Source organism: Phytophthora cinnamomi (genome assembly GCF_018691715.1).
Source record: "Phytophthora cinnamomi strain GKB4 chromosome Unknown Contig7, whole genome shotgun sequence".
Lineage (NCBI taxonomy): Eukaryota > Oomycota > Peronosporomycetes > Peronosporales > Peronosporaceae > Phytophthora > Phytophthora cinnamomi.
Window position 1 is genome coordinate 813,378 of NW_027150940.1, and position 143,200 is coordinate 956,577.

General features: G+C 53.8%; 10 protein-coding genes across 10 annotated transcripts; 4 read left to right on the forward strand and 6 right to left on the reverse strand.

Annotated features, from left to right (window-relative positions):
* Positions 1-14,503: 14,503 nt before the first annotated feature.
* On the reverse strand, positions 14,504-15,318 carry IUM83_11087 (Nitroreductase family; the record flags this gene model as incomplete). The annotated part of the gene is made up of 3 exons (XM_067935629.1): positions 14,504-14,913; positions 14,989-15,139; positions 15,211-15,318. The coding sequence occupies 3 exons, from the start codon at positions 15,316-15,318 to the stop codon at positions 14,504-14,506; spliced, it is 669 nt and encodes a 222-aa protein (XP_067798881.1).
* Positions 15,319-16,211: 893 nt separating this feature from the next.
* IUM83_11088 (ATP-binding Cassette (ABC) Superfamily) lies at positions 16,212-16,412 on the forward strand (the record flags this gene model as incomplete). The annotated part of the gene is made up of 1 exon (XM_067935630.1): positions 16,212-16,412. The coding sequence occupies one exon, from the start codon at positions 16,212-16,214 to the stop codon at positions 16,410-16,412; it is 201 nt and encodes a 66-aa protein (XP_067798762.1).
* A 96-nt stretch (positions 16,413-16,508) lies between these two features.
* On the reverse strand, positions 16,509-17,849 carry IUM83_11089 (M96 mating-specific protein family; the record flags this gene model as incomplete). The annotated part of the gene is made up of 1 exon (XM_067935631.1): positions 16,509-17,849. The coding sequence occupies one exon, from the start codon at positions 17,847-17,849 to the stop codon at positions 16,509-16,511; it is 1,341 nt and encodes a 446-aa protein (XP_067798763.1).
* A 2,139-nt stretch (positions 17,850-19,988) lies between these two features.
* On the reverse strand, positions 19,989-20,441 carry IUM83_11090 (uncharacterized protein; the record flags this gene model as incomplete). Its single annotated transcript, XM_067935632.1, has 1 exon — positions 19,989-20,441. One exon carries the CDS (start codon positions 20,439-20,441, stop codon positions 19,989-19,991), a length of 453 nt encoding a protein of 150 aa, XP_067798858.1.
* A 9,662-nt stretch (positions 20,442-30,103) lies between these two features.
* Positions 30,104-32,383, reverse strand: IUM83_11091 (Integrase, catalytic core protein; the record flags this gene model as incomplete). Its single annotated transcript, XM_067935633.1, has 2 exons — positions 30,104-30,619; positions 31,442-32,383. 2 exons carry the CDS (start codon positions 32,381-32,383, stop codon positions 30,104-30,106), a joined length of 1,458 nt encoding a protein of 485 aa, XP_067798857.1.
* Positions 32,384-39,719: 7,336 nt separating this feature from the next.
* IUM83_11092 (ATP-binding Cassette (ABC) Superfamily) lies at positions 39,720-40,016 on the forward strand (the record flags this gene model as incomplete). The annotated part of the gene is made up of 1 exon (XM_067935634.1): positions 39,720-40,016. One exon carries the CDS (start codon positions 39,720-39,722, stop codon positions 40,014-40,016), a length of 297 nt encoding a protein of 98 aa, XP_067798856.1.
* Positions 40,017-40,673: 657 nt separating this feature from the next.
* IUM83_11093 (M96 mating-specific protein family) lies at positions 40,674-42,014 on the reverse strand (the record flags this gene model as incomplete). The annotated part of the gene is made up of 1 exon (XM_067935635.1): positions 40,674-42,014. One exon carries the CDS (start codon positions 42,012-42,014, stop codon positions 40,674-40,676), a length of 1,341 nt encoding a protein of 446 aa, XP_067798855.1.
* A 29,581-nt stretch (positions 42,015-71,595) lies between these two features.
* On the forward strand, positions 71,596-72,504 carry IUM83_11094 (Eukaryotic/viral aspartic protease; the record flags this gene model as incomplete). Its single annotated transcript, XM_067935636.1, has 1 exon — positions 71,596-72,504. One exon carries the CDS (start codon positions 71,596-71,598, stop codon positions 72,502-72,504), a length of 909 nt encoding a protein of 302 aa, XP_067798862.1.
* Positions 72,505-72,724: 220 nt separating this feature from the next.
* Positions 72,725-73,111, forward strand: IUM83_11095 (Eukaryotic/viral aspartic protease; the record flags this gene model as incomplete). Its single annotated transcript, XM_067935637.1, has 1 exon — positions 72,725-73,111. One exon carries the CDS (start codon positions 72,725-72,727, stop codon positions 73,109-73,111), a length of 387 nt encoding a protein of 128 aa, XP_067798861.1.
* Positions 73,112-108,704: 35,593 nt separating this feature from the next.
* Positions 108,705-109,231, reverse strand: IUM83_11096 (uncharacterized protein; the record flags this gene model as incomplete). The annotated part of the gene is made up of 2 exons (XM_067935638.1): positions 108,705-108,832; positions 108,937-109,231. 2 exons carry the CDS (start codon positions 109,229-109,231, stop codon positions 108,705-108,707), a joined length of 423 nt encoding a protein of 140 aa, XP_067798860.1.
* Between the last annotated feature and the right edge of the window lie 33,969 nt (positions 109,232-143,200).

Consider the following 143,200-nt stretch of genomic DNA (forward strand, 5'->3'; position numbering starts at 1 on the left):
GAAGCACGTAGGATCGGAGAGTCGGCATCCATACGCCCAACGCCTTGCGCGTCCGCCAAGGCAGGACATGGCGAACGCGACCTTCGACAGCTGGTCGACAATGCGTCGAGCCGCTATCGCTGTGCCGAGCTCGACAAGCCATCGGAGGAGAGGCTCGTCCTCTCTTCTCACGTAATTGCTTACGCTCAGCTTTAATGATTGAGCACGCGGTGCCGTCCCTGACGACGCCGTCACTGAGGAAGCAGCATCGCACTGCTCCTTCATGATGAACCCCAGAGCAACACCATGTTGCTCTGTCGGCGATAGCGTACGCAGCATCGTAGCTATCGCCGCCTCCCCAATGACTGTTGACAGTCGTTGGAGGGCCTCCCACTCTGGGTCAGACAGGTGGGGGCAGTCTGCGCGTGCAACATGCGTTGCAGGCGTATTGGAGCTCTCCATGGGCACCTCCGTGCTCATGGGGTTCTCGGCTCCGCGTTCGTACACCCTGTACGAACGTCAAGCAGTCGGTCGTTGGACGGACTACAAAGTGCTACCAGGTGTAGTGGGTCTAACTTGACTCACTACTTTAGCTTACACGTCGCGCTACGTGTATGAGGAAGCGTAAGTACTTAGTAATTACTTAGGTTAATTATATTTGAATACACAAATATAAGTTAAATCAGATAAGACTCCAAGTGACTTAGATTAGGTAAAATGAGAACTGTATTGTTTGTAAATTAATCTTCCTCCTAAATCTGCTAAAACTGTTTATCATCTATGAAAGGGGTTGGCAGCGGCTGGCTGTCAGAGCCCCGCTAATATGCATGACTCTGATTGGTAGAAAGATGCTGCTTTCTACCAATAGGATCTTTTGGGTATGTGTGGACCACTCATTGTGGTGGCCCACTTCAATGTATCCATTGGTGTGGCATGCACCTAGGTGATGAAGTATCTAAAACTTTAACAGATATCGTATCTGTTAAATTCACAAGTGGCTTGTAGCCACTTGTACGTGTAACCCCGTTACAGTCTGGGCCATCCCTGAGTCCCGTTGACACCACCATGCCGTGGATCGGGGCTTGGTGGGGGAGCGATGGTCGACCTAGCCGATCGGCTGGCTGATGTCAGCCCGGCAACTGTACGTAGACAGGTTGGGGATTTCTTGTCAACGCGTCTAAGACTCTTACGACACGAGCGTGACGCAAGGACTTTGAGCCAAGACAAGCAAAAGGAAAATCCGGATGCGAGAGACAGAGGCAATGCTGGCAGTTATGAGGTCGGGGTCTTGGTGTTGCTCAATGCAAAGAACCTGCCTACACATCCAGTGTCAGCCGTCTTCAAGAGGAAGTTACGCTCGTGCTTCATCGGACCATTCCAAGTCACGAGCACCTTGCCTAAGACCATGGAAGAGGGTTCATACCTCACCCGCAACGTGGGTCCAAACCGCTCTCAGCTCCAGCGCTGCGACGTCATCAAAGCATCGACATAGACGGTGACTAACGTTGTCGACGTGTTCGTGGAGATCCTCGCGGCGAAGATGGATTTGGCGATCCCCTCCCACGTTCAGTGGTCGCCGATCCTGCGATGGTGCGCTCGCCTCCGGCACTGCCAGACGAGCAAGAAAACGTCGTCTATCATGTAGAGCGCGTCCCGGCGAAGCAGCGGCGCCGGTGTAAAACCCGTACCTGGTACAGTGGCGAGGGTACCCGCACTCAGAAAACTCGTGGTGATTTGAGGTATCCCTCGCCAAGACTGCCCAGACGTCGTGGCCACTTGTGATCAGCTTGATCGTCAGCGCTCCGAGGGCTCGCGACCGGCACGTCGGTCGAGCCGCGCTTCCCAACAATAGCTCGGGAAGCTGCTGGGTCAGCTACATCGCTCAGGGGCTGACCCTGAACCACAGCTTCCTCTCCCTCCCGATGAGGAGAAGTTGTTGTTGTGCTCAGAGGAGCGTGGTGTGAACTGCACCTACACGCGAATGAGACTATATGCCAGCAGGCACGTGGCGCTTGGCGGGGAGCTTCGCGTACTCGAAGCGTAATCGGCCTTCAACGCGAACATCCACTTCACTAAGGCTTGCTCGACGATTTTCCATCGACGACAGATGACGACTGCCCTCAGCCCAGAGCTCGACCTTAGCCTCATACACTGTGGGGTCCTCGATCCGGTTGATAACTACAAGGACGTCTGTATCTGCGGCACGGAGTGGCACAGACCCTGTCGTCGCAGACGCTCGCGTTACTTCGCCAGAGCAGTGGCCTCAGGAGTGAGAAGCCGCTCGCGAAGCGAGGTTCGCTACGCGACTTTGTCCGGCGTACGTACCGTAGGCCCACTGACGTACAACATCAACTTCTGCGTCGCCGTTTGACGCGTGGTCTCGACCGGGTAGCGTGGCTGGAATTGGTACCCCCCCCCCCGTGCCCGGTGGAGAGCAACGGCTGGAGCTCAGGGCGCTCAGAGCGCGGTGGCGGGTTCGCCTGTGCCACGAGGTGATCGGACTGAGTTTCGTCCAAGTCATTGATTGCGCCAGAACCATCTGTGGGGACGTCGAGGCTACGGCGTGGCGAGTACCACGGCTCAGTGGGCTCCCGTAGTTCGGCAAGGCCGAGCGAACAATCCGGGAATACATTCGGAGTCCCCAAAGGAGCTCACGGCAGTTGCGCCCATCGCCACGGTGGATCCCGGAACTGCGCCGGAGGCTTAACGACGCGGCTGGGAGAGTGATTCGCCGCGGGTGTCCCATCCCCGCGCTGCAGCGATGTCGCGCGAGAAGCGCCGCCGCGGCTCGGTAAGCAAGGCGAAACGGGTGACCCACCCCCTCAATTTCGCAACCCGTGTGAGACTCCTCGTAGTCGTCGACTTAACCTCTTCAAAGCGCGCCATGAGCTCGTCGTTGGTCCGTATCGCGGTTGGGCCATCGCTCGACTAGATCTGGCCCTCTCGCGATGCGAGCCCTGATTGAGCCGATACGCCGAGAAGCACTGGTGCACCGAGAGCCTAAGAGGCGTCTGTGATGCCGGCACCGAGGTGGAAAGCGCCTACGGCGATCACTAGCACGATGTGCTGTGGAACGATGAGGGCTGCGCCCTGACATGGACGTGGTGCGCCGCTGTTGTTGTCTGTGGTCGACCGATCAAAACGTATTATGACTATGACGCATGCGTGGGCGCTCAGCGCCGATAAGGTTATCTGGGCCGTCCACGCGATGTGGATTGGCCAGCTTGAGAAAGGTTCTTGATGGAACAAGATCACACGGTTGATACCGTTACGCGTGAACACCACATGCCCACAGTTTGGTGGGGACGGTAACACAAAAGTTACCAGAAAGTTACAGAATGTGGGACCCGTAGGAGTTGTGGGTCCACATTTTAACCTCAATGAGCAGCGAAATCAGTAGGTGGCTTTACAGCCAATGGATATGCAAGATATTAGGGCTCAATATGCTAGATAGCGAGCGTTATACATTTACACCATGATAAAGAGAAACATATTTAGTTTGGAGTTGGCTTTTGGAGTCCGTAAGGTGTATGACGGTACATTTCAATTTCGGCAGGAGCAGTCTCTCGAGCTGCTTTGGAGAGCACCTTTCTGCTCATATCGAGATCGAAACGGAGAACTCTGCATATCGTAGCTGTTGAGACCGCAGTAGGTCTTCATAGCAAACTCTCTCAACTCCTCAATCTCAAACGTTTGATGGGTCTGTGCGTTCGCTTCTACAGCGGCAAGAACTTCCGGGGGCTAATGTGAGCTCGTCTACCTTGGATTGGGCTCATTGCCTACGCCCTTCTTGAGAAAAAGGGCGTACCAGTGGCGTGGGATCTCTTACTTCGTCTCAAATAGTTCCGAAACAGACGCACTTGGGACATCGTAGACGTACAAGTATGCCATAGCTCGCCAACGAAAGTAGTAGTTGTAGGCATAGTGAGGGTGGGATTTGTGGTGGGGTGTGAAGAAAGAATGCGAGAGTAAGTACGTGGTGGGGCGGCTTCGCTGAGGCTTTCCCCCTTGTAGTTATACCGCTGAAAAGCGGCAAAAGTAGTTTAAAATCGAGCAGAACTGCTGCTTTGGCCTACTCCTGACCACATTTTAGGCTTTTATCCTCGCTAAATCAAAGTACTTCGCTAGTCTGGAGGTCCTATCTCGGGATAAATAGCCTCTGGTTTGCCAAAGTCTTTGAAAACCACAATATTACTAAGCGTACGAATTTCAATACAGAAACTACAGGCATAAAATGTGCACTTTTTATCAACGCATATGGTGTGTTTTCCGCTGGAGATGCGGAAACGAATTTTTCAGTAGTGGTGCTACCGGTAACTTGAACCCTCAGAGCCCAGGAGTTTCATGCGACCAAGTTAGAGTAGGCAGTAGATAAGTCAGATCAGTTGTAGGGGGCATTCGCAAACTTGCACTCTACCCAACACGCGCTAATGTTAGCCCAAGCTCAACGTCTTCGCCACACGAATGGCACCTTCGGCTACGCTTCAGGCGGTCAAGTACATGTTGCTGATTCTAGAACGCTTGGAACACACGATCGATGAGCCTTTATACGCTAAGGTCACACGTCGCATGCGGCCCGGCGTATCGTTGTGTGGTATACGCTCGGAGCGCGAGCGCAAGTGGAAGATCACCCAAGAACTAGCCCTGGAATGGGCCGTTCCAGAAGACGAAGTCGAGACCAATTCATCGCCGCTCATTCGAGCGCCAGTGATGATGTTCAACAACGACCAGTTGATTCGCGGTCAGGTGGTTGCGTGCAAAGGACAAGAAGTGTTGGTTAACACTGCCGAAGAAACCCATCGCGTCGCACAATCAAACGCTGTTCGATGGGCACCCGTCGTGGCAATTCTTCTCCGGAGTCTAACTTTCCCTGTAGCGGATTGGAGCTTACCCGAAATTTCCGGCATCCATCAGAAATTATTAGATCGCATACTGGGCACCAATGACACCACCGCCACCAACAATGTAAATGAAATATTGCGTGACATCATCAACAACGACATGTTTCCTGAGGCCAGCGATCCCGTAAAGTGGATCGACCCGAAGTCTGGATTAGAAGTGATTTTTCCCGTGCAGCACGCCGTCGACTATGCCTTCTTCAAGGACGGAGGAGCACGACCCATTCCTGAGTCCGTTGGACCCTCCTTTTGTACGCCACCGGAAGTGTCTAACCATCGGTCGCCAGTCCATACTGCACATACTGTTCGCAGGTTAACAACTCCCAACGCAGCCGAAGCCTCGCTTAGAACCGTTCACAGTACCATGTTCGAAGCTCAGTATGACGACGATAACTATTTAGAGGAAGATAATGTCCCTGATTTACCATCGGACGCAGAAGTGTGGCCTCCAGTGTATCCGGTAGCTCCTCCTCCAACCAAACGAGCCCGGACAGCGCTGTCAGTAGCTCAACAGCCACACAGTGGCGAGATCCTGCCGCCCTCGCGTCCCAACCACGTTCGCAACGCAGTTTTGCGGAAACGTACCAGCCGGTATCAGCGGCGACAACCAGCACAGTCAATGGGGTGGTGCCCACGCTCAACAATAATTCAGGATCAAGTGGTTCACGTGTGGTTCGTACTGCGCACAGTAGCGGGAATGGCTTCAGCAGACGCCCGACAACTGTCTCGGTGAATTCACAAGTCCCAGTTCACGAAATCATCGTAGCACCGCACCATCAAGGTACGACATTAGAACAATTCGTAGATGTGATGACCTCTTCAACGTTCGGTTTGTTTAAACCCTTGCCCGGAGTGTCCACTCGCGTTCGTGATATTCAATTCGGGAAGCGTGGGCTCTCCGTAATTCACTTTCAGCCACTCGCCTTCGATGCAATGTGGCATGGTACAACAACGGGGGGTCTAACTTCCAGGGCATCGGTCCTTCAACTAAAATACCTAAAGCCCCCAGCCGCATGACGTACACGAAGTGGTTGCAGCCTGCCAGCACTGGAGCTTTTCGCTAGGGATTACTTCTCAGAAGCCCTGAAAGCCTCCATCTCTGCGCTAGTTACACTGGTCACGAGTCTCGCACGTTCGCACGTATGGGAGACCCAAGATCTCCCGCTTCTAGTATACTGGATCAACGTTACCCTGGAGGAGTACCGAACCCAGGTTAGCCAAGCTACACTAGTTCCGGGGCAGTTCCAGAACAAATACTCGCTTGAGCATTGCGGTCTGCAGCATATCCTGCAAACTGTGTCGTCTACGCAGCTCGATCGGCTACGAAAACAAATCGGGCAAGCTACCCGAGCACCGAATCGCGATACAGCACACCCTCAAACTGACTCCACGAGTAAGAACATCGTATCATTGACCACGGAATTGGAGATGCTGATCCCTCTACAAGAAGGCAGGCAACTATGTCTACGGTATGTGTCAGTAAAAGGCTGTCGCCCCACGCCCACAGCTCCTTGCTACACAGGACGAGCGCATTTCGACTCAGAATCCCTGCACCCGAGACTGAAGGCGCGCATCAAGAAGCGCTTTGGTAGGCTAAACCCCAAGTACCCGTCACGTTGAAGGGGCCCAGACGCGCATTGGGTGAGTTCGCCGGCTAGCATGCGGCGAGGAACCGCGCCCATACCCACGGTATTTACCGACACGGACGTCGGTCATATCATCATCAAGAGCCAGCCACCCACCGAGTCGCCACGACTCCATGTGGGCACGCTGGTCCCTCCGTCGTTGGCGACAGGTCATCACATGAGCCCACTACGTTCTGAACCTTCAAGATCATATTATCGCACGTTGGTACCTCCATCCGTCAACCCTATGACAGGACAGAGAATCAAGGCGAGCCCAACACTGCAGTGTAACGCAACAGACTTGGGCCACTTCAAGCTATCTAATCTCACCGAAATATTCATTCATCAGTGCGTCGAGTCAAATCTGCTTCTCGAAGAGGTCAGGATAAGCAGTAACTTGCACCGTCAAGGTTTTCGTCGAGATCACCTTTCTGACGACCTAGATGCAGTGGCGCAACACACATTGTCTGAGATTGTTCGGGAGTAGAATCATGACGTGGCATCAACCTCGCGGCTGGTACGTGGTGATTCTCCGTCGGATCCTCGACCAAACAAAGCGATGGTTCCACAAGGCGATGGTGGCCCTCTTAGACGGCTAAGAATATCGGGATGTGTTGATATCTATAATGGAACGGGGTATCGAGCCAAGGTGACTATGCGATCCTCCGGCCGCTCGAGCTCCGAAAATCCACAAATCGTGTCAAAAGTACCTTGGCTCGGTGGTGCACAGCATCCGAGACGGTCAAAACAACGGGAGGTACATGATCGTTGACGATTCGGTGCTAGACCACTGGAAAAACGCGGTATGCAGCCCGCTTGGAGCAGTGGAAAAGAAAGACATTGATCCATCCGTAGAAGTGCGCCTCATTCATGATCTTAGTTTTCCCGACAATATGGCGACGAATGCGAGTTTCGACAAATCCTCCGCCCCGGAGATTCGATGCAACCACGTTACAGCGATTGCAGACCGAATCGAGGATCTGGTAGCACGTTTCCCTCGATGTGTCATTCGACTACTAAAAGGCGATGTAAAGGGAGCCTATCGCCACCTAATGCTGGTTTCACTGCATGTGCACTGGATGGTGTGGTGTAGCGGGATCTGCCAAAATCTGGTTAAGGCTAGATCGGGCTTCCCACCAATGCCCAGACACCGACTAACGGAGGGGGTCCCCCAACGATCCGTGATCGGCTGAACTTGGGTTCACCTTGTGTACCCGTCGGCGGGCTCGATCTGCTCTCTCTCGGGGCTCCGAAGATGCTGCACTTGGTGAAGATTGATTGTCTTGGCGTGACGCGGGGAAGTGGGGTGGAGCAGCGCGGTAATCTTCACTCTGTGTCCGGTTGCGTGTCTCGATCGAGTGTCTCCGACTCCGATCGAGTGGCCTGGAGTTGACCCGGGGCCTGGTGTTGCCTTCCCATAGGCGCTCCTTTCCTTTTTTTCCCTTTCCCTTGAGTTGCTTGCCGCTTCCTATAGCGGGATCGAGTTCGATGAGAGACGATAACGATCGCCGGCCAAACAGATAACTCCGGTCGATCGAGGACTTGCACACAAACAGTAGATCACTAGAGTAGGGAAAGCTGGCCAATATATTACCCTAGACTTAACCCAAACTGCTAGATCAACTACCTTCCCCTTTGTGGTGATGTCGAGGCCAACGTAATTCCCCGACATCTGTTGACATGGAAGGCACTAGAGGTCTTGGATTCAAATTGAAGTCTGATTTATGTTTAGCCTGTGTCACCCTACTGCCTACCATCCCTTCTGATCTTACAACCAGACGCTAACCGGATCCTTGCCCTAGCTGTGCCTTCTGATGCTTCCCATCCTTCGTCGATCGTCGATCGGCCCGAATCTCTATGCCGATCGCAGAACTTCCCAAACCTGTATGCCGATCGCAGAACTTCCCAAACCTGTATGCCGATCGGTGATCTTCCCCGAGCCAGTATGTCGATCGACGATCGGCCTCGATCCATATGCCCGATCGGGAATCCGTCCCGATCACCGTTGACCCTGCCCTGTCACGGTCCCACTCCGCCGATCCTGCCGTTTCCCGCGCTCACGCGTGCGTCCCTCCGACTCTACACCCGCCGACTGGCTCTGGCTCCAGATCCTGTGGCTTCTTCTTGTTCTGATCGATAGTGACCACACCCGATCGGATTCCTACATCCTCCTGACACCCAGGCGTCATTGAGCTGGATCGCGTGTCCTTACTCGTCATCTTCCTTCGTGATCTTTCTTAGATCTGGATCCGTCCTGGTCCGGGTCGGCGATTGATGTGTGTCGTCCCCTTCGGGAATCTTTCTTGATTGACGTTTTACCACAATGGCGGTCCGGATTCCAGAAACCAGATCACTTTTGATAGATTTGGCGGCTCCGTCTGGGTGGCCAGGCTCTCCTCCATTTTACGGAGTATTCGGCCGAGCCATTACCTGGGTCGTGCAACGGAACTTATCAAGCACGGTGTCCGGGACAGCTAGGGGACACCGTGTCCCCTAGCGACGACAACGAGCCCTTCTGGGGCATTGACAGGGTCGGCGATCACCTGCCCATCGAGGTTGAGACACGTGACCGACTCGAATTGGCAGAAGCCACTCTCCGACATGCTATGCTGGCCATCCTCGGTCCGAACGCCATTAACGAAGAAAAATTCTCGCAGTGTGAACCACGATTGAAAATCCTCGGCCTCATACGGGACACCGCAAAGTACACCGTATCAATGCCTAACGACAAGATCACAAAAGCCCTGAGTCGCGTGCGCAAACTGAAACAATCGAAATCAGTGACAAAATCCGATTTGACGATGTTACTCGGGAGGTTACGTCATATTTGTAGTTGTCTTCGAACAGCGAAACCATTCTACCAGCAATTGCAAGCTGCATGTGATCGGGTTCCGCGTCACGGCGTGGCCAAACGTACACTGGGTGCAAAAACGAATCTGGAGTGGTTTGAGCACGTTTTGGCCGTCGGCCATCTACAAGAATTACCACTGTCAATTTTCGGTAGCAACGAACCCGTTGCACATCTGCACTTGTATATGGATGCGTCAAACTTGGGACCTGCCGTGCTAAACCCCTCGATCAACGAGTTTATCCAGATCCCGTTCGACACTGAATAAACAACGTGGATTGGCAGTGAGTCTTAGACCAACAAATTCTCCATAAACGTTCGTGAACACCTGTATATCGCTCTTGCACTTGGGACTTGGGGGCCGACATGAACATCAAAGGATGGAGCGACAATCAGGCAATCGTATCCTGGACCAAGTCGCTATCGAGCTCAAATAATTTCAGTCAGGAAATCAACAGAGCGATAGGCCTAGTCGAGGCTTTATTCAACGTTCGAGTACTCGCGTCACAGTTACCAGGATTGACCAATTTTGTAGCGGACGCGGCATCTCGGGCATGGGTGTCACCTTTCTCTGATATTTGGACTAATTTTTCATTTCCGTGGCGACAGGTTCCAGTGCACAAGACCTTGAGAAAGCTCTATCAAACCTTCTCCAAAACCTTCAGTCCCAACCATTGGCCCACTCATCTCGTATCAAGTGCGCAACAACCTGGGGTCAATGGCAGTTGTGGTGCGAAAGGCTTGGATTTTCCACCTGGTTGCCGCCACAGACAGTCTTACACTCCTACCAACTCACACTCTTTGGCGTGCACTGATGGAGATATGGATGGGGTTCAGAGGCAAAAGGGAACACAGCTTCTACTGTCGTCGCCAAGATCAGCCACATTGCGTGGTATCATCGCCGCGTCCTCGGATTCCCAGTCGGGCTTTCGGACGGACACAAACTGACGCTCAAGGGCATGCGCCGCCAGGACGCCGGGCCAACAAGAAACGGCCGTCACAGTCACGCTACTACGAATCATGCACAGATCCCTCGACTTCGGTCAACCACGCAACCGTGTTATCTGGGGGGCTGCGATCTTGGAGGTTTTCATTTTACTCCGACGATCCGAATATGTTGCTGAAGGGAAAAAGTTTCACGAATTTATCCTGACTCGGGCCGATATCACGTTCGTCGACAAGAATGACAATAAAAGCAACACGTTCGACAAAATCACTGAAGGCGTGGCGAGATTTCGCGGCGGAAAGAACGATCAGTGCAAACAATGCGCGACCCGATCGATTGGACGCTCAGGCTCTCCGTGGATCTGCCCTATACACGCTACATGATTTCTCGCTCATCATCATCGCAAACTCCAGTTACCAGACACCGCTCCCCTCTGCACAATCGTTCCAAACTCAATTGTTGCAAGTTCGTGACGTCGCACAACTGATTAAAGAGGCATCGGCATCTGCAGGCGAAGAACCCCAGCATTTCGGAACCCATTCCTTACGCAGTGGTGGGGCGTCAGCTCTCTTTGCATCAGGAACCGACAACATCGCTGTCAAGCAGTTTGGGCGCTGGATATCAGACGCGTTTGAACGGTACACACGTCTGACAAACCAACAAACAGCAACCATGGCGAGATCGATACTCAATCCAATGTCAGCAGCGGCAAAATTCAACGGGCAACCTCAGCAAAACAGAGGTGCCGATGCCAATACATCAAATTGAGGCGCTGCCGTAGTGCAGCACTACCCCGGTAGCTCACGACAGAAACTATTAATGTTTGTCAATTATATTTGTTTATTTATCATTTGGACGTTCGTGTAGAGTATAGTATCTATGGGCAAAATGTAATAGTCTGACAAGTAGGTTTGACCCCAATACCATGTGTTGCACAAACACTGCTGGCGGGTTTTTACAGTATTGGTTCATCCAAAAGCTCAAGACAATGGCTGACGGTGTGTACACTCGATCACCGCCATCAGTTCCAGTTGGATCACGACGGGACAGGACTTCCGTCTTGGGTTCTTGCTGAGGTTTAGAATTTTAGGTTAAGTTTGTAACTCAATTATCATATTTCCCTGTGAAGAAAGAGTGACAGCGAAATTTACAAACTCGTTCGTGATGTACACTACCTCACGCCATATCATCACGTCTCCGACCGTGAATGCAACTCCGACCAGAATCCGACCATATCACAGAACTTTATATCGAACTAATTTGGGAAGGTTTTCGTAAATAGGATGACAGCAGGTAATTACGCGCGTAAATAACCGAACAAATGAGTGGTTCACGCGTAAGTTTGACTGCGCCGTTTGCCCTGCGCACTCAGTGCTCGATTGACCACCCGGGAGGGTGAATTGAGGGGGTTGTGCCGCGCATCGGTGCACCTAAGAGGGTTGTCGCTTCCACGAAGAACTGTGGTCGTTAATTCCCCGTCGAGCACTCCAGTGTAAAGTACCCTGCGATGTTGTTGTCTAACCCCCACCGATGTAGCTCAATGGAAGAGCTCCCGAAAGGGATGAAGGTGGTTCGATTCCACCCATCGGTAAAATTTCTATGATTGAATGAACGATGCAGACCTCCACGCAAGCGGCATCAACGGAAGCAAAAACAACTAACACGAGGAGCACTGACTGTGCTATTGTGTTGGACTATGGGACTTCCTTGAGCGTGTTTTGATGGTGTACTGGTGCAGGATCTACAACTCTTCCGATGGCAAGGCGCTTCCGATAGTCTCCGATGAGAACGTTCAGGCTTCCTTCGCGATGCAGCTGCCGAAGCGCTTTCAGCACAGCGCAGGATCCTGATGAGGGTACGTTTCGCAACCGCAAGAATGCCATGACCTTGCCTGATGCTAACTCCCCAAGCCGACGAACATCGCCCTTGTAGCTGGGTGATGATTCGTCGAGCACGTATCCATCTTCGATAAAGAGCTTCAAGAAGGCCACAAGCTGCTTGGCGTCAGATTTTTTGTGCTTGTCGTTGCATCTCCAGCCGCGCGGTTCTCCTGCATACCACGCAAACCAGGTGTCGGTTAGCGGTTGCAGCTTCGAACGGCGTCTGCGCTTCTGGGGTACGTTTGTTTCTTCTTCTCGCAGTCGCTTTGATCCTTGCTCACCTCGTCGTGCGATTATATCGTCTTTTTTACTGTCGTTTGCAGATTCTAACGAGTTTACGCGTGCTTCCAGTTGTCGATTTAGCTCGATTAATCGTTCAATCAAGGCCGTTTGATGATCGAATGCAGCTTTCGCTCCTTTACTTCCTTCGATCATGTCTTCAGTGACTCCGTTTGCTTGGTTTGATGATCTTGCGAGCTGTTGTGACCAAGTGAGCAGATTGGTCGTCGTCACTCCGGATTCCTTGGCGCAGGCTCAATCTTCGCGACTACTTTACCGCGTGGGTTAATCTTTAACAGCGACGGATAGTGAAGGATCAGCGTCGCAGTCAGCACTTCTCGCACAGCAGCGCTGATGTTGAAGGTCGGATTTCCCAGTGAGTGGCTTGCACTGAATATTTTATGGCTGACTTCATGGATCTGATCTTGCGTAGTCGAGTCGAAGGCTTCCAGCGACGGCAGTACAGAGGTTTGCTTTGGTGCCATACCACTGAGCACCTTCGCAACTTGGTGATCCTCCTTCGGTGTATTAAAGACGTATGCAAATACCTTGTTTGTCGTAGTCATGTTCCAGGCTCCGCGGTCGAAGATCCACTGCGCTGTCAAGTCTGAGCAAGCGTTTGCATGCTGAGCTCCTCCTCGACGAAAGGAGTTCGAGCTCAGCGGTTCTTTCACTCCAGCTGGACCCGCAACTCGATCGAGGAGACGATTAACTTGAGCGTGGATCCCAAGAGGTGATGGTGCCCTGGATGAATTCGACTGAGCTGGTGCACTTGAAGGAGTTTGGTCGTCGCAGCCCTCAAGCATCTCCAGGAGGGGGACAGAGGCAGTCAGCTCAACTGGCACGTGGGCCGTTAGCGCTGGAAGATGGATCAACAGCGCAGTCGATGGAGCTTCCTGAGATGCCAGCGCAAGCGCAAAAGCCAGCAACGGACATGACCGGAAGTCAGCGTCGGGGAAAAGCGACAGCGCTTGCTCATCAGACGTCTTCATCCGAATGAAGCGGATGAAGAAAACCCCTTCAGCACCCATGGAGAGCTGCTGTTTGCGGACGAAGGTCAAGTCCGAAGCGCGGCCAAACAGGTGCCAGAGCAAGCATAGCAACGCAGCATCTTGGTAGTCCTCTGCGCAGCTAGCTGTTGAATACAGGTATCCCACCATCTTTTGCAAGTCGGTCTTGGTGCATGCCACCGCTTTCGCGCTTAATACAGTGCTGCTCCAGAGTGCGACCCATACTTAGCAGCTGCCTTGCAACAGCACCACCTGGGACGGGATATTCTTCGAGCAGCCAGCACTTCACCTGTCGGTAGTACTGTGCCACGGAGTGCCGTGACAGATACTGCCCCTTCGAGCCAGCGTGGAAAGCAAGATAAACGCCAAACTTGTCCATTATCGTCAGGATGATGGCGCTTGCGCGGCTCGGTTCGGCAAAGATCATGGCGCCAACTTGCTCGAGGCTGGTCCCTTCGCTCGAGAGGAAGCGCTCGAACGCCTTTAGAGCGGTCGAACGCGCGCGTTTGGCGTTGGCTGGCTTGAGATCGTTGAGGCTCATCGTAATGGGTCGGAGAGGGAGGTGATATCTAAATGATATGTGGCTGGGCGGCCTTCTCTATACAAATATACATATCTGAGGCTTGCTTCCGACCCGATACGTCGGAGTTAAGGGGGTTCCGACCTCTGTCTGATACTGAGCTTTTATTGGTAAAAAATACGAGCTGTGTCTCGAGTGGATTGGTGGAAACAGAATCAATGCAAATCATTGGTCAATATTCACGAAAACACGCCATACAAAAGATCAGTGCGGTCGGAGAGATGATGTTATTCATTCATACCATCGGCGAACCAAACGCGCCACTACACGCACATGTAGCAGGCTGCTACTAGCACCATACGCACCTTGTCTCGTCGCTAAAGGCTAACCTGTAAGCCTCCTACGTTGCAAAAGAGCCTATCAGACGGAATCACAATGCATTGAGTTTTATCGTGCCAACAACGATTCGTGCTCTCTTACGCTAGTGCACGAAGGTGCTTGTGCAAGCAACCTCTTTCTTAATCCTCCTCGAAGAACTTCTCCAGAGACTGGCCGAACTTGCCATCGAAGAAAACCTCCGAGGACGGGAAGCGAACTGATGGTTTGGCAGGCTTCGCATCGGGGTTGGCGTAGCCCAACGCCACCACCACAGGAATGCTATAGCGGTCGGGAATGTCCAGTACTTGCTTCACCTTGGCTTGGTTCAGGCCTTCGATGGGGCACGTCGCGAGGCCGTGCACCTGGGCGGCGTACAAGAAGGTGGCGGCGGCAAACGTCGTCTGCTTGTATGCCCACGCCTCGGTGGACACGTTCGGGTTGTGCTCACCCGAGAAGAGCTCCACGGCATGAGGGACCTTGTTCACGAGAGCCTCAGGGGCGCCGTTATCGCGGCCGAGCTGCTGCAGGCGGGGCACGTTCTTACTGGGCTCTGTAGTGTCACAAACAGCGATCGCATCAGTAACGCGTCAGCATCATCAGGGCTCGACGCGGTAGTGTGCAGTACCGCAATCGGCCGCGAAGACGACGGCGACGGGGGCCTCGTTGATTTTGCGAATGTTGCTGTCCATCATGGCGCCCGCCAGCCTCGCACGGTCCTCAGCCGAGCGCACCACGATGCATACATAGGCCTGCGTGTTGAATCCGGTCGGGGCTCGCTGTGCAGCAGCGACTTTTTTAGTCAGAACATAGACAACTGATCCACCATGAGGGGTGACTGATCGATCACCTGCGTGAGCTTGAGGATCTCCCGGAGGGTTTCGGCCGGCACGGGGTCGGACAGGAAAGACTTGCAGGCGAAGCGCTCGCGAATCGCAGCTCCCAGGTGTTTGGCCATCGTGGTATTCGGTGAGTGTGCAGTGAAAAGCAAGTTGAAAAGTGACGCCGGAAATGCCCCGGCACTGAGTGCCTGGTACGTAATCCAGTTTTGATTCTGTTAGCGAACCTGTCAGACCCAACAAACATTTTGCACGAAAAGCAACACGCAGGAAATGACCCAGCCCCCAGTGTCTGGTGCGTATTACGCACTGCGTAATCAAAATATGATTTTGTCCGCGATAACAACCATTTGTGAAACAGCTATCTGCTGACACTTTTGAGTGAAATATCCAGTATCCCAGCCTTCGCCCGTAGAACTCGGGTGAACTGAGCAGACAAACTATAATAGTGCTTCGGCGGACTACTCTTTGGGCACTGCATGCTATTCGAGGAGCCATACGAGTCACCTGGACAACGACGAATGGGACACAAATGCCCTGCTGGGGACTGACAAATGTGACCCAAATACGGAAGCGCTGGACTGCCAAAGGTGGGGCTGGACATGCTGCTGTTCAAGCGGCTGTCGATGCAAAGTTGCAGACCTCGAGGTGGGCACGTTCATGCGCCGCGAAGAGATTCATCCAGCACGTGGCTGCACAGATATTTGATGAGTTGGCGGGCGGTGACGTCTCGTACCGAGAAGTAGAGCGTGTGCTGGAGACCAAGTGCCAGGGTGGACACACACAAATTGCTGGTGCATCAGGGCGTCAAAATGGAGTGTTTTGAAGGGAGGGTGCTGCCTTTCGACCTGCACGCTAACGCGTGGTGGAGGCGCTGGCACAATTATAGAGGACGGCGCTCCGACGAGACTGCGGGCGACGACGTGGTCAGAGAGAGTTATGGGCTGGAGATGGTCGATGTGAAAACTGGTAGGTGCGTGTCGCGCTGTGGAGTCCACAGCGTTACTCTATCATGCTCTTCACCGCACTGCTCTTCGGGTACTGCCCGGACGACGAGTACGCACAAGTAATCCAGTCGTTGCGAACAGGAATGACATTGGCCATGACCGAGTTTGCGAGGGTCTGCCACATCCTTGAGAACGTTCCGCAGGTTATGTTCATCAACATCATGATGATCCTGACGCTGCGCTTCATCAACCACCAGAAGAAGTAGGAGGATAGCTCCTACGCACGCACAGTGCTCGTACAATTTCGTATAAGTTCATCCAATACAAGTTTCCGCTGTGATACACTCCTCAACGTTCTCACGTCAGCAGCACTTCTGCAACGCCTGGTCCACCAGCATGTTTTCCATCATTTCATTGCTCGTCGAAATGTTGGCGGACGTGGCGCTCGTCATGAACTTGGTCAGCGCAATTGTCGATGCATCCTGTCGGATCTCTGGGTCCGAGATGAGCGGCGTGAGGTGATAGCACGTAAGCACGCGCGTAACAGCCTCTCCATCAGCATTTGCACCATCAGAGCTCTGCGGCTTCATCAGCACATATCCCTTCAACAGGAAATGCATGCCGCGAACCAGCTCCTCGTCAAACGTGAACGGCTCAAAGTACGAGTGCCAGACCATCACAACGCGATTGCTTTCCACGTATCGCCGCAGCACCTGCTGCACGTAGAATGTCGCGCACCTACCAGTTTTCACATCGACCATCTCCAGCCCATACCTCTCTCTGACCACGTCGTCGCCCACAGTCTCGTCCGAGCGCTGTCCTCTATAATTGTGCCAGCGCCTCCACCACGCGTCACCAACCGCGTGCAGGTCGAAAGGCAGCGTCCTCTTATCATACATTTCAATGCTCAAGCCCTCCCGCAGCAGCGGCCAGTGCGTCTCTATCCCCCCTGGCACTGGGCGGTTGGTCTCTAGTACGCGCTCCACCTCTCGGTACGAGACGTCGACGCCCGCCGCCAACTCGTCAAATATCCGCGCAGCCACGTGCTGGATGAAGCCCGCAGGGATCTCCACGCGGCGCACGTGCTTGCCCGTTTCAGACTCGGAGTTCTGCAGCGACAGCCGCCTGAACAGCAGCTTCTCGACGCTCTTGGCCAGCTTGAACTGGGCCCTGCACTTGTCGCGGAGACGACTGTTCTCCAGCTCAACCTTGAGGCGGCGCTCGAGTTGGCGAGCACAGATGTCCTGCCACACTTTGGGCAGTTCCACGTTGGAGGGGTGACCATTCTCATGCTCGAGGGGGCAGCTAACTGCACTGCGGTTGGTCTGCAACTGCTGCAGTTTGAGATCGAGACTGTCGGCCTCCGCGCGCAGGCGGCGCAGCTCGCACAGCTTCTCGGTGCGAGCCTTGTTGGGGTCGTAGTTTCGTTTGGGTCTGGTGCTCCGCTTGGTGCGCTTAGGCCGGGAGTTGGGGGTCGCGGCGGAACCGTTAACCGAAGAGGTGTCGACAGTGCCCAGGAAGGCGATATCGCTGACCAGAGAGTCAAACAGAGCCTTTGGGTCCCATTCCTTGTCGTCCAGGGGCGGTAGAGATGCCATATCACTAGATGGAGGGACAATGCCAGGCGATGCAATAGCTGGGCCTTCGTCGAGAGAGGGCGGCGCTACCTCCGGTGGTGCGGACTCTTGCTCTTGGCGCGACATTTGTGCCAAGCAACTATTGTGCGTTGCAAACGTTTTGTCGTTTTCACTGGCGCTTATAATAAATCGAGATTGATTTTTCAAATAAAACGAGGTCAATAAAAAGGTCAGATCGATCTAACGGAAAATGCCAATTTATGCACTGTATACAATCGAATTGAACACACTTCATCCTTAGCAAGGTACACAATTAGAACTTCACATCAGTTTCTGACTATTTTCGAAGTTTCGATTTACAAAGGGGGACCACCAATGTCCTACTCTGTCTGATTCTTCTCATGCCACCTGCTTGAGACTTCGCTTAGAAAACAGATCTTTGGGTGAAGATGGTCAGACCTCGTAAGTGTCAGGCTATATTTGCTGCCTCAGGCTTTTCGTGGGAGCTCGTTTTCAGAGAATTCAGCGTCTCACTTCCCAATTTACCGAGTCAAGAACTAGTAACCATGGTTGCCGCCCAAACCGCCAGACGGAGAACTCGCGCCCCGAGGCCCATCACGCCGGGGAGAGCATTACTGCTGATCGCCGATGCACCCAGCAACGCTATCGCGAAAATCGCCGAAACCGCATCGCTACTGTCTTTGTTGTTCACCACGAGAGAGTGAGACGCTCTGGCGCCCGCAATAGCCATCGTGAATCGCCGGCGTGAGGCACCAACACCTCACGCCGTCCTGTTGGCGGTCGTGCTCGCCGTCGCCTGGAGACGACGCAGGCGGCGTCGGATGCTGAATCGTCTGCAGACGAAGTGGCACTCCCTAGCAACCCGCCTGTAGCGTAAGCAAATTGCTTAAAGCAATCTCTCGAAATGCTCGTCGCTGCACGCGAGACTCAATGCCTCGTTGAATTCAAACTTGCATTCCTTATAGCCGACTGTGCTTGCATAACACTTAGTGCATTCTTCTCAAAAAGCCAATCAATCAAATTGTGTGCACTCCAAGAAATTGCTACTACTTTGACGAGCAACTCATAATTTTGCGACTTACTCACAAACTGGTCCGAAGATCTATTAGGAGGAGGCACACTATTGCCTAGACGGAATCTTTGGAGTCCCAAATCGTGAACTCGTCCAGATTTTCGAGAAGATCCTCTTCAACATCGTTGTCATCGGAACCATCGTCGCGAGAGAGCCACTTTCGGCAAAATAGTTCTCCATAGACGTCATGGCGACTGATGCGCCAATCTTGGTAACAGGGAGCGAATCCTGCCGCTGCCGTAGACCAAGTAACAACGTCGTCAGGCACATTGATTGATTGACTCCTTCTGCTTCCACCAATATCGGATTTGGGCCGCAGAGATTTTCCACCCGCGCTTGTTCTTGAAGTGCGTGGCAGCCCTTGCTGGGACCTCTCGGTGCTCCTCGATCCACGTGACGACCTCCTTCTTCTCCGACATGGTGTTGGCGAGACGGGATCCAGGCATGGTGGCGTTGGTGGGTTGGTGCAGGTGCTTGTTGTTGACAGCGAATTGAAAACTGACAATATTTCCGCAGCGCAAGTGCCGGATGTCGTGCTCTAGGATACCAACGTGATGTATACTAATTGGCATAGGTACAATAGGAATTGTATAGTCAACGAGATGATCGGATTCTACAGGGGGTATTCTATTTGGCACTGCAATACTAATTGGCATTTCCCGTTATTTAGGCCATCGAGTCGACCTCCATAGGTACTAAGAAATATATTGAAATATTCTAAAATATATTTCTTCGCTCGAAAATAAATTAAATCATTCTCTCCGAATATTGAATGTGTTAAGTTGCGGATACTTAGTTCACTAACAATCAAAATTAAAAAAAGTCGCTTGTAACCGGTCACGTAGCGTATACTATTATCAGGTAATACACGTAGTAGTAAGTTCGAGTGTAGCCTCTGTGTACTATGCTTTATTTTGCGCGCACTCGTAGATGCACGTATACTCGACACGCGACGCCTAAAGGGCATCACGGAAGGTGACTTCGGACGAGCAGCTGAGGGGCATCGACACTCATTTCATTTTTTTTTTGTTGAAGTCAAGTACATGTACATACGTCCCTTAGTCGTTCGAAAATGCCACGTTCAATGCTATACGCCTGACTTACTCATCCGTATGTATGCAGTGTCCTATACGCATCGGTCTGAGACATTTTTTAGCATGTTGGATATAACGTTATCGCCTCAGTTTTCCGAACTCTTGAACGCGAGCAGCAGTGATCGCTTTCGGATGTGTGAGCTTGCCGATACCCAGCGTCTCGTACATCTCGTCGTATGATACCTTGTTACTATGCAAGGTTTCGAAGCTGGCTTCGCCGTCGGCCAACTTTTTCACTAAAGCTTCCCTCGCTGCTAGTCTCACTTGCTTCTTGGCCCGCAAAATCTGACCTACTTTGGTTCTGGACAGCGCAGCCTCCAGACTTTGGGCAATTCCAATCGTGCCACTCTCTTCGTCCACTGCATCATCAGTCACCTTGATACCACGAAGCGATCGTTTGTCCATCGTGGCCACCTGACCAGTGTGATGCAAGTCCTGGACACTCGGCTTGGACACTTTGCCCTCGGAAGAAGCTTCGGGCGCCGTAAGAGCGTCACTCTTCACGGTAAGCGTGAGCGCGACAACCAGCAGGAGCAATCACTTGTTCATGATGCACTGTAGTCTTCTAGCGAAGGGTGGTGTGATGTCCGAAGCAAAATAGAATATGTGAAGTGGTGCCGAGACGCATTGCTGGGAGTCCCAGCCACTACCTGGCATTGCAATGTATCTACCTGCCAGTGGCAGACAGTTACATGTAACGATGAGACGTTCGCTGGAGTCTGTGCTCATAACAACAAAAGCCTTCTGAGAAGGTTCCTTCGAGGCATGATTCAAGATAATACATACTGTAGTCAGGAATATATTTCCCATCCTCCGGCTGTACTACAGGCTTCGGTGGGCCAAAAATCTATCGTTGGTGCTGGTTCTATTACCATATTAAAACTTAAAATACGAAATGTAGGATGATCATCTCAGTATAATAAAAATTAATAATATCCGGCAGTAATTTGTTCTGGGCCCGAACTCTCATGAATCTCAGTATTCGCGGAGCCTTAGGTCAAGATCGCAGGTAACCTTTTCTGCTTAATGTAAGTAAGCACTCTCAGCTCTGGGGCACCCAGAAGTACTGAGTGGTGATTCTTAAACAATTAGTTACCTCCCTGCACGCGGATATACCACTTTTCCGCTACATTCTTCGTGTATGGGGGAAATGGTGGTTCATTGTGGTTATGGATCAAGGGCATCATGGTCTTGCTGAGAGAACAAGGTGCCCAATGGCTGCTTTCTATGATAAAATATTGACCCGTAGCCGCCCACGCCTGGATTGTGTTGGTATCGGGCGGGTTTCTTGTATGTAGACTGTCTTTGGGGTCGTAAACGGGTCTGCTCGCGTGTTTGGGTCGAGTGATTCTGCCGACCCCAACGCCAGGCCCGACCGGGAGTATATTCGTGATACAAGTTGTCGTGTTGCAGCGTAGTTTTGTGCTTCTAATGCAAGTGTATAATGTGCAATGTATCAGGGAGTCCCTAGTTCGTAGCATTCTGAACTCTCACTACATCTAGCCCCTACCACAAAGCTCAGAACTATTGTAACGGGGTTACACGCACAAGTGGCTACAAGTCACTTGTGAATTCAACAAATAGGTTATCTGTTAAAAGTTTTAGATACTTCCTCACCTTGGTGTAAGACACACCAATGGATACATTGAAGTGGACCACCACAGTGAGTGGTCCACACATACCCAAAGATCCTATTGGTAGAAAGCAGCATCTTTCTACCAATCAGAGACGTGCATATTAACGGGGCTCTGACAGCCAGCCGCTGTCAACCCCTTTCATAGATGATAAACAGTTTTAGCATATTTAGGAGGAAGATCAATTTACAAACAATACAGTTCTCATTTTACCTTAAACTAGCTACTTGGAGTCTTGTCTAAGTTAACTTATATTTGTGTATTCAAATCTAATCAACCTAAGTAATTACTAAGTACTTACGCTTCCTCATACACGTTGCGCAACTTGTAAGCTAAAGTAGTGAGTCAAGTTAGACCCACTACAAGTATCGTGCGCGCTGCGCGTAAGCATGGACGTCATGCTTACCCTGCTGAAGGTTGAGGAACTCCGCCCTCGACCGGAACTCGTTTGCGGGGGCTTAAACGCTTGTTTGAGCTCCTCTTTGAACACTTCGTACGTGCTGAAGCACGTAGGATCGGAGAGTCGGCGTCCATACGCCCAACTCCTTGCGCGTCCGCCAAGGCAGGACATGGCGAACGCGACCTTCGACAGCGGGTCGACGATGCGTCGAGCCGCTATGGCTGTGTCGAGCTCGACAAGCCATCGGAGGAGAGGCTCGCCCTCTCTTCCCACGTAATTGTTTACGCTCAACTTTAATGGTTGAGCACGCGGTGTCGTCCCTGACGACACCGTCACTGAGGAAGCAGCGTCACGCTGCTCCTTCATGATGAACCCCAGAGCAACACCATGTTGCTCCGTCGGCGATAGCGTACGCAGCATCCTAGCTATCGCCGCTTCTCCAATGACTGTTGACAGTCGTTGTAGGGTTTCCCACTCTGGGTCAGACAGGTGGGGGCAGTCTGCGCGTGCAACATGCGTTGCAGGCGTATTGGAGCTCTCCATGGGCACTTCCGTTCTCATGGGGTTCTCGGCTCCGCGTTCGTACACCGCGTACGAACGTCAAGCAGTCGGTCGTTGGACGGACTACAAAGTGCTACCAGGTGTAGTGGGTCTAACTTTACTCACTACTTTAGCTTCCACGTTGCGCAGCGTGTATGAGGAAGCGTAAGTACTTAGTAATTACTTAGGTTGATTAGATTTGAATACACAAATATAAGTTAACTTAGACAAGACTCCAAGTAGCTAGTTTAAGGTAAAATGAGAACTGTATTGTTTGTAAATTGATCTTCCTCCTAAATATGCTAAAACTGTTTATCATCTATGAAAGGGGTTGACAGCGGCTGGCTGTCAGAGCCCCGTTAATATGCACGTCTCTGATTGGTAGAAAGATGCTGCTTTCTACCAATAGGATCTTTGGGTATGTGTGGACCACTCACTGTGGTGGTCCACTTCAATGTATCCATTGGTGTGTCTTACACCAAGGTGAGGAAGTATCTAAAACTTTTAACAGATAACCTATCTGTTAAATTCACAAGTGGCTTGTAGCCACTTGTGCGTGTAACCCCGTTGCAATACTTGGTATCGAATATCGTGACTAACCCGATTGACGAGGCGACCAAGGTCGTTACGTTAATGAAAGGAGTTAGAGATGGGCCGGTGAAGACCTATCTCTTCCGAGAGTACCCGAGTACTCTCGAAGCTGCAATCACTCTTGCCATGCAAGAAGAGTTTAGCCTGCGGCAGGCTAAACTCCATGTAAACGTACCGAGGCCGCAACCGCGCCCGGTAGCGAGGACGGGAGGTCCAGAACCGATGGACCTCTCGAATGCAACAACTGCTGGTTACCAGCAGCAGGGAGGTAACGTGCGATGCTTCCGTTGCGGAAGGATCGGTCACTTGCACGGGAGTGCACAGCTCCCATGCCCCCTGGAAGTGGCCGTCGTGGCGATGCTAGGCATCGCCGCGGACCAACAAAAAACGCGAACATCCAGTAGGTGCGGGGCGCCCTACTGGTAATGCAGTCGCGCGTGCCGACATCGGGCACGCGACACTGAGGACTGCAGCCCCCAGTGAGACCAGCTCTCACTGCAAGAAACAAGATGACAGGACGAACCTAGTCATCTTGAAGGTTTACTCGAAGAGAGCGAGTGACTCTCTTCGAGCTTTGGTAGATTCAGGCGCGTCGAACAACTTTGTTCGGCTACGGAGCCTGCCGAGACTTGACTTCGAGGAGGTAAAGGTACCTCGAAGTCTTCTGGAGGTACGACTGGCAAGAGGTGCCATCGTGAAGACCAAGAAGCGCGCCGTGAACGTGCGCTTCTCGTACAAACAACGAGTGTTTGTCGAACACTTTATCGTCCTGGACCTGGACGATAAGTTCGACGTGGTAATGGGCATGCCGTGGCTTGCACGGCATGATCCGGTGATAGACCGGAAGAAGCGCACGCTCGTGCGCTTCGGTCGCGACAGCGGAACAGAGAGCTATGGCCCTGTTACCGCAGCGCACGCACCAGCAGGTGCGCGCGGCTCACCAGTCGAGACAGCACTTAACGCTGCTGTCCCGGAGTGCCCAAGAAGTGCGCGAGGGCGCGCACAAGAGAGACCAACGTCGGCAATGCTGCCGACGTCAGAAGTAAAAGATGTACTGGTTCCGGGAACCAATACCCACGTTCAAGCGTGTCAGGGACAGTCCCTGACCCGAAGAGGTCAGGTCGATAACGACGCGTCGGCTCCGGGAGCCGACGCACCCTCGGTCATGAGGGGCTCCGCCAATGAATGGCGTCGAGGTGACGAAGGCGTGTCAACTCCGGGAGTTGACGCTGCAAACAGTGCGGACGGTTGCAAACGTACCGCACTGACGCAATTTGTATGCTGTCGTGCAGTCGGGCTGCGCGACGAAGCGCCATGCGATCAAGCCGGGCTTGATATCGCGCGCCCGCAGACAGGGTCTGCCGGCGAAGGAACACATTTCCGTGCAGCCGGGCTGCACGAAGGAACATGCGGTCAAGCCGGGCTTGATACCGCGCGCCCGCGGACAGGGTCTGCCGGCGAAGAGACACATTACCGTGCAGCGCCGGGCTTCACGAAGGAAAATGCGGTCAAGCCGGGCTTGATACCGCGCGCCCGCGGACAAGGTCCGCCGGCGAACAACTGTCCACGGCCGGGCCTGGACCAGAAGAACAACTGTGCGGAGCCGGACACCGCACAACAAGAAGACGGCGCAAGCGGAAAACGCTGCGCAAGTCTCGGTCCGGGACCGAGACGCAACAAGAACAGTCTGCTGGGCAGACTGAGGCGGTGACGCCGGACGTCGAGACGCTAAGCGTCTTGACGCGCACCGATACTGGATTCCAGTATCGCGAAATGGGACTCGCTAATCCTCCGACGACGGTGTCGGAGTTGACTTCGCTTCCAGCCATGAGCTGGAAGCGCTTCACGCGCGACTTGCACGATGGACGCATCGAGCAGGTCTGCGTTCTTTCGAACAGCGAAAGAACGGAGAGAGAGAGCGAAGAGCTGAGGCAGCTCGTCATGGGAAGTACCACTGAGAGTGAAGACACTCTCAGTGCGAAGACGAAGCGAGAGCGCTTCGAGGAACAAGGTTGGGACTCGCTGAAGTCGAGTCCCTATTACGAATTGTTGAGGGAGTACAAAGACGTACTCCCGGAAGAGATTCCTGCGGAGCTTCCGCAGGATAAGGACATTCAGCACGAGATTGATCTCGTGCCGGGCACGAAGTACTGTGTCACGCGGCAGTGGCCACTGCCGCGAGAGCAAGTGAAAGCGATCGACGACTTCTTTGAAAGTCGTCGTAAAGCAGGACAAGTGCGGGAATCAAAGTCCCCGCACAGTGCTCCGACGTTCTGTGTTAAAAAGCCACAGGGCGGATGGCGCATCGTTCATGCGTATAACATGCTGAACGATGCGACGGTACCGGCGCAGACGCCGATACCGCGAAAAGATATTATCATCGATTCGATGGCCGGGAGCACCGCTTACAGTGCTCTCGACTTGCGAGATGGATTTTATCAAATCCTAATACGTGAGAGCGATATCCCTCTCACGGCAGTGAGCACGCCAAGCGGCATGCAATGGGAATGACTAGTAATGCCACAGGGGCTTAAGAACGCCCCTGCGACTTTCAACAGGTGCGTGACGCACTTGTTGCGCTCGGTGCGCGACTTCGCACCGAGCTACTTCGATGATGTATTCATCCACAGCCGGGCTGTGGATGGGAAGACCGACGTAGAGATGCACAGGGTGCATCTCCGGAAGCTACTTGAGCTTATGCGAAAGCATAAGCTCTACGCGAACCTAAAGAAGTGTATCTTCGGGGCGAGCGAGATACCCGTCCTCGGGTGTCTCGTAGGTAAAAATGGTGTTCACCCTGACCCGGAAAAGGTCAGAGTGATCAATGAATGGCCAACGCCTTCAAGTGTCAAGGAACTGAGGCAGTTCCTTGGCTTGGCCACGTACTTGCACAAGTACGTGGAGGATTACGCGGGCAAGATCCGCCCGCTATCACAACTTCTTAAGAAAGAAGCTGTGTGGAATTGGACACCCGATTGCCAAAAGGCATTCGATGCAGTCAAGCGGGGCTTGACTGAGGCACCGATCTTGGTAGTGGCTGACGAAGATCGTCCATTCCACGTCGTATGTGACGCATCCGACTTCGCGATCGGATGCGCGTTGATGCAGCACGATCACGAGGGTCGTGATCGTGTCGTCTACTATCAATCGCGTCAGCTGAAGCCAGCTGAGCGCAACTATCCGGTGCATGACAAGGAACTCCTTGCCATGAAGTACGCACTCGCAAAGTTCCGAGTGTATTCGCTTGGGAGTAGACCATTTGTGGTCTACACCGACCATGCATCACTGCGCACCTCAGTGAAGTCGCCACACATATCACAAAGAATGGCGAGATGGCTCTCATTCTTTGCGGAGTACAACTTCCGGGTCGAATACAAACCCGGAAGATTGAATGTAGTGGCCGACGCGTTATCACGTCGGCCGGACTACGCAGAAGCTGCTTACGTCAATGCCATTGACGCCATGCGATCGAGCGTACCCACATCGTCTCTGTTGGACGACGTGAAGGCCGCGTACGCGCACGACGCGGACGCGAAGCTCTTGCTGGCCTATGGCACAGCGCCCTCTGACAAGTCCCGTCAGAAGCTGCCCAAGCACCTTCGAGCGCGTGCACACCGCTTTCGTGTGCACGACGGACTACTGCTTTACAATGCGGTCGACGACAACGCGGATCGCGTTGTCGTGCCGAATGACCATGACCTGCGCCTCAGGATCATGTACGAATATCATGATGCCCCGACTGCGGGACATCTCGGACGTGAGAAGACATACGTCCTTCTCACGCGCGACTTCTACTGGCACCACCAGTATAAGTGGGTGCGCAAGTACATCCGTGCTTACTAGGTATGCCAACTCGTAAAGCCTGCGCCATTCGCGCAGGCTCCTTTACAATCACTACCGACTCCGACGGTGTGTTGGAAGTCCATGTCTTTGGACTTCATCTTTGGTCTTCCCCCGGACAGCGGAGGGAATACCGGTGTTGTGGTCTTTGTCGACCGCTTCAGCAAGATGGTACATCTTGCTGCGGTGCCGGCAGAAGTGACCGCGAAGCATACGGCCCGTCTGTTCGTCGACATGGTGTTTAAACACCATGACATGCCGTCCGACATCGTGTCGGACAGAGACCCGCCCTTCACAGCGCACCTGTGGCAAGAAGTATTTACACTTCTTGGGAGCCAACTTTCAATGTCGACTGCGGATCATCCACAGACGGACGGTCAAACCGAGCGCGTGAATCGCGTGCTCGTCGACATTTTGAAGAGCTACGCTCACTCGTTCCAATACTGGAGCGAGTGCTTATCGATGGCAGAGTTTGCCATCAATAACTCAGTGCATGCCTCGACCGGGCATACACCGTTCTACGTGAATGCCATGCGGCATCCACGCCTACCGAGTTTACTCGGAGTGATGGCTCCCACTTTAAGTGGGGGAGGATCTACGGCTGCAATACAGCAGCCGCAGAAAACCGCTGACACTTGCACAGTGTCAGCTGCAACAATGGACAAACCACATGAGTCTGCGCAAGGCGCAGACTCCTCCGACAACAAGGACAAAGACCACGGGTCTGCGCAGGGCGCGGACTCCGCGAAGAACCACGCAGAGGCCGGGCCTCTAGCGGAGAGCGAGCTGAATGACTTCAGCTCGGATGCAATAAACTTCGTCACCAAAAGACAAGCCGTAATTCGGTTTGTCCAAGATGCAATAGCAGCTTCTGTTGACCAACAGAAGCTGAACGCAGACAATGTGGGCAGAGGCAACACAAATGAATTCAAAGTTAGTTCATTGATTTTGTTAGCTACGCAAAACCTGCATAAACATGCAGTTTCGGATTTCGGAGCAAGCAAGCTTGCTCCGCGCTTCATCGGGCCGTTCACTGTGTTGCCACGGCACGGCAACGCATACACGCTAGACATACCGTCTAGCATGCGCCTCCATCCGACCTTTTACGTCGGACGGCTGAAGCCATACCTGCAGGACGAGCCATCTAGCTCGGCTGACCCGAAGCCTCGGCAGGAGCCGAGGCAGAAGCGGAGGACTTGGCCTCGGCGACGAGCAGCCTCTCCTCCAGCGCGCGGACGCGCTGGAGCAACCCCTACATCTGGGTCCCCAGCTCGACCTGGATATTCGAGGCGGTCTGCGAGACCGCCGCGACTTGGGCCTTCTGGTTCGCCAGCTCCTGTTTCAGGCGGCGAACTCAGCGCCCTGCAGACGCTCCACGGTGGTCACCCGGTCGTGGAGAGGCGCATACTGATCAGCCCGGGGCTGATCATACCCGGGGCGTGTTTCCACCCCCGCCACCGCCGATCCGTGACGCCCGCGGCTCAACCCGCTGGATTGTTGAGCGGATTGTTGACCATAGTATCCCGAAAACGAACCCTCAAGGGGCTCGTTTTCGTATTCGTTGGAGAGGATTTCCTCCCCATCGAGATACATGGGAGCCGCGGAACGTCTTGCTGGAGGACGTTCCGGAAATGGTGAGGGCGTACGAAGAGCAGTACGCGCTGGCGCAGCGGAAGTAATACGAGCGCTGCGATCATCGCTAGCGCCCGAACCCTCACGTGCTAAGAACTTAGCACGGAGATCTTTGAGACTCTCGGGCACACGGAATGACGTGTACCCGTTCAGGTCGCGGTCGCTCAAGCGGACCGCGCCTGGGAAGCACTTCGTGCACTGAAAGCCCTCGGGCGCAGCGCACGGCACATTAGCCTCTTCCGCAGCGACGTGGAGTTGCTCCAACTTTCCACGCTTCGAGCACGTCTCGAAGCGATCACGCGCTTGCTTAATCCGATCACGGTAAGCACTCGGCCTCTTGTTGAAGTTTTCAACAAAGGCGTTCCAACTTTGACAAAGTGCCTGCCATTCGGGCACTTTGCTGCGAGAAGAGGTCTTCTTGCTTTGAAACCATCGGAGCTCATGAAAGAGTCCGATGTAGTAATCGCGCCTTTGATGCGTTTCCGCATCAAAGTGCAGCTCGGCAGCCACAGCGTCACCTTTGATGGCGCTGCATACGTACAACGGCACCTCATTCGGAGGTACCGAGTTCCCATACCGGTCCGCGATCTTGGACGCGGACGGCATCCATGGATCGCGCGCTGCAGGCGCAGCGCGCGGAGAGCCTTGAGCTTTGATATCACGCGCTGCAGCAGGAGCGCGCGGAGTACTGAGAGCCCCAGCGGAAGCGAGTGGGGTTTCGCTATCAGTACGCGAACGCTTCGAACTCGAAGCGTCCGATTCGTCCCCTTCACGCGGGCGAATGTTCTTCGCATGAGGGTCGAGCGATTCGCTCGACACTGAGTCTTTACGCTTTGAGGGCGAGTCCTCCTCGCCCTCCATATCTTAATCGTCGTCGTCGAAGTCGACGACGTCGTCGTACTTCGCCTTCTGGCGTTCGAAGTAGTCGTCGATGGAGAGATGACTCCCCACCGACTTTGTGGACTTCTTCTGAGGCGCGCTCATCGTTGAATGAGCGCGGATTTCTTCTCCAAACGCGGAGAATTGACGAATAGTCAATTTCGAAGATTGACGTGCGGAGGCCCCGCGCGTCTAACCTTAAGGGGGGATGGTGTAACAGGGTTACACGCACAAGTGGCTGCAAGCCACTTGTGAATTCAACAGATAGGTTATCTGTTAAAAGTTTTAGATACTTCCTCACCTTGGTGTAAGACACACCAATGGATACATTGAAGTGGACCACCACAATGAGTGGTCCACACATACCCAAAGATCCTATTGGTAGAAAGCAGCATCTTTCTACCAATCAAAGTCATGCATATTAGCGGGGCTCTGACAGCCAGCCGCTGTCAACCCTTTCATAGATGATAAACAGTTTTTAGCAGATTTTAGAGGAAGATCAATTTACAAACAATACAGTTCTCATTTTACCTAATCTAAGTCACTTGGAATCCTTTCTTACTTAACTTATATTTGTGTACTCAAATCTAATTAACCTAAGTAATTACTAAGTACTTACGCTTCCTCATACACGTTGCGCAACGTGTAAGCTAAAGTAGTGAGTCAAGTTAGATCCACTACAAGGACCCATTGTCGGCGTGTGCATTTAGCTCCGCGTTCATCGCCTTGATCCACTCCGAAGACTCGTTGCTACGCATCGCCTGTTGATACGTGCTTGGCGCGTCGTCCGCCTCACCGACATCTGCAGCGTACGCCAACACAGCTTCTGCAAGTAGGTTATCCTCGTCATAGCTCGGTCGCTTAGGCGATGGAGGCCAGAAGTGATCGTCGTTGTCCGAGTCTTCGCTGCTGTGCATCCTCGAGTCATCGGCGCCTGCTAATTCATCTCCAAGATTCGCAGATTCACGTACGCGCCCGATTCGTTCCGGTTCTGGGTGGAACACCATTTCCTCAGTCATCGCTGGATTCCCCACCCTTTGGAAGTTCGTCAGATCCTGTACCGATGACTCGTTCAACTCCGCCTCTCGCATCTCCGAGTCTTCGGCGGTGTCTTCCACTGACTCCAATGGGTTATCAGTCGTAGGTTGCTGCGCAGGCTCCGGTAATGCAGCATCCTCTCCATCCTTCGTCACCTGGATGACCACCGAGGCTTCAGTGGACGCCATGTCGTAGATGCCATTTACTTCTCGTTCGTCGAGTTTCACCGATCGGGTCACCTTCACCTTGTTTGACTCCAAGTCGTACACGCGGTAACCCTTCGCGTCTTCGGCGTACCCCAGGAACATGCATTTGAAGCTCGTTGCTTCCAACTTCGTGCGTTTTGCCTTGTCAATGTGTGCATACCCGATCGATCCAAACACACGTAAGTGGTTCAACCGAGGTTTCGCCTTGAACGACAACTCGTACGGAGTCTTCGTTGGGTGCATATTGTTGGTCGACCCGTTGGTTAAGTACACTGCCGTGCTGACTGCCTCTGCCCACCACAACGTGGTCACACCCTTGTAATGCAGCATGCTCCGAGCCTTCTCCATGATCGCACGATTCATCCGCTCTGCCACTCCATTCTGCTGAGGGCTATACGGGACGGTCTTCTGGTGCATGATCCCGTTCTGCCGGCAGATCTGGTCCATCGACTTGTTGACGAACTCGCTGGCGTTGTCCGAGCGCAGACACTTGGTGCGCTCTCCCCACTGATTCTGGTACAGATTCATGAACAGCTTGAACTTGACCGCGACCTCGTTCTTCTTAGTCAAGAAGTACACCACGACGTGCCGCGAGTAGTTGTCCACGAAGGTGAGCACATACCTGGCCCCGCCCTTAGACTTCGTCTTCATGGGGCCCATCACGTCCGTATTAACGAGCTCTAGCGGACGTGTCGTTTTCGTTAACGATCGCGACGGGAAATGCGCGACCGTCTGCTTGCCCTTCACACTTCCGCCGCATAGGGTTTTAACCGTTTTCTGGGTCATCGGCAGTCCAGTCGTGGCTTGCCGAGTCTTCGTCAACGAGTCGTCGTTGAGGTGTCCCATGCGAGCGTGCCAAAGATCCCACCCGCTTTTCACCCCCGAGTACTCCGTGTAGTACGCCGTATCCTGCTGGCATTCCAGCACGTACGCCTTGCCGATCTTCTTCCCCGAAGCGATCGCCGTCGACTTGTCCCAAATGACACACGACTTGCGCTGGAACTCCACGCTCATGCCGCGCTCAGCCAATTTTCCAACCGAGAGCAGTCGCCGGTCGAGGCCGGGTATGTGGAGTACCTCTACAATTCGGATCCGCTTGCCGTCGATGCCCGTCAAGCCTACTGGCCCCGTCCCAGCCACGCGAATCTTCTTTCCATCCGCGATTGTCACAAACGTGTCCGCCGACATGTCCGCGTAGTCGGACAAGTCGTCGTGGTGTGGCGTCATGTGCGCCGTCGCACCACTATCGATCAGCCACCCTGCCGACCGATCCTCACCAACAGCGAAGCCTGAGTCTTCGTTGGTGTCACCATTGACTTGTTCCGGGCAGTCCCGCTTCATGTGACCGAATTTGTCGCAGTTGAAGCACTTACCCTTGAACCTGCCGAGCTTTCGTCCGCCATTGCTCTTCCGGTCGAACCCCTTGCCGACCTTGTTGAACATTTGGTTCTTACCCTTACCTCCGAACGAGATAGGCTTCAGCGCACGCTCCGAAGACTCCTTCTTCTCTTGTCGCTCGTACTCCTTGAGCAACTTTTCCTTGACCTCGATGAGCGTCACGTCCTTGGAGTTCTCGACGATTGATGAGATCAACTCGTACTCAGCAGGCAGACTGCTCAGCAAAATAACGAGTTGTCGGCCATCGTCCAGCGGCTCGCCTAGCGTTTGCAGGCCCACGATGAGCTCGTCGAACTTGTCCAGATGCTTCGCCATCGTCGAGCCTTCCTCCATCTTGAACTCATGGAGGCGACGAGTAATCGCCACGCGGTTATGCACCGTTGTCCGGTTGTAAAACTCTCCCAGAGTATTCTACGCTTGAATGGCCGAGGTGGTCGACCGAATCTTCGTATGGTGCTCCATCGCCACCCCTTGGGCGATGAGTCCGAGCACCTTCGTGTCGTTGAGCAACCGGGCCTCGGTGACTTCACTCGGATCCTTTACCACTTGCACGTGCGCCAGCAGCCCCTTCCTCGCCAAGCGTCATCCGCATAAGGAACTCCCAGTGGAAGTAGTTGTCGCTTCCCAGGATGACTTTGGCCGTCTTGCTGGACGTCGTCATGTCCGTCGTCGTGGGCTTGAGCTTGTGCGGCTGTTAACCTGTTTTTTTTGGTGGTTGTGTGGAAGAGGGCAAATGCCGAAGTGAGATTTATCGTTAAGCCTAAATCTACGTTACTGTCCTCCTCGTCCTGTTGTTCCCCTTGTGCTCCTTGATGTCTCTCATCATGTTGTTTACCCTACCGAGGAGCCAGTCTTCGGTCTATCCAACCACATCACGGCTAGGCACGTGCCGTGCCCACCGTCAACTCGTTCACCGCGGAGTCATCTCCGGACGAGTCTTCGCTGGGTCTGTCCCGTCTCCGGATGAGTCTTCGCTGGGTCCGTCCTGTCTACACTGGCGGTACACAATACCATCAGTCCTGTCTACACTCGCGGCACACAATACCAACACAAAGTGACGCTGTAGCTCAGGCGGGACCCGGGTTTGCAAACCCGACCCGAGTGTTGCTGTACTTCTTCGGCGAAGAAACCATCATTCTTTCCTTACGGTCATCCATTTTTTGATTTGATTAAGAGGACAAGACTTGTAGGCCGCTTTCCTAATTTCTCTGGTGTCGTCACGAAACGAAGACACGGCGGGAGGGGGGGGGGGGGGCTCCCAGGTAGTTGGCCTAGTTGTATTAGCAAGGTAGACTGCAAAGTGAGACTTCTATCCTAGAGGTCTAGCAGGAGACCATGTAGAATATCCATGGAATAGCCTGACAAGTGGCTTGACCCCAATACCATGTGTTGCACAAACACTGCTGGCGTTTTTTTTTTCTTTCTTTTTTTTGCACAGTAGGAGATTTACGGGTTAGCCCTTTAGCTACGAGACAAAGTATGTCTGATAGGAATATGCTGCTAGTAGCAGCCTGCTACATGTACATATAGTGGCCCCTTTTGAGTTGTTATGGCGTGAATTAGTAGTGTACATCACGAATGCGTTTGTAAATTTCGCTGTCACTCTTTCATCCCAGGGAAATATGATAATTGAGTTACAAACTTAACCCAAAATTCTAAACCTCAACAAGAACCCAAAACGGAAGTCCTGCCACGCCGTGATCCAACTGGAACTGATGGCGGCGGTAGAGTGTAGAAACCATCGCCTTGAGCTTTTGGATGAACCAATACTATAAGGGCCTATAACACGGAGTCACAATGAATTGATTTTTAGCCGGTCAACAACGATTCGTGCTTTCTTACGCTAGTGCACGAAGGTGCTTGTGCAAGCAACCCATTTCTCACTCCTCCTCAAAGAACTTCGCCTTAGACTGGCCGAATTCGCCATCGAAGAAAACCTCCGAGGACGGGAAGCGAACCGATGGCTTGGCAGGCTTCGCATCGGGGTTGGCGTAGCCCAACGCCACCACCACAGGAATGCTATAGCGGTCGGGAATGTCCAGTACTTGCTTCACCTTGGCTTGGTTCATGCCTTCGATGGGGTAGTGTGCAGTACCGCAATCGGCCGCGAAGACGACGGCGACGGGGGCTTCGTTGATTTTGCGGATGTTGCTGTCCATCATGGCGCACGGTCCTCAGCCGAGCGCACCACGATGCATACATAGGCCTGCGTGTTGAATCCGGTAGGGGCTCGCTGTGCAGCAGCGACTTTTTTAGTCAGAACTGTAGTTGGTGCCGGGTCTGAAGGCCTCAAACTCAATCAACACAGGGCGATGCGGGTGGCTAACCCGCAGAGAACTGATGCCGCGTGTATTGATCGATAGATAGAAGATTGAGGAGTGAGGTCGGAGCCTGATGGTAACCAGCTCGTCGTCTCCGTTGGACTCTGCCCAGATAAATGTGCAGTTGGGCATACAAGTTCTAAGATATGCAGGAATCATACCGGAGGAGACACTTACAGTCTGTCCGGACTGTTGAGTAGTGAACCCATTCTTGTCAATAAAGACAGACACGTGGGTCACCTATTGAGTTAGCTGCGGTGGAATCCGGATTGTCAAACCTCGGCATCCACTACACAGTCCCCCAAGCTTGGACATAAATTCACGGGGTCTTGTTTACCACATCCGCTTTGTTGGAATGGTTTCTGCGAGTACGACCGGAATGGTTGGAAAATCAATTTTGCTGCTTGCTTGTGTTGGCTGGTATAGTAGCTCGCTGTTGAGCAGCAGCAGTCATTGATCGTGTTTGGCGGCCAGGCGGGAACTGAGGTCCTGTGTGTACCGGGCGGTTCTCGTCCATGGCTTGCCGATTTGGGAACTTTGTTAGCGTTGGTAAATCCTCGGTCACATCCGAACTTGAGGGCTGAACACTCAGAGGCGTAGCCTCGGTCACTTCAAGCCTGTCAGCCTGTGCACCCAGAGGCACCACCTCGGTCGCGTGCGCCCCAACAGGAAAAGTACCCAGAGTCATTGACTCGGTCACTTCTAACCCATTAAGTCGAGCACCCACAGGCGTACCATTTGCCAATTCATTCCTGGTGTTGGCATTCTGGGGATCCCTCGTTCGAGGTCTCCTCGCAGTTTGCCGACGGCGTTGTTTGCTACCCTGTCGTTGGCGACGAGTAGTACGCCGGTTGTCAGTTTCAGGTAAGACGGAGACAGCAGCATCCTGTGATGGCAGGGCCGCCACATTCAATTCCGCAGTTTCTCCAATCAGTTTTTGCCAGTGTTCTGTGAGCTTTTGGTCACGGGCTTGGTTCACATAGTTGTTCACTAGCACGCGAATTTCTTTAGCGAGGTGCTGGAATGGCTCGAACGAATCCTCGATCGACTGAAGCCCTTTCCACCCCACCAATATTTCAAAATCGTTTATGTTGGAATTCCACCGATGTGTTTTGAGTTCATGCACGGCAAGTATTATTCCTTGCGCTGCCACATGTTCAAGAAGTTCATCGGTCACTTCCAGACTGGCGTCGGAATACAACTTGAGCCGAGAGGCGTGAACATCCATCTCGCTGCCCGTAACGAGGTGTCGGACGCGAAACGAGTGTGTATCAGCACGAACGACACGATATGGTCCAGTCCACGTCACTAACAGCTTGTTACCTTGCTTCTCATCAACACGAGAGCGCAAAACGTAGTCACCCTCGGCAAAATTAACAAGTGATTCTCCGCGCCTCCGCTTTTGGTTCAGTAATCGCTGTTTGAGTTTCTGGTCATGCATTTTGCAGTGCATTTCTTCCATGCTGCTGCGTAAGTTAGCCAGATATTCGTCAATTTCTGTACTTACAGGAACAGTTTGAAACCCATCATTTTCAGGTAGATAGAATTCCATCAGCGGCGAAGGACACTGCAAACCTGTAAAAAGCTCTATGGGTGCGTGGTTCGCGAGCGAGGGAACAACAGTGTGATTCAAGTTCGATTGTACCATCGGTACGAGATACACTCAGTCTCGGTAGCTGATTTTGTACGATAGAATCATTGTGCGGATAACTTGTAGAATGTCCTTATTGATTCGTTCAACCGAACCATTGATCCAGGGGCAATATGCTGGAGTAAATGTCTGCTGCGTGCGCAAGCGTCGACTCAGCTCTGTGATCACTGCGTTTTTAAAATGCGTACCCTGGTCAGATACCCAATCGGGAGGAACGCCAAATCGAGAGTGCCAAGCGAGTAGCGCTTCGACAACCACATCACTATCGGGCGTATCAGCAACTACTAATTGGCAATAATGAGTAGCGTGATCTTTCAAAACCAAAAGATACTTGCTGGCACCAAAGCTTTCCCCCATGTAAAGGAAATCAAAATGAAGTACTCCATTTCGAGTGTTGCAGTCGATCACTTCACCCCATGGCCTCGGAATAATCTTCCCCCCCATGCGAATGTAGACACAGACGGCATTGCTTCAAAAACTTGGATACAGCTGCTGATAGCTGGTCAATAGAAAAAAAATCTACGCAGGTGAGCGGTCATTGCGTGTTTTCCACGGTGGCCTTGTGGCCCACAGTGAGCAATAATGCAAAGGCGCTGCACCAAATCATCGGCATCTGCAGGTATCCAAACGCGATCGTCGATAGTTAAAAAAACCTTCTCGTTGCTGAGCAGCTTCGGGTGCCGTGAAATTAGCCTGTACGACAGCAATCTCAGCGAACGTTGGCCAAATAAACTGTTCATTGTCCAGAGGCCGAAGTTCACTTATCTGAACTGGATTAGGAGTAGGTTCACAGCGGCGCACCACTTTACTACGTTTGATAGCAACGGCTGGAATGTGGTTTCTCGCCCAGCGAGAAATCATGTCTGCCCACACATTTGTCGGTCCTGGCACGTGCTCCACAATATAGCGAAAGTTCATTATCTTCATTGCCCAGCGCGAAAGCTTGCCTTTGACGTGTTTCTTTAGGCTCTCATGCGGGGCGAAAACGTGAATAAGATTGCGATGATCGCAATACATATCCTGAATGGCTTCGGGCGCAAAAGGAGATAGTCTAGCTTGTCACACGCCATGACTATTGGAAAAGCTTCTTTCTCAATCACCGTCCAATTTAATTGACTTCCAGAAAATGTTCCACTCATACACTGGATGAGGCGGTGCTGTTGTTCTGTAGCAGGTCGCTTAGGATCAACATCGGCCACCTGCGTTATAATTAGCGACCAACCAACATCCGAGGCATCAGTGAAAAGACAAGTTGTGGCACTGTCATCTGGGAAATCTAGCGTAGCTGATGTCGCTAGCATTTCCTTCACCGCGTCGAAAGCTCGGCGCTCACACTCATCTAACACCACAATAATACTAGCTGCTGCACGTCGCGAGCGTTTAGTGTTGGTGAGGGCGAGATTCAGTCGTCTCTGTAACGGTGCAACGTGACGAGCAAAATCAACCAGGCTCTCACGCATCCAGTTGGCGGCGAAGACAAATTGCTGGAGTTCTGCTGCTGTACGAGGATACGGAATTGCTCGTAACGTATTTATCCGGTTTGAGTCGTGTCGAACACCTTGGCTATTGAGGATCCGGCCGCACCACTTCACTTCAGGCTCGAACAGGCTAGACTTCTTCACACTCAGTTTCAGTCCAAACTGATTGAGCAAGGAGTAGAACTCAGCTAGTTTCTCGAGGTATGTCTCGATGTCAGCAGCATAGAGTAGCAAGTCATCGATCCAGATAAGAAGGTGTTTGTAGAGCAGACTCGCAAAACAATTCTCCATTGTTTTCTGGAAAAAGATAGCTGCGCTTGAGGCACTCGTCGAGGCGTGAAAATTTTCTCGTCGGTCATGTATGAAAGAAATTCCCTGGCACATCTCAGCTAAAGGCAACTGCCAGAAACCCTTTAGCAAATCAAAAAGTCCGAAGTGATTCGTTCCACGTGTATTTTCCATTACGATCGAAAGAATAGGCATCACCGCCACCATCACTTCAGTCTGTGCATTCCTTGTCCGGTAGTCAAGTGTTTGACGCAAGTTGTTAAAGTCAGCAGACTTTTTGACGGGAAACGCGGGGCTCGCCCAGCGGCTTTTTTTATTCTCGTAGACCAGTCCTAGATCAACGAGGCGTTCATTAAATTCGTGAAGGAATTGGCGTATGTGAGGAGGATATTTGCGGGGCTTACACGTTGACGGGCGAGCCCCATCCTGCAGTCGGATCTCGAGCGGAGGCACATCCGCGGGAGGGTCACCGCGAAGCTCGAGCCTCCACACGTCGTATGCATGTGCAATGGTGCGCAATTGCTCCACACGTTCCTGTGGAAATCCTTTTGTCACGGCGCGCTCGATTAATCGCTCCACAGCAGCGAAAACGTCATCGTCTCCACTCGGCTCAGCGCCGCCCATTTTCACAGGCATTTCGTCAGCTTCCAGAACAATTGGATCTCCGATGGTTTCATCGTCACCGCGATCAGCCAGCTGCTCAAGCTGGCGCCCGACGTCAATACCCAGAGAGGTCAGTAAATCATTTCCAACGATAAATTCATCGTCATCCACGTCCATGATCCAAACGTCAACCTTACCCATTGGCTGCACAGGGCCGGCAGCTGTGTGAATCATTACTTGAAGTCTTGTCCGTTGATTGGCGCGCACCCACGATGATCCAAACGTTTGGTTCTCGACAGCATCGTCGAGCGGTTCGGCTACCACGGTGGGTTCCAGGGCACGGAGCTCTTCCCAATGCGAACGACCAATTACAGTGAAATCAGAACCACTGTCAGGGCAGTACGGAAGCACCAGCATCCCATTTAAAGTCACGCGGCGGTCGGGGACAGGCATGGTCTGGCTGAGACGCTTGATGTGCGCTCGCTTCTTCTCCCGTGCCTTACGCAGATCCTTGCGTAACTCAGCCTTCTCAGCTTCGCTCGCTTTTTTACAGTCCCGCAGCCAGTGCATCTCCTTGCATTGAGGACATGGCGCCGGCGGAACAGACCGTTGCTTAGCGGAGTGTGGCTTCTCATTCAGCTTGGATTTGCTACGAGCAATACTGGCAGGCTGAGGCGTCGCCTTTCCACACCATGCCTTCTGTATTTTAACTGGCGGGACGGACTTGGTCTCCGTTTTTCCTCGTCCATTTTGGTCGCGCTTCGCTTTCATCGCGCGATGAAATTGGCGGTCATGCGCCGTGGCCCTCTCGAGTATCAGTTTAAACAGCAACTTGGCGTCCGTTGCGGCAGGCTTGTGCGTGTAGCGGACGCACTGCTTGACCTCGCCCTTGAGCGCAGAGGGGTGTAATGATGCTACCAACAGCTTGCGCTTCTGGCGCTCGCCATTGTCACCATCAAAACAGTTGGTGAGACCATTTTCAGTAATGATCTTCTTGAACTGCACAAAATAGTCCACAACACGGGCGACCACATCACTTTCGGCCATTTTCATCCGCAATTCACGGTCGAAAAGCTCCTTAATGTCAGGAAGGTGCATCAGGGCGTCAAAATGGAGTGTTTTGAAGGGAGGGTGCTGCCTTTCGACCTGCACGCTAACGCGTGGTGGAGGCGCTGGCACAATTATAGAGGACGGCGCTCCGACGAGACTGCGGGCGACGACGTGGTCAGAGAGAGTTATGGGCTGGAGATGGTCGATGTGAAAACTGGTAGGTGCGTGTCGCGCTGTGGAGTCCACAGCGTTACTCTATCATGCTCTTCACCGCACTGCTCTTCGGGAACTGCCCAGACGACGAGTACGCACAAGTAATCCAGTCGTTGCGAACAGGAATGACATTGGCCATGACCGAGTTTGCGAGGGGCTGCCACATCCTCGAGAACGCCCCGCAGGCCGTGGGTAGTGTCCCCAATCGATCTTATCTCGACAGCGTCTTCAACGTCAGGCACGAAGACATGCACTACTACATGTTCATCAACATCATGATGATCCTGACGCTGCGCTTCCTCGGCCTTCTAGCGCTGCGCTTCATCAACTACCAAAAGATGTAGGAGGATCAGGGGACCCTAAAATAATATTTATATTTGTCATGGGCTTCGAGCCTGGATAAATTATGGCAAGTGTCGAGGCTGCACCAAACATACTTTATGACCTGCGCGCAAGAAGGTAAATAAATAATTGAGTAATTGGTGTCAATAAGAACACAGAGCCACAGTTGTTTCGCACATTCACGTGTATTGAATGAAGAGCGAAGTTACTAGTGAATGGCCTCAACAACCGTCTTGGCGTCCCAATAGGCAGCGTTTTCTCGTAAGAAAAGAATCATCTCCAAGGTGATTGGCATCAGACCATGACGTTCATGTCCGAACGTGATGCGAGCCACGCTGGTGTCACTACAACAGGAAACATTGAAAGTGGTCTTGCAGAAGTTTGTAAAGGAACAGCAGAACGACTGGGTGGGCGCTGCAAGAAATAATTTAGGGTTTGATACACATAAAATTACCTGAAATAATGTGGCCCAACATAAATAACGGGCACATCTAGGCATGATTGAGAAATAAATAACTTGCTGTTATTTATCAAAATTACTGCAGCGACAATATTTTTTTTGGGAGCCCTGAGCCTACGCACGCACAGTGCTCGTACAATTTCGTGTAAGTTCATTCAATGCAAGTTTCCGCCGTGAAACACTCCTCAACTTTCTCACGTCAGCAGCACTTCTGCAACGCCTGGTCCACCAGCATGTTTTCCATCATTTCATTGATCGTCAAAATGTGGGCGGACGCGGCGCCCGCCATGAACTTGGTCAGCGCAATTGTCGATGCATCCTGTCGGATCTCTGGGTCCGAGATGAGCGGCGTGAGGTGATAGCACGTAAGCACGCGTGTAACAGCCTCTCCATCAGCATTTGCACCATCAGAGCTCTGCGGTTTCATCAGCACATATCCCTTCAACAGCAAATGCATACCGCGAACCAGCTCCTCGTCAAACGTGAACGGCTCAATGTACGAATCCCAGACTATCACAACGCGATTGCTTTCCACGTATCGCCGCATCACCTGCTGCACGTAGAACGTCGCGCACCTACCAGTTTTCACATCGACCATCTCCAGCCCATACCTCTCTCTGACCACGTCGTCGCCCACAGTCTCGTCCGAGCGCTGTCCTCTATAATTGTGCCAGCGCCTCCACCACGCGTCACCAACCGCGTGCAGGTCGAAAGGCAGCGTCCTCCTATCATACAGTTCCATGCTCACGCCCTCCCGCAGCAGCGGCCAGTGCGTCTCTATCCCCCCTGGCACTGGGCAGTTGGTCTCTAGTACGCGCTCCACCTCTCGGTACGAGACGTCGACGCCCGCCGCCAACTCGTCAAATATCCGCGCAGCCACGTGCTGGATGAAGCCCGCAGGGATCTCCACGCGGCGCACGTGCTTGCCTGTTTCAGACTCGGAGTTCTGCAGCGACAGCCGCCTGAACAGCAGCTTCTCGACGCTCTTGGCCAGCTTGAACTGGGCCCTGCACTTGTCGCGGAGACGACTGTTCTCCAGCTCAACCTTGAGGCGGCGCTCGAGTTGGCGAGCACAGATGTCCTGCCACACTTTGGGCAGCTCCACGTTGGAGGGGTGACCATTATCATGCTCGAGGGGGCAGCTAACTGCGCCGCAGTTGGCCCCCAATTGCTGCAGTTTGAGCTCGAGATCGTCAACCTCCGCGCGCAGGCGGCGCAGCTCGCACAGCTTCTTGCTGCGAGCCTTGTTGGGGTCGTAGTTGCGTTTGGGTCTGGTGTTTCGCTTGGTGCGTTTGGGCTGGGAGTTGGGGGTCGCGGTGGAACCGTTAGCCGAAGAGGTGGCGACAGTGCCCAGGAAGGCGATATCGCTGACCAGAGCATCAAGCAGAGCCTCTGGGTCCCATTCGTCGTCGTCCAGGGGTGGTAGAGATGCCATATCACTAGATGGAGGGACAGTGCCAGGCGATGCAATGGCTGGGCCTTCGTCGAGAGAGGGCGGCGCTGCCGCGGGTACTGCGTACTCTTGCTCTTGGCGCGACATTTGTGCCAAGCCACTATTGTGCGTTGCAAACTTGTCGTTTCACTGGCGCTTATAATAAATCGAGGGCGATTTCTAAATAAAACGAGGTCAATAAAAAGAACAGATAGGTATAACGAGGTATTTATCAAAAATATAACTGTAAAGTGTTTTTGACTTTTTTGTATTAATAATTGGCCTTGAAAGTTAGTGAGACGTGAGGCGTCCAGTTTCTACGGAGCAGAGAAAATGTGCAAAAACAAAACGAACCCCTGTAAAAACATGTCTGACAGCAGCGATGGAGACTGGATCGATGGCCCAGGAGGCGACAGCAGCTCGATTGAAGAAGAAACCGCGTCTCCCGCGAGTGCAGTTGATGCTCCTCCTGTCCCCGCAGTGATGGCAAAACAAAAATATTTTTATCCGTAAATAGAATTCTATTTACGGATAAAAAAAATTTTGTTTTGCTTTCCAGAGTCCGCCTAAGGACTCTGGATAAAATCCAGAGAATTCTATTTACGGAGTGGCATCCGCCACTCAGGTGCCAATCGAAATACCTGATGAATATGACTCGTCGGTTCGGTTCAACAGGCGCTTGACAGGACTGTGATGTTGAATTACTAGTCCTCAAATCAAATTTTGCTTTGTTGACCCATCCATTTTTTATTAAGTTAAAAACGCTATTATTGCAAATAACTTTTACTCGAGTATAATACCTGTGACAGGTAATTTATCTGATCACTCGAGCGACATCCGCGGATTTTTTCCGTGTTCATGCAACCTGCAGTCCTCGTGAAGGTGAGGGGTGGTCGCCTCCATTCATTAATCAGTAGCTTCAAGGATGTGCATTAATGTTGAGGAAGTGTTTCCATGTCTACCTTCAGGCGAGAACGCTTGACATAATTGACCACCGCATTCCCTAATTCCGAAGTCGGTACTACAGTAGTGCTCGCCTAAACGTTAACGAACAGAAGTAATCACAAAGACGTGTTTGTTTAGTATATCAGGGATATTTAGTACATGTTAGTTATCCACGGTAATGTATAACTTCTGGTTGTCATTACCATACACTCGGCAAACTACTTTTTCAAGCACGAGTTCACATACACATGTATCTGAGCAACCAGTTGTCGTAGCCTAGAGAGCATTCTACCAAGTTACATGCACTATGACGGGTTGACCCACCGTCTTGCGATCAAATTGAGAAAATCTACAATCAAAACGAGAAAGCCTCTATGACTACGTGAAGTTCAAACCAGAGAGCCAGCAGAGCCAGTAAATTAAAGCTATTTCGTATTTGGACTCTCTATTCAACATCGATTGAAGACAATACTCAGGACAGCAAATCCCGTGTTGGTAGCTTCTCTTTTGGAATGTAGTTTTCTCGTTTTGACCCCATAATTCTCAATTGGACCGTGAAATGGTGTAGTTACCAACAATGGCACACCTTGCCAAAGAGGCCTCGGTTGCTTGACTGACAAAGCAGTGCCTGAGCAATGTATCCGTGCCGTGAGGCTGCGAGCGGCAACAAACGCGTTCCTAACAGCTTTACGCTGCCACTTGAGTCGAGTTTGTAGAGGTCGTGAACACGCACAGCAGACACGTCAACGCAGTGCTCGCTCCACTTAGCAATTTTGGGATTGCGGGAGCTCCACCAGAGTGGGCTCCTTTAAGAGAAAACGCGTTGTACTAAACTAAACGAAGTATCGATCGGGCGGGCGACCACAAACACCATACAAACTACAAGTTTCGGAGTCTGTGAGCAGCACTAGCCTCATAGTTCCAAACAATTTCTTTCGGGTAGTCTAGGCATGTTTAAGGAGCCCACCATCGTTTATGCAGTGTTCATCCATTAGTCTATGATCTTATTAATGTGCACAACGTTTTGTAGCGAACGCGTGTCGGTGCAATGATCAGTACTTCCAACCTTTAGCTCTATGCGACTCCAAACCTTCTCTTTCGGTTCGAAAACGGGAAGGATCCCGCGTAAGCGTTAATTTTTGGTTAGTAATTCGGTAATTTACGAGCAAATACATTCTTTACAAAGAGGATTGGCAATTTGCCAAACTAAACCATTAAATGTGATCGAAACCCGCAACACAGGCATTAAAAAAGTGCAATCATATCTGTTTTTGAGTGTATAATAAAATTTTCTGACGAATAACCGACAATCTTGGATCATCGTGCAACTCGCGCGAGCCAATTCAACCGTATTATTGCAATAGCAAGCCCATACTTAGTACTACGAAGTACATACTTAGTGCAAGTATGCATGGCACTGGGTATTCCAGGCTTACTTGATAAAATTGTATCTATTCGAGATTTCTCTTGTCGATGGGTTACCGATTTCGACAAATTTGGCCGGGATTCACAATTAGCTCTAGGCGTGATCGAGTAAAGATAAAATATGAAATCTACCTCAGCTGCATGCTAAACGGTCTACAAGTTCAAATCCAGAGCTGTTCCGGGCGAAGCACGGCTTTGTAAACATATTTATTCATTTTTATCTGTGTAAGTACGAAATTAAACACTTCGGTTTTGTATCGGACACAATCTGCCCGCCGCGCTCTATTAGGTGGAGCCCAATACTTGCAGACATACCTCGCCGTCCTTGCACACGCGGAAGATGAGGGAAACTCCTCGCAGAAGTTCTCCAGCTCCTCGGTGCTCACCTTTAGGAACTTGACGGTCAGGAAATCGTTCTCGGTCAGCTACGTCACCTTGGGGGCCACCATCTTGCAGTCACCGCACCGCGGTGCCGAGAACTACACAGTGGCCAGCTCCTTCTCGCTGATGTCGGCGTTGAAGTCCTCGGGGGTCTTGATCTCGATCGGCATGGTCGGGTGTAGGCCGCCACCGCAGGGCTACTTCAGCTTCAACGTCTGCATGGCGATGAGTCCAGTATTCGAGCAGCTACTGTGATATACGGTGCTTTTGATGATCCGTTTCAGCGGGGTTTGATGTATACAAATGGTAAAAATTTCATAAGAATGGAAATATTTTTGATATTTTTATTTCGAAAAATTCTTCCATTTATTTTTGCCATCCCTGGTCCCCGAGGGAGATCCTCTTCCCGAGGAGCTGAAAGACGTCGCTGCTCACAAACTAGAAGCTGTTGCGGTTTGGTAACATTTTAATAAATGCAACCTAGGATCTTCTAGGGATGTTTTTAGAATGTTCTAGCACGATTCAGAGGTCGCTGATTGGACTATCGAATAGCCCAGAATTTTAGTTTTTCAAACTAATACATAGTTTTTAATGTTTTGGTCGTCGGCTCTCGTTGCCTCGGGCAACCGGCCGTAACTTCTCTTCTACTTCGAGTTTAGATTTAGTGAATAGGGCTAAAGGAAGCCAAGACGCCGCGCCGGCGCCTTGTGCAACACAGGGTGTGCTTGTCGCTAAAACACATCAACAGTGTAATGGGCCCTCCATTTACATAAGTAGCTAGACATCTTTCCGATATTGCAGAAGTACGTATCGTCGGCACACGACTAGCGTGTGCTGACTCGTCATCCTCTGATTGGCTGAAAGGTGGGGAATCCAGTCGCCATTTTCTGCCAATCAGCTGTCGACCTTTGTTTGAGTGGCTCACATTAGTCCTAAGGGCTCGCGCCCCGGTCTAATAATAAATCAGAGTTGAATTTACATCGGACTTAATACCTAGCTCTCAGTCTTACTGAGAACAAGACGCTTCCTCAACACCTAGGTGTAAGTCAGTGACGGGCATACACCAGGCCCGTTACACCTGGTAGCACTTTGTAGTCCTTCCCATGACCAAGTTCGAGATGAGTGAGAACCAGCCCGCCGGACCTCCAGCCATGCCGCTGGTGCATGCAGCCTTCCCCCATCTCACGTCCATCGAGTGGCAGGCGCTCCACCGCCTTGCGGCGGTATCAGGAGAAGTGGTCGTCACGTCGCTGCTGAGCTCAGTGACCCCCGACCAGCATCGCCAAGCCATCCATGAGTTCATGGTCCGCGAGCTCGCCGAAGCAAAGCGGCGAGTAGCAACTCCCTCGCAATCCTCGCGGAACGACGCAGTGAAGATGGAGACGTCTTCATATTCTGGGACGCGCCCAGATCGTCTTCCTCTGAATCGCTGGTTCAGAGAGATTGATATCGCAATCGCCTCGAGGTTAATCGAGGCACCGTCGGCCAAAGTGAATTTCTTACTATGCCGCCTCTCCGGAAAGGCCAAGGAATCGGCCCTCGTCAAGCTCGTCGTCGACCGATACGCGTTCCCGACTCTGGAGACACGCCAGAGTGACCTTCGTCTCGCATTTGAACCACCACAAGACGAGTCACGTGTTCGGACGACGTTCTTCGCCCTCAAGGAAGGCAAGATGTCCATGCGCGACTATGTCCAGAAGACGCGCCATCTCACTTCTTGCATCGTCACGAAGCCGATTGACATGGCGTCCCAAGTCCATGTCTTCGTATCCGGGATGCACGAAGGCATGACGCGATACTGTCTTACGCGGGCTGAAACGGTGATTCTGAAAGAAGCTTTCGCCCTCGCGTTACGCGAGGACTATGTGGTGACATCGTCGTATGCAAGGATAATCCCCACAGAGACTAGTCAGCCGGGTCCTGAACCCATGGAGATCGACGCCGTTGAGGGGTCGCAGTGTCAGCAGTGGCCGTCGTCGAGGCGAGGACGAAGCAGCCGAGACGACTGTCCGATGGTTTGCTTCCAGTACCGGAAGCCTGGACATCGCGCGGCGGTGTGCCGCGCGCCGGCAACCGTCATTACCTACGTGGAACATTCCACGTCCGGCGAGGCAACTCCGGCCGCACAACCAAAAACCGGTAGGGACCAGTAGGGGCACGGTGCCCTACTGGTTGGAACGGAGGTCCGGGTCCACCGGTGGCAGACCGACCTCCTAGCCCCCCCCCTCCCCCCCGGGCTTCACGCACACTTCAATGCCACCACTACCAGCGGCGAATCGAGACTGATCACCTCAGTCTGCTTGTCGCCGGCGCCCGGCGCCGGGCGACCTCTCCGCGCACTGCTGGATTCAGGCGCGACGAGCAACTTCTACCGCGTGTCGTGCCTGTCGGTGCTCCCCGATAGTGCTCGCGTCCGGAATGGTCCGGGCGAAGTGATAATCAAGTTTGCTGACGGAAAGGCTCGATGCGTTGCGCAGCGCGAGGTCTCGTTGCCGTACACGTTCGAAGGCTTTCACAGCAACGATGATTATCTCGTGATCGAGATAAATTACGCGTTTGACTGTATCCTGGGCATCCCATAGTTGACCCGGTACCAGCCCCAGATCCGCTGGCTGGCTCGTTCAGTCAAGCGTCCCCAAGACTTCGACGTAAGCGAGGTATTCACATGTCTCGCCCCACGTCACAGTTGTGGATGGGGAGTCCACGACGCGCATTGTGCACAGAGCGAGCGATGGCCCTCTCTGCACGACCTGCGCAGTGCTGTTAACTGGAGAAGACGCAAAAGAATGCGCGCGGGAGGGCGCGCGTGAGAGACAAGCAAGCGAGCATCCGCGCTTCTCGCGGATGAAGAACGAGGCGGTCGAGCAGTGGCTCCCGCGTACTACCGAGGCGGTCGAGCAGCGGCTCCCGCAAACTATTGATGCGATCGAGCAGCTGCTCCCGCACAACGATGCCGCGGTTGGTCCGCAGTTACCACCGCGCCGGTCGTGCGCGGTGGAGGACGAGCTCTCGCGCCTAGAGGAGGGTGCATCATCGTCCAGCGGGAGTGACACCTCAGTCTCGAGCAGGGGATCGAGACGCACAAAGACCTCCCCCAGGTCGCGGCGACGATTGAAGCCTCGCTGGAGTTTCGCTGACCCACCTCCAGGACCGACTGAATCGGTCTGCGCAATCGACTATGCGGACGGCGCTCCCACCCAGACACGCGTCATCGAAGTCGCGAGCCCACCTCGCGGCGCCACCAGCCCCCCAGGCCTCTCCTGGAAGGAGTGCCTCCGGGACCTTAAGGCCGGGGACATCGAGCAAGTCTGTCTGATTACCGACGCTGACTCGGTTCCCCACGAGATCAACTCTGTTGATCTCGACGACGCATCGTCAAGACCAAAGAGCGCTGAACCAAAGTAAGTGCGCGAGGATCGCTTCGCCGCGCGGTCTTGGGAAATGCTGAAGGCGTCTGGTAACCCGGCCAACGAGACAGCCCGCGAGTTTGCGGACGTCTTCCCAGACAAGGTCCCTGCGGCTCTGCCAGCGGATCGTGGCGTTCGCCACGAGATAGACCTCGCACCCGGCGCGAAGTATTGCGTGACACGGCAGTGTCCACTACCGCGCGATTAAGTCAAGGTCATCGACGACTTCTTCGAAGGTCGCCGGCAAGCCGGTCACGTCCGCGAGAGTACCTCCCCACATTCGAGTCCGACCTTCTGTGTGAAGAAGGCCACGGATGGTTGGCGCACCGTCCACGCTTTCAACAAGCTCAACGACGCTACCATCCCGGCACAGACTCCGATCCCCCGCAAGGACATGGTACTGGATTCCATGTCAGGCAGTGTCATCTTCAGTGCCATCGACCTGACCGATGGCTTTACCAGATACTGATGCGCGAGAGTCACATCCCTCTCACGGCCGTCAGTACTGCTCTGGGAGTGGCTCGTCATGCCCCAAGGTCTGAAGAACGTACCCGCCACGTTCAATCGCATGGTTTCTCACGTGCTTCGCCCACTCTGCGACTTCGCGCCGAGTTACTTCGACGATATCTTCGTCCACAGTCGCGCTGAGGATGGTCGCAGCGCGCTCGAAGTCTATATCCGGCACTTGGGGCAATCCTGTCAGCAGGCGTTCGCCGTGTACACAAATCATGCATCGCTGCGGACAGCGATGAAGTTGCCGCATCTATCCCAGCGTATGGCACGCTGGTTGTCTTTCTTCGCCGAGTACAACTTCGTTGTGCACTACAAGCCGGGCAAGAATAACACCTTCGCTGACGCGCTGTCTCGGCGACCCGATTACGATCCTCGTGTCGTGTTGGGTCGTCAAGTGATTGACGACGAGGATGAAGGCAAAGATCACTGCGCAGTGTGCGCAGCGTCAGTTATCAACCTGACGTCTGTGTCCTCCGAGATGGATTTACGCGATGAGATCGTCGCGGCGTACGCAGACGATGCGGTCTACGCCAACATCTTAGCATACATCCGCTCTCCCAGTGACGAGGCACTGGGAGCTCTGTCGCGCAATACGCGCAACCAGATCGACCGCTACCATCTTGGCGGTGATCTGCTGTACTACAACATCGATCGTTTCGGTACTCCGCGAGTCGTCGTACCGAACGACGACGATCTACGAGCTCGCATCACTCACGATTTCCATGGTAGCCCCATGGGCGCACACTTGGGCCGCGAGAAGACCTTCGAGGCAGTATCCCGCGACTTTTACTGGCCCCGCATGTACAAATGGGTGCGTAAGTGGGTCCGCACTTGTGAGACCTGCCAACGAGTGAAGCCGTCCAAGAGCGCCCCTGCACCCACTGCCGATCGCAACTCAGGTCTGGCTCTCAGTTTCCATGGACTGTGTCTTCGGGCTCCCTCCCGATGCCGACGGTCGGAACGGCGTCTTGGTTTTCGCGGATCGATTCACGAAGATGGTGCATCGAACCCCCGTGAGTGATACGGTCACCGCGGCTGAGACAGCGGCGCAATTCGTCGATTGCGTATTTCGCCACCACTGTTTAGCGGAGTCGATCATCTCCGATCGTGACCCGCGGTTCACGTCCGCGTTCTGGACCGCCCTCTTCCAGCTTCTGGGGATGAAGCTGGCGATGTCGACGGCGGCCCATCCGGAGACGGATGGCCAGACAGAGCGGGTCAACAGGGTCCTCGAAGATGTTTTTCGGAGTTGCGCAACTTCTTTCGCGAGTTGGAGCAAGTTCTTATCCCTTGCCGAGTTTGCACTCAACAACGCTGAGCATGCCTCGACGGGGCTGACCCCGTTCTTCGCGAACAACGCGCGGCACCCGCGCGTCCCAGCTCTCCTCGCCGTGGGCCATCCCACGGTGTCTGGTTCCTCCACTCTGGGTGGGGATGATGACGGTGGCAATGATGAATATGTTGTGACGAGTGGGGCTCACGACCCCGAGTCACTGAACGCGGTAACCCGCTCCAAGGTGAAACAGGCTCTCGCGACGCCGAGCTCCGCGGCGTCTCCTCTCGCAGCATGGACTGCGCGAACCTGATTGACCCCGGTAATACCAATACTCAAGTCGCGGCCAACTACGCGCCGAAGTCCCCGGCGCGCCAGGTCGATAACACCGCCGTCTCGGCGTTCGCACAGCGACGCGCGTCAATCGCCGGTTTTGTGCGCGATGCACTTCAAGATGCAGTGGATAAATAAAAAGAGAACGCGGACAGGCGCGGACGCAAGAATATGGCTACCTTCCGGATAGGAGAGCAAGTCCTCCTGTCGACCGACGGCATTCGCTCCTCCGCAGTTACCAATCTTGGCGCGAGCAAACTCACGCCTCGTTTTATTGGACCTTTCAGAGTCATGAAGGTTAACGGTGAAGCCTACACGTTGGATATTCCTACGTCATTACGATTACACCCGACGTTCTACGTCGGGCGACTCAAGAAGTACCACCCCGCTGCTGTCCCGTCGACGGTGGATCCTCCTGGGCCGGCGCCGGAGCGTAAAGCGAACGCCCCTATCCGCGCGCTGTCCGCGGCGCTCCAAAGACGCGCATCTCCAACTCCCTAGTCCGCGCCAGTAACTCCCGGTTCGACTGGCGCGCCGCTTCAAGCTCCCTCCGTGTCTGCGCGATCTGCGCAGTCGCCTGCTCAGCCTCCACCTGAGCGTCCAGAGCACGATTTGCTGCAGCCTCCGCATCCCCCTGGAACACCCAGGCGTACGCCCTATCGCCGCGAACCGCCTCGGCCGATTGTTGACTCGGCTGGCCAAAAGTGCTGGATCGTGGATCACCTCGTGGCGCACGAGGACCCCCCTCGTGCGACGCCTCGTACCCGCGCTCCTACGAGTAGAACATCCACCCGCGGGATTCCCCCCGCGCGGCGCTATCGAGTCCGCTGGCTTGGTTATCCGCCGGACGAGGATACGTGGGAATCCCGTTCATCTCCTCCGGGATGTCCCGGACGTGGTCCTCGAGTACGAGAGCGAGATCGCGAACGAGAGCCCGCTGTCGCCGACCACGCGGCGACCAAGATCGCGACCGAGAACTCCATCGACTTCGACCCTGCGGCGACCGAGATCGCGAACGACCACGAGCCGACGGGGATGCACCCCGCCGAGAATGAGCGCGGCGGCCTCCGCCGCGAATAGAAGCCACCGAGACCTCATTGAGCGCGCGCCGATACTTGGCGATCCACGACTGCTCCGCTCGGCGATCTCGCGCGTCCAGTCCACCTCGGAGTAATGCTCCGAGCTGCCGCAGACGACACAACTCTCGCAGACTTGCACGTAACAGATCCGATCCTCATTCCACGCGTTGGTACACACGCGCGTACGAAGCTCCCGCAGCGAATGTTCACCAATGACTTCCTCGCGACCCGCGAGCCACCCCACGAAGTTGTCTCCCTCCCGAAGCATCCGACTTCATCGGACGATCATGGCACACCACAGCGCTGGAGCGAATCATGCGCGACACCATCAATACATTTCCCTCGCAGCGCTCGAAATCGATGGAAGTAATCTTGCATCGTCGCCAGCGGCTCTGGCGACTCCTCGCCGTACAAGTCATACAAGTCCCACCGCTTCAGCTCTCGATCCATCACGCACAACGATGATGGAGATCGCAACGCGAGCACGCCCGCGGTGATCACCGCCGTCGAAGCTTGTGTTGTCGCTGTCGTCCTCGCGGAGCTCGTCCGCGTGTCGGCCGTCGTCCCCGTTGTTATCGCCGTCTCCGCAGGCGTCATCCCCGATCTTTCCGCCATCTCACTCGCACTTCGCTGCGTTCTGCCCGAGTCTGGTTGTGCTCCTGCGGTGCCAACAGCTGTGGTCCGCACGCATCGTGATCTCCCAGTTAACGCCGCTCCAACTGACGTCTCAATTTCTAAGTATTTCCCCGCTTGCACTCACGTCTCGTGAGTGCTGCCTTGAGAGGATGGTGACGTAATGGGCCCTCCATTTACATAAGTAGCTAGACATCTTTCCGATATTGCAGAAGTACGTATCGTCGGCACACGACTAGCGTGTGCTGACTCGTCATCCTCTGATTGGCTGAAAGGTGGGGAATCCAGTCGCCATTTTCTGCCAATCAGCTGTCGACCTTTGTTTGAGTGGCTCACATTAGTCCTAAGGGCTCGCGCCCCGGTCTAATAATAAATCAGAGTTGAATTTACATCGGACTTAATACCTAGCTCTCAGTCTTACTGAGAACAAGACGCTTCCTCAACACCTAGGTGTAAGTCAGTGACGGGCATACACCAGGCCCGTTACATCCGTAGCTACACTCAAATCCGACATTTTTGCTGTACATGCAATCTTTCGTCTAGTTACACATGCTCCGGAAACTTTCATCCACGTCCCCTATACTTGTCATCCTCACCGGTGTAGATAAAAATGAGAAGAAGCCGGATGGAATCCATAACTGCCGCAAAAATAACGGTATGCCAACGTAAACGAAACGTATCCTTTTAGTGCATTAATTTAAGTTATTTTTTAAAGTCTGCTAATAGTTGAGTTTCGATGACTTTACGTGGGAAATGAAGAAGGTGAAGCTTGGTGAAAAAGAGGCAGAAGCACCAGTCATTACTTCAGTCAGGGAGATGGCACCTACGTCAACAACAGCACGCGAACTGCGTAAGTTTTGATCTGCATGCGGCATCAAAAGATAGAACAACAAACCAAAGTCTGCCTTGTTGTTGCTGATTGCTAAACGGATGGGGGAATGACAAGATCTACCAGATATTTTTTGCAGACAAGATGCACCAACGCAACGAGCCCGAGTCGAAGTAGATTTAGTGTCCAGACTCGTTAATATCCTGTTCTCTAATCGCGAGCCTGGTCGATTTATTGGTTAGCTACCCAAAACCTGCCTAAACATGCAGTTTCGGATTTCGGAGCAAGCAAGCTTGCTCCGCGCTTCATCGGGCCTTTCACTGTGTTGCCACGGCATGGCAACGCATACACGCTAGACATACCGTCTAGCATGCGCCTCCATCCGACCTTTTACGTCCGACGGCTGAAGCCATACCTGCAGCACGAGCCATCTAGCTCGGCTGACCCGAAGCCTCGGCAGGAGCCGAGGTAGAAGCGGAGGACTTGGCCTCGGCGACGAGCAGCCTCTCCTCCAGCGCGCGGACGTGCTGGAGCAACCCCTTCACCTGGGTCCCCAGCTCGACCTGGATATTCGAGGCGGTCTGCGAGACCGCCGCGACTTGGGCCTTCTGGTTCGCCAGCTTCTGTTTCAGGGCGGCGAACTCAGCGCCCTGAAGACGCTCCACGGCGGTCACCCGGTTGTGGAGAGGCGCATACTGGTCCGCCCGGGGCTGATCATACCCGGGGCGTGTTCCCACCCCCGCCACCGCCGATCCGTGACGCCCGCGGCTCAACCCGCTGGATTGTTGAGCGGATTGTTGACCATAGTATCCCGAAAAAGAACCCTCAAGGGGCTCGTTTTCGTATTCGTTGGAGAGGATTTCCTCCCCATCGAGATACATGGGAGCCGCGGAACGTCTTGCTGGAGGACGTTCCGGAAATGGTGAGGGCGTACGAGGAGCAGTACGCGCTGGCGCAGCGGAAGTAGCACGAGCGCTGCGATCATCGCTAGCGCCCGAACCCTCACGTGCGAAGAACTTAGCACGGAGATCTTTGAGACTCTCGGGCACACGGAACGACGTGTACCCGTTCAGGTCGCGGTCGCTCAAGCGGACCGCGCCTGGGAAGCACTTCGTGCACTGAAAGCCCTCGGGCGCAGCGCACGGCACATTAGCCTCTTCCGCAGCAACGTGGAGTTGCTCCAACTTTCCACGCTTCGAGTACGTCTCGAAGCGATCACGCGCTTGCTTAATCCGATCACGGTAAGCACTCGGCCTCTTGTTGAAGTTTTCAACAAAGGCGTTCCGACTTTGACAAAGTGCCTGCCATTCGGGCACTTTGCTGCGAGAAGAGGTCGTCTTGCTTTGAAACCATCGGAGCTCATGCAAGAGTCCGATGTAGTAATCGCGCCTTTGATGCGTTTCCGCATCAAAGTGCAGCTCGGCAGCCACAGCGTCATCTTTGATGGCGCTGCATACGTACAGCGGTACCTCATTCGGAGGTACCGAGTTCCCAAACCGGTCCGTAATCTCGGACGCGGACGGCATCCATGGATCGCGCGCTGCAGGCGCCGCGCGCGGAGTACTGAGAGCCCCAGCGGAAGCGAGTGGGGTTTCGCTATCAGTACGCGAACGCTTCGAACTCGAAGCGTCCGATTCGTCCCCTTCACGCGGGCGAATGTTCTTCGCATGAGGGTCGAGCGATTCGCTCGACACTGAGTCTTTACGCTTTGAGGGCGAGTCCTCCTCGCCCTCCATGTCTTCATCGTCGTCGACTTCGACGACGACGTCACCGTACTTCGCCTTCTGGCGTTCGAAGTAGTCGTCGATGGAGAGATGACTCCCCATCGACTTTGCGGACTTCTTCTGAGGCGCGCTCATCGTTGAATGAGCGCGGATTTCTTCTCCAAACGCGGAGAATTGACGAATGGTCAATTCCGAAGATTGACGTGCGGAGACCCCGCGCGTCTAACCTTAAGGGGGATGGTGTAACGGGGTTACACGCACAAGTGGCTATAAGCCACTTGTGAATTTAACAGATAGGTTACCTGTTAAAAGTTTTGGATACATCCTCACCTTGGTGTAAGACACACCAATGGATACATTGAAGTGGACCACCACAATGAGTGGTCCACACATACCCAAGGATCCTATTGGTAGAAAGCAGCATCTTTCTACCAATCAGAGACATGCATATTAGCGGGGCTCTGACAGCCAGCCGCTGTCAACCCTTTCATAGATGATAAACAGTTTTTAGCAGATTTTAGAGGAAGATCAATTTACAAGCAATACAGTTCTCATTTTACGTAATCTAAGTCACTTGGAGTCTTACCGGATTTAAATTATATTTGTGTATTCAAATATAATTAACCTAAGTAATTACTAAGTACTTACGCTTCCTCATACACGTTGCGCAACGTGTAAGCTAAAGTAGTGAGTCAAGTTAGACCCACTACACACGGATGTACCCAGATCATCACGCGTACGTTGGCCAAAAAGAGCAAAACTAATGAACCAATTTTAAATTCATTTGTGTTGCCTCTGCCCACATTGTCTGCGTTCAGCTTCTGTTGATCAACAGAAGCTGCTATTGTGTCTTGGACAAACCGAATCACGGCTTGTCTTTTGGTGATGAAACTGATTGCATCCGAGCTGAAGTCATTCAGCTCGCGAGCCCGGCCTAGCGCACGCCCTGAGACTGGTCGTTGGCCAAAGAGCGTCCGCATTGTGTGCAAGTGTCAGCGGTTTCTGCGGCTGCTGTATTGCACGTAGGAGCCATCACCCGAGTAAGCTCGGTAGACGTGGATGCCGCATGGCATTCACGCAGAACGGTGTATGCCCGGTCGATGCATGCGCGCATCGATAAGCACTCGCTCCAGTATTGGAACGCAACATATCGACGAGCACGCGATTCACGCGCTCGGTTTGACGTCCGTCTGCGGATGATCCGCAGTCGACATGGCCCCAAGAAGTGTAAACACTTCTTGCCACAGGTGCGCTTTGAAGCGCGGGTCTCTGTCCGACACGATGTCGGACGGCATGCCATGGTGTTTGAACACCATGTCGACGAACAGACGGGCCGGCACCGCAGCAAGATGTACCATCTTGCTGAAGCGGTCGACGAAGACCACAACACCGGTATTACCTCCGCGGTCCGGGGAAGACCAAAGATGAAGTCCAAAGACATGGATCTCCAACACTGACGTTAGTGATAGTGGAGCCTGCGCGAATGGCGCAGGCTTTACGAGTTGACATACCTAGTAAGCACGGATGTACTTGCGCACCCACTTATACTGGTGGTGCCAGTAGAAGTCGCGCGTGAAGGACGTATGTCTTCACGTCCGAGATGTCCCGCAGTCGGGGCATCATGATATTCGTACATGATCCTGAGTCGCAGGTCATAAGGCACGACAACGCGATCCGCGTTGTCGTCGACTGCATTGTAAAGCAGTAGTCCGTCGTGCACACGAAAGCGGTATGCACGCGCTCGAAGGTGCTTGGGCAGCTTCGACGGGACTTGTCAGAAGGCGCTGTGCCATAGGCAGAGCTTCGCGTCCGCGTCGTGCGCGTACGCCGCGTCAATGGCATTGACGTCAACAGCTTCTGCATAGTCCAACGCGTCGGCCACCAGTTCAATCATTCGACCCGAAGTTATACTCCGCAAAGAATGAGAGCCATCTCGCCATTCTTTGTGAAATGTGGCGACTTCACTGCGGTGCGCAGTGAAGCATGGTCGGTGTAGACCACAAATACACTCGGAACTTTGCGAGTGCATACTTCATGGCAAGGGGTTCCTTGTCATGCACCGGATAGTTGCGCTCAGCTGGCTTCAGCTGACGCGGTCACACACTACGTGAAATGGGCGATCTTGGTCAGCCACTGCCAAGATCGAATTCCACACAGCTTCTTTCTTAAGAAGCTGTGACAGCGGGCGGATCTTGCCCGCACTTGCACAAGGAACTGCCTCAGTTCCTTGACACTTGAAGGCGTTGGCCATTCGTTAATCACTCTGACCTTTTCCGGGTCAGGGCGAACACCATGCTTCCCTACGAGACCCTGCTCGCCCCGAAGATACACTTCTTCAGGTTCGCGTAGAGCTTATGCTTTCGCATAAGCTCGGTGAAGCTCGGAGATGCACCCTGTGCATCTCTACGTCGGTCTTCTCGTCCACAGCTCGACTGTGGATGAACACCTCAAATAGCTCGGTGCGAAGTCGCGCACCTGTTGAAAGTCGCAGGGGCGTGCTTAAGCCCCTGTGGCATTACTAGCCATTCCCAGAGCATGCCGCTTGGCGTGCTCACTTTAGGATCTGATAGAATCCATCTCGCAGGTCGAGAGCACTGTAAACGGTGCTCCCGGCCATCGAATCGATGATAACATCTTTCGCGGTATCACGCATGAACGATGCTCAGATTCCCGCACTCTTTCAAAGTCGTCGATTGCTTTTACTTTGCTCTCGCGGCAGTGGCCACTGCCGCGTGACACAGTACTTCGTGCCCGGCACGAGATCAATCTCGTGCTGCCCTTATCCTGCGGAAGCTCCGCAGGAATCTCTTCCGGGAGTACGTCTAGGGACTCGACTTCAGCGAGTCCCAACCTTGTTCCTCGAAGCGCTCTCGCTTCGTCTTCGCACTGAGAGTGTCTTCACTCAGTGGTACTTCCCATGAAGAGCTGCCTCAGCTCTTCGCTCTCCGTTCTTTCTCTGTCTGAAAGAACGCAGACCTGCTCGATGCGTCCATCGTGCAAGTCGCGTGTGAAGCGCTTCCAGCCATGAGCTGGAAGCGAAGTCAACTCCGACGCCGTCGTCGGAGGACTAGCGAGTTCCATCTCACGATACTGGAATCCAGCGGTGCGCGTGACGCCGTCTCGACATTGTGCGGAGCCGGGCTCCGCACAGTTGTTCTTCTGGTCCAGGCCCGGCCGTGGACAGTTGTTCGCCGGCGGACCCTGACCCTGTCCGCGGGCGCGCGGTATCAAGCCCGGCTTGACCGCATTTTCCTTCGTGCAGCCCGGCTGCACGGTAATGTGTCCCTTCGCCGGCAGACCCTGTCTGCGGGCGCGCGATATCAAGCCCGGCTTGATCGCATGGCGCTTCGTCGTGCAGCCCGGCTGCACGACAGCATGCAAATTGCGTCAGTGCGGTACGTTTGCAACCGTCCGCACTGTTTGCAGCGTCAACTCCCGGAGTTGACACGCCTTCGCCACCTCGACGCCATTCATTGGCGGAGCCCCTCATTACCGAGGGTGCGTCGGCTCCCGGAGCCGACGCGTCGTCGTCGACCTGACCTCTTCGGGTCAGGGACTGTCCCTTACACGCTTGAATGTGGGTGTTGGTTCCCGGAACCAACACATCTTTTTCTTCCGACGTCGGCAGCATTGCCGACGTGGGTCTCACTTGTGCGCGCCCTCGCGCACTTCTTGGGCACTCCGGGACAGCGGCGTTAAGCGCTGTCTCGACTGGTGAGCCGCGCGCACCTGCTGGTGCGTGCGCTGCGGTAACAGGGCCATCGCTCTCTGTTCCGCTGTCGCGTCCGAAGCGCACGAGCGTGCGCTTCTTCCAGTCTATCACCGGATCATGCCGTGCAAGCCACGGCATGCCCATTACTACGTCGAACTTATCGTCCAGGTCCAGGACGATAAAGTGTTCGACAAACACTTGTTGTTTGTACGAGAAGCGCACGTTCACGACGCGCTTCTCGGTCTTCACGATGGCACCTGTTGCCAGTCGTACCTCCAGAAGACTTCGAGGTACATTTACATCCTCGAAGTCAAGTCTCGACAGGCTTCGTAGTCGAACAAAGTTGCTCGACGCGCCTGAGTCTACCAAAGCTCGAAGAGAGTCACTCGCTCTCTTCGAGTAAACCTTCAAGATGACTAGGTTCGGCCTGTCATCTTGTTTCTTGTAGTGAGAGCTGGTCTCACTGGGGGCTGCAGTCCTCAGTGTCGCGTGCCCGATGTCGGCACGCGCGACTGCATTACCAGTAGGGCGCCCCGCGCCTACTGGATGCTCGCGTTTTTTGTTGGTCCGCGGCGATGCCTAGCATCGCCACGACGGCCACCTCCAGGAGGCATGGGAGCTGTGCACTCCCGTGCAAAGTGACCGATCCTTCCGCAACGGAAGCATCGCACGTTACCTCCCTGCTGCTGGTAACCAGCAGTTGTTGCGCTCGAGAGGTCCATTGGTTCCGGACCTCCCGTCCACGCTACCGGGCGTGGTTGCGGCCTCGGCACGTTCACATGCAGTTTAGCCTGCCGCAGGCTAAACTCTTCTTGCATGGCAAGAGTAATCGCAGCTTCGAGAGTACTCGGATACTCTCGGAAGAGATAGGTCTTCACAGGCCCATCTCTAAGCCCCTTCATGAACGTGACGACCTTGGTCGCCTCGTCAATCGGGTTAGTCACGATATTTGATACCAAATATCGTGCGCGCTGCGCGTAAGCATGGACGTCATGCTTACCCTGCTGAAGGTTGAGGAACTCCGCCCTCGACCGGAACTCGTTTGCGGGGGCTCAAACGCTTGTTTGAGCTCCTCTTTGAACACTTCGTACGTGCTGAAGCACGTAGGATCGGAGAGTCGGCGTCCATACGCCCAACTCCTGCGCGTCCGCCAAGGCAGGACATGGCGAACGCGACCTTCGACAGCGGGTCGACGATGCGTCGAGCCGCTATGGCTGTGTCGAGCTCGACAAGCCATCGGAGGAGAGGCTCGCCCTCTCTTCCCACGTCATTGCTTACGCTCAACTTTAATGGTTGAGCACGCGGTGTCGTCCCTGACGACGCCGTCACTGAGGAAGCAGCGTCACGCTGCTCCTTCATGATGAACCCCAGAGCAACACCATGTTGCTCCGTCGGCGATAGTGTACGCAGCATCGTAGCTATCTCCGCTTCTCCAATGACTGTTGACAGTCGTTGGAGATACCTCTACCAGGTCAGACAGGTGGGGCAGTCAGCGCGTGCAACATGCGTTGCAGGCGTATTGGAGCTCTCCATGGGCACCTCCGTGCTCATGTGGTTCTCGGCTCCGCGTTCGTACACCGCGTACGAACGTCAAGCAGTCGGTCGTTGGACGGACTACAAAGTGCTACCAGGTGTAGTGGGTCTAACTTGACTCACTACTTTAGCTTCACGTTGCGCAGCGTGTATGAGGAAGCGTAAGTACTTAGTAATTTAGGTTAATTATATTTGAATACACAAATATAAGTTAGCATAAGACTCAAGTAGCTAGTTTAAGGTAAAATGAAAACTGTATTGCTTGTAAATTGATCTTCCTCTAAAATCTGCTAAAAACTGTTTATCATCTATGAAAGGGGTTGACAGCGGCTGGCTGTCAGAGCCCCGCTAATATGCATGACTTTGATTGGTAGAAAGATGCTGCTTTCTACCAATAGGATCTTTGGGTATGTGTGGACCACTCATTGTGGTGGTCCACTTCAATGTATCCATTGGTGTGTCTTACACCAAGGTGAGGAAGTATCTAAAACTTTTAACAGATAACCTATCTGTTGAATTCACAAGTGGCTTGCAGCCACTTGTACGTGTAACCCTGTTACATCCCCTTAAGGTTAGACGCGCGGGGTCCCCGCACGTCAATCTTTGGAATTGACCATTCGTCAATTCTCCGCGTTTGGAGAAGAAATCCGCGCTCATTCAACGATGAGCGCGCCTCAAAGAAGTCCGCAAAGTCGATGGGGAGTCATCTCTCCATCGACGACTACTCGAACGCCAGAAGGCGAAGTACGGTGACGTCGTCGTCGAAGTCGACGACGATGAAGACATGGAGGGCGAGGAGGACTCGCCCTCAAAGCAAAGACTCAGTGTCGAGCGAATCGCTCGACCCTCACGCCAAGAACGTTCGCCCGCGTGAAGGGGACGAATCGGACGCTTCGAGTTCGAAGCGTTCGCGTACTGATAGCGAAACCCCACTCGCTTCCGCTGGGGCTCTCAGTACTCCGCGCGCTCCTGCTGCAGCGCGTGATATCAAAGCTCAAGGCTCTCCGCGCGCTGCAGGCGCAGCGCGCGATCCATGGATGCCGTCCGCGTCCGAGATCGCGGACCGGTTTGGGAACTCGGTACCTCCGAATGAGGTGCCGCTGTACGCATGCAGCGCCATCAAGATTACGCTGTGGCTGCTGAGCTGCACTTTGATGCGGAAACGCATCAAAGGCGCGATTACTGTCGGACTCTTTCATGAGCTCCGATGGTTTCAAAGCAAGAAGACCTCTTCTCGCAGCAAAGTGCCCGAATGGCAGGCACTTTGTCAAAGTTGGAACGCCTTTGTTGAAAACTTCAACAAGAGGCCGAGTGCTTACCGTGATCGGATTAAGCAGCGCGTGATCGCTTCGAGACGTACTCGAAGCGTGGAAAGCTGGAGCAACTCCACGTTGCTGCGGAAGAGCTAATGTGCCGTGCGCTGCGCCCGAGGGCTTTCAGTGCACGAAGTGCTTCAGGCGCGGTCCGCTTGAGCGACCGCGACCTGAACGGGTACACGTCGTTCCGTGTGCCCGAGAGTCTCAAAGATCTCCGTGCTAAGTTCTTCGCGTGAGGGTTCGGGCGCTAGCGATGATCGCAGCGCTCGTGCTACTTCCGCTGCGCCAGCGCGTACTGCCCTCGTACGCCCTCACCATTTCGGAACGTCCTCCAGCAAGACGTTCCGCGGCTCTATGTATCTCGATGGGGAGGAAATCCTCCAACGAATACGAAAACGAGCCTTGAGGGTTCGTTTTCGGGATACTATGGTCAACAATCCGCTCAACAATCCAGCGGGTTGAGCCGCGGGCGCCACGGATCGGCGGTGGCGGGGTGGGAACGCCCGGTATGATCAGCCCCGGGCTGATCAGTATGCGCCTCTCCACGACCGGGTGACCGTCGTGGAGCGTCTACAGGCGCTGAGTTCGCCGCCCTGAAACAGGAGCTGGCGAACCAGAAGGCCCAAGTCGCGGCGGTCTCGCAGACCGCCTCGAATATCCAGGTCGAGCTGGGGACCCAGATGAAGGAGTTGCTCCAGCACGTCCGCGCGCTGGAGGAGAGGCTGCTCGTCGCCGAGGCCAAGTCCTCCGCTTCTACCTCGGCTCCTGCCGAGGCTTCGGGTCAGCCGAGCTAGATGGCTCGTGCTGCAGGTACGACTTCAGCCGTCCGACGTAAAAGGTCGGATGGAGGCGCATGCTAGACGGTATGTCTAGCGTGTATGCGTTGCCATGCCGTGGCAACACAGTGAAAGGCCCGATGAAGCGCGGAGCAAGCTTGCTTGCTCCGAAATCCGAAACTGCATGTCTATGCAGGTTTTGTGTAGCTAACAAAACTAATGAACCAACTTTAAATTCATTTGTGCCTCTGCCCGCATTGTCTGCGTTCAGCTTCTGTTGATCAACAGAAGCTGCTATTGTGTCTTGGACAAACCGAATCACGGCTTGTCTTTTGGTGATGAAACTGATTGCATCCGAGCTGAAGTCATTCAGCTCGCTCTCCGCTAGAGGCCCGGCCTCTGCGTGGTTCTTTGCGGTAAGTCTGCGCCCTGCGCAGACCCGTGGTCGTTGGCCATGTTGTTGGGGAGCCGTCCTGCGCAGACTCACGTATTTGTCCATTGTTGCAGCTGACACTGTGCAAGTGTCAGCGGTTTTCTGCGGCTGCTGTATTGCAGACGTAGATCCTCCCACTCCAAAGTGGGAGCCACCACTCCGAGTAAGCTCGGTAGACGTGGATGCCGCATGGCATTCACGCAGAACGGTGTATGCCCGGTCGATGCATGCACTGAGTTATTGATGGCAAACTCTGCCATCGATAAGCACTCGCTCCAGTATTGGAACGAGTGAGTGTAGCTCTTCAACATATCGACGAGCACGCGATTCACGCGCTCGGTTTGTCATCCGTCTGCGGATGATCCGCAGTCGACATGGAAAGCCGGCTCCCAAGAAGTGTAAACACTTCTTGCCACAGGTGCGCTGTGAAGCGGGTCTCTGTCCGACAGAATGTCGGACGGCATGCCATGGTGTTTGAACACCATGTCGACGAACAGACGGGCCGTCTGCTTCGCGGTCACCTCTGCTGGCACCGCAGCAAGATGTACCATCTTGCTGAAGAGTCGACGAGGAACCACAACACCGGTATTCCCTTGCGGCCTCCAAGTGAAGGCAAGCCGCAGCGACGCAGCGTTGGCCCGCCGAAGGTGATGGGAGGTGTAACGGGGTTACACGCACAAGTGGCTACAAGCCACTTGTGATATTTAACAGATAGGATATCTGTTGAAAGTTTTAGATACTTCCTCACCTTGGTGTAAGACACACCAATGGATACATTGAATGGGCCACCACAATGATGATCCACATACCAAAGATCCTATTGGTAGAAAGCAGCATCTTTCTACCAATCAGAGACATGAATTAGCGGGCTCTGACAGCCGCCGCTCCAACCCCTTCATAGACGATAAACAGTTTTAGCAGATTTAGGAGGAAGATCAATTTACAAGCAATACGTTCTCATTTTACCTAATCTAAGTCACTTGGAATCCTATCTTATTTTAACTTATATTTGTGTATTCAAATATAATTAACCGAAGTAATTACTAAGTACTTACGCTTCCTCATACACGTTGCGCAACGTGTAAGCTAAAGTAGGAGTCAAGTTAGACCCACTACACCTGGTAGCACTTCGTAGTCCGTCCAACGACCGACTGCTTGACGTTCGTACGAGGTGTACGAACGACGAGAACCAGAACATGAGCACGGAGGTGCCCATGGAGAGCTCCAACACGCCTGCAATGCATGTTGCACGCGCTGACTCCCCCACCTGTCTGACCCAGAGTGGAAGCCCTCAACGACTGTCAACAGTCATTGAGACGGCGATAGCTACGATGCTGCGTACGCTATCGCCGACGGAGCAACATGGTGTTGCTCTAGGATTCATCATGGAAGGAGCAGCGTGATGGTGCTTCTCAGTGACGGCGTCGTCGGGACAACACCGCGTGCTCAACCAGTAAAGTTGAGCGTAAACAATTACGTGGGAAGAGGGCGAGCCTCTCCTCCGATGGCTTGTCGAGCTCGACACAGCCATAGCGGCTCGACGCATCGTCGACCCGCTGTCGAAGGTCGCGTTCGTCATGTCCTGCCTTGGCGGACGCGCAGTTGGGCGTATGGACGCCGACTCTCGGTCCTACGTGCTTCAGCACGTACGAAGTTTCGAGAGCTCAGACAAGCGTTTGAGCCCCGCAAAACGAGTTCCGGTCGAGGGCGGAGTTCCTCGACCTTCAGCAGGGTAAGCATGACGTCCATGTACGCGCAGCGCGCACGATATTTGGTATCAAATATCGTGACTAACCCGATTGACGAGGCGACCAAGGTCGTCACGTTCATGAAAGGACTTAGAGATGGGCCCGTGAAGACCTATCTCTTCCGAGAGTACCCGAGTACTCTCGAAGCTGCAATCACCTTGCCATGCAAGAAGAGCTTTAGCCTGCGCAGGCTAAACTCCATGTAAACGTACCGAGGCCGCAACCGCGCCCGGTAGGGACGGAGGTCCAGAACCAATGGACCTCTCGAGCAACAACTGCTGGTTACCAGCAGCAGGAGGCAACGTGATGCTTCCGTTGCGGAAGGATCGGTCACTTTGCACGGAGTGCAGCTCCCATGCCACCTGGAGGTGGCCGTCGTGGCGATGCTAGTCGTCGCAGACCAACAAAAACGCGAACATCCAGTAGGCGCGGGCGCCCTACTGGTAATGCAGTCCCGCGTGCCGACATCGAACACGCGACACTGAGGACTGCAGCCCCCAGTGAGATTAGCTCGCTGAAGCAACAAGATGACAGACCGAACCTAATCATCCTGAAGGTTTACTCGAAGAGAGCGAGTGACTCTTCGAGCATTGGTAGATTCAGGCGCGTCGAACAACTTTGTTCGACTACGGAGCCTGCCGAGTCTTGACTTCGAGGAAGTAAATGTACCTCGAAGTCTTCTGGAAGTGCGACTGGCAACCGGTGCCATCGTGAAGACTGAGATGCGCGTCGTGAACGTGCGCTTCTCGTACAAACAACGAGTGTTTGTCGAACACTTTATCGTCCTGGATCTGGACGATAAGTTCGACGTGGATGGGCATGCCGTGCAAGCCACGGCATGATCCGGTAATAGACTGGAAGAAGCGCACACTCGTGCGCTTCGCCGCGACAGCGGAACAGAGAGCGATGGCCCTATTCCGCAGCGCACGTAGCAGATGCGCGCGGCTCACCAGTCAAGACAGCGCTTAATGTCGCTGTCCCGAGGTGCCCAAGAAGTGCGCGAGGGCGCTCGATGAGACCCACGTCGGCAATGCTGCCGACGTCAGAAGAAAAGATGTGCTGGTTCCGGGAACCAACACCCACGTTCAAGCGTGTAAGGGACAGTCGCTGACCCGAAGAGGTCAGGTCGACCGACGCGTCGGCTCCCGGAGCCGACGCACCCTCGGTCATGAGGGGCTCCGCCAATGAATGGCGTCGAGGTAACGAAGGCGTGTCAACTCCGGGAGTTGACGCTGCAAACAGTGCGGACGGTTGCAAACGTACCGCACTGACGCAATTTGCATGCTTCGTGCAGCGGGCTGCACGACGAAGCGCATGCGATCAAGTCGGGCTTGATATCGCGCGCCCGCAGACAGGGTCTGCCGGCGAAAGGACACTTACCGTGCAGCCGGGCTGCACGAAGGAAAATGCGGTCAAGCCGGGCTTGATATCGCGCGCCCGACAGGTCCCGGCGAACAACTGTCCACGGCCGGGCCTGGACCAGAAGAACAACTGCGGAGCCGGGCTCCGCACAACAAGAAGACGGCGCAAGCGGAGAACGCTGCGCAGTCTCGGTCTCGTCCGGACCGAGACGCATCAAGAGCAGTCTGTGGGCAAACTGAGGCGGTGACGCCGGATGTCGAGACGCTAAGCGTCTTGACGCGCACCGATACTGGATTCCAGTATCGTGAGATGGAACTCGTTAGTCCTCCGACGACGGCGTCAGGTTGACTTCGCTTCCAGCCATGACCTGGAAGCGTTCACGCGTGACTTGCACGATGGACGCATCGAGCAGTCTGCGTTCTTCGAACAGCGAAAGAACGGAGAGAGAGCGAAGAGCTGAGGCAGCTCTTCATAGGAGAGAGTGAAGACACTCTAGCGAAGACGAAGCGAGAGCGCTTCGAGGAACAAGTTGGAACTCGCTGAAGTCGAGTACGAATTATTGAGGGAGTACAAAGACGCACTCCCGGAAGAGATTCTGCGGAGCTTCCGCAGGATAGGGCATATAGCACGAGATTGATCTCGTGCCGGGCACAAAGTACTGTGTCACGCGGTAGTGGCCACTGCCGCGAGAGCAAGTAAAAGCAATCGACAACTTCTTTGAACGTCGTCGCAAAGCAGGACAAATGCGGGAATCAGAGTCCCCGCACAGTGCTCCGACGTTATGTGTCAAGAAGCCAAGGGGGATGGCGCATCGTTCATGCCTACAACAAGCTGAACGATAGGCGGCCGCCAGACGCCGATACCGCGAAAAGATGTTATCAGCGATTCGATGGCGGGAGCACCGTTTACAGTGCTCTCGACTTGCGAGATGGATTTTATCAAATCCTAATGCGAGAGCGATATCCCTCTGCGGCAGTGAGCACGCCAAGCGGCATATGGCTAGTAATGCCACAGGGCTTAAGAATGCCCTGCGACTTTCAACAGGTGCGTGACGCACTTGTTGCGCTCGGTGCGAAGTCTCGCACCGAGCTACTTCGATGACGTGTTCATCCACAGCCGAGCTGTGGACGGAAGATCGACGTAGAGATGCACAGGGTGCATCTCCGGGCTACTGAGCTTATGCGAAAGCATAACTCTACGCGAACCTGAAGAAGTGTATCTTCGGGGCGAGCGAGATACCCGTCCTGGGTGTCTCGTAGGAAGAATGGTGTCGCCCTGACCCGGAAAAGGTCAGAGTGATTAACGAATGAACGCCTTCAGTTCAGGAACTGAGGCAGTTCTTTGCTTGGTCACGTACTTGCAAGTACGTGGAGGTTATGCGGGCAAGATCCGCCGCTGTCACAACTTCTTAAGAAAGAAGCTGTGTGGAATTGACCCGATTGCCAAAGGCATTCGAAGCAGTCAAGCGGGCTTGACTGGGGGCGCGATCTTGGCAGTGGCTGACCAAGATCGTCCATTTCACGTAGTGTGTGACGCATCCGATTTCGCGATCGGATGCGCGTTGATCAGCACGATCACGAGGGCCGTGTCGTGTCGTCATTACCAGTCGCGTCAGCTGAAAGCAGCTGAGCGCAACTATCCGGTGCATGACAAGGAACTCCGCGCCATGAAATACGCACTCCGAGTGTATTTGCTTGAAAGTAGACCGTTTGTGGTCTACACCGACCATGCATCACTGCGCACTGCAGTGAAGTCACCACATATCACAAAGAATGGCGAGATGGCTCTCATTCTTTGCGAGTATAACTTCCGGTCGAATACAAACCCGGAAGATTGAATGTATGCCGACGCGTTATCACGTCGGCCGGATTATGCAGAAGCTGCTGACGTCAACGCTATCGACGCCATGCGATCAGCAACCCACTCGTCTCGTTGGACGACGTGAAGGCCGCGTTCGCACGACGCGGAGCGAAACTCTTGTTGGCCTATGGCACAACACCTTCTGACAAGGTTCGTCAGGTTGCCAAAACACCTTTGCGTGCACACCGCTATCGGTGCACGACGGACTGCTCTTTATAATGCAGTCGACGATAACGCGGACCGCGTTGTCGTGCGAATGACCAGCGACCTGCGACTCAGGATCATGTACGAATCATCGGATGCCCCGACAGCGGACATCTCGGACGTGAAGACATACGTCTTTCTCATGTGACTTCTACTGGCACCGCCAGTTCAGTGGGTGCGCAAGTACGTCCGTGCTTGCGAGGTGTGCAACGTGTAAAGCCTGCGCCGTTTGCGCAAGCTCCATTGCAATCTACCGACTCCGTCAGTGTTGGAAGTCCATGTCTTTGGACTTCATCTTTGTCTTCCCGACAGCGGAGGAATACCGGTGTTGTGGTCTTCGTCGACTGCTTCAGCAAGATGGTACATCTTGCTGCGGTGCCAGCAGAGTGACGCGAAGCAGACGGCCCGTCTGTTGTGACATGGTGTTCAAACACCATGGCATGCCGACCGACATCGTGTCGGACAGAGACCCGCGCTTCACAGCGCACCTTGCAAAGTGTTTACACTTCTGGGAAGCTTTCAATGTCGACTGCGGATCATCCGCAGACGGATGCAAACGAGCGCGTGAATCGCGTGCTCGTCGATATTTGAAGAGCTACGCTCACTCGTTCCAATACTGGAGCGAGTGTTATCGATGGCAGAGTTTGCCATCAACAACTCAGTCATGCCTCGACCGGGCATACGTTTTACGTGAAGCATGCGGCATCCACGTCTACCGAGTTTACTCGGGTGAGGTCCCACTTTAGGTGGGGAGATCTACGACTGCAATACAGCACCGAGAAACCGCTGACACTTGCACAGTGTCAGCTGCAACAATGGACAAACCACATGAGTCTGCGCAGGGCGCAGCTCCTCAACAAGGACAATGACACGGGCGGGTCTGCACGGGGCGCAGACACCGCGAAGAACCACGCAGAGGCCGGGCCTCTGGCGGAGAGCGAGCTGAATGACTTCAGCTTGATGCAATCTTTCATCACCAAAGACAAGCCGTAATTCGGTTTGTCCAAGACACAATAGCAGCTTCTGTTGATCACAGAAGCTGAACGCAGACAATGTGGGCAGAGGCAACCACAAATGAATTCAAAGTTGGTTCATTAGTTCTGTTAGCTACACAAACCTGCCAAACATGCAGTTTCGATTTCGGAGCAAGCAAGCTTGCTCCGCGCTTCATCGGGCCGTTCACTGTGTTGGCACGCACGGCAACGCATGCACACTAGACATACCGTCTGGCATGCGCCTCCATCCGACCTTTACGTCGGACGGCTGAAGCCGTACCTGCAGCACGAGCCATCACGCTCGGCTGACCCGAAGCCTCGGCAGGAGCCGAGGCAGAAGCAGAACCTTGGCCTCGGCGACGAGCAGCCTTCCCCAGCGCGCGGACGCTGGACAACCCTTCATCTGGGTCCCCAGCTCGACCTGGATATTCGAGGCGGTCTGCGAGACCGCCGCAGCGGCCTTCTGGTTCGCCAGCTCCTGCTTCAGGGCGGCGAACTCAGCGCCCGAAGACGCTCCAGGCGGTCACCAGGTCGTGGAGAGGCGCATACTGATCAGCCCGGGCTGATCATGGGCGTGTTCCCACCCCGCCACCGCCGATCCGTGACGCCCGCGGCCCAACCCGCTGGATTGTTGAGCGATTGTTGACATAGAGTATCCCGAAAACGAACCCTCAAGGGCTCGTTTTCGTATTCGTTGGAGAGGATTTCCTCCCCATCAGATACATGAGCCGCGGAACGTCTTGCTGGAGGACGTTCCGGAAATGGTGAGGGCGTACGAGAGCAGTACGCGCTGGCGCAGCGGAAGTGATGCGAGCGCTGCGATCATCGCTAGCGCCGAACCCTACGTGCTAAGAACTTAGCACGGAGCTCTTTGAGACTCTCGGGCACACGGAACGACGTGTACCCGTTCAGGTCGCGGTCGCTCAAGCGGACCGCGCCTGGAACACTTCGTCACTGAAAGCCCTCGGGCGCGCACGGCACATTGCCTCCTCGCAGCAAGTGGGTTTGCTCCCTTCCACGCTTCGAGTACGTCTCGAAGCATCACGCGCTGCTTAACCGATCACACACTCGCTTCTGTGAAGTTCTCAACAAAAGCGTTCCACTTTGACAAAGTGCCTGCCATGGCACTTTGCTGCGAGAAGATGCTTCTTGCTTTGAAAATCGGAGCTCATGAAGAGTCCGATGTCGCGCCGCGTGCGTTCCGCATCGTGCACTCGGCGCTCACAGCATCCTGATGGCGCTACATATATAACGGCACCTCTTCGAGGCCAGTTCCTATCCGAGATCTCGGACGCGACATCCACGATCGCGAACGCGGCAGCGCGGCGGAGAGTTTGGAATCACGCGCTGCAGTTAGCGCACTGCCAGCGAAGCGAGTGGTCACTCAGTTCAACATATCGGCTCGGCGATTCATCCTTACGCGGGCGAATGTCTTAACGAGCATTCGCTTTCGCCTCTTTGCGGCGAGTCCTTCTCCTTCCATGTCTTCATCGTCGTCGTCGAAGTCGACGACGTCGCTACATCGCCTTCTGGCGCTCGATAGTCATCGATGGAAGATGACTCCCACCTGCTTTGGGCACGCGCGCATCGCTGTTCTCTAACGCGAGAATTGACGAATGGTCAATCGAATACGTGCGGGTCCCCGTCTAACCTTCAGGGGAGAGTGATATGGCGGGTGCACGTACGAAATTAAACAGATAGGATATCTGTTAAAGTTTTAGATATTCCTCACCTTGGTGTAGTCGGATACTGAAGTGGGCCACCAGAGTGATCCATCTAAGATATGATGAAAGCGCTCTCAATTAAGACGACATATGGCGGGCTCTGACAGCCAGCCGTTCAACCCTCTAGATAGAAACGTTTGCATTTAGGAAAGATCAATTACAACAATCAGTTCTCACTTGGCGTTTTATTTGATTTATTTATCTTGTGGACTGTACTTAATTCAAATTATTAATAACTCCTCGCCTCCTCATACACGTGGCGCGACGTGTAAGCAAAAGTAGTGAGCCAAGTTAGACTCACTACAGGAGGTGACCGCGGTTTAAGATGCAGCTTTCAGGGAAAGGAGCGGCTTTCAGATCTGAGTCGGGCCGGGTTTACGGATGTCAACAGGTGGATCGGGCGCCTGTCTATGGTACTCCGATCCATGACCCTAGTCCAGAAATCATGAATCAGGTTGAAGGTCATAGGTACGACAGACGTAGGGTTAGGCATGGAATCGCAGCTTAGTAAGCTTCAGGGCAGTCAGTCGACAGCAAAGGATAGGATAAGGCTCAGCCCCGAATTTTCTTTGTAGCACACAACCGGATATCCTCCCTCGCGTCTTGAAGATCTCCAAGCGCCGGCAGTGCCGTAAGGAAAACCCGGTCCCCGAGCGTTCGCAGGTTTTGGGTACTCAGCCCGTGCCCAAAAGGAGGGACACGTTAAAGGATACCGTCGAAGAGCGCCACGATAACCGCACACCCGGCGAAGAGACGTGCTGGCACGATAATCGCCGCACACCAACCACGTTGGGGATATACTGACGCAAACCAAGGGAAGCCTGCCTCGTCCAGGAAACACCGGCCGCGATAACCGCCGCACGTCCCAAGGACGCAACGTCAACAAGGAACACTTTTGGCGCTTCAGCTTGATCGTCTGCCCAAGCCACGGCTGAGATACGCAACTCAAGAACCGGGGAAACGTGCCCGACGCGACCGCTATTCGAGCGCGTTGCGTTTGTGTGAGGAGTACGTTGCGTAAAACGGCAAAGGCGCTACTCCACAATGGTGCTGCGACCCGGGAGTACTACTCCGGAAAAAGAACAAGAGGCGGTGATCAAGCAAGAGCCAGGAGCGGGTTCCCCGTCGGTTGCCTGGTCGCCGACGACTAGCGAGCACGAAGAAGGACCTGCCGCGTCGTGGAGCGCTGAGGGAACATTCACGACAGGCCATGGCACCAGCGATGAAAAGGAGGGCTACGAAGAACAGTTTGCCGTTCCCGATGTTGCTTCCCCCGCGGAAGCCACCAAGGGTTCTGACGCATGTCAGAGCCCTACTGGTCTGAAGCCTGCTAAGGTCGAAGACGGCAATCGCCCACCGCCAAGGTGGTCGCAAAGCGCAAGAAGAAGAAGAAGAAGAAGAAGCTGCGCGCGCCAGGTTCGGCGGATGAGTCGCCACCCAAGCCGGGGGTCAAGGACGCGGGACATCAGTACACTGCGAGGGAGATGGAGCACGCGTTGAGTCGCACCGAGCTGTTCCGATTGCTAAAACGCGATCCGATTCCGTGCTTCGTCAAGCCCAACTTAATGACCAAGCTCGCCGGCCCGATCCAAGCGCCGGAGGTCGCGAGTCTCACCAGTGTACGACGTGCCGCGCAGACGCTCTTCAATATCCTCCGAGATCCGGGCTTCGTGCTGGGTGCCTTCGCGATGGGGAAGGTGTACGACTGGGGCCTCGCGTTCTGGACAAACGCGATCCAGGCCATTCTGGATACCTTGACCAACCCCGGCGGGGTTGTCAAATGCGAGTCCGCTCCGACTCAGGCCAAACCGGCGCCGAGCCCGACCATGACACCGTCTCCTCGATACCAATCGAGTGAGAACTCGGATATCAGCGTTGAATCTCCCAAGCGGATGTCGATGGAACGCCCGCCTCGCGTCATGCAGCTTACGTCAGCGCCCACTCGCGTCGAGACTCCGGCTGCCCCGATGGGAGCGATCCCCAGGGCGCTGGAAGACGCGATCGTCCTGCTAATGCAGTCGACTCTGATGAAGTCGACAGCAGCGCAACCATCAGCCACGTGTCATGAGTCCGCGCAAGTGGCCGCCCTAGCACCAACACCCCCGGAATACCCTGCCCCGGTGACCGGTTCTCAACCGGAACCGGTAGATGACGTGGACATGAAGTCCGTGAGCTCGCAGTCTACGACGCGATCCAAGCATCACCGGGATGAGGAAGACCCAGGTGACTTGTTTGCTCTGGAGGATGGTGCGCCAGGAACGGTCACCGCGATCTCCACCGCGACTGCCGGCACGGGACAGGCCCGTGTGCGCCTCTCCGCGTCGTCCGAGCTGAATGAATTCCACGGAGGTGACTTGAGTGACGAGAAGGCCCGAGCTTGGCTCACCGCCTGAAGATGGCGGCCGACGCGATACCAAGCGTGCGAAGAAGTATGCTCCTGCTCAGCGACTTGATTAACGGGTCCGCTCGTCAGTGGTATCAACTGACCAAGAAAGTCCGCAAGACATGGCCCGACCATGGAGCTGATCCGCTCAATACTGCGACAAGGGTGTCTCGATGGCGAGCCGCTATCACCATGCGTCGAATCGCGCGGACAGAGGCCCCTAAAGGTACATGTACCGCGTCAACGTTGCCGGCCTACGTACCCACATCCCTTACACGGATGGCGACCAAGGAAAGCGTGAGCACGTGGAGTTGTTCATCAACATCTTTGAATACCAGGTGGAAGAACTCGCCTCGCGGCTGACGCTGATGGAGGTTCCCCACTCAATCGATCTAGAGAAGAAGTTGCGCGCGCGCCAGCGCGGACTCGCGCACCAGAAGAATACCCTCCTCGGTTCTAGTAAATTCCGACAGAAGGTCGCGGCACCGACGCTGCAGCGCGCCCGGGCCGAAAATGCGATCCTGCTCGCGTCGGACGGGTACGTGAAAGTCGCGACAGCGAAGGCTCGCTGTGCGAGCAGGGCCGAGATGATGAGGATCGAGCCCGGCTCTTCGTAGCTGGGCAAGTACCGACGGGCGAATCTGCCCGCCATGACTTCGAGACTGCTGCAGGTACTTCGTGAGGTTGTCGATCCAGAGCTCTTCGTCCTGCGCGGCCCAGATGCAATTCAGTCGGAGCCGTTAGACCAGCAGTTCCTGAAGGACTGGCGGAGAGCTCGTTCCAGCACTGGCTTGGCAGCAGCTCCGCGGGGTAGTGACCGCGAGGATCAGGGTCGTCCCGCGATCGCGCCCTGGGTCAGAGCCCGCTCCGTCCGGATCGGGTCACCTGGGCCAGGTCGCCCGGTCCACCCCTGGGATCGAGTGACCTCGGTCGGATCAGTCCTCAAGCCGTTCATTTCTTTGGCGGTATGCATGTTCCGGCCAGTATGTCGCTGCAACGCTTGTCCGGCCAGCAGGTCATTGCTCGCGTTCCTATCTCGACGTACGTGGAAGAGTTTGTGGTGTGGCCATGCCTGGAGCGCGTTCCGCGCTCGCTGATGCAACGCTCCAGGCCCGGCGACTTCCCATCTCTCTCATCTTCCGGACTGTGAGGTTCGAATCTCCGCAGACTATCTGTCGCGCGACATCGAGCTCTTCGAGGAGCTAGCACCCAGCAGCAAGCCTCGGCACTCTGCTTCGTTGACCGTGAGATCGGTCGCGTAAAAGACGCCGCTTGGCTGATCTCCCATCCCTGCAGTTTCTAGACGACCGCAGTGAAGGTACCACCCTCTCGCTTCGCCTTGGCCAAGCTGTTGAAGCTCAGAACGTGCATTTCTTCATCGGGCGCAATGACCGGGATCGGGGTGATCGCGATCCTCGACACCAGCTTCCGCGTAGCAGTCTCTTCCAGCACAGCGTCAACAAACGCGCGCGGAGTGATGCTCGCCGCCAGGGTTCTGAGAAGTTCTTCCTCCCCCTTGATCGAGCGGCAGACCTCCAATTTCCACGGCTAGAGGATCGTGACCCACTGCGAGAGCCGGCCTTGCAATCCGTTGGATCGGAACAGCCAGGCTAGCGTTGTGTGACGAGGCAAGACGGATCGGTCTTCCGGCCAACATCGTATAACAGTCGTTCAAAACTCCCAGCAGGGCCAGGATCTCTTTCTCGACGATGTCGTTGATCAGCTCGTTGGGCTTCAGCGTGGGACCTGCGCGAGAACACCGGAGCTCGCCCAGTAGTTGGCATACACAATCCCCACGACTCTCGGTCTGAGTTGAAGTGCTTCAGCATCGAGGGCGCTTCCTAGCGATCTTCCGGACCTCGAAGGCGTGAACCGCGTGTTTCCACTTCCCGTGCCCGCGGTCCTCCGGTTTGGTGACAAGCTCCTCAAAGTCGACCTCGGTCAGCGAGTACAGCGTGGTCGCGTAGACCGCGAAGTCCGCAATGACCGGTGGTAGTAGTGAGGCTATAGAAGGACTACAGACTGTGGTGTTGTAGCACGCACAAAATCGTCAAATGTCGATACTAGCACAAACCACACAATAGCCGAGCTAGTCAGCTCTTGTTGGCCTGTGCTGAGTTGCAAGCGTTCGGCCTTGGACGAAGTGGCTCACCTTCGCCGAGACCAAGCACCCCAAGATCAAATCACGCGGAAGTTAGCTGAGCTACCTGCCTCCGGGTAAAGAAATCCTGTGCCCTCCACCAAAGGATGGACGACGGCGCACGAGCGCTTTACAGTCGCCGGGGCAGAAGCAACCCGACTTGACGAGTAACGCCACGGGCTGTCCGGCGTACCTGGTGAGACTTGTTCCTTTCGCGCTTGGCGAGAATTGCCCAACCCGGGCCAACTTATCTCTTGCGCTGCCAGTCGATTACCCTCAAGCTATGCCTCTCGGTACCGACGGCAGGGCATAATCCGACCCCGCGCAGTGACTTACGGAGAGTGTACACGTGTGGTGGGCCTAGAAAATCCTGCTCTGTTTGTTCTTCAGTCTTTTGGGCGCCCTGATAGGGCTCTCTCCCTTCCAGGTCCTATACAAATATAAAGTAAAATGGAGTGGTGTCGGATCTCGGCCGACCCTTCACCCTCGCTACAACGCCTCGAACTCGGCGGAGCCCGATAACTCGGCGAGCTCCACGGGGAGGTATCGCCGACTCGGCTGAGTGCTGCTGGGCTCACCGGGCTCTCGCTTGGTCCTCTTGTGTAGTCTCTGGTCGTGTCCCGGTCCGTCTGGGCGGCCAGCGGCTCTGTTTAGCCGAGCTCAAGGCCTGGAAACTGCCTTGGACTCGGTTGATCGCCTCCTAGCGCTCCCCACGCTCGTACCTCAGTACATGTGTCTGCCGCTTGCGTGGCGCCACCCGTCCTTGATCTCCGGTGGTCTTGGATCCTCGTCAGTCGGCCGCAGTGCGCCCGTGAAGCCTGCGAGCTCGGCGAGCTCGCGGACTGGCACAGTGTACCCATCCAGCCGAGTAGTACCGTCGATCCTGCGGTTTTGGCAGTCTTGGTACCTTGTTCCACTTGGGTGCTCCACAAAACTGATGTTTCCTACACCACAAGACCGCGCTTCGACACCTTGTGGCCCAGATAGTCGACCTGAGGCATTCCCATTCACTTTTCTCGACACTGATAGACGAGTGTCACTGCTCGCAGACGTCCATCAGTCGCTCCACCTTCTCGCAAGGTCGTCCCAGTACGCCTCCCCCCACCCCCAATCAGGATATTGTCGATGTACGATCTCCGACCTAGGACGGAGCGGATTCCCGAGGGCTCCGTTTCTCTCTCTTCGAAGACGTTCCGGGTGCTGTTCTCCGGGGAGAGCCTCCAGAAACCGTCGAGCGCGTTGTCTATCAGGCGCTGGTATATCTGCGGGGCGTTGCAGAGCCCAAAGGGCATCCGCATCTGCTCGAACAAGCCCTGAGGCGCGATGAAGGCCGAGATGAGTCGGGCTCGCTCGGTCATGGGGACGACCCAGAATCTGCTGGCCATGTCCAGGGAACAAAACCAGAGATACTTGTCCAGGTCTTCTAGCAAGTCGTTCACGAGCGGCATCGGGTAGACCATCAGCTGCGTCATGCTGTTGACGAGCCGGCAGTCGATGCAGAGCCGTATGTCGACCCCGTTCTTCTTCACGATTACGACGATGGGCGACGCCCACCGTGACTTCGACGCCTGGAACATGCGAGCACTCAAGCGTCTAGGGATCAGGTCACCACCTTCTCTTGCTGGCTCAGATACAGATGGAGCTACTTGAGAAAGTGAACTACAATTTTTTGTGAAGGTCCACACGAAGAATTCATGCGATACAGGTTTCGATCACATTCACAAGCACGTCGGGTGCCAGGATCTGTGGACGATGGACCAGGTTGTCGCCGCTGTGACGGAGTCTGCAGTGTCTAATGTGACTGTCCACATATCTCGCGGAGATGACCTTCATGCACTAAGCCGCTAGTCACTGAGGCTATACAAGAACATGTCCGAGTAGCAGCAGTTCCAGATACTCACGATGGAGAGATCTAAGCCGGGAGTCTGCAATGCCGCAAGGGTCAGATAGTGGTGTTGAAGAGCAAGATCTACACCGCAAGATCGACGGGTGTTAACTGAAGCTCAAAAAGAAACGCGTGTTTGCAAATTTTCTAACTGCGCTACCGCTGCCACCGATCAATGCTGAAAAAGTGTACATGACGCAGTTCAGAGTCCGGAAGTATATGCCTGACAAATTCCAGTCCGACCCCATGTATTCCGCTCAGGCATAGAAGCAAGGAGGTGTCGCTAAAACGGCGAAGCAAATGCGCCGACTGCAGTGACAGTGGCTGCAAGGAAAAAAATCAAGACCGACGCGGGCGTGAAGAAGAACGAGAAACAACTGATACGGGGAACAAGAAGCGCAAGACATCTAACAAGGAATAGGCGATAGTGGAGTAGGGGACAATTAACTGGTACTAACCATGCCATTTCCAAATGATACAAAAATTTGAAGCACTTACCTTTCGAATTTTAGTAATCCGAAACCACCACCGGATCCGCATCTAAATGTTACCCCTATATCACAAATAATAAATGAGCTTTTGGCTCCCAATGGGGCTGTTTAGACAACGCTTGGAACCTGGAACCTGATCCAAATTAGTGATATTTTGTCAGATCCCGGCGAAAACGTGTTTAGTATCACCTCTTTTTCCCTGTAACCTGAGAAAAGGCCACTAAGAACACCAGGAATAACCCCTCTTCCGTGCCCTTTTCCCCAGGGGCTCAAAAGCTCCTGGGATCTGGGACTTCTACAATCGAATAGTCTATCATCACATCCAGGGTTTCCAAACTCGCCGAATTCCCCCTCCCTCACAGAAGCAATAACCGCAACGGCGGACGCTTCATAGGGCAGCGGTACAGGAACTGCCCTCGCAGGAACCGTCAGAACCCGCCAAGCGCAAGTGGTCTGAGCAGCGAGTCAAGCCGCATCTGTAAAACGTTACCGTGGAGACCGACGCCGTCTCAGTGGTGCTTGCTATTTGCGAAACGAGTCTTCTTCTGTGAAGCCCCCCCCCTCCCTGTCGGAATCAATGTTCGAAATGATTGTGCGCTAGACTCACTCGCGTAGCTGAACACGCAGCAAACCTTGGAACGCGAACGGGGCCAATGGAAGATACTGTTTCCAACCGTCCATAACATCTCACGCCCGAACTTCCAGAAAGCCTGTGTGTGTGTGGGGGGGGGGCTCAATAGAAAGAGGAGCCCGTCGCTTTGCAGTGGTGTGCCTAAATCGCGATTCGTAGCTAGGTTGATTAGTATTAGGGCGGTTGACGCCGTCACATGTAGTCTTCACTATACCACTCCGTCTCAAAAGTGATGCCCCATTGTTGTAGAACACATGCGGGTTTTGTCAATATTTCGTCTTTTGCAGCGCGGTTTGGCAAATACGACGCGGCGCGTTCTCACGGTTTGAACCGTGCGCTTATTTACTCAGCACGGTTAGTTTTGACAGCAGAGTGACGAAATGAATGGCCACGGAGGTGATTTAGGAGCTGAGACAGGGCGGCAGATCGCAGATGTCGCCCTCAAACCTAGCGTCCAGCTCCGCCCATTCTCCTATTTTCCCAGACCAATCGAGGTTTCAAGCACGCCGCGAAGGCAGGAGCACACTGACATCGAGCGGGAGCAGGTCATTGTGTCGCTGCTGCAGCGATCGGAGAACGGCGTTCCTCAGGGGTCGATGGACTTGTGCATGGATGGAGCGTGACGCGGCCGCAGTTCGTGGGAAGACTGCCTCTGAGCCTTCAGTGTGTTGGTATTGTGCGCCGCGAGTGTAGACAGGACTGATGGTATTGCGTACCGCCAGTGTAGACAGGACGGACCCAGCGAAGACTCATCCGGAGACGGGACGGACCCAGCGAAAACTCGTCCGGAGATGACTCCGCGGTGAACGAGTTGACGGTGGGTACGGCGTGCTAACCGTGGTGTGGTTGGATAGACCGAGCTCTGGAGTCCTCGGTAGGGTAAACAACATGATGAGAGGCAACAAGGAGCCCAAGGGGAACAACAGGAAGAGGAGGACAGTAACGTAGATTTAGGCTTAACGATAAATCTCACTTCGGCATTTGCCCTCTTCCACACAAGTACCAAAAACAACACAGTACTCCCCCAAAACAGCCGTAATTGTGTCGCAGCATTACAGGGAGCAGACTACTTACCATAGTTAAATCAAATACAGTTTGAGGACATCATTTTCGAGACTAAAACAAGAGTGGGATGAGGCATCAATTTTGAGACGGAGTAGTACATTACATATTATGTACCGAGTTGTCCCGGAAGATGAAATAATTACTTGCTGTAGCGTTCCCTCAGTACATTGCACTCCTATTGTCTGGTAAGTTCGCTTGCAGAGCAAACCAGTCCATTGATAAGTGCGCAGACTCTGATGTGAAGACGACGTCGTTTTGGTGGTGAAGAGAACCTCTACCTACGTTAATCGCTATAGAGGCCAACATGAAGTAAACGTCTCGGCTTGCTCGCCGATCGCACAGCGAACCAGACAGGCCCAACTTAGAGGAGACTTTATACGACGAATTAGCACCCGCACGATGTGCAGGCCGGCGACAACGGCTCCCAGCACTTACGGGCCGGACTGCTGTGGTAGCGCAGCAACAAATGTCGGGGGCGGTGGTGTATTTTGAGATGATATTCCAGTGTTATTATTGTGTACTACTAGTACCTCCGTTCGGAAATAGATGACCATTTGTGTTTTTTTTGCGCAGCGCTCCGTCTCGTTCATTTTCCTGATTACGACCTCCGTTCGGAAATAGATGACCATTTCCTATCATATTTCAGCCTCTCCAACATAATTCCCCTTCTAAACCAATCGAGTTTGAATTCTGAATCTCCCGCGCTTTCCCCCGCTCACTGGCCACCACACACTGCTGGCCCACGCACACTGGCTACTGGATTCAATTCGAAAGTTGGCGGCTGGGGGAGCTTACGGATACGGGTAGTGAACGCCAGGCCGTCTGGGAAACCCTACTGCTTCGCAGCGTAGGAGGCGTGCTACACGTGGGGAGATCGTCCGGGTTGCAATGTACTTCCACGTGAGCCGCCAAGTTGTCGAGCGCATTGGAAGCGTGGAATTAACTCGATGGGAGATCGAGTAGCAGCTGTGGTCAAGTCAAGAAAGAGTGCAAGATGGACCGCCGCCCCGCTGCCCCTGCCAACCGCCCGGACGACTCTCGCCCCCCCCCCCAATCTCGCCGACGCCACGCGCTGACGCTGCTGCGCCGAGGCCTGGAACGCTTGATTCGACGGATTCGACAGAGACGATGGAGCTGAACCTGAGGCTGCCGCTGGAGTTCTCCTGGATGGACGAGGAGCGCCCGCCTTTCGTGCCCGGACCGATTCCCCCCGTGTCTCGCATGTACATGCGCTACGTGCCCTACGCCCGACTTGGCGCGCGCGTCGTGTGCTGGAAGCGATGCGGGATCCGACGACGATGAGCGTGAGGCGAAGGCTGAGAGCGACGCTTAGACGGAGGACTCGCGCTTCCCGCTGCCAGCGCCCATGGAGGATATCATGAAGTCTAATGGTGGAAATGATTACCGGCTCGAACATTTGTGTAAGTACAAACTGATGCGAACGGACAGTCTTTAACGTCATTGCCATGCGATGCAGCATCTCTAAGCAAGTGGGATCCTCAGGCACCCGAAGCCAACTCATGTGCCCCTCAAGGATGAAGTGAGATCTTAGATCCATTTTTGTGTATGTAGTGCGGCGGAACAAGAACGCCTGCGCCTCTCTGGACTGTGTCTTGCTTAGTGTCAACTCTAGATCTCCAGCCCTCCCACATTTTAAACGCCTGCGCCTCTGGACTGTGCCTCGCTTGGTGTTCTCCAGCACTCCCACAATTTTATAATCAGGAAAATGAACGAGGCGGAGCGCTGCGCAAAAAAAAAAACAAATGGTCATCTATTTCCGAACGGAGGTAGTAGTATGCCTACTAAATGCAGATCACTATGCAAGGTGATAAAATCCCGGTCCAAAGAGAAAATCAATTACTCCCAATACTTTCCGTACTGAATGTTTTCCTTAGCAGCGTTAACAGCGTCACGACATTGGAGTTCCATAGTCACCACTTCCGCTTGGGCTTCTTGGCTCCGTCCTTGTTTGCCTCATTGGTAGGAGGCTATTGAGGAGGCTGCGATGGACGCATCCTGCTTGCAAAGCACAATATATGCTCGATCTCCTAGCGTTGGATCCCGTTCACGGCGTTCCACCAGTTTATTATACCGTCGAGAATGAGGCTTGTCGAAGTAGCTGGTGGTTGGAATCAAGCTTAAAGAATTTCGTGAAGAGCGTGTCCGGCTCCACCCCACTCGATACCCAGGAGTTGAACTGCTCACGCTCAAAGGTCGTGGCAATCATCTTCGATTCTGGGTCAAACTTTGATTTCTGAAGCATCGCTGCCAAATCTCTCTCACCATATATGTCGGTCAATACCTTTAACTTCGTAGTTTTGTCTTCGAGTTGAGCATGTCCGTTTAAACGTTAAAATAGCCGCGCCAAACCTGATAAACATCTCCTTCAGGGATTCCTTGCTTTGACGCTTGAGCAACAGGAAGAGACATCACTGTAAGACTTCCCTGCGTGGGCCCAGGAACTAAACTGCTCGCCTTGTAGCTTTGAGGCAATGTCTTGTGTATTGGGAGACCTTTGGCCTGCTACAAGCATTGCAGCCACCACATCATCGCCGTATTTCTTTGAAAGCGTCCCAGTCATGGTCAACCTAGCTTCAGGGAACTTTTGTTGTACTTGGTAATAGCGGCCAGGTTCTTCTCAAGTTCGGGTTCGACAGGAGATCCATCACGCCGCCGTGAGCTTCAGAAACTCAAGTGCATCGTCCGCGGTCTGTTGCTTCTTTTTAACATCGTGCGAAGGTCCGAATTCATCTTGATTTTGGACGGCCATGACTTGATCGCGCTCACGATTCTGTTGCCAAAAGCGCGTTCTTCATCGACCTCGTACGGGTTGTCAGTCCGTAGCATTCTCTTGGTGGGAGTGTCGTACTTGGCAGCAGTGAACGAACGAATCAAAGCCGGGGGGGTTGGTGCAGTCATCTTCGCAACACTTGCCTCGGTAATCGCCACGAGGGCGGCAGCAGCTAATACGGCGATGACGAAAAGGCGCATCGCGATGAGTCTGGGTACGGGTAGCCCAAGCGGATGAGGCGTAGAGAGCAAAAAGCCGAATAATGCTTGCCAGGTGGGCCAGTCACATGAAGGCAAGGTTGAACAGCTCTCCTGTTGTAATCCCGCATGTTATCCTTGGGAAGAGCCCCAAAGCATAAACCATGCGAAACAGTGTCTCCCTGGGCCTGTGTTCTCAATTTGATGCGCTCGTACAAATCCAGAAAGGTAGGTAGGAAAGCTTGCAAAGTAGTGGACAAAGATTCAAATGTACTGAATTACTAGATTAGTTGCAAATAATGTCTCATGGTTCAGTCTAAGGCACCATTGACAGGGTCCTCTATTCGTAGGAGTAGGTTTCCTCCGGCAACTTGAAGAGCTTGTCTTGGTTGCGGGGAATCGCGTAGACCGCAGCCTGCGACGGGCCCTTAGGCAGGTCGAACACCCGTACTGCCCAGTCTATCAGATCGTCAATGCTGCAATGGTGTTCTTTTCGGTGGCGGTCTTGTGATGAATGAAGTCTGCCGCCATGCTCGGATCCTGCTACATCTAATGTTCACGCTGACTCCGTAATTTTCCCTTGAAAACTAGCTGCTTGCACTTGCATGTCGCTTCACGCTAATTATATATTTTTTTATATGTTAGTAGCCATTTTTCCCTCCACGTTTCACCAAACCCAGTACATCTTGCCGGACACGCAAATCTCGACTGGACGACTGTACACTACATGTATCTCTTCGAGGTAGATTAGACGGCGCAATTCCAGATTTGCCAGGGAAGACTGTACGTAAAGCGAAGTAAGCAAAAAAAACATCAGGTCCATTCTCAACCAGCTCACGGCCACATCCGTCGAAATGCAGTGCTGTGATTGGCTAACTTGCATTGCGTTGGGGAGCAAAAATAGGCACATCATGGGATAAGTTACACGTGTACAGACATGTACATGTATGGTTAGGCCCTAGTCCAAGTGAAGAACGTGTTCCGAGGAGAAAATTACGTAAACACCGACAGAGTTCGCACTCAGCACTGCAGGAATCCCAGCACCGAAACATAGAAAAGGCGCGCAGCGTCCGACAAAACAACCGGTGCCCGTTCCCGCAGCGTAACGGCGTGGCAGGGGCAGAGGGCCCCCCGCGAAACCGAAAGCGTGAGGGCAAAGCATGAGGCAGGATTCTTTTTTTTCTTCTCGCGAGCGAAGCGTGCCTTGCCCGCTCCTAGAGTTACACTCAATATCGCTTATGAGGCTATGTCGTGCTCCACTGCTGCAGCTAACACTACTACTACCTGCGTTCGGAAATAGATAACCGTTTCCTATCATATTTCAGCCTACTCAACATAATTCCCCTTCTAAACCTATCGGCTTTGAATTCTGAATCTCCCGCGCTTTCCCCCACCCGCACACTGGCCCCCGCACACTGGCCCCCGCACACTGGCTTCTGGATTCAATCCGAAAGTTGGCGGCTGGGGGAGATTACGGATACGGGTAGTGAACGCCAGGCCGTCTGGGAAACCCTACTGCTTCGCAACGTAGGAGGTACTACCTCCGTTCGGGAATAGATGACCATTTGTGTTTTTTTTGCGCAGCGCTCCGTCTCGTTCATTTTCCTGATTATTACCTCCGTTCGGGAATAGATGACCATTTCTTATCATATTTCAGCCTCTCCAACATAATTCCCCTTCTAAACCAATCGAGTTTGAATTCTGAATCTCCCGCGCTTTCCCCCGCTCACTGGCCACCACACACTGCTGGCCCCCGCACACTGGCTACTGGATTCAATTCGAAAGTTGGCGGCTGAGGGAGCTTACGGATACGGGTAGTGAACGCCAGGCCATCTGGGAAACCCTACTGCTTCGCAGCGTAGGAGGCGTGCTTACACGTGGGGAGATCGTCCGGGTTGCAATGTACTTCCACGTGGGCCGCCAAGTTGCCGAGCGTATTTGGAAGCGTGGCATTAACTCGATGGGAGATCAGTACGGCTGTGAATCAAGAAAGAGTCACAAGATGGACGCCGCCCCGCTGCCCCTGCCAACCGCCCGGACGACTCTCGCCGCCCCCAACCTCGCCGACGCCACGCACTGACGCTGCTGCGCGAGGGCCTGGAACTGGATTCGACCTTTCGTGCCCGGACCGATTCCCCAGTGTCTCGCATGTACATGCGCTGCTGCCGCGCTCGACTTGGCGCGCGTCGTGTCTGGAAGCGATGCGGGATCCGACGACGATGGAGGGCTCGGTTGCTGACGATGAGCGTGAGGCGAAGGCGAGGCGACGCGAACGGAGGACTCGCGCTTCCCGCTGCCAGCGCCCGGGAGGATATCATGAAGTCTAATGGTGGAAATGATTACCGGCTCGAACATTTTGTAAGTACAAACTGATGCGAACGGACAGTCTTCCAACGTCATTGCCATGCGATGCAACATCTCTAAGCAAGTGGGATCCTCGTAGCACCCGAAGCCAACTCATGTGCCCCTCAAGGATGAAGTGAGATCTTAGATCCATTTTTGTGTATGTAGTGCGGCGGAACAAGAACGCCTGCGCCTCTCTGGACTGTGTCTTGCTTAGTGTCAACTCTAGATGATTTGGCTTCGGGTGCTACGAGGATCCCACTTGCTGACAGATGTTGCATCGCATGGCAATGTCCGTTCGCATTAGTTTGTACTTAGCAAATGTTCAAGCCGGTAATCATTTCCACCATTAGACTTCATGATATCCTCCATGGCGCTGGCAGCCAGCGCGAGTCCTCCGTTCAAGCGTCGTCGCGCTCGCCTCACGCTCATCGTCAGAACCGAGCCCTCCATCGTCGTCGGATCCGCGCATCGTCTTCCAGCACAGCACGACGCGCAAGTCGAGCGCGGGGCGTAAGCGCATGTACACTGCGAGACACGGGCATCGGTCCGGGCACGAAAGGTCGAATCAGCGTTCCAGGCCATCAGCACTAACGCAGCGTCAGTGCTGGCGTCAGCAGGTTGAGCGACGCGGCTTGCAAGTCGTCATCCTGACTCGGACGGTGCAAAATGCAGACGGCCAGTTCGAACGCTCGGAACGCGGCCCTGGAAGTACAGACCGACGATCTCCCCGTGTAGCGCGCTCCTACTGCGAAGACGAAAGAGTCCCATGCTGACTACACCGAAATCCTGCGCACTTCGGTGGATTAGCCGTGTGGGCAGTATGCAGTGACGGAGGGAGATTCAGAACAAACATGGTTAAGGGAATTATGTGGAGCTGATTTAGAAACGATCATTTCGACGGAGGAGTACAGACTGTGTGAGGCCGGGTGCCATCGCAAATGACTCACTAATAATGTGCCGTAGAATGGATATTCGTGTTCACCGTAGTCTCCCGAACCAAAGCGGTCACGGTCATGTAAAGCTCTTCGTTCTGTATCCAGTCTGTTCTCCGCATTGAAGCAGAAAATGCAGACGGCTCCATGCAGTGTCTCAGAGCGATGGCAGGTTGAATTGTGGGTTCCTGGTCCTCCTCCACTGCTCGTCCTGCGAAACTGCATCGACTTCCTGCTGCTTCGTCACTATCTCATCTGGCTCGTGCGCAGGCGTCCTCGTCCACTGCCAGATACTCACTAGCCACGCCTCCACTCGATAACGGCTGACCCGGGCGCTTCCGAACGTCGCGTAGATCCTCGCTTGAGCATAAGTCTGGTTGTCACTTTGCCGGATTACGCGCGAAGGCTTTGGTGCCGGAGCTTTTGTTCGCGTCAGACAGGTGCGAGGAGACCATTGCGAGGAAGGGCTTGCGTTGGGCGTTGGGCGGAGCAGTGTGTGTGTGTGTATGTTGTGTGGTCGTGAACAGTGTGATATCAAATAACCACAGGTTAGACCCTTTGGTCCTCCAAAATGTGACTCATATACCTTGTTGCATACCTACAAACGGGTCATACAAAACTAAATTACAATGTTTGGTAGCAACAAAGCTGCATCAAATAAATGGCACACTCAAATATGTAGGGAGGACATATAAACGGGTTTGACTGCTAATTACTGCTAGGATACTGTCGGCCGAGAGATCCCCAGAGTGCCAGTGTCAACGTGCGAAGGTACCCAGAAGTATCCACTACAAATCTCTAGTCCTTATACGCCTTGTGACGGGGTTTCGGTTAATATTAGTTTTGTATTGGGATGGGGGTGGTCCTAAGCTTGTGTCGACCTTGCACAAACTGTTTCTTGTATACGAGCCACCCGTTAAAGTGTAAAAACGCGAGTGTTAGCGCATAGCAGTGCTTTCTCGCGTCTTTCAGCCTTCTAGCTATCAGACCCCCACCTCAAAATGATAAAAATTGATTGAGTTATGAGGGTGCACAGGGGTGGTCCTATAGTTTTGACGCGCACTGTAGGGCCGTTCTTAACAGAGGTAGATTGGTATCACCGTGATACCAAGGTCCAATTATGCACGAAACAGGTGAGTATCACGGTGCAACCGATCTACGGTTCTGATGAGAATGAAATTCAACGGTTCACGTGATTTTTCAATTGTCATTTTCCGGTTACTTCCCGCCTCTCATGCCAGGGGCCCTCCCCTCCATTTTCCCCTTCTTTAGGGGCAAGCGCCTGCTCAAGCATGGGCCTGGATAGCGGTGCTGAGTTAGATGAGCAGACGCTCAATGGTGGTGATAGTGACCTCATCGACAGCGCTTTGGCGACAGCGCTTCGGAAGGCTAACGCTTTGCCCTGTAGCGACGCCTTCCGGAAGAAGAGTTCATGCTAGATAGCGCGCGTGAAAATGATGGTGGTACTGGGATTTATCATCGGGAAATTCAACGAAAACTCCGGCTTGCCTCCGTGATACCTTGTGTACCGTGAACCCGCAAAGGTTCACGAGGTTCCATGGCATATATGGAGGTATCACAATTTGATACTTTGGCTGATACCTCATGCATGAAAGCTATGTTCTTGTGCGCCTTGTTCTGAGGAGACGGTAGCTCCTGCAGGTATACGGATGGGTACCAAAATCTGCCTCTGTCCTCAGTCTCCTTTCGTGTATCGACGCCCCTTCGTAATCCGGTAGACCAGCTGGCAGTGTGGATAAAGCCGCGGCTTTATTTTGGGCTTTTCGGCTTATTGATTTTTTTAGCCGATCGGCTATAAGCATTATTAGTGGGGCCTAGAGGCAGCCAATATCGGACATTACCGGACCAGTCATACCTAATTGGGCTTGTTATATTTTGTAGATTACTACGCCGAAGAAGGAGAATCGATGCCATCACCGAGCTCTTGCGGGAGGCAGGCGGCTCTACGCGGGCCACACCGCGCCTGGAGATCAAGTTCCACCTGGTGCCCTCGGGCATCCTGAACCCGAACGTTTTTCTACGGAATCATCGGCAACGGACGGCCTTAGACTCAAAACCACGGCCACGGTGTCTCAAGCGTATTGCGCTCCATTTCGTTGAGTGCTGCTCGGCCTCATTTCGCATTTTGCACCGAGCCGAGCAAGCTCCTCGACAAACAAGAATCTCCTCACTTCACCGTCAAGGCACACTCCCATGCACCCACCGAAAGCATGAGGGTTCTGCCCACTGCGCTCGCCGTGTTCGTGCTGATCGCGACGACCGCCAACGCAGCTCGCCCATGCTTCGCATGGGACCAAAAGCAAGAAGGGCAAGTCTAAAGACGGAGTTGGGCCGACGGACGAATACGCAGTAGCAGGACCAGATGCAGCAGCAAGACCAGATCCAGCAGGACCAAGCTCGAGCAGCGGACCAGGAGCCAGCAATTGGACCAGACCCAGCAGCAGTCGCCCAGACCAAGGCAATCAGCGACTGTCACCTCACGGGCCACCTACAAGGGGCACGTCCTTCAGTTGTCCTGCAGCTCGGTTCCTGCCGGCATCTGATAGGCTAGCCTGGCCAAGACCGGCGCCACCATCGAGTTCGGTGGGCACCTCGAGGTTCGCACTGGAGTGGAGGTGCGGAGCAGCGCGGACGTGACGAGTCAGGGCTCCGGCCGGAGTCCGGCGTCCTGGGCAGCCGAGGACTCTGTGTACTGGGAAAGGGTCAGTCGATCGCGCGCCTGGTGTTCTTCAAGCTGAAGGACGTCATCAGCCCGACGGTGTCGGCTTCATCATCAGAAGATGTCGTTCGCACCTCCAGCATCGTGACATCCAAGGACCATGATGTTGAGGGGGCTTGACCATCGACACCGCACCGGCAGCGGCATCGCTAAGAACACGGACAGCTTCGATCTGACCCAAGGAAGACCACATCACTATCACAGGCAACAAGATCTACAACAGGACGATTACCTGGCCATGCAGTCGAGCGCTAACACGGTCAGTTGGCAACACTTCTGCTGCGGTGACACGGCATTTCCATCGGTTCACTGGGCGGCAATGCCGTGGACCAGTCTACGATCGTGAGGGGCCTGACGATTTTCGAATCCGGAGAACAGCGACAACGACATTTCGCATCAAGACCATCATCGGCACAGAAGGGCCTGGTGCCGGAACGTCTAGTACGCGCAGAACACGTTGTCGAGTGAAGAACGCCATCGTGATACACTCGGACTCCAGCAAGGCTAAGGGCGGCTACACGGACTCCCACGAGCCGAGATGGCGATCAAGGAACGTGGCTGTGAACGAACTCAGATTGCTGCACTACTGATGGGCGGTTCCGTTTTTGTGGCGTTGATGAAATACTACTTTTATTCGAATGGTTACGTAAGGGGTAGCAAATGTTTTCTCTGTAGAACAATGTTGACGGCAGTAAACTTTTGCCCCTAGGGCCAGTCAAGCTTTGTTTCGGACGGGACGCAATCTTCACATTCGTGATAAGGGAACTCTTTGTAGTTGCCTCCGGAATGTCCTCTTCATATCCGTTGTATACAGGTTTGTTCAATCTCCTTAGGAAGTGTTAATTGGTCCTCACCTGTCGTAGATTCTTTTGCCCGGCATCCAGATGTCTTCTGGTGATTTCTTCGAATCCAGTATATCGAAGATGTCGCCAACTCTGGTGTCTCTGAACTGGGCGTTTCCTGGTGCTGAATCAGCTGACTTTCCTCTATACTCACCAAGTCAAAGCAGAAGAGCAAGAGTCACAGTTGCCGATACGTTTTCTCTCTGCTGCAGACAACGAAATGCGTTTTGATAGTCATGAACTCATTCACCGCATCTTCAACTGTCCGAGTTCCTAACTGCTTTGCGCATAAGCGACAGCTTGCGTGCCTTAATCACTTTAATCCTATTCTTCCAACGGTATGTATACTTGCAAGTTCGCTAAATACCGTCGCGAGTAGCTGTATTCCACAGCAATCGAGGGAATGAACGTGCTGCAGGTCTGGCTTGGCTTCAGTAGGTCTCGAATCATTGATGCAAAGCTCCAGTACTGTGCAACATCGCCGTTGGAACCGGAAATGGCCTCATCAGCAAGAAATTGCCGCGGTACCACGCATGCGGAAATCTGCAGCCGCGTATTTTATTTCATCAAGACCATCAATTTCGAAGTACCGTCGATAGTAATAAATACCATAGCCGCACAGCCGCTCAAAGAGCGTGGTGGAGGGAGCTACCTTATGAATTACCACAGCCAATCGTACATGCCGCGGGTGTAGGAATAATGCAAACGTTGGCCTTAACCTGCTCATCAGTTCCATCGCTTTTTTTTAGAGAGAACAAGACTCCAGGTTATCAAAATCATGCAAAACCCGCGATAAATATCTCGATAGGATTCTACGACGTCGGCGAGCGTATTTCCATCCGCTGCCAATTTATAGGAGACACGTGAGCAGGCGACTGACTCTTCTGCAGCAGATCAGGTTACTCCAAAAGGTTGACTCGCTGAAAAAAATTTCCAGTGGCTCCGGAAATTCTACATCATCAATGTAACTAAGTGTGCATTTCGGACGCAAAGGCGATGAAACATCCTTGCATACTGTTCCAACGAGTTTCCACAAAGATTTATAAACCGAGAGGTTTTCCGTACGTTTCTGTAACTATGACGTGCGCAGAACCAACCCACTTAGGCGCTGCGTTTAGGCGTTACTGTATCTAATGATGATGGCTGCTTGGTGAGCTTACGGTATGCTGAATTCAAAGCTTGCCTTTACCAAGTTATTAATGTCGTGAGACAGTGAATAAACGCCACTCAAGGATGACGAAGCGCTAAAAATGCGCGTCGCGCGGTAGCATGAACCCGCATCATCTGTCACGACTCCTCCAATTTCAGCCCTTAGCCTCCACGTTTTATCAGTTTCTCCTTTCCTGGGCAATAGCAATGCACGGTCGCGTCATGTGCTCCAGTTCACAGTCAAACGTAGCACGATTTCCATACAATTGCGAGCTGGCATCTGAAATGAGCTTTGGCAATGTTTTGCCGACATCAGATAAAAATTAATTACCCCCCTTACTTTGGTCTTGTCCGTAACTTGCTGAGTTCATCTTCTTCCGCAACAGTGCTGTAATTATCCAATATACCCTCCCAGTTCATGACGCTTTGGAAGAGCTTTTAGACAGGCCTTGTTTAGAAAAATGAACAGACGGCGTGGACTTGCGTTCAATGGAAACGGTCACGTAGGCGGTTATCCGTACAGAAATGGATCGTAGACGTTCAAAGTCAGCAAGATCATCACCTGTAAAATACATGAGCTGGCACGTGGAAGAGCTTCAACCGTCGAAACACTATCTGACGTCATCCCCGTTGCCCGGTCCTCACACATTGGGCTGGATATAGACCGCAGTGCGCTGCGCATCAACGCTTCATGAAGAGTAACACATTCAAAGGGAGGAGGGGCAACCTTGCGCAGTGTGATTGCCTCTTTTTTTTTTTTTTTTTTTTTTTTTTTTTGGGGCGGGGGCGTTAACAGCGTTTTAGGTTTTATCTATAGAAGCCTGATATGCAGTTAGACGAGCAATCAATGTATGTTCGTCAGTCGGGTTAGAGCGGTAGTTGGTTCTCTCTGGAAGTGTCAGCTGTTCTCAAAAGGTAAGCCTGAGATTTTGCTCACGATCAGTCGAGATATAGCAACTTACGGTCTCCTTACTCTTGGTGAGAAATTTTGCAACTGCAGCATTGACCGTACTGGCTTCACCTGTCGGACTGCGAAAAAACGATCAAGGGATGTTCGTTCTGTGGGTGTGGGCTCGATGGTTTAGCTTCGTCCCAGTCTCCATGCTTTCAATTCGCAAGAATACGTTGGTTGTCTCCTACGTTCGTGCTATTGCATCAGTCCCCTGACGCAGAAGATATTCCACCATCGTCTTTGTGTTTGTGGTCTATGGATGAAGCAGATACTTCCAGCCGCTTGTAGCACCCACAATATTATTCTTGTAGCTTGTATAGCAGCCATCCTCCTCCTTTCTGTAATTTCCGGATGTGGTATCAGAAGCATCCACACGGTGATAAGTGGTGTTCAGAACACACAAATATCGTCAGATGTGGATCTCCAGCACAAACCACAACAATCGCTGAGGATTAAGGTCGGCGCTTGTTGGCCATGCGCAGAGTTGTCCCTCGCGGTTCGAGCCCAGCCGCGGACAGCAGGGTGTCTCGCCTCTCGCCGACACCTGCCAACAAGTCCACTCTTCCGGAGATCCGCCAGGCAACTGGCGGACTCCGTTCACAAACTCCTGTGCCCCTCCACCCAAAGGATGGACGGCGGCGCGCTAGCGCTTTTACGAGCCGCCGGGGCAGAAGCAACCACGAGCCCAGTAACGGCACCGGGCTGTCGGCGTACCGGCTCGCTGAGTTAGCGAGACTTTTCCTTCACTTGTGCGACACCCAACGCCCAATCCGGGCCGACCTAATCTCTTGGCGCTTGCCAGTCGAAGGTACCCTACCACAGCTATGCCTCTCGGGTACCGACGGCGGGCATAATCCGCCGATGCAGGACTTACCGGAAAGTGTGCACGTGTTGTGGGCCTATGAAAATTCTGCTCTGTTTGTTCTTAAGTCTCCTGGGCGCCCTGAAAGGGCGCCCATCCATTCTAAGGTCCTATACAAATATCAAATGAAGTGGTGGTTTCGGATCTCGGCCGACCCTTCACCTCTCGGACGCTTCCGAACTCAGCGGAGCCGAGATAAAGTTGTCCGGATAACCCGGCGGCTCGACGGGAGGTCTCGCCGACTACCGAGTGCTGCTGAACTCGCCGGGCTCGCTTGGTCCTCTTTTGCGCCTTCTGGCCATGCACCCGTGTCGTTTGGGCGGCCGGCGGCTCTGTTTAGCCGAGCTCCAGGCCTGGAAACTGCAGCGAACTCGGCTGAGTGTCTCTACTCACGCACTCGGCCCGCTGTACTTGCGTCTTCTCCTTGCGTAGCGCCACCGTCTTGGTCTCGGTGCTCTTGATTCCCCACTCAGTCGGCCGCGGTGCCTCGTGAAACCTGCGAGCTCAGCGGACTGGCACAGTGTACCATCCACCGAGTAGTACCAATCAGCGCCGCTTTCCTGGACGTCTTGGAACTGCGAGCCGGCGAGGCTCAGCGGACTGGCACAGTGTGCCATCCAGCCGAGTAGTACCCGTCAGCGCCGTTTTCCTGGCCGTCCTGGTAGCCTGTTCGCCTTAACTTCGGTGTGCTCCACGAAATCTAGTGTTCCCCTACACCACAACTGCCCAGTCACGTTCCAGCCGAGGTGGTGAGGGGACTTGATCATCACTCTGGGTCAGCACCTTTCTCTTCGGCTCCAACCCAACGGTCTCGTCAGTTCTTCCATCGTCATGCTGAGTGCGCGACAGGCCCACTGCCTCCTCGGTAAGTTGCTTCCTCGTTTGGTAGCTTGGCGGTTCTCAGGTACTGACCAGCTTGCTCCTCTTTCTCCAGGCTTCATCACCCAGAGTGCCCAAATCCCGACCGCCTCTGAGGTGTGGTGAGGGTCCGCCGCAGTCGCTTGGTCAGCCGTCCGGGCTTCAGGGGTCAGCGGTGAGCGAATGGTCAGCTCATCGATCCTGACCAACTCCCTGGAGTTCACGACCGGGGTCTGGTCGGCTTCTCGCACCTCTCCCCTCGTCCGCCGAGTTCGCATGGCGATACCACTTCGGGCGCCGCCGGTGATGGCCAGGTCGAACTCGGCGAACAAGCGAGCCTAGCTCCCTTGAAGGCGCTGTTGCGGCGCAGTCGGCTAACCGTCAGGAGGAACGCTGCTCTCGCCCGACTCCTGGCGTTCACCTCGCTCGGCCTCCTTCTGCCATGGGAGCCGGCGGGGCGGTGCGTCCCTTCCGCTCTGCCGGATGGATCACGGTGCGGTTCTTGCAGCACCACGCCGGTTCCCCGAACGAGCATGGCCGCTATTATCCCGGGTCGAGCTGAGCACCGCCGAGTCCGTCAGCGAACATTTAATTCTCGAGCGTTTTAGACTCACTGGCTGTGGAGAACGCCGAGCTCCGACAGCTGGAGGTCGCCGAGCGCGAACGTGCTCTTTGGGAGCGGGAGGGCTAAAGAAGTTGCTCCATTTATGGACTTCCCTCCGTAAGAAGTCTGGCTGCGACCGAGGCCTCCTGCAAGACTTCCGCGACCAATCAAAGAGGTGGCTGCTGCTTTTGCCCACGCCGAAGCCTTCCGGGCGCACAAGTCGGGAGCGCGACGCCGAGATCGCTGGTCTCATTAACGCCATCTCGGCGCGGGACGCTGGAATTACGCTACCTTGCAAGGGTGGCGGCGAAACGCACTCGAGCAGCTCACCGAGTCGCTCCGCTCCTCTCGTCGGGGACTCTCAGCCTCTGTCACGCTAGCACCATCGCCGACCAGCGCCGGAGATCATCCTGAACCAGAAGAGGATCATCGCCCGCCAGGGGTTTTCTGCCCAATGCGCGACCCTCATATGGCTGCTTAGCTGCTGGTGCCGGTCTGGATGTACCAGGGAATCGCCCGCCGGCGGCGCGCTGAATGCGCGCTTGTGTGTAGGGTGTTAGCGGCGGGTTCCGGAAGGTGATGGACATCCGCCGGAGACTCGATCGGTCAGGTTGGTGATCATTCATCCTCGCCCAGATGGGTCGTCAGCGACTCCGCCGACTTCGGTTTCGTCGGCTCATCGTTTCTTAGGCGTCTCGACTCGCCCTTTTCTCCAGTGTATCCTGGCGGTTCTCCGTGGCGTGCATCTGCATCAGGCCGCATGGTCAGCTCAGTCGACCCGCTCGTCGAGGCTCCGGCGGGTAAAGTCCGGTGGATCGGCTTCATCGAGCTCCGGCGGACACTTTGACGCCAGCTGAGCGGCTTCAGCCGGACTCGCGAATCCCAAGTCGCCCCTGCTGCTGCGGGGCCCCGGCGGAAGAGCACACGTACCGCCTCTCCTCAGCCTTCGCATGTGCCCCTTCCTGGCGAGCCTGGGCACGAGGCTGTTGCCTTACTCGACGAAGTTACCCAGAGACGGTCTGCCGAGTGTCTCTTCCTCGCAGCTCGGCGGACACGTCGAGCCGGCGACCGGGTGAAGCTGGTTCAGCCAACGACTCCGCTATCGACTTGCAGGCGGATCTCACCGAGCCAGGTTCCCATCTCGTTCCATACTCGGAGTTCTCCATCGACTTTCACGGCAGGTTGGTTCCGATGCTGGTACCCCCGTCGCTAGACGGAAGAGTTTCCACCTGCAACGGCGGGTGACCGTCGGCGAGCTCCGCTTCGGTCAGGCTCGGCGACTCAACGCGCTCGGCCCCTCGGCTCCGGTGGTCTCTATTGACCGCTTCAGCTCGCGAGCCCTTCCGTGGTTAGGGGCGCGGGTCAGCTCGGCTGTGCTTCGGCTTTGGCTTCGGCGACACGCCGGTTATTATCTTGTTCGATTACCGGTCATCGCATCGGCTTCGTGTGCGTGGGGCCGACCGATCCAGTTCGATTTCGTCGACCGTACTGACTCAAGCTCCAATACTCCGTCGAGTTCCCTCGGCCTGCCGTGCCTTCTGGCTCCCGCCGCGCTGACTTCACCCTCCGAGTCGGCCAGCCCGAGTTAAAGGCGGCACCACTGCTCGAGTCCTCAGTGCGCACCTCCTGCTGAACATGGACCTCCCGACGACGTCGTCCTCGGTCGACTGCACTCCCAGGACTCGTCAGCGGTAGACTCCGTTGACCCCCACTGGACGTCGGCTCACCCGCTGAGTATCTCGGACGGGTCTTCGGATTCCGATGATGGTGGAGGTGGGAGCGATGGATCGGCAGGAGTCGTTCTAGGTCGTGCTCGGCTGCTAGCGACGAGTGGGAGGGAGAAAGCTGAAGCTGATGCAGAGGAAGGAAGACGCGGAGTCGGGATTGCACGGACTCCGACGACATCCGTCCCGTTCCCTTGTTCCAAGACCCTGCACTCCTCCTACCGGCAAGAGCTCAGTCGTATCAGCGCGCCCGTCCGGACCTTATAGCTCCTCCGCCGAGATCGGATGGCTCGGACTCAGCCCATCCCAAAAACAAACAAACGGTCACAAGAAGAAGGCGTTCCTGACAAGCACAAGCCGGCACCGGCACAAGCACGAACGCAAGTCCAAGCAGAGTCGAAGCATCGATCCAAGTCGTCAGGTAAAACGTCGAGCTTCACTCTCGACTCGGCGGATGACTCTCGTCCAGCTAAGCGGAGCAAAATCGGCTCCGCCAGTTCCCTGGGTCGGCTGCTCGGCTAGTCATTCCGTCCAGCTCCGCCGAGTTCTCCTGGGTCTGCACTAGCTCGGCTGGTCGTCTCCCGGCTGGCTCAGCTCGCTCAGCAGGGACCGGATCATGGCAGGGGGACACTGGTGGTGCACCCCAACCTGATTTGCCTGGCTCTGCGGAGTTTCGTATGACTGTTTGCAGACTCGTGCCGCGCAGGCAGGTCTCGCCAGGACTCCCGGATCTCTCCGCAGTTGGCTCAACTGAAAGGCTGCGGTTCCTGCGCTTTGGATCTGCCCGGTGTGTGGAACGCGATCCTCGTCTCACAAACTGGGCGGATTGCCGTGGATGCGCTTCGACCGGCAAACCCGGATTGCCCTCCCACGTGTTCTCCAGCTGGCATCCGGCTTTCGCGGACGTCTTCGATCCTGGCCACCCGGCAGCACATCCGCCGCCTCCTTCCTGACACCCTTTTCTCTTCTCCGCGGGGTGTTCGAGGGCGCGATCGACTCGCTGAGCTCCGGATAGGCCGAGTAACTTGATGGAACTGGGTGATCTTTGGGTGAAGATTCGCGGTGAGATTCCGGCTCCGGTTGGCAGCAAGCGTTCGGTCGTCGACAATGGAACCCTGTAGCTCTCGTGGCGTGTATGAGGCGGGAATCACTGGCTCGTCGAGGTCAGGTAATCCTGATGGGTCTTCACCCGTCTCCAGAATGTCGCTCGACCTCGAGGAGATCGCATGATCGTACGGAGGCTCTGGCTCTTGTATGCAAGGCTGCTCGGAAGTGCCGCAGCGGACGCCCTTCGGAGCTTGATGAGCTATCCTGCCCGACTGAGCTACATTCGGCGGTGATGGAAACTCGGCGGATTGGCAGCTCAGAGGTGGACGCCGAGGCTTTTCTTCGAGCCTTCCGTTCCGTTATACCCTACTGGTGGAATCTCTCCTGGGTGCCCTCCGGACAGGATTGGTGTCGGCAGCGAAATCAAAGTTGATTGCGCAGGAGCCTTGGCAGGAGGCTTGGTGTTCACGACGGATCCGGCGGCTACCAGCACTTTCAACACGTGCTTCCAGATCCCGGAACGTCGAGGTTCTTGGTGTTCACGTCGAGGGGGTTGACCCTCGTCTGGTGGAGGACTCGGTCGGCGAAGACGTGGACTTGGATGAGAGCGGACCCGCCTCGAATGTCGTCAGTGCCCCGGTCCCATCAACCGGTCAGGCATTCACATCTTCAAGAGTGTGAAACCGGAGGGAACTCGGCTGGTCGGCGGAGGACCTCGATCCGCCTTCTGGGATCCTGCTCAGCTCACCCAACCTGTGTGGGCCGTCGCCGGTGATTCCATCTTCGGCCAGCGTCGCCGAAGGCATTTCTCGACTCGACGGAGTCAGTCGGTGCTACCCTCCCGGCTCAGTTGAGGTAGTCTCGCGTCAGGCGCTCCGGTTTTGGCGGCCCAGTGAGCTCGACTACAGCGGCAAGCTCGGCTGCGGCAGCAAGTCCAGTGATTAGCGGCGGCTCGGCGAAGGTGGCGAACTCGGCGGTGGCTGCTAAGGCTCGGCTACCACTAGCCGAAGCTCGGCGAAGGTGGTTCCATGAATTTATTGGCCACGGCTGCTTCGCTTGCGGGCTCGACTTCATCGTCCCGGCACACCGTGATGTTCAAGCTTTGATGTGCCAGCTCGGCTCTTGTGATTTCGCACTTCTCCATAACTTCCATTTCGTAATTCATGCAATACAATGGTTTGACGCAGTAACCTTCTTCAACTCGTCTCGGCCTGCTGGTCTTCGCCGAGTCGGTGGATCATCATTTTTCGATCAATAGGCTTAAGCCTCATCTGCAACTTGACCATTTGCGAGACAGTCCGGTTTCACGTTTCTTTTGCTAATAGGTCAAGTGAAGAGTCCTCGCCACGAGGAAGGTTTGACACTGGTTCCCACGTTGGCTCATCGTAGCCGACCCACTTCCTCTAGACATCCTCTGCGTCCTGGCCGTGTAGTCAGATAACGGTAACTAGATCGTTCTAGATGGCCTCGACTTCGTACTTTTCAGCGTCCTCGTCGGTTCCCCAGCCCTTCTTCCGGGAGCAGTTCCTCATCGAAGTCGGATCCGGTCCGACTCGGCGAGGCTCGGCTACCAGCCGAGTTGACGGTCTCTCGCCAGGTCAGTAACGGCTTTCAGCCTGGAGACGTGGACGACAGGGATGGAGCCGGTATCCCTTCTTGTCAGGAAGTTCCGCTCGTAAGCGACTCTTCACCTTCTTCTTTACTCTGAACGGCCCATGCCATCGGTGGGCGAGCTTCTTGGTCAGACCGGCTTGAGCTCTTTCCATTGAACAACCGCAGCTGGTCACCTTCGCTGAACAACGACTTCACGGTTCTAGAGGCTCGACAGAGCTCGCGGACCGGCGGATTCAATCATCCGTCTATTCTTGTCCGCCCGGCTGGAGTTGTCTTCTCCGCTCAAGTTGTTCTGACTCGGTTTCTGGATCGCGACCGCTGGGTTTCACCTCGAACATTAGCGGGGACAGCTCCCTTTCGCTCGGCTGAGTGCTTCGTTGTGTTCCCTCGCTCGCCGGGCTTTCTCCTTAGTTGGAACTCGGCGGCCAGTCGTCAATCTACTTCTCTTGTCGGTTGGCTTCTCGGCGCCACTCCACAAGCTCCGCCGAGTCCGCCGAGTTGCCTCACCCTGGCGGACGGACTCCGTCTAGCCTGAGTGTAGACCTAGCGTCCCAGCCGTGTACCAAGTAGAACGGTGTTTCCCGCCGCGTCGAATCTCTTGAGTTGTTGATAGCATGGACCAGCTTCTCGGCTACGTCGTCCCAATACGGCAGGTGGATCTTCCGTAGACGCGGACCTCTGTATCATGGTCTTCACTGACTGCTCTTGCTGGCCATTCGCCTGTGCCGAACCTCAGCGTTGCTCTTGATCTCGACTGCATCATATCTGAGAACTTCTGGAAGACTTTCACTCATGAACCTTGGGTCTCGAGTCGTGTCGACAGTCAGTGACGGAGTCCGAACCTCCGGAACACGCACTTCTCTCGAACGCTTGAGCGACCTCAAGTGCCGATCTCGCTCATAGCCTTCGCGATCCACCACGAAGTCCGTAGAAATGGTGCTGGAATAGCAGTAAAGCCGTGTTTCCCCGCGAGTCTTCGGCAGTGGGATCCAGAAATCCATGGACACGATGTGGACGGTCTAGTCTGGAACGACGGTTGCCCGGCGAGTATCGCTTTCAAGTGAGGCTTGCTCTTGCTGGTGCTACAGTCTTCACAGCTTGGACATGTGACATGCATCAACATATACCCGATCCGTAATAATCCACTCGCTCTATGATAAGTCCTGACGATTCCTTGATGCCCTCCTTCGAGCGGAGTTGTGGCAATTTGCAAGATCGTCAATCATGGTCGTCGGAACCGACCAACCTTAGCGACAAGCCCAGGCGCCGAGTTCGTTCGGTCTTCTCGCCTTGTCTTGCATCGATACAGAAGGCTGTCTTCACATTACGAACTCTTCGGCGCCTTGGCATTGTAGACTCGGCGGAGTGTTAACTGGGCGTAGTCCCGATCAGATAAAGCCTTGAGGTCCGACCACCGCAGTTCTTCATCTTGCGCTTTGGCGATTCTTTGGCGGCGTTCTGCTTGTACGAGCACTTTGGGTCGATATCAATGCAGCTTGGTTCCCGGGCTAACGCTTCTGCAATCGCCGAGGGAGTCGGCCGCCGAGAGTTGTAGAGGCGCACTACATTGGAGATATCGAACTGAATCCAGCTGTTCGACTGGCTTCTTGTGACGTGCCAACTCGACTTGGAGTGCTTCCTTCTTACACGCGATCACCACCATGGATTGCTGGATTGCCAAGCCGAGAGTCGCCTACGATTATCAGATCCAATTGACCCCGCGTTCTATAGCGGCGAAGTCACTTACATTAATTCATGCCAGTGTACTCGGCTGATTTACCGTGGTCGCCTGGAGGTGCGCCTCGCAGCGATCTCAATGTACACCATTCAGGCAACTGCCACAAGATCCACGAGCGGCTCCGTAGTCACCGTTTTCGGTCTTCGCCGAGCCGTCAAATGACAGTACGTGCCCTTGAAGGCTACTGGTACGCGCATAGAGGTTCTGGGTCATCCGGACGGTCGCCGAGCTCTTAGACGGTGGAGCTACATGTGCAGAATGTTCGTCGAGTCCACTGCCGGGGTTACTGGCATATGCAGCAGCTGAGACAAAGCTACGTCTTGTTCTCGGACTCGCTTGACCTTGCGAGGTGATACGGCGACAGGAGCACTGCAAAGCTGACGCTCAGGCCATAGAGAGATTTCGAGTTAAAACCCATTCGAGCGTCGAGAACCGCGTGTAAACGTTAATCGTCTTCCCGCAGGGTGTATGGCGACTTTGATCAGAGCTGGAGGAGGCTGGTACTGCCTTCTCGGGGAGATAGCCGAGTTCGTTATCTTGAGACCTCGGCCACAGAACCGGACTGGGTGGAGTTTACCATGCATCTGCATCAGTGGCTAGCCTCAGTGCCAGTAGTTCGCGATAACATAACGGACGTCTTCCGCCGAGTCGAAATGCCGCAGTATTGGGCGTCTGCTACCTTCTTCCTCAAATCGGCGGAACGCTGTCTTGGACGCGGATAGGTCACCCTGGCTCGAAGTCGGTGTCCTTAAGTTGGTAATTTGTACGGCCCCATACACTGCCAGATTCTGGATGAACCGGGCGTAATGGTTGCAAGCTCCCAGGAACGCCTGCATTCCTTTCTTCGTCTTTGGGAACGGGGCTCGGCAAGCTAACACCTTCTTCGGATCGGCGAATCCCTTCCGAGGTCACCCCATGGGACAGGAAGTCGACTCTGGGCTGGACGAAAATACTCTTCGAAACTCACCTGATTCGACACTCGACGAACCGGGTCAACAGACTGTCAAAGTGTTCAGGCAGTCGTCGAAACATCTTCCCAAAGCAAATATCGTCCACAAACGACCTGCGCTAGCTAAATACGGGGGCCACCTGCGACTCATCCGGTTCTCAGTCAGAGAACATATCTGCATCACGGTTGTTGTTGATAAAGTCTTCCAAAGCGGATCGGCTCGACCCTGAGGCTCGGCGCATCTGCTTCGAACTTCGACATCGGACTCCGACTCAGGGTCGAGAACTCGATTAAAGTGGGTCTTCCGCTGGGCCTCCGACTCGGCCTTCAGCTCGGCGGATGCGCTCGGCGAAGGCGGACCATCACGCCTTCGGCTGCACGTATCCCCACAGTGCGTTGTCGATCAATCAGTTGATATATCATGGGTGCGTTCTAAGGCCAAATGTGCATTCGTAACCACTCAAAGGACGGCCAGTGCGCTGACGAACGCCGAGATCCACCAGAGCGCGCCGAGTCATCATCACCGCCAGAAGCCACTCGCTGCGTCAGAGCGAGCGGAACCACAGGTAACTCTCCAAGCTCGGTGAGCAAATCATCCACACCAGTGGCATGGCGTATTCCATAAGCAACATGCCGGCATGTGACCGTATCTTATAGTCGATGCACGGCGTATATCGACCCATTCTTCTTCAGGACGATCACTATTGGGGAGGCCACGGGCTGTTGGAGAACGCTGAGTCGTATTCACAGCGCTGGGGCAGCTCATAGACTTGCCCAGATGTTTCAGACGGAACTCGGCGGGCGCGTTGCCGAATGGGCTCATGCCCTGGACGTCGATGTCGCACACCATCCATACGCCGGTGGAGGCAAGCGCGTTCCCACTGAAATCATAATGTGTTCATTGCCTTCAATGCGATCCACAACCGCTGGACTGCTCCGCCGAGTGGGCCTCGCATGCGTCATGTTATCGCTGAGTACTCGAGCTGCGTCAGGACGACCTCTGCGATCAGGCAGGAAGCCAAGCTCGTGAGCGTAGTCCTCTAACGCCAGGTCTACTGCGGAATGCTCGAACTCGGCGGACTGTTGAATGTCTTCTATGGTTTCCCGCTCTTCGCCGAGGAGTCGTTGCAACGAGCGAGGTAGCGTAACTTCGGAGGGTTCTCGGGTCCTATCCGAGGGATCATCACTGACATCGACTTCTTCGCTGTTGGAACGTCCGGAGGGCGGGCCAGGTCCTGGTCTCGGGATCGCTCGACGGACTTCGAAGATGCCTGTGACTGTTGTCCTTCACCCTGACTCAGCTGGGTTGCTCGGCGAGGAGGGGCCGCTCTGACCGGTTGGGCTGCGTGGCCATATCCTGGTCGTGTGTCAAGAGTGAGGCGGTTGTTCCGTCTACAACGTCGCTCTCATCGCCTCCCGGCTCAGCGGAGTCATCCTGGCGTAGGCTCCATTCGCTGTTAGCCGAGTTGATAACGTGGCCAATCGTTACGTCTGATAGATTGGACAAGATTAGTCCGTCCAGCGAGATCGGCCAGCTCTTCTCCTCGCGCGGGCCAGCGGTTCCCATTGCTGGGCGCACGTGAGATCCCGGTTCGCTTCCCTGCTTCGGGGTCGAGCGACCACCGCCTCAAGTCCATGTACGGTCTACGTTCCACAGCTGGCGGCTGTCTACTTGCATCCACCCTTCATACAGCTGCTGTTCTTTGTTCAATAGCTCTTTGTCGATGCTGCTTCAGCAGGCCAGGACCTGCCAGTCCTGTGCTATGCTGAGCTCAGGCGGAATCATCCCTCGGGAGGAAGTACCCCATGCATGTAGGCAAGCCACCGAAGTGGGCTGGGCGCAGACAGGCCACCGCCCTCGTACATTTGTAGGCACTACGCGCACAGCTTCGCCCACTCGGTTGACGATCGTTGAGATTGACTCCGTCGTGCGCCGCAATCCCTGAAGTCGTGCGTCCGAGCCGTCGGGTTGTTGCTTACGCAATTTGAACTCGGCGGGGAGCTTCTGCTCGGCATCAGCGCCTCCTCCAGGCCCGTCTGTGATGTACAGGCTGTCCGTGGCACTTCCGCTGCTTCTTCGATCGAGCAAGGCGGAACGATCACCTGTCGGGCAGTTTGGCCGTCGGATTAAACAAGTCAGTCGGATCCCCTAGCGGATCGCAGTGAAATCCGTACCTAGGATTAAGTCGACTCCTGCATGGTCGTTTCATAATCCCGCACATCGAACTCAGTACTTACTTCCCAGCCAGTGTCACTTTCACTATCGCCTTGGTTTGGGTTGGGATTTTTGTAATCCCCAATGCCTTGTACATCGATCTGCATGTCGATTGGCTCACGACTCAGCTGCTTCAATCGCGGCTTCTTGGCGATGCTTCCGTGATGGCTGTCATTCGCTTCCCGTATCCAGTAGAATCTTCGTCCGCTGGTCGTTCACCGCTCCCATCACAAGCTCTCATCCGAACTCGGCAGTCGAACTTCTGGGACGAGCCCCACAATGTTTTTTCCAGGAACCTTCATCACCTTCGGGTCGTCCCGACTCTCTCGTCTGCCGAGTCACCCACTTGCACTTCATCGCTCGGCGTTCTTCGTCCCGATCAATCCGAGCTCCACTGCTATTTCCGTCGTTTTAGCTTGCACCATCATATCCTCACTCCCCGTTCTTCGGGCCTTTGCTTCGCCGACGAAAGCAAACCAAATTCTTCTACTGCGACTCGGCGGACTGTGCAGCCTGGTAGTGTCAACCCAGTCACGGTGCTGGCGGGTGCCGAGTTTTAAATCCTCGGTATAGAGGTCTTGTAAGATCATCTGGCACCTTGGACTTGTCAAATTGCCTTGACAAACGAGGCCAGCTTCTCATAGCGTTGGGAACAGTTCACATTGCCACCTCATCATGAACTTGCTCGCAGACTTGCATCGCCGACGGCGAGAGTGGACGGATGGTTACTCCACCACAGGCGGCAGGGGACCGTACGGTGGGCGTTCACAGGGAGTCACGACGTCCATCATAGTCTCGGCGCTCGGCGGAGCGCTAGTTCTCCCAGTTGCCCCGGGCGGAACTCGGCGAAGCATCACCTTGGTGTCTTCGCGCCGAGTTGTTGCGATCGCCAGACCAACGTCGCGATCGCTCACGTTCCCAGCGTCTGGAAATCTTCTTCCGAGTCGTCCGCCGAGTCCGAACAGCTATGATGGCTTCATCCGCGGTCGCTCTGGAATCGTACCACCATGCGTCGCCAGTGTCCATCCTCGTACGGATCATCCTCAGCACTGCAGCTGCTGCAGAGTCGAGCGGTCCGGCCTTCATCTCGGCACGCAGTCGCCGGTCGTCTCGGCGATATTCTCGCTGATCTCCACGTCGGTCGTCTCGGCGATCTCCAGTCGATCATCTCGGCGTTCGTCTCGTCGAGTCATCTCGGCGGGAGTCACTCCGCCAGTCGAGTTCACCATTCCGAGCTGTACGCTCCTGCAGGCCGGTCCCGCTGCTTCTTCGCTTTTCCCCAGGATCTTCTGGTTGATAATCTTCTCCACTTTCTTGATGTCGTCGAGTTGCTGGGATAGAGAGGTCCATGATGTCGTCGTCTCACAATTCAGCAAAGAAGTGCTCGACGTGATCAGCGGCGTCCGGCCCCTTAGACTCATACTGGATCTTAGCCCGACTTCAGCGTATCCGTTCAAGCGTATCAGGAAGTCCTTACACAGGTTCGTTCTCCTTGCGTCGAGCTGAGTAGTAGCGCGTACGCAGCTGACTGAAGTCGAAGCTGCGAACGGTAGTAGTCCAGGAATGCCTCGCTGAAGGCTCCACTTCCGCTGGAGTCTTCTTCGGCCAGCGGTACCATCCTTTAGCTGCGCGCCTAAACTCAGCGTGAACGGCTCGCACCAAGCATCTTATTGCATCCTCGTGCCTTTCATCTCGTAGATAAATCAGCTGTCAACCACTGGGCGAGTCTTCAGAAAGTAACGCTTCCCTCGAGACTCGCGATCTTGTCCAGCAGAAGCGTGGGTACGTACTTCAAGTACTGGGTCCTGTCGCTGTCGTTGTCGTCGAAGCTCAGTCGCTTGATTACCGCCTTCGTCAGAGTCTTCCGCCAAGTCTTGATAGTCCCTTTTCTTCGTCGTCGTCGTCTCCGCCGAGTTCTGCTTCGTCCGCCGCGTCGTAGAACTCGGCGTGCCATTCACTCGACCTCTCTCTCGGGAGTCTTCATGTGGAATCTTCAAAGTACGGGTCCTTCCGTCGCCCGGAACACCTCACGTCGCCTTTCTTCGTCTCCGGCGTCGTTCGGCGCGGAATCCTGCTGGGGTCTTCGCCAGTTGCTGAGCTCGGCGGTTCATTTAGCGATCGATTACCGAGGCCCGCCGGTTTGTTCACGAACGCCAGTCTGCCGTTCCACCGCATCACTCCAGCGAGGCTCGCCTTGGTCCATCCGTCCAGCATCAAGCTGCCGGCCGATTCTATTACACCGTCACCATTGCCTTCAGGAGAGCAGCATGGTATCCTCCGCCAACTGGTTGACATCGGTGCTATTCACTGCTGGGCAGCTCCGGCCCCAACATAGGCCACTTCAGCAGGCCATCGCCACCGGCCCAAAACATCACCATCAATCCTCTGCGTCTTCATCTCGCTTCGCCGAGTCGAGCCAAAACCTTGTTCGCACTCGGCGTATCCGCATTCTCGATACCTGCGTATAGGGGTGGACGGTCCTGGAGCAACGTCGTCATCATCATCGTCCGCATCATCGCCGAGCTCGGCGGTTAAGTTTCGCTGAACTGGGCTAGATTTCCCACCTTGGCTAACTGTACCAACCCTCGACTTCGTCGAGTGATGTTCACGCAAATCGACTTCACCCAGCGTCATACTCGGCCTTCATCTCCAACTCTTCACTCATCATCAGCTTCCTGACCTCGGGCTTCCTCATCGTCGAACGAGACGGAGCGCGTCACTTCCGCCGTCGCGTCCAGCACATCCGCCGCCGTCAGAGTCCGTCGAGTTGGTTAGCTCCGCCAGAGTTAGCTCTGGCCGTCGCCAGGCTCGGCGTTACAAAATCCCTTGACCATCTTCTCTCTCTCCTTGCTCTTCCTCAAACCTTGGTTAGCTGGTACCTACGAACGCAGGCACCTGTTCCGAGTCGGGCACCAGTTGTGGTGTTGCAGAACACACAAATATCGTCAGATGTGGATCTCCAGCACAAACCACAACAATCGTGTTGAGTATAGGTCGGCGCTTGTTGGCCGCGCGAGTTGTCCCCTCGCCGGTTCCTTCAACCGGGACAGCGGGTGTCTCGCCTCTCGCCGACACCTGCCACCAAGGTCCACTCTTCCGGAGATCCGCCGAACTGCGGACTCCGTTCACAAACTCCTGTACCCTCCACCCAAAGGATGGACGGCGGCGCAGCTTTTACGAAGCCGCCGGGGCGAGCAACCCGGCAATGAGTAACGGCACGGGCTGTCGGCGTACCGGCTCGCTGAGTTAGCGGACTTTCCTTCGCGCGCGGCGCAACGCCCAATCCCGGGCCGACCTAATCTCTTGGCGCTGCCAGTCAGGTACCCTACAAGTATGCCTCAGGTACCGACGGCGAGGCATAATCCGACCCGTGCGAGGGACTACCGGAAAGTGTGCAGTTTGTGGGCCTAGAAAATTCTGCTCGTTTGTTCTTAAGTCTCAGGCGCCCTGAAGGGCGCTCCGTCTGGGTCTATACAATATCAAGTGAAATGGAGTGGTTTCGGATCTCCGGCCGGCCCTTCACCCTCTCAGCGACACTTCGAACTCAGTGGAGCCGGATAAGTTGTCGGATGCACCGAGACTCGACGAGGAGTCTCGCCGGCCGGCTGAGTGCTGCCTACTAGCTCGCCGGGCCTCACGCTTGGTCACCTCTTGTGCGCCTTCTGGCCATGCACCCGTGTCGTTTTGGGCGGCGCGGCGGCTCTGTTAGCCGAGCTCAAGGCCTGGAAACTGCGCGAACTCGGCTGAGTGTCTCTAGCGTCCCCGCACTCGGCCCGCTGCCGTGCGTCTTCTCCTTGCGTAGCGCCACCCGTCCTTGGTCTCCGGTGCGATTCCCACTCAGTCGAGCCGCGGTGCGTCTCGGGAACTGCGAGCTCGCGGACTGGCACAGTGTACCATCCAGCCGAGTAGTTACCGTCAGCGCCGCTTTCCTGGACGTCTTGGAACTGCGAGCCGAGCGAGCTCAGCGGACGTGTACCATCCAGCCGAGTAGTACCGTCGGCGCAGCAACCGTCCTGGTACCCCTGTTCCATAACTTCGAGTGCTCCACGAAATCTGGTGTTCCCTACACCACTGTGAGCTCTGTGGGTTTTACTTCCTCATCCGTCGACATCATAATGCGGTGGCAGGTTTCGAGACAATAGCCTTGAATCCTAGTTTTGTGGTTGGCTTTTCCATGCACTAGGCGATTGCCCATCACCTGGAAACGTTCCTGCTGCGTACCACTGATGCTGTTTCCTTTATTGATGTGTGTAGCTGGTCAAATGCTTGTCGATTTCAGAACGCCACGAGTAGTGTTGATTGATTGTTGACCAAATTACCCACAGTGTCGCCATGGCTTCATCTGTTGAGAGTTCATCTGGTTATGTACTGCTGAGCAGTAGCGATAAAAGTATTAGGTTATACGAGGCTTGTTGTGGGCGAGAAAGGTTGCGGGATGAGGTCGCTTGGTTTGAGTTGGATGGCAACCCAGCCAGCGGTCTAACCAAGTTTTCATGCGATTTACGCTTCTAGCATTCCCATATGGTGTGGTCTATTGTCTCGGGTGCTTGGCTACATGTAGGCTCCATACACCCTATTATGGTGCCATCCATTGGAAAGATTCAATGCACCTAAGCGAAATGCGGTGGTTGTCAATTTTGATAATCAGTGAATAGACCTTGATTGTTCCAGATTTGGTGTGGAGATTGAGTAAGCGCAAACTTTCTCCAAGGTGATTGCGCTCTTTCTTCTCGATTTTGGCTAACGCTTCAGTCAGATCGGTTGGAGATCCGTTTAATGTCCTTGGACCGTTGTTTTGCGGTCTGCAAAGCTAACTGTGGCTTTTGTTTTGGCGGCTGTCCACGGATATTTGGATGATTGTGCATTAGATGTAGACGCAATTCCTTCTCGTACATTCCACGCAGCCCATTGAAGATAGTCATTTGTTTGCCTGCATTCGTTCGAGGCCAGCTGATGCTCCACGTCCACCCTTCGAATTGCGCATAACCTGCGGCTGGCGTCCTCTGATAGTCATCGTTTCTTAGTTGCCATAATCATGTTGGTACTGCATGGAGTACCCACTGTAGATTACACTGCAGCTGGGGCTGACTGTAGCAGACTCAAGGACGCTCGGCGCTGTCAAAAGCTCCACGGCGGGCTGAGGAAGAACACTTCTACTCAACGATCAATTTGTGTCGGTGCTGGCGAGGCTTACTATAATCCGATGAACTTAGTGGTGGTTGAATCAAAGTTCCGAATTCTTGGCCGAGATGTTAATCCGGGTTCATGCGCTAAAATCTCCCGAGATTTGCCAACGTTAAAAGCGGGGAAATTACTGAGGCGAAGGGGTTGACTGGAGATCAAGTATGCACGCGTGGTCATGCCAAGTCGAATTTCGCAGAAACCCTGCTAAATCTGCTGGGGATATCGCCAATTGGTGTTGATGTCTGTTATTATGTGGTGAAACCGCAGTAGTTTTTCCTTCTATCAATAACAGGGCTTGTTGCATTCACATTTGTTGACGAAGTTTAATCTCTTCACGTTTACATAGCACTCTGGTAGTAGGCCTTTGGAATGTGCCCGCAAAGCTCTTGCAGACCTAAGCGTTGCGCGGATATCCTGGAGTATACCCTTGGATTCGCGCGAGCTATTCAATCATCTTAAACTAGTAGGCTGAAACCCACCATGAACTCTTCATGAGTTTTCGGATGAACTGATCTATGCCAAGCTGCAGAATAGATATCCTGTTTCCTCTGGAGACCACCATCTCTCCGCGAGATTACTCAGGTCGCTCTTAGGTGCTGATTTGATCTCTTGGAGTCCTAACCCACCTTGTTGACGTGGGGATAAAAATTAAAGCCGGATTGAATTTGTGCTTAGTTAGCGCTGTCTTGCTGAACCTTTCCAGGATAAATTGCTTTTGAAGATTTTCTAGCCGACGCAGAACGTCCTTTGGGGGATATAAATTGTTAGCCCGTGTACGGTATTGATGGTAGTGCCACGACATTGAACAATGTTACCCTTTGCGCCCCGAGTTGCTGATAATAGCGCAATTCTTAGTCGTCGTTGATTTTCAATTTGGATCCCCAGTTGTCATTAGCGGCCGTGTATTGCGACCCGTATCAAGTTATCTCTACGGTAGCTGGAGGGATGAAGGATACGGGGAAACCATTCCATTTTGTTGAATTGTTCCGATAGTGTTGGGAGCTAATCAAAAGCTTGTGAGATTGAACCGGAGTCTGATACTCGCCAAAAATCCCCAGCAATCGTTTAACGAGGCTAAGTTCCTTCATTGAGCTCATAAATATCGTGCTATCGTCCACAAAGGCGGAAACATTATGTCGTTCACTACCGGATCCTGAAATCGCAATTCTTTTTAGCTCCAGCTGACCGTTAATTACTTGACCCAATGTATCGACCGCTAGAATGAATAAGAGAGGCGCCAACGGACACCCCTGTCTAATTCCTGATCTTACCATCTGGACCAGGGCCTCCAGCCCACCGAAGCTTCATCCTGCAGAACGTCTTGCCGTCGTTGTGCTTCTCCGTCGCCGGGACGCCGACGACCCGCACCGTGACGTCTGAGGCTGCTCCGCCAGGAAAGGAGAAAGGTGCTGGGCCCTGCGTGACGAAGATCCCTGTCCGGAAGAGAGGTGACCTTGCGCCTGGAGAGCACTCGCTCGATCCGTACTGAGCGCTTGCAGACTCCTGGACACCTCTGCGCTCGGACCCTGCGGCTGGCTTGCCGGGGTCGACGTGTTGCCGCTGGGGGAGGACCCCGAAGCCTGGCCCTGGGTCCTGGAGTCCGGGGACCCCCCTGTCGAGCCGGACGCCTGCTGCTCCGTTTCCTCCTCTTCCCCTTCGCTCTCATCGCTGGAGCTTCGCCCGTCGTTCGGGGCGGAGGACCCTGCGCCTACGCCGTGTTCGGCGGAGCCAGCCCCATCCGGGGCGCTGCTCGCGGTGAGCGTTGCGGGGGAGGCGACCATAAGTTTCTTCACTCGATGGGAAATTTTGTTCTGGCTGCGTTTCGATGAAAAAAAGTTTCCGATGGATGGTGTAGTGGGTCTAACTTGACTCATGACTTTAGCTTACACGTTGCGCAACGTGTATGAGGAAGCGTAAGTACTTAGTAATTACTTAGGTTAATTATATTTGAATACACAAATATAAGTTAAAAATAGGATTCATAACCCGCAGTGATGGCAAAACGTTTTATCCGTAAATAGAATTCCGTCTACGATAAAAAAAAAACCTGTTTGTCGATCCGCCTGGCGACCTGATTGTCCATATTCGATATCAATCGAAATAATCGATGAATATGACTGCCGAGCCCGAACCAACAGGCCAGATGTTGAAGTCCGCTTCCAGCCGATTCATCCATTTTTTTGTCATTAAAACGCCATTATTGCAGACAGTAATATCGATCACCGAGCGACATCGCGATGCAGTCGCCCATTCATCAGTACATGATGACACGCTGAGAAGTGTTTCCATGTTCACCAGAACGCTTCGACATACTGATCATCGCACTTCCGATGCCGCCCAAACGTTAACGAACAGAGTAATCACAAAAGCCGTTTGTTTAGTACATCAGACATTTAGCAATACGTTACGGTAAACGTTGACGAGTCATTATTACAATACGTATTCGAAAGGTCAGTTGCTTCAGACATTTACCGTTACGCAGTTCGATGACGGGTTGACTAATGTCTGCGATCAAATTCGGAGAAATTCAATAATCGTTTATATCTTCATCGAAGCTCAAAACCGCCGCTATATCATGCCATCAGAGTTTGATCCTCTATTCGACGATTATCAATACTGTGAGAAATCAGCTGGTAGCTTCGGAACGCAAAGCTCGTTTCGACCATACCGACCGACCGCGAAATGGCAGTTAACAATGTATAATACCCGCCCGGTCATTGACGAAGCAGTGCCCGAGCACGTAATCAGTGCCGAGGGCAACAACGCGTCTACCGAGCTATTGTCGAAAGCAGAGGTCGTGAACAGCATCATATGCCGCTCCATTCTGGCCTTGGGGATTGAAGCATCAGCGCTTCAAGAGAAAAAAACGCAAACCGATATGACCACCATACAACCACAAGTTTCGAAATCAGTTCATAGTTCCGAAACAATTTCTTCGGTAGTCTGGTACGCCTGCTGTTCACCATTTATGCAGTTCATCCATTGCCCATGACCATTAATGCGCTACCGAAGCTTAACGGCGCACGATCATTCCGTCCTTTGCCATACATTTTCATCGAAAACGGAAGACCGCAAGCGTTAATTTTGGTTAGTAATAGTATTTTTACATAAAGAGATTGCAATTTGCCAAACTAAATATTGAAACCTCGCACCGTGCTATTGTGCAATCATTAGCCCGTTTGAGCATAATAAAATTTCTTCGACGAATAAATCGACAATCTGGATCGCACAAGCGACACCAACCGTATTATTGGTAATAAGCAAAGCCCATACTCAGCACCACGAAAGCACATACTAGCGCAAAGTATGCATGGCACTGCATTCCGGTTTACTTCGATAAAATTCAGTATCTATTCGAGATTTCTGTCGATAAGCCGATTCTATCGGGCCTTTGGTCGGGATCAATGCTCTTATGCGATCGGTAAAGACAATGAAATTAATTGTTCAAAACAACCAGGAGCACTAAGAAGACGGTTTTGGTAAAGATGACCATTTTTTTGTCTGTACACGAAATTAACACTGGAAGTTTGGTATCGACACACGCTTCGTCGCTCTGAATAGTGCACAACGCCAGACGCGAAAGACGAGGAATCTCCGGCGAGTTCAGTTTCCCCGGCGCCTTGTAGTCTTCGACAGAAATTTCGTCAGCGTCAGCCTGGGAACAACATCTGTGAAATCGTCGCTACCGCGCCGATGTTCGGCGTTGAAGGGGATCTGATCGGCAAGTCATCGCAGCCGTTTCAGCTTCGCACGGCGATGAGTCCAGAGCTCGAGCAGTACGCAGCTTTCGATGACTGTTCAGCGGCCTGATGAATAGTCTTCATAAGAACGGAAGCCCGATATTTTGCCGACAAATTACTTCCGCTTCGTCATCTCGAACTTCGAGGGAGATCCCTCTTCCGAGAGCCGAGTTATCGCCGTCATAAACCAGAAGCTGCCGTTTGGCAACATTTTGAACAACGCAATTCCAGAGAGGATAGCAGAATGTTAACACGATTCATAAGTCGCCGATTGACCATCGAATAAAGCCCGTACCTTAGTTTTCAAACTAATATTGTTGGCTAATGTTGAAAATATTTCGTTACCCGGGCAATGTCGTAACTTTCTTACTGAGCTTGATTTGTTGGGGCGAGCCAATATGCCATGCCTTGTGCAACACAGGCGTCGCCAAACACCATCAACAGTGGTCAGGCCTCCATTGCTGCGCATATCTTTCCGATACGTAGTACGTCATAACACGACTGGGGCGCAAAGCGACTGTCATCCTTTCTGATTGGCCGAAAGCGCGGGGAATTAGGTCGCTACTTTCTCTTCAATGTCGACCTGTTGAGCGGCCATTAATAAATCCGAAGGCGCCCTGGGTTCATCAAGTCAGCCCAGAGTTGAATTACATCGACTTGGTCACCTAAGCTTCAGTCTACCGGAGCACCTGTCAGACGTTATTACACCGCAAGCCCGTCGGTAAAGCACTTTCGTAGTCCTTCCTCATGACCAAGCCCGAGATGCATAAAGCCATGGCCGCCGGTACGGTGCCTTCATTCGCCCATCGATAAGGCGTCAGATAGTGGTCGTCACGCCAAAGCGAAGCCAGCATTCTCGACCAGCATCGCCGTCATCTCTATTGCCAAAGCGGGCGGCAGCGGCCGCGAATGACGCAGCATGTCTTCGATTTGGACATGCCCATCGTCTCGAACGTTGCCCGCATATAGTGGTCGCCCGAGGTTAATCGCACAGCAATGGCCACGCTCGAAAGCGGCTCGCCATCGATACGCGCCCGACTCTGAGACACGTTACGTTCGGCATTTGAATCATCATACATTATCACGCAAGTTCGAGCTCGCCGCAACGATGACTGGCGTTCAGAAGACGCCATTCGTTGCCGTTTGCCGATTGTTGGCGTCTCAAGTCCACAGAACGATGCCCCAACCATGGAGACGACGCCGTTGAGGCCGTAGTGCCGCCGCAGACGAAGCTGTTATGTTTGTTTACCAGTACCGGAAAGGGATGTGGCGGCGGCGTGCGCGCCGGCAAACGTCGTTACTACGTGAACATTAATGCCCGGCGAGTAATTCGCAAAACGGTATGAGGTTCAACCGGTATAAGACCGAATTCCACCATCAATATCACGATATCGAAGACTGTGCCCGTTCATGCCGGGCGATTTCGCACCGTTGATTAGCGAAGACGAAACAACTTCACGCGTTCAAAACGCCCCGATATGCGGCCGAATGGTCCGGGCGAAGCGATAACGGTTACGACGAAGGTACGATGCTTATGTTCGTTACCGTTGACGCACCGAAGTCATTGCGCCAAATCTATTCAGACGAGATAGTCGATGCGTTGATTGTTCCATACTATAAAGTTGACCGTTCCATTCATACGTTCGTAAACCAAGATACCGCCGTACGAATGATGCTCATCACAGTTGTGATGGGGAACATCGACGCAAAGAATAGACGGCCTTCGCATTTGATTCGCGCAGTGCCGTACACCGGAGAGAATGCGGGAGAGCGGAAGAATAAGCGAAACTGCGCCTTCGCGATGAAGAACTATAAGCAGCCGAGTTCCCGCAAACTATTGATGATCGGTTAGCCGCAGCTCGACGATATCGGTATTGAACGGGTGCTGACGCAGAGACGAGTTTCCGCGTCGAGGAGCATCATCGTCCAAAAGCGACTAAACGCTGGAGGAATATGATTGAAGTTCGGGCTTTGCTGACCACTTCAGACGACGGTTCATAATGATCGATAGACGGTTCATTCGTTATCATCATCGTCAGTCGAAGTCGCGGTATTCACCGCGGTTAATACTTCATATTCGGAAAATCATGTCGATCGAGCGTCGCCCGATATCGACGCCGACTCACCACGATCAACTCTGCCGATCTCGACGATATCGTCAACACGTTATGCCGAACCAGCAGCGAGATCGCCGTCAGCGTACGTTGAGCGGCACCAGGTTGGCCAATCATATATGATTCGCGAAGTTTGCGTCTTCCCAGATTCAAATAGCGGATCGTGATGTCGTCGACGATCTTCGTATCGATGCACAGGTGATTGACGGCAGTACATCACCGCGCGATTGTCAGTTCTTCTTCGAAGATCGCCGGCAAGCCGGTCACGTCCGCGAGAATTCTCCTCATCGAAGATATCGTCCACGTTAACAAGTCAACGACGCCATTATCCGGCGAATAGAATCGATCCGCGATGGTATCGGATCCATGTCAGCAGCGTCATCTTCAGTGCCATCGATCGACCGATGGTTAACAGATATTGACGTTATCGCACGTCAGCATCATTTCCGGGAAGCGGTCGTCACCATGTTCGATTAATCATCAATCGCATGTCAGTTCCGATTTTATTTCAGTCGATACGATCACCACAGTCGCTGATATCGTCGAAAGTCTATCTCGGCACTTCAATCCTGTCAGCATAAGCGTTCGTCGCATTGTTAACAGAATATCGATGACAGTTTATATTGCCGCACTTCCAGCGTATTTTACATCGCCGCCAACATATGCCAACTGTTGCGCATCAATAAAGTCGGGCAAGACGCGCCGTTCGGTTTAACGACGATCCGCAGCCGCGTTGTCGTCAAGCGATTGACGACGAGGATGAAGGCAAAGACGCGAAATCAACCCGACGTTCTTCGAGACGATATGATATCGTCGCAGGTACGCAGACGACGGTATCTACGCCAAGATCTGTCGACGAGCATAATCGCGCATGACGCGCACCAGATCGATCGTCATCTTGATTCGTTGCATATGATCGTCGAACTATCATCACTACGGTAGTTCATTGTCGCGAGAAATGAGGTAGACCGCATTTAGCAGCGTAGTGGTCCGCATCGAGTATTCGCCGAACTAAGAGATGCCCCTCAAGATCTAATTGCCGTAACAGGTTCACCGTTTCCGATGATCGTTTCTCCGATTATCTGTCGGAACGGCGTTCGGTTTTCGCGGACGATTCGACGAAGATGGCATCGAACCCCGCGAGCGACAATATCGTCGCGGCCGAGACAGCGGCGCACTAAATGATCAAAGAGTCAACATCGTTTGAAGCGGAAAGTCGATCATCTCGATCGTGACCGTTCCTGATCGCCTTTCCAGTTTCTGGGGACAGTTGGCGATGTCTATGGCACCATCCGGAGACGGATGCACAGACGGGTCGGGTCAGGGTCCTTCGAAGATGTTTTCGAGTCACAACCTTCTTTCGCGAGTCGAGCAAGTTCATCTCGTCGAAGCCGTATCGTCAAGGCGTTGAGCCGACCAGAATACACCGCAGCGTCCTTGTTGTAACACTCATTTTCCACTGGTGGGGATGACGACGGTGGCACGATGAATATACAGACGAGTAACACGACCGAGTTACGAACGTACCCAGCAGAAACAAGCTCGAGAGCGAGTTCGCGGCACCGCAAAGATTTGAACGCGAATCCGGCGGGTCAATAATACTGAATGGTTCACCACGCGCCGAAACCGGCGCCAGGTCGATAATGTCGTTCGGCGTTCGAATATGAATGCCAGCCTTTGTGCGCGATGGACCAAGATACGCAAGGATAAAGAGAACGGTGATAGTGCTTATTATCTTCCGGAGAGAAGTCTCTTCCAAATGATAACGATTTCTCCGCCGTTATAGCAACTTCCACGCCCGTTTTATCGACCTTCAGATTACGATAGTTGACGGTGAAGCTCACGTTCACGTCATTGAAGATTATTCGATTCCGCACCTCTGGTTTTGTCGGGTTATCAAGAAGCAATATCCACGACGCATCTGATGAATATCGAAGCGTAAAGCTTAACGCCCGACCAGCGTTACCGCGGCGTTCAAAGACGCGTTATCTTCATCTCCTGAAACGGCGTTGTATCTCCCGAAGTTCGAAAAGCCGTTTTCTCCGATATCCAGCAGTCGCTCGTTTCAGTCAATTCGAAGAAAGATTTGCCGCAGTCTCCGCGAACACCAGATGCCCATCGCCACGATTGTGCCGACCGGCCGGTCAGCGCTGATGACGAGACTCGCGACGCCCAGTACGCCGAAAGCCCATTTATAGAACATCCGCGGATTGCGTTAATGAATCGTTGGTTGGTTATCGCCGGACAGGCGTCCCCGTTCATTCGATGAGGTCTGAAGAGAGCAAAACGGCGAATTTTCCAGCTGTCGACCACGGCGAATAAGATCGCGACGAGTGGTCTCACGACTTTATTCCGCCGAGGCGACGAGACAAACGAACACGGTCGATGGGATGGCACTGCCGAACACGCGCGGGTTCGCGAATAAAGTTGCCGAGACCATTGAAGCGCGTCGATTGGTTATCCACGTCACCGGCGATTCGCGCGTCCAGTTCACCGGCAATGTTCGAGCGCCGCAGACGATCGTTCTTCTGGTTTCCGCACGTAACAGACCGATCCTTCATCTATCGCCAGGACACGCGCGTACGAAAGTTCGGCAGCGCCAGACCGGTAGTTACGAAAGTTGTTCTTCCTTCTCGAGTACTCACCAATGATCATGGCATACCATGCCAGCGCCGAGCGAATCACGCGCGACACCATCGGTCACATTTCGCATGCCGAACCGACGGAAAATTACATTGCCGCCAAAAATTCCGGCGACGTTGCTGTCAATATACAATTACCGTTTCAGCTTCGACTATCATAATAAACGGCGATGGAATGCAACGCGAGCACGCCCGCGGTATCAATGTCGGTTTTCGTTACCGTCGCCGTGAAGCCGTCCGCAAGTCGGTCGTCTTTTCCGGTTGTTCACGTATTCGCCAGCCAGCTCGAGTTCGGTTGCCTGCGGAAAGCCACAACATGTGGTTCGCACGATCTTCAGTTGGAATACCAACTTATCGCGTCCGTTTCAGCATTTTCCGCCTGTATCGTCCGTGAGTGCCGCCTGATGGCAGTAATAGCCCTCCATTTACAAGTATTTCCGATATTGCAGAAGGAATGGTCAGCATGGCCGATGACCAAAGCGCAAAAGCGACTGTCATCCGATTGCCGAAAGGTACAGCCGTTACCTTCGCCAATCAGTGCCGTGTTTCCATCTGGTTTGAGCGGTCAATATTAACCAGCAAGCCAGCTCCTGTTCAATAATAAATCAGAGCATACCGGATTCTTAATACCTGCTCAGCCTGGTCAGCAATCGACGTTCAACAATCAGGCGTAAGTCAGTGCCTGGCATGCACCGCGCCCGCCGGTTATCCATAGCCGGGTTGATGTTCGAACCATTTTACGCATTACGCAATTCGTCTGGTACACATGCCCGCCATTCACGTCCTTACTGTCAACTGTCGGTGAATGTACGAGAAGAAGCCGATGCATTATTCTGCCGCAAAATACCAGTATGCCACGTAAACGAAACGCAGCCCTTAGCGCACACTTGGGTTATTTTTTAAAGTCTGGTTAATAGTTGAAGCCGATATAGCCGAAATGTTAGTGAAGCTTCGGTGAAAGAGAAGCTAACAGTTATTGTTTCAGTTGGGAAGGGCAATCAATGTTAGCCGCGTAAGTTTTACCCAGACAACAACAAGTTAAACGGATGGGGAATATTGACCTACTGCATTATTTTTTTGGCAGACGAAGATGCACCGTCGCAGAGTCGAGTTTCCAGCGGATTTAGTGTCCGACCAAAGATCCGTTTCATCGCAGGCTCGGTCGAGCCATTGGTTATTACTCAAAATCGCTCAGGATTTTCGAAGGAAGCGTTGTTCGCGCCATCAAGCCTTTTCACGAAGACACGCATACGGCAACGACAGACGCCGCTCTGGCGCTCATCCGACGACGCCCGATGTCGAGCCATTCCGCTACTGGCTGACCGAAGCTCGGCAGGTTTGCGTAGCGGAGATTCCACCGGCGACGAGCAGCTCATGATGACGTGCTGGATAAATCTCTTTCGTTTGCCAGTCGACTCCGGATTGATTGAGGCGGTTCGCGAGATCGCTTTATTCTGCCTTCTGGTTGCCACGCCAGGGCGGCGAATTCAGCGCCTGAAGATGCCCACGGCGGTCACCTGTTGTGGAGAGGCGCACATTCATGCCGCCAACATACCTGGATTCAGCCACGTCGATCCGCGATCAATTCCGTTGATTGATGGACAGCTGACGCTGAAAACGAATCAAGGCCTGTTTCGATTCGTTGAGATTTTCATCGAGATATGAACGCAGCCTGTTGAGGACGCGAAATGGTATGCAGTACGCTGGCGCGGTAGTCGAGCGCCGCGATCGTCGCCAGTTCCAACCACGTTAAGAACTTAACGGAGATCTGAGATCGATAATACGGAATGACGTATTCAATTCGTCAGAGCCGCTTATCGCGCCAAATTAGTACATGGAGTTGTTCATCGACGCTGAATGTCCGAAAGATCACGCCAGCACTGATCATTGTTGAAGTTTCAACAAAGCGTTCAACTTCGATAGTACTCAGCTATCTTCAAGACCCTTTGCCGCGAGAAGAGGTTTCCAGCTTGAAATCATCGAAAGAGTCCGATGTATCGAAGTTTTACGCGTTTCCGCATCAGCAAGCCGTATAAAGTCACAGCGTCACCTGATGGTACCATTCGCACGTATTCACCAACTGGTGGAAATGCAACGGTTCATATTGCAGGCGCGCGGAGAAAGCCTTTCGAGTTGATATGCCGTACAGGAAAGCGCGCGAGCGAAGGCGTAACGTTTCGAACTGCTCGATTCTTTCACGCGGGCGACATTGTCGAGCGACGTTTATCGCTTAAGAGTCCGTTCATATCTTAGTTCCAGTTATCGTACTGCCTGGCGTTCGAGTAGTTCTTCACCGACTTTGTGACTTTCATCGAATGAGCGCGATTAAACGCGAGAATCGAGAATATCACGATTGACGCTGCCTAAGGGGGGGGAGGTAACAGGTTACATCGCAACAAGCGGGCCGCAAAGTCACGAATCAACACAGGTTATTCGTTTTAGATACCTGGTAAAGACAATCATCGGATAATATTGAAAGGGATCATCATTGAACGAGCGGTCCGATTCAAAGATCCCATTGGTGCGCCATCTTCATCACGTATATAGTTTCGACACAGCGTCAACCATAGATGATAAACAAGTTTTAGCAGAGGAAGATCAATTTCAATCCTTTCACTAACTTATATTTTGTGCAATTTCAAATTCAATTAACCTAAGTATTGGTACTACGTTTCCTCATACGTTACGCAGTGAGTCGGGTGTTAGACCATCTGACGACAGACCGGAGCGATTGCAAGATTTGGATTCGGCACTTGTCCTGCTTCTTTGCGACGACTTCAAAACATCGTTTACTTCGTGGCAGCGGCCACGTCAAGATCATCAATCCGTGCTGAATGCTCTGATCTTTCCGAGCATCAGTCTTATCAATTCGTGGACTGACTTCCGTTGTTCGCGACTGAGAGCGTTCACCAGTATCTTACGAAGAAATGCCCTTCGCCGTCGTTCGCCGTCCGAGTAGATTACTGATGTCCATCGCAACGCGAGCTCATGGCCGGAAAGTTTGTCGGTCGCCGGATGAGTCTCCACGATACGAACCAGTATCGGCGTCAAGACGCTTAATCATCACCAGTTCGCCCAGCAGACGTTTGTCTGGTCCCCGACCGATAGTAAGTCTGTTATCGTTACCGTTATCGTCGATAGACTCGACCTGTCCGCGGGCGCGCGGTATCATTCGCTGACCTCTTCTTCGTAACTGGCCGCACGTAGTTGTTAAGACCCCGTTCGTAAGCGCGATATCGGTTCGGCTTGATCGTATTTATGCCGTCAGCCCGGTCGCACGACAGCACGTAATGTCAGTGCGGCGTTAGAACCGTCCGCAGACGCAGAAGTCAATCGAGCCGATTCGATCGCGGAGCCCTCATTGCCGAATCGGTTCCGGAGCCGATCGCGTCGTCGTCGACTCGATCTTCGCCTGACGTTGAATGTGGGCGTTGAAACCGGAACTCTTCGATGTCGGCGTTATCGTCGATTCCTCGCGCGTCTTCTGTTAATCCTGCCGTCTCGATAATTCGCGCGTAACAGGTCATCGTTTTCAACCGTCGCGTCCGGACGAGCGTGCGTTTCTTCCAGTTTATCACCGATCATGCCGCGCCGGTTTACGCCCGACATTACGGTCGTTCAGTCCAGGACGACAGCAGCTCGACAAATCGTTTCAGTATACGCCCACGACGCGCCGTTCCATGATATAATTCCGCGTCGTCAGCCTTTCCAGAAGATTTCGAGGTACATTATTATCCTCGAAGTCAAAACAGCTGAAGTCGCAACAGCCAGCCGACGTTCGAGTCTGTCAAAGCCGAAGAGAATCGAGCAACCTTCAAGACGACTACCGGCCCGTCTGTTTTCTTTAGTGAGAGTTTGTTCACGTCCGGTCAGTGCTCGATGCCTACACGTCGTTATCAGCCCCGCGCCGGATGTCATGTTTTGTTCCGTTATCGCCACGACGCAATTGCAGGCAGAGCTGGGGACCCGCAAAGATCGATCCTTCGCTAACGAAAGCATCGCACGCCAGCCTCGCCAAAGCTGGCAAATCAGCAAGAGCCGCGTTTCGATATGTCCGGACCTCGTCCGACGCCGTCGGGCGTAATGTAATCTTCGGCACGTCATTACGCAGTCGCCGCAGGCCAAACTCTTCTTACGGCAAAGAGTAACGCATTTCACCGACACCGAAAGATAGGTTTTCATTAAGGCCCATTTAAGCCTTTCTGGCCCGGTCGATCGTCGCCTGAAATAATCGGGTTATCGACGATATTTGATACCGCGCGCCGCGCGTAAGACGTCGTCGAGGAACTCCGCCCCTTCTCAAACGCTTGTTTGAGCCCTTCTGGTCTGAGCCAGTGCCGAAAGGGAGATGTTCGCCGTTGCAGGACATGGCGAACGCGACGCCGAGTCAGCGGTCACGATGTCGAGTGGTTGTACGAGCGATCAGTTGAGAAGCTCGCTCCTTCACGCTCATACATCAACTTAATGGTTGAGCCAACCTTCAGCGTCACGCTACGATGAACTCCTCAGAGCAATCAATACGTTGCTCAATGGCGATATGTACGCAGCATTGCAGTTGTCGCCGCTCCACGATCGCCGACAGTCGCCCGTATCAGCGTGCAACATGCCGCAGGCGTATTGGTTTCCTTCATAGCACTCGCAAAGCCACGGTGTTCTCGGTTCCGTAATAATCGCGCACGAACGTGTCACAAGGACTACGCGTTGCGCAGTGGGTCTAACCTGCCCACTACTTTAGCCAGCGACGTTGCGCAACGTATGAGAAAGCGTAAGTTACTTTTCAGTATCATTGTGTTAATATATTTGAATACAATAAACATGCTTGAAATTAGCAGTTAGTTTATAAAGAAAAACTTGCACAGCCAGGCCCGATCTTCCTGTACCCGCTAAAAAACCGTTTGATCATCTATGAAAGGGAGCTGACAGATTTGCCGGGTGAGCCGTTATCATGCATGATTCGATTGGTAGAAGACGCCGCTTTCATCAATATCAGTATGTGTGGACACTATCGTGGCGTGGTCCACGTATTCATTGGTGTCTTTACGGTGAAAAGAAGTTATCTAAAACTTTAACAGATAATCAAATAATCATTGCGAAGCCTCTGCAGCCACTTCGCAATCAGCCATTATCTCACGATCCCGCACGTCAATCTTTGAATTGACCATTCGTCATCATGTTGGAGGTTCGCCATTCAACGATGAAAGCGCGCTCGAGTTCGCAAAGTCGACCATACGAACGGCGAAAGATAAAACAAATAAACAGTTTCCATCTGAAGAATATGAGGCAGGTGATACCGTCAAAGCGTAAAGACCGTGCCAGTTCGCGGTGAAAGGGGATTTAATCGGACGCTTATTCGAAGCGCTCGCGTACGATATGAAGCTGGCGTTCTTCTTTGCCGCAGCGCGTGAGTTGCGGTCAAAACAGCAGCTTTGAGCTGCAGGCGCAGCGCGATTCATTGATGAGCGTTCGCGCCTGCGACGAGCCTAGCCCGGTGGTTTTCCGACGAGGAGTTATCAGATTACGTTGCAGCCAGCGATACCTGATGGCGAAACGCATCAAAAGGCGCGACAGCCGTTATCGACTTTTTCATGAAAGCCCGATGGCAAAGCAAGCATATATCTTTCAGCGCCTGATGGCAGGCACTGTTGAATGCAAATCTTCAACAGAAGGTTTGGCGCTTGCCGCGATCGAGGCTGTTAAAAGCGACGTACCGAAGTTCACGCCAGCCAAAAGCGTGCCGAGGGCTTTCAGCACGGCGCTTCAGGTCCGTGCTGAAAGACCGCGAGGCCCAGCCGTGTCTGCGTGCCGAGTTAAAGGTGTTAAAGTTCTTTGCCGCACGAATTGAAAGCGGCGATCGCAAAGCTGTAAAGAGCCGCCAGAGCGATGCCAGCGCGTACGTGCTCGCCGTGGCCATTATTTCGAATGCCCAGCAAGATACCGCCATTGCATGACGGGGAGTGAAATCTCCAACGAATGAGCCGGAGCGGTTCGTTTTCGAGAATATGGTCGGTCAATTCGGCTCAATAACCAGCGAAATATCGCGTCGGCGATCGCGGTGGCGGGAACACGCCCGGGTATGACACCGGGCGACGTTGCTGAGCCGCCCGAACAGATGGCTTAGTCCATAAAGTCGCGCATCCGGGCATATTTAACGAGCTGTGACCAGATATGAAATAGCGCCGGAGGAGAGGTCACCGTCATCCGCTTCGTTCGGTCTCGCCGCTTCGGGTCGTCGATAGACGGCTCTTCGCCGAGGTGCCGTCGCTATGCCAGACGCCGTTACGCCGCGCAACACAGTGAAAGGGCTCGATGAAAGCGCGAGCGCTTCGTTCGTTCGAAAACTGAAATCCGCATGTTCATGGTGTTTTGTAGCTAACAAACTATCCAACTTTACCATTGCCAACGTTCAGCTTCGCCGATCAACAGAAGCCGTTATTGTGTTCGGGACAAAATCGAATTGATTTATCCGAGCTGAAATACCAGCCGCTCTCCGCTGAAGGTCTTCGCGCAATTTCAGAAATTCGCGTCGTTATCACGTTAATATGTTCGGCGTCCGCTGTTCACGTGGTTCGGTCCATTGTTGCATGACACCGCGCAAGGCGGCCGTTGCACAAGACGCAGATTCCCGACCAGAGCCACCAATTCGGCAGGGGACGCAGCCGGTCGAGTCGATGGCAAACCTTCGCCCAGCATCGGAACTAGGAGTGTAGCTCTTCAACATATCGATTAATCGCGATTCACGCGCCGGTTTGGTTTATCTGTCTGCGGATGATCCGCAAACGATTGTTGAAAGTTGGCTTCCCAATAGTGCAAACACTTCTGCGCGCCAGAAAGCGGTTTGTCCGACGATAAAATGATTTACGTTACGCCTGAACATGTCGACGAATAGATACGATGCACCATCTGAAGGAAGGTCGACGACAATACTGGTGGATATTGTCCGGGGAAGATGAATTAAAGATTAACATTCGACGGAGTCGGCAGTATTGCGGGTTTGAAGCTGTTAACCAGCAGACGCCGTAAAGACGGTATTATTGGCGGTAGAGCCAGTAGTCGCGGTGAGAAGATCGCATTACGTCTGATGTCCGTGTCGGGGCATTCGGGTATGATCCTGCGTCATCGACGATCCGCGTTAACAAATGACGCATTGTGTCTGTCGAAGCGGTGTTTCGCGACGGACTTACTATGCCATAGTCCGCAATGCGCGCACGCGGCTCATCATCCAACAGAGATGATGTTGACGCATGGCGTCAATGGCATTGACGTTCAGCTTCTGCATAGTCCGGCCGACGAAGCGTCGCACACTTCATTCAATTCGGGTTTGCACTGACCCGAAGTTATACCGCAAAGAAGATATTATCCGCCATTCTCAGAAATGCGCGAAGCGATCGGTGCAGACCACGGTCTGAATCCCGGCCATGGTAGCGATTCACGCAATCGACAGCTGGCTTCACGACGCCGGTAGCAGACGACGACGGCCCCGCATTAACGCGAAACCGATCGGCGAAATCGACGTCATCTACCTTCCGTTCGTCGATTAACGTTCTTTACAATATGTCCACTATCAGCTCTTTCCGCTATTGCGGGCGATATCCACCGCAACCTTCCGACGCTTCGTTATCGTCATGAATCGGCCTCCAGTTCCGGATCATCGAGCAGTGCCGTCATTCATCGATCACTTCCGATCTTTCCGGTCGGTGGTTTGAAGACGGCTCGAGCCAGTGTCGGTGACATAGCTTTCGCATAGCCGCCGGAGATGCACCCCGCAGCATCTTTGTCGTCGGTTCGTTCATCTCGGCCGTGCCTATCATTATCATCAGCGAATAGTCGTTCATCGAAGTGTCACGCTAACTCGTGCCGATAGGAAATTTTGCCCCGAAGTCATCTCCAGAAATACGCCGCTGCGTCAATGTCGATATCGCTCACGCACAGATTGCCAAACTACTCGCAACGAGATACCAAACGGCAAAGTCGAATCGGTTTGATCTTCGGTGGTATCGAACAAACGCGCCGGTAATGTTCCAATGTTCAGCTTAACAGCATGAACGATGCCACCCGCCCTCGTGGCTTCGACGACGCCGAATACGTGGCGCCTGACTGCCCGTCTCTGCCACGACGACCAAAACAGTCGTCGACGCTTTCACCAGGCGCGTCAGTCGCGCGATACCGGCACGATCAATCTCGGCCAGTGAGTTCCGCAGACGCCAGTCTTGTATCACCAATAGAACTGATCAGCGAATTCACCCCAGCCGATATCGAGCGTCTTCACTCGCGTGGCTTTCCTTATTTAGAGGTTCGGTGCTGCCGTTACCGTTTCTGTCGAAAGAACGTACGCCGATGATGTCCATCGCGTCGCGTGAAGTGCTTCAGCTCATGCCGAAACTGAATGACGTCGTTTACATTACGCCACGATATTGTAGTCCAAAGTATCGGTGCGTCGTATGTTCGATTCGGCGGCGTCGCCGCCTTCGTTCCCCAGCAGACCGTTTGTTCACGCAGTTTTCTCGTTATGCCGCTCTTCATACGGCTCCGCTATCGTTAGCCTTCTTCTGAACACGCGACAGCCGCTTCATGACCAGCGCGAAGCCCGGCTTCGATCGCATGAAGTTGTCGCGGTCTGCTGCACGATGTTAGCCGTAATTAAAGTCAGCGTGCAAGTTTAAATCCGCATTGCCAGTAAAGTCAACTCCCCGGAAGCTGACACGCCGTTACGATGCCATCGGTATGTCGAATCATCGTCCGTGGTCCTTTATCTTGCGCTGTTCGACAAACACCAGTTAAGCGGTGAGATATGTTCACGACGCGCTTCGCCGGTTTTCGGTTTGATATACCGTTGCCGTCGTACTTCCAGAAGATTGCGTACATACATCCTTCGAAGTTCGACAGGTTGCAGTTCGAACAAAGCCAGCCAGACGCTGAGTTCAATAAAGTCGAAGAGTCACCGCCTCTCGAGTAAACCAAGATGACTAAGCCAGGCCTGCCAGTAGTGAAGAAGTTGTCCACCGGCGATGTCGGCACGCGCGACGTATTGGTCATATGGCCCGCGCCACCGGATCGCGTTTCGTTGTTTATTATCGCCACGGGCTACCAGAGGGGCATGGAGCAATCTCGCGCAAAGCATCGACTTTCCGCAACGGGATCGCACGCCGTTTCCCCGCCGCCGGTAACCGTTGCCAGCCGAGATTCGAGCGACCTCGTTCACGCTGCCGCCCGGCACGTTCAATACGCAGTTTAAGCGCAGGCTAAACTTTTCTGCATGGCACGATTACTCGAAAGATAGCCACAGGCCCATTCTAAGCCCTTTCATGAACGCGACGACTTTACCGTTAGTCACGACATTTCTGACAACAAATATCGCGCGCCGCGCGCAGCAGGGACGGCAAGTTACCTCGTTGCTTCCGAATTCGCCTCGACGGGAACTGTTTTAGTTCAAACGCTCGTTTGAGCTCCTCGAACATCAAAATGCGCCGAGTTATCGGAAGATCGGAGAGCCAGAGTCCATTACGCCCAATTGTATTACGGCGAACGCATGATTGTGGTCGACGACGCGTCGAGCCGTTGCGAGCGTGAATGAGTCATCGGAGAGAGGTCGTCTTCCTTCCTCACGCTACGTCACTTAATGGTTGAAGACGCGGTGTTAAACCTTGACGACGTCAAACACGAGGTCACGCCGTTCTTCAGAAGCCTGCATAACACCACGTTCGTCGGCGATATACGCTATCGCCGCTTCTCCAATGACCGTTTATCTCCCGCGACAGTAATGCGCAAATATGCCGCAGGTTATGAGCAGCCTCCGTTCATACCGCGCACGAATCGTGTCATCGTTGACGGACATAAAGTGTTACCAGGTGGCACTTCGACCCACTACTTTGCTACATCGCCGGTCGCGTATGGTGAAAGCGTGGCATTAGCAGTCATTGTGTTAATTATATTTGAATACAAACAGCGTTGGTTCTGAGTCAGTTCCGCGTTTTCTGCAATGGCTTGTAACTCAAATTAAAATCGCATATATTCATTGAAAATTACTGGCAGAGCCGCTTCGTCAATAGATCTTTGCATGTGTGACCATCATTGCGGCGGTCCATCAATGCAGTCTGTTGCGTACCTACACCGAAGGTGAAGTATTCAAAATCTTTAACAGATAACCCATTCGCCGAATAATAAAGCCATGTTACTGCAGCCGTAACCGTTTACGAGACGCCGCAGCAGCCGCGTAGCTGAAGAATGCGCATTGTTTCAGCGTTCACACGCATTCACGGCGCATGCCGCAGGCCACACTTCCCAAAGAGTCAGATGCGATTACCGCTGGGCAAGCGCCATTCAGTCGATCGCCGACGGAAACTCACGCTGGCACATGTCGGTCATTATAAGGAGCCGAAATGAATATGAGAAGATGTTCAGATGAAACGACATATCGTGGTAACATACAGGAGGTAAACCAGCCGCTCATCGCTTGCACAGTCGTTCAGCAAATGAAGCTGCGAATTGTTCTCAGCGTCGCCGAGAAAGCCATCGAGCAGCCGAAGCACCGTTCTTTCCGGCCGTAGTCCTTCGGTCGAAGGTAGCGCATGGGTGAGAGCAATGGCTTCGTTCAGTTACCTATAGCCATAAGATAACGACAGTTTGTTTTAATAGCCGATTGCCTTTGCGGACAGTATCGGTTCACCGATGATTGCGTTCGTTATCGTTGCAAAGAACAAGCCGTCATTCTCAAACGCCGGGGAAAGGAGCAGCCGGAAAGGCCGTCTAGTTCGAAAGTTCAACATTGTATCGAGTCGTCGTGACAAACGGGAAAACAACATCGCTTCCGCGAATGGTATTACGGGCATTGACTTCAGCTTCATTTCGTATGCGAAACAGCAGTTCGCATGAAGAACCATAAAGACGCAAGATTGGCACGACGTTTTCCGATAAGTTGAAGCGTTATAAGCATCGACTCATGCCCTTCGCGCCAGCCGAATGGCAGCGGCGCAGTCATTTTACGTCATCATTTTCGGCGATAACCGATCCCTCAGTATGCGTTCGACAAAGCTCCGTTGCTTCAGCGGTGGTTATCGTTAGGTGCCAATTGAGATCGAAGTCGTTAATATCGGTGCAGGTCGAAATTTCGCGAAATATACCGATAAAGTATAAGACAGAATAGCGCCGCGACGCGTTGTCGGGCAGTCATTAATATTATACGCGCACGTTCACGACGGTACCCAATCCGAGCCATTAAGAACCAATTGAGCAAGCGGTTGAAGACTGATATTGACGGAAAGCGAAGGTTCGGGCATTGAGTATTGGCGATGCGACCATACGTTCTCGATGGTGGCCTGTTATTTATTAACACGGGGCCCGAGGATACCTCAGAGCGGATTTGAAACCATTCATGAAGACGTGACATTCGCTGAGCGAGGTCGCCCACGCAGCGACTATGGTCAGAGTTTACTGGCGGCCGAAATATGCCGCGGTGAGTTCAATGGCGCAACTGGCGATGTCGCTGGTGTTGGTGTTCATTACAGACGGTACCGGTATGGGCGGGTCTCGGTATCGTGATCTCTCGTAACGCTGGCCGGAGATCGATTATGGCTGGGCCCGACACGGTAATGCTGAAAGCAACGCCAGCCTTGGATCGTTGACAATCACCGGACACTCAGTTTATGAGACACTTTATTAGAAAGAAGGACATAAAGTCTGATGGATTATCGAGATCGATGGTCGGTATTGCGTCGTGGAGGACGCCGCAATAAGAAAGGAGTGCCGCTGCCGGTCGGTTTGCGTTGATAATGCGCGACTATTCATACATATTTTATTGTTAATTTGTTCGGTGTTCTCCATCTCTGAGTCCGTTGATGTTATTACGTTAAAGGTTGGTGGGGATGATTACGATCGGTTGTTACTGGCGATCGCCTGTGTCAGGTTGGTGATTTCGTCGGTTTTACGACGGAAGCAGCCAGCAAAAGGAGGTAACAGAGGTAATGTCGGGGACATCGTGCGTTTCACGCAGCATCGTTTCGACATAAAGTCAGCCGTTCAAGATGAGTTATGCTCGTATTCAGGATTACCAGATCGCTGATGTTCGTTATCATGGAAGAGGTTATACCACCCGCAAACGTGGGCCCATTCCGCCCGCTGCTCCAGCGCTGCGACGTCATCAAAGCATCCCAGATGACGCGCACAGCTGGCTGGGCGGAATGGGCCCACGTTGCGGGTGAGGTATGAACTCTTCCATGGTTCGCAATGTTTTGTGGATCTGAATGGTCCGATGAATTACGGGCGTAACTTCATCTTGAAGACGGCTGACACTGCATGTGTAGGTTCTTTGCATTGAGCAACACGATGTCCCCGACAACATAACTGGCAACATTACCTCTGCTCCTGGCATCCGCATTTTCCTTTGCTTGGCTTGGCTCAAAGCCCTTGCGTCACGGTCGTGTCGTAAGACCCTTAGACGCGTTGACAGGGAAATCACCAACCTGTTTACGAACAGCTCCGACATCAGGAAGCCGATCGGCTAGATCGGCCATCTTCCCCACCAAGCCCGGATCCACGGTGGTGGCGTCAACGGACTCAGGGATGGAACAGACCGTTAACGAAAAAAGTATGGATGTAGAGGCATGGCTCGCATTGCTCAACGCAAACTCGACGAGCGGAAGCACTAGCTCCAGCGCTTCGGTTTTTGCAAAAATGTTGCGAAGGATATCCTCCACGACGCGGTGCACTCCGTTCCGCTTGACCGTCGGTCTGCGTGCGTCTACCGAGATAGCAGTTTGGTGCCTAGCACCACAAATACCGTACCAGAAGTGTCTCATAAACAAGGGCTCCGTCGGAGACAATCAATTCCGGGCTTTGTGTTGTCGAAACACGCGATCAAAGAACAGCGTTACGTATTACTTACCATTGAGGTATCCGGAACAGCCGCGAGATGGGTCATCTTGCTCAACCGACCACGAAGTCCACGACAACCGAGTTGCCCGCGCGTCTGCCGGCAGACCAAATGCGAAGGCCATAATCGGAACAATCAGCACCCCGAAGGAACGGGCAAGCTTACAGCGGCGTCGCCACATGCGGTGAGACTGCACCTGTGGAAGTCTCACACGTGCGCACATAAGCGCTGGTCCACTTCTGTATATTTTCGGGCACCAGTAGTGGACACTCACGAACCATAGGTCCTTTCACAAGATGATCGCTCAGCTGGATGTCACGTGCCTCATAGAGAACGAGACTTCAAACTCTCCCCATGAGGGATAACCACGCGGGGTTATCCTCGACCCCGTGTGTAAAAATAACAGGCCACCATCGAGGGCGCAGCAGTGTAGTCACGCGCCGCCCTGACAACTCAATGCCCGAACCTTCTAACTCCGTGCTTCCAGAGTCTTCAACCGCGCGCCACAAAGTGTTCCTGGCGTAAGCCGCTGATCAGATTCGGCACCGTCGACGTACGCGACTCATGTGTGTGGTTTGCCCGACATGCGTCCGCGAAGACACGCTGTCTACCATGCTTATACTTTGCCTCGAAGTTATATTTCGCAAAAGGAAATTCACTCGGCCATTCTCACCGAAAGGTGTGGGACTAGTCGCAGTGCGTAACGACGCATGATGCGTGTAGACCAGAACGGCTGAGAGCCCAACAGGTGGACTCTGGAACTTGCGAACGCATACTTAGGGATCGGTTCTGTGCCGAAATGGTGGTAGCTGAACTTGTTAAAAGCATCAATGACACGCCACTTTGCCATTCGGTTTGCTGACGCAGAAGGGGGGCAGTCCGGAATCTTACTCGCACTTCAACTTATAAGGAAAACGTCGTGCAAATCTTGCATCTTGTATGGTTTTCTTCATGCAGACTGCACGACGTTTTCCCTGCATACAAAAAAAATGGCACGCATACAGAACCGTCAAATGCCCGTAATGCAATCATTCACTGGAAAACGTCGTGGTGTTTGCACGAAGTATTAACCCATTTTGTCCGACTGACAGAAACCATCGAATGGATTGACTCAAGCAATGTTGAACTTTCACACCCAGCTAATGTATTCTATGACAATCTTCCAGCCTCCGTTCGCTTCTTTTCCCCGAAGAAGACGAGAATGGCAACTGACTTTACCTTGGCTAATAACAGGCCTGTCGAATCAGAGTGAATTATGCGCTCTGTGGATTTCCGCATAAGTGATAAAACTATCAATGACTCTCATCAACAATTAAAGCTCCGCGAGACGAACTGTCATTGCTCTTGTAGATATGTCGTGCTTGTTTAGTAGGCGCAGAGGCCATTCTCCTCCACCCATGCGCTGCCAGATCACGTGAAGAGTTCCCAGCCGGAAGGACGAGTCCTTCCGGTACTCGGTGAAAGCTTCCTCCTCAGTGCTGGACGCTGAAGAGGGGTAACATCAGAGACAGAACGTTCAATTTCACCTTCTAGATTTGCTGAACGACAACTGCAAAATATTGAGCGACTAGGACGTACCTCCTGGCCTCTGTGTCATCACGGATCCACGAATATGTCGTTTAAGACCATCCCAAGCTGTTTAGGAGACCTCTTCTCATGTATTCATTTCAGCCTTTATAATGTGACGTGTGACCATGATGCCAACGTAAGGAGCGGGTCTCGTCGGGTCAATGCTGTCGTCTGGCTCACACGCTGCCCAGCGGTAATCCCTCCTCACGTTGGTATCCTGATCACACTGGGAGTCGCGAACACTACTCCAAGAACGTAACTCACAATGCACCAACACACATGGGGGTGTAGATGATCGCGCATTTCTAGCCCATCGAGTAAGAGTCCCAGACAGCCTCGCGGCGTCGCTGTCCCGGGGTTCCTGTAACGGTTACACGCAAATGCAAGCCATATGTGATATTTAACAGATAGGATATCTGTTGAAAGTTTTAGATAATTCCTCACCTTGGTGTAAGCACACCAATGGATACATTGAAGTGGCCACCACAATGAGTGGTCCACACATACCCAAGATCCTATTGGTAGAAAGCAGCATCTTTCTACCAATCAGAGACATGCATATTAGGGGCTCTGACAGCCAGCCGCTGCCAACCCCTTCATAGACGATAAACAGTTTTTAGCAGATTTAGGAGGAAGATCAATTTACAAGCAATACAGTTCTCATTTTACCTAACTAGCTAATCTTATCTTTTTAACTTATATTTGTGTATTCAAATATAATTAACCGAAGTATACTAAGTACTTACGCTTCCTCATACACGTTGCGCAACGGTAAGCTAAAGTAGGGTCAAGTTAGACCCACTACACCTGGTAGCACTTCGTAGTCCGTCCAACGACCGACTGCTTGACGTTCGTACGAGGTGTACGAACGCGGAGCGAGAACCACATGAGCACGGAGGTGCCCATGGAGAGTCCAACACGCCTGCAAGCATGTTGCACGCGCTGACTGCCCCCACCTGTCTGACCCAGAGTGGAAGCCCTCCAACGACCGTCAACAGTCATTATAACGGCGATAGCTACGATGCTGCGTACGCTATCGCCGACGGAGCAACATGGTGTTGCTCTAGGATTCATCATGAAGGAGCAGCGTGATGGTGCTTTCAGTGACGGCGTCGTCAGGGACAACACCGCGTGCTCAACCAGTAAAGTGAGCGTAACAATACGGGAAGAGGGCGAGCCTTCCTCCGATGGCTTGTCGAGCTCGACAAGCCATAGCGGCTCGACGCATCGTCGACCCGCTGTCGAAGGTCGCGTTCGTCATGTCCTGCCTTGGCGGACGCGCAGGAGTTGCGTATGGACGCCGACTCTCGTCCTACGTGCTTCAGCACGTACGAAGTGTTCAAAGAGGACTCAACAAGCGGAGCCCCCGCAAACGAGTTCCGGTCGAGGGCGGAGTTCCTCGACTTCAGCAGGTAAGCATGACGTCCATGCTTACGCGCAGCGCACGATATTTGGATCAAATATCGTGACTAACCCGATTGACGAGGCGACCAAGGTCGTCACGTTCATGAAAGGACTTAGAGATGGGCCGTGAAGACATCTCTTCCGAGAGTACCGAGCACTCGAAGCTGCAATCACCCTTGCCATGCAAGAAGAGCTAGCCTGCGGCAGGCTAAACTCATGTAACGTACCGAGGCCGCAACCGCGCCCGGTAGCGGGACGGGAGGTCCAGAACCAATGGACCTCTCGAACGCAACAACCGCTGGTTACCAGCAGCAGGGAGGAACGTGCGATGCTTCCGTTGCGGAAGGATCGGTCACTTTGCACGGAGTGCCAGCTCCATGCCCCTGGAGGGCCCGTATGATGCTAGGCATCGTCCGCAGACCAACAAAACGCGACATCCAGTAGGGCGCGGGCGCCCTACTGGTAATCGCAGTCCGCGTGCCGACATCGCACGCGACACTGAGATCGCAGCCCCCAGTGAGACCAGCTCCTAAGAAACAAGATGACAGGCCGAACTCAGTCATCTGATATCAACGAAGAGCGAGTGACTCTCTCGAGCTTGGTAGACTCCAGGCGCGTCGAGCAACTTGTTCGACTACGAAGCCTGTCGAGACTTGACTTCGAGGATGTAAAATGTACCCTCGAAGTCTTCTGAGGACGACTGGCAACAGGTGCTATCAGAAGACCGAGAAGCGCGTCGTAACGCGCCTCGTACAAACAACAAGTGTTTGTCGAACACTTTATCGTCCTGGACCTGGACGATAAGTTCGACGCACCCTCGGTAATGAGGGGCTCCGCCAATGAATGGCGTCGAGGTGGCGAAGGCGTGTCAACTCCGGGAGTTGACGCTGCAAACAGTGCGGACGGTTGCAAACGTACCGCACTGACGCAATTTACATGCTGTCGCAGCCGGGCTGCACGACGGCGCCATGCGATCAAGCTGGCTTGATATCGCGCGCCCGCGACAGGGTCAGGGTCCGCCGGCGAACAACTGTCCACGGCCGGGCCTGACCAGAAGAAATGAATCGGCGGACGGCCCCGCAAACAAGAAGACGGCGCAAGCGGAGAACGCTTGCAAGTCTCGGTCCGGGACCGAGACGCATCAAGAGCAGTCTGTGGGCAAACTGAGGCGGTACGCACGGATGTCGAGACGCTAAGCGTCTTGACGCGCACCGATACTGGATTCCAGTATCGTGAGTGGACTGTAGTCCTCCGACGACGGCGTCGGAGTTGACTTCGCTTCCAGCCATGACCTGGAAGCGTTTCACGCGCGACTTGCACGATGGACGCATCGAGAGCCGCGTTCTTTCGAACAGCGAAAGAACGGAGAGCGAGAGAAGAGCTGAGGCAGCTCTTCATGAGAGACCACTGAGAGTGAAGACACTCAGTGCGAAGACGAAGCGAGAGCGCTTCGAGGAACAAGGTGGAACCTGGAGTCGAGCTATTACGACTATTGAGGGAGTACAAAGACGCACTCTGGAAGAGATTCGCGGAGCTCCGCAGGATAGGCATATAGCACGAGATTGATCTCGTGCCGGGCACAAGTACTTGGTCACGCGGTAGTGGCCACTGCCGCGAGAGCAAGACAAGCGACACACTCTTTGAACGTCTCGCAAAGCAGGACAAATGCGGGAATCAGAGTCCCCGCACAGCGTCCGACGTTTGGTCAAGAAGCCAGGGAGGGATGGCGCATCGTTCATGCCTACAACAAGCTGAACGATGCGACGGTACCGGCGCAGACGCCGATACCGCGAAAAGATGTTATCAGCGATTCGATGGCGGAGCACCGTTTGCGCTCGACTTGCGAGATGGATTTTATCAAATCTAATGCGTGAGAGCGATATCCCTTCGGCAGTGAGCACGCCAAGCGGCATGCTCTGGGAATGGCTAGTAATGCCACAGGGGCTTAAGAATGCCCCTGCGACTTTCAACAGGTGCGTGACGCATTTGTTCCGGTGCGAATCTCGCACCGAGCTACTTCGATGACGTGTTCATCCACAGCCGAGCTGTGGACGGAAGATTGACGAGAGATGCACAGGGTGCATCTCCGGAGCTACTTGAGCTATGCGAAAGCATAAGCTCTACGCGAACCTGAAGAAGTGTATCTTCGGGGCGAGCGAGATACCCGTCCTGGGGTCTTGTAGGAAGAATGGGTTCCCCTGACCCGAAAAGGTCAGAGTGATTAACGAATGGCCAACGCCTTCGATGGTCAAGGAACTGAGGCAGTTCCTTATTTGGCACGTACTGTGCAAGTACGTGGAGGATTACGCGGCAAGATCCGCGCGTCACAACTTCTTAAGAAAGAAGCTGTGGAATTGGACACCCGATTGCCAAAAGGATTCAAGCAGTCAAGCGGGCTTGATTGAGGCGCCGATCTTGGCAGTGGCTGACCAAGATCGTCCATTTCACGTAGTGTGACGCATCCGATTTCGCGATCGGATGCGCGTTGATGCAGCACGATCACGAGGGCCGTGATCGTGCGTCTCTATTACCAGTCGCGTCAGCTGAAAGCAGCTGACGCAACTATCCGGTGCATGACAAGGAACTCCTTGCCATGAAATACGCACTCGCAAAGTTCCGAGTGTATTTGCTTGAAGTAGACCTTTGTGGTCTACACCGACCATGCATCACTGCGCACCGCAGTGAAGTCACATATTCACAAAGAATGGCGAGATGGCTCTCATCTTTTGCGGAGTATAACTTCCGGGCGAATACAAACCCGGAAGATTGAAGTGTGGCCGACGCGTTATCACGTCGGCCGGATTATGCAGAAGCTGCTGACGTCAAGCCATCGACGCCATGCGATCGAAAACCCACGTCGTCCTGTGGACGAGTGAAGGCCGCGTTCGCGCACACGACGCGACGCGAAACTCTGTTGGCCTATGGCACAACACCTTCTGACAAGGTTCCCGGAGGCCAAACACCTTGGCGCGTGCACACCGCTATCGGGTGCACGACGGACTCTCTTTATAATGAGTCGACGATAACGCGGACCGCGTTGTCGCCGAATGACCATGACCTGCGACTCAGGATCATGTACGAATATCAGATGCCCCGACAGCGGGAATTCGGACGTGAGAAGACATACGTCCTTCTCATGGTGACTTCTACTGGCACCGCCAGTTCAGTGGGTGCGAAGTACCCGTGCTTGCGAGGTTGCCAACGCGTAAAGCCTGCGCCGTTTGCGCAAGCTCCTTGTTAATCACTCGACCTGTCGGAGTGTTGGAAGTCCATGTCTCTGATTCTTCATCTTTGGTCTTCCCCGACAGCGGATTCAACCACAGGAGCGGCGCCGAGTTGTTGCCTTGGTTGTGCGATAAAATGGAGTTACAGTTGCTGAAATACTCTTGACGACCAGAACCACGATCAATAAAAAAGACGACCCGTTAGGTGTACGACCTCTAACACGATCCGACCCGTATACGACTCCAAATAGCATCTACCGGAAGGAAATAATACAGGACCAGACAGAATCATCACGCAACTGAGTAGTACGATCGTTTGGTAGCAGACTCAAGCCCAGTGATAATGAAAATAGGGTTTCTTCAAACGCAATAGCAATTGACAGAGACAACACCATTTCAATCATTAACCCTTGTAACGGGGTTACACGTACAAGTGGCTGCAAGCCACTTGTGATATTTAACAGATAGGATATCTGTTGAAAGTTTTAGATACTTCCTCACCTTGGTGTAAGACACACCAATGGATACATTGAAGTGGGCCACCACAATGAGTGGTCCACACATACCCAAAGATCCTATTGGTAGAAAGCAGCATCTTTCTACCAATCAGAGACATGCATATTAGCGGGGCTCTGACAGCCAGCCGCTGCCAACCCCTTTCATAGACGATAAACAGTTTTTAGCAGATTTAGGAGGAAGATCAATTTACAAGCAATACAGTTCTCATTTTACCTAATCTAAGTCACTTGGAATCCTATCTTATTTTAACTTATATTTGTGTATTCAAATATAATTAACCGAAGTAATTACTAAGTACTTACGCTTCCTCATACACGTTGCGCAACGTGTAAGCTAAAGTAGTGAGTCAAGTTAGACCCACTACACCTGGTAGCACTTCGTAGTCCGTCCAACGACCGACTGCTTGACGTTCGTACGAGGTGTACGAACGCGGAGCCGAGAACCACATGAGCACGGAGGTGCCCATGGAGAGCTCCAACACGCCTGCAATGCATGTTGCACGCGCTGACTGCCCCCACCTGTCTGACCCAGAGTGGGAAGCCCTCCAACGACTGTCAACAGTCATTGGAGAAGCGGCGATAGCTACGATGCTGCGTACGCTATCGCCGACGGAGCAACATGGTGTTGCTCTAGGATTCATCATGAAGGAGCAGCGTGATGGTGCTTCCTCAGTGACGGCGTCGTCAGGGACAACACCGCGTGCTCAACCAGTAAAGTTGAGCGTAAACAATTACGTGGGAAGAGAGGGCGAGCCTCTCCTCCGATGGCTTGTCGAGCTCGACACAGCCATAGCGGCTCGACGCATCGTCGACCCGCTGTCGAAGGTCGCGTTCGTCATGTCCTGCCTTGGCGGACGCGCAAGGAGTTGGGCGTATGGACGCCGACTCTCCGGTCCTACGTGCTTCAGCACGTACGAAGTGTTCAAAGAGGAGCTCAGACAAGCGTTTGAGCCCCCGCAAAACGAGTTCCGGTCGAGGGCGGAGTTCCTCGACCTTCAGCAGGGTAAGCATGACGTCCATGCTTACGCGCAGCGCGCACGATATTTGGTATCAAATATCGTGACTAACCCGATTGACGAGGCGACCAAGGTCGTCACGTTCATGAAAGGACTTAGAGATGGGCCCGTGAAGACCTATCTCTTCCGAGAGTACCCGAGTACTCTCGAAGCTGCAATCACCCTTGCCATGCAAGAAGAGTTTAGCCTGCGGCAGGCTAAACTCCATGTAAACGTACCGAGGCCGCAACCGCGCCCGGTAGCGAGGACGGGAGGTCCAGAACCAATGGACCTCTCGAACGCAACAACTGCTGGTTACCAGCAGCAGGGAGGCAACGTGCGATGCTTCCGTTGCGGAAGGATCGGTCACTTTGCACGGGAGTGCACAGCTCCCATGCCACCTGGAGGTGGCCGTCGTGGCGATGCTAGGCATCGTCGCAGACCAACAAAAAACGCGAACATCCAGTAGGCGCGGGGCGCCCTACTGGTAATGCAGTCCCGCGTGCCGACATCGAACACGCGACACTGAGGACTGCAGCCCCCAGTGAGATTAGCTCTCGCTGCAAGCAACAAGATGACAGACCGAACCTAATCATCCTGAAGGTTTACTCGAAGAGAGCGAGTGACTCTTCGAGCATTGGTAGATTCAGGCGCGTCGAACAACTTTGTTCGACTACGGAGCCTGCCGAGTCTTGACTTCGAGGAAGTAAATGTACCTCGAAGTCTTCTGGAAGTGCGACTGGCAACCGGTGCCATCGTGAAGACTGAGATGCGCGTCGTGAACGTGCGCTTCTCGTACAAACAACGAGTGTTTGTCGAACACTTTATCGTCCTGGATCTGGACGATAAGTTCGACGTGGCAATGGGCATGCCGTGCAAGCCACGGCATGATCCGGTAATAGACTGGAAGAAGCGCACACTCGTGCGCTTCGACCGCGACAGCGGAACAGAGAGCGATGGCCCTGTTACCGCAGCGCACGCATCAGCAGATGCGCGCGGCTCACCAGTCAAGACAGCGCTTAATGTCGCTGTCCCGGAGTGCCCAAGAAGTGCGCGAGGGCGCTCACAAGTGAGACCCACGTCGGCAATGCTGCCGACGTCAGAAGCAAAAGATGTGCTGGTTCCGGGAACCAACACCCACGTTCAAGCGTGTAAGGGACAGTCGCTGACCCGAAGAGGTCAGGTCGACCACGACGCGTCGGCTCCCGGAGCCGACGCACCCTCGGTCATGAGGGGCTCCGCCAATGAATGGCGTCGAGGTAACGAAGGCGTGTCAACTCCGGGAGTTGACGCTGCAAACAGTGCGGACGGTTGCAAACGTACCGCACTGACGCAATTTGCATGCTGTCGTGCAGCTGGGCTGCACGACGAAGCGCCATGCGATCAAGTCGGGCTTGATATCGCGCGCCCGCAGACAGGGTCTGCCGGCGAAAGGACACATTACCGTGCAGCCGGGCTGCACGAAGGAAAATGCGGTCAAGCCGGGCTTGATATCGCGCGCCCGCGGACAGGGTCCGCCGGCGAACAACTGTCCACGGCCGGGCCTGGACCAGAAGAACAACTGTGCGGAGCCGGGCTCCGCACAACAAGAAGACGGCGCAAGCGGAGAACGCTGCGCAAGTCTCGGTCTCGGTCCGGGACCGAGACGCATCAAGAGCAGTCTGCTGGGCAAACTGAGGCGGTGACGCCGGATGTCGAGACGCTAAGCGTCTTGACGCGCACCGATACTGGATTCCAGTATCGTGAGATGGAACTCGTTAGTCCTCCGACGACGGCGTCGGAGTTGACTTCGCTTCCAGCCATGACCTGGAAGCGCTTCACGCGTGACTTGCACGATGGACGCATCGAGCAAGTCTGCGTTCTTTCGAACAGCGAAAGAACGGAGAGCGAGAGCGAAGAGCTGAGGCAGCTCTTCATGAGGAGTACCACTGAGAGTGAAGACACTCTCAGTGCGAAGACGAAGCGAGAGCGCTTCGAGGAACAAGGTTGGAACTCGCTGAAGTCGAGTATTACGAATTATTGAGGGAGTACAAAGACGCACTCCCGGAAGAGATTCCTGCGGAGCTTCCGCAGGATAAGGGCATATAGCACGAGATTGATCTCGTGCCGGGCACAAAGTACTGTGTCACGCGGTAGTGGCCACTGCCGCGAGAGCAAGTAAAAGCAATCGACAACTTCTTTGAACGTCGTCGCAAAGCAGGACAAATGCGGGAATCAGAGTCCCCGCACAGTGCTCCGACGTTATGTGTCAAGAAGCCACAGGGCGGATGGCGCATCGTTCATGCCTACAACAAGCTGAACGATGCGACGGTACCGGCGCAGACGCCGATACCGCGAAAAGATGTTATCAGCGATTCGATGGCGGGAGCACCGTTTACAGTGCTCTCGACTTGCGAGATGGATTTTATCAAATCCTAATGCGTGAGAGCGATATCCCTCTCGCGGCAGTGAGCACGCCAAGCGGCATGCTCTGGGAATGGCTAGTAATGCCACAGGGGCTTAAGAATGCCCCTGCGACTTTCAACAGGTGCGTGACGCACTTGTTGCGCTCGGTGCGAAGTCTCGCACCGAGCTACTTCGATGACGTGTTCATCCACAGCCGAGCTGTGGACGGGAAGACCGACGTAGAGATGCACAGGGTGCATCTCCGGAAGCTACTTGAGCTTATGCGAAAGCATAAGCTCTACGCGAACCTGAAGAAGTGTATCTTCGGGGCGAGCGAGATACCCGTCCTTGGGTGTCTCGTAGGGAAGAATGGTGTTCGCCCTGACCCGGAAAAGGTCAGAGTGATTAACGAATGGCCAACGCCTTCAAGTGTCAAGGAACTGAGGCAGTTCTTTGGCTTGGTCACGTACTTGTGCAAGTACGTGGAGGATTATGCGGGCAAGATCCGCCCGCTGTCACAACTTCTTAAGAAAGAAGCTGTGTGGAATTGGACACCCGATTGCCAAAAGGCATTCGAAGCAGTCAAGCGGGGCTTGACTGAGGCGCCGATCTTGGCAGTGGCTGACCAAGATCGTCCATTTCACGTAGTGTGTGACGCATCCGATTTCGCGATCGGATGCGCGTTGATGCAGCACGATCACGAGGGCCGTGATCGTGTCGTCTATTACCAGTCGCGTCAGCTGAAAGCAGCTGAGCGCAACTATCCGGTGCATGACAAGGAACTCCTTGCCATGAAATACGCACTCGCAAAGTTCCGAGTGTATTTGCTTGAAAGTAGACCGTTTGTGGTCTACACCGACCATGCATCACTGCGCACTGCAGTGAAGTCACCACACATATCACAAAGAATGGCGAGATGGCTCTCATTCTTTGCGAAGTATAACTTCCGGGTCGAATACAAACCCGGAAGATTGAATGTAGTGGCCGACGCGTTATCACGTCGGCCGGATTATGCAGAAGCTGCTGACGTCAACGCTATCGACGCCATGCGATCGAGCAAACCCACGTCGTCTCGGTTGGACGACGTGAAGGCCGCGTTCGCGCACGACGCGGACGCGAAACTCTTGTTGGCCTATGGCACAACACCTTCTGACAAGGTTCGTCAGGAGTTGCCAAAACACCTTTGTGCGCGTGCACACCGCTATCGGGTGCACGACGGACTGCCTCTTTATAATGCAGTCGACGATAACGCGGACCGCGTTGTCGTGCCGAATGACCATGACCTGCGACTCAGGATCATGTACGAATATCATGATGCCCCGACAGCGGGACATCTCGGACGTGAGAAGACATACGTCTTTCTCATGTGTGACTTCTACTGGCACCGCCAGTTCAAGTGGGTGCGCAAGTACGTCCGTGCTTGCGAGGTGTGCCAACGTGTAAAGCCTGCGCCGTTTGCGCAAGCTCCATTGCAATCACTACCGACTCCGTCGGAGTGTTGGAAGTCCATGTCTTTGGACTTCATCTTTGGTCTTCCCCCGGACAGCGGAGGGAATACCGGTGTTGTGGTCTTCGTCTTTGGTCTTCCCCCGGACAGCGGAGGGAATACCGGTGTTGTGGTCTTCGTCGACCGCTTGAGCGAGATGGTACATCTTGCTGCGGTGCCGGCAGAGGTGACCGTGAAGCAGACGGCCCGTCTGTTCGTCGACATGGTGTTCAAACACCATGGCATGCCGACCGACATCGTGTCGGACAGAGACCCGCGCTTCACAGCGCACCTGTGGCAGGAAGTGTTTACACTTCTTGGGAGCCAGCTTTCAATGTCGACTGCGGATCATCCGCAGACGGACGGCCAAACCGAGCGCGTGAATCGCGTGCTCGTCGACATTTAGAAGAGCTACGCTCACTCGTTCCAATACTGGAGCGAGTGTTTATCGATGGCAGAGTTTGCCATCAATAACTCAGTGCATGCCTCGACCGGGCATACACCGTTTTACGTGAAGGCCATGCGGCATCCACGTCTACCGAGTTTACTCGGAGTGACGGCTCCCAATTTAAGTGGGGGAGGATCTACGACTGCAATACAGCAACCGCAGAAAACCGCTGACACTTGCACAGTGTCAGCTGCAACAACGAACAAAACGCATGAGTCTGCGCAGGGCGCAGACTCCTCCAACAACAAGGACAATGACCACGGGCGGGTCTGCACGGGGCGCAGACACCGCGAAGAACCACGCAGAGGCCGGGCCTCTAGCGGAGAGCGAGCTGAATGACTTCAGCTTGGATGCAATCAATTTCATCACCAAAGGACAAGCCGTAATTCGGTTTGTCCAAGACACAATAGCAGCTTCTGTTGATCAACAGAAGCTGAACGCAGACAATGTGGGCAGAGGCAACACAAATGAATTCAAAGTTGGTTCATTAGTTCTGTTAGCTACACAAAACCTGCCTAAACATGCAGTTTCGGATTTCGGAGCAAGCAAGCTTGCTCCGCGCTTCATCGGGCCGTTCACTGTGTTGGCACGGCACGGCAACGCATGCACACTAGACATACCGTCTGGCATGCGCCTCCATCCGACCTTTTACGTCGGACGGCTGAAGCCGTACCTGCAGCACGAGCCATCACGCTCGGCTGACCCGAAGCCTCGGCAGGAGCCGAGGCAGAAGCAGAAGCCTTGGCCTCGGCGACGAGCAGCCTCTCCCCCAGCGCGCGGACGCGCTGGAGCAACCCCTTCATCTGGGTCCCCAGCTCGACCTGGATATTCGAGGCGGTCTGCGAGACCGCCGCAACTTGGGCCTTCTGGTTCGCCAGCTCCTGCTTCAGGGCGGCGAACTCAGCGCCCTGAAGACGCTCCACGGCGGTCACCAGGTCGTGGAGAGGCGCATACTGATCAGCCCGGGGCTGATCATACCCGGGGCGTGTTCCCACCCCCGCCACCGCCGATCCGTGACGCCCGCGGCCCAACCCGCTGGATTGTTGAGCGATTGTTGACCATAGTATCCCGAAAACGAACCCTCAAGGGGCTCGTTTTCGTATTCGTTGGAGAGGATTTCCTCCCCATCAAGATACATGGGAGCCGCGGAACGTCTTGCTGGAGGACGTTCCGGAAATGGTGAGGGCGTACGAGGAGCAGTACGCGCTGGCGCAGCGGAAGTAGTGCGAGCGCTGCGATCATCGCTAGCGCCCGAACCCTCACGTGCTAAGAACTTAGCACGGAGCTCTTTGAGATTCTCGGGCACACGGAACGACGTGTACCCGTTCAGGTCGCGGTCGCTCAAGCGGACCGCGCCTGGGAAGCACTTCGTTCACTGAAAGCCCTCGGGCACAGCGCACGGCACATTTGCCTCCTCCGCAGCAACGTGGAGTTTCTCCAACTTTCCACGCTTCGAGTACGTCTCGAAGCGATCACGCGCTTGCTTAATCCGATCACGGTAAGCACTCGGCCTCTTGTTGAAGTTTTCAACAAAAGCGTTCCAACTTTGACAAAGTGCCTGCCATTCGGGCACTTTGCTGCGAGAAGATGTCTTCTTGCTTTGAAACCATCGGAGCTCATGGAAGAGTCCGATGTAATAATCGCGCCTTTGATGCGTTTCCGCATCAAAGTGCAGCTCGGCAGCCACAGCGTCATCTTTGATGGCGCTGCATACGTATAACGGCACCTCATTCGGAGGTACCGAGTTCCCGTACCTGTCCGAGATCTCGGACGCGGACGGCATCCACAGATCGCGGGCTGCAAGCGCAGCGCGCGGAGAGCTTTGAGCTTTGGAATCACGCGCTGCAGTTGCAGCGCGCAGAGAACTGAGAGCCCCAGCGGAAGCGAGTGGGGTATCACTCTCAGTTCGTGAACGCTTCGAACTCGAAGCATCTGATTCATCCTCTTCACGCGGGCGAATGTTCTTAGCGTGGGGGCCGAGCGACTCGCTCGACACTGAGTCTTTGCGCTTTGAGGGCGAGTCCTTCTCGTCCTCCATGTCTTCATCGTCGTCGTCGAAGTCGACGACGTCGCCATACATCGCCTTCTGGCGCTCGAAGTAGTCATCGATGGAGAGATGACTCCCCACCGCCTTTGGGTTCTTCTTTTCTTGAGGCGCGCTCGTCGCTGAATGAGCGCGGGTTTCTTCTCCAAACGCGGAGAATTGACGAATGGTCAATTCAGAGATTGACGTGCGGGGTCCCCGCGCGTCTAACCTTCAGGGGGGATGGTGTAACGGGGTTATACGTACAAGTGGCTGCAAGCCACTTGTGAATTAAACAGATAGGATATCTGTTAAAAGTTTTAGATACTTCCTCACC